Source organism: Aulonocara sp. 'chitande type north' Nkhata Bay, linkage group LG6 (assembly GCF_057382095.1).
Source record: "Aulonocara sp. 'chitande type north' Nkhata Bay isolate Kocher_YH1m ecotype deep benthic linkage group LG6, A_spYH_male_GT1.1, whole genome shotgun sequence".
NCBI classification, from domain to species: Eukaryota; Metazoa; Chordata; class Actinopteri; order Cichliformes; family Cichlidae; genus Aulonocara; species Aulonocara sp. 'chitande type north' Nkhata Bay.
Window position 1 is genome coordinate 4,673,476 of NC_141349.1, and position 142,931 is coordinate 4,816,406.

The 142,931-nt window shown below is 40.8% G+C and overlaps 8 protein-coding genes across 14 annotated transcripts in view; 5 read left to right on the forward strand and 3 right to left on the reverse strand.

Moving 5' to 3' along the window:
- Positions 1–26,740: 26,740 nt before the first annotated feature.
- LOC147327089 (malate dehydrogenase, cytoplasmic-like) lies at positions 26,741–43,005 on the forward strand. Of its 2 annotated transcripts, none has more exons than XM_086294694.1 (9): positions 26,741–27,025; positions 36,060–36,158; positions 37,493–37,589; positions 38,879–39,054; positions 39,879–40,001; positions 40,647–40,823; positions 40,907–41,020; positions 41,263–41,352; positions 42,579–43,005. In XM_086294694.1, the coding sequence occupies exons 1-9, from the start codon at positions 26,972–26,974 to the stop codon at positions 42,699–42,701; spliced, it is 1,053 nt and encodes a 350-aa protein (XP_086150820.1). In that variant the 5' UTR covers positions 26,741–26,971; the 3' UTR covers positions 42,702–43,005. The 2 variants fall into 2 exon arrangements, with proteins under 2 accessions (XP_086150820.1, XP_086150821.1); XM_086294695.1 differs by lacking the exon at positions 26,741–27,025 and adding an exon at positions 34,886–35,042.
- A 1,161-nt stretch (positions 43,006–44,166) lies between these two features.
- Positions 44,167–59,965, forward strand: LOC147327090 (UTP--glucose-1-phosphate uridylyltransferase-like). Of its 2 annotated transcripts, none has more exons than XM_086294697.1 (10): positions 44,167–44,348; positions 47,008–47,123; positions 48,762–48,869; positions 53,469–53,654; positions 53,791–53,924; positions 56,526–56,823; positions 56,911–57,108; positions 58,032–58,274; positions 58,646–58,750; positions 59,576–59,965. In XM_086294697.1, the coding sequence occupies exons 2-10, from the start codon at positions 47,025–47,027 to the stop codon at positions 59,681–59,683; spliced, it is 1,479 nt and encodes a 492-aa protein (XP_086150823.1). In that variant the 5' UTR covers positions 44,167–44,348; positions 47,008–47,024; the 3' UTR covers positions 59,684–59,965. The 2 variants fall into 2 exon arrangements, with proteins under 2 accessions (XP_086150823.1, XP_086150822.1); XM_086294696.1 differs by lacking the exon at positions 44,167–44,348 and adding an exon at positions 46,137–46,322.
- A 2,010-nt stretch (positions 59,966–61,975) lies between these two features.
- Positions 61,976–80,239, reverse strand: vps54 (VPS54 subunit of GARP complex). Of its 4 annotated transcripts, none has more exons than XM_086294700.1 (23): positions 80,074–80,239; positions 75,564–75,738; positions 74,774–75,015; positions 72,551–72,635; positions 72,020–72,054; positions 71,623–71,754; positions 70,107–70,492; positions 69,862–69,988; positions 69,228–69,335; positions 69,061–69,116; positions 68,810–68,906; positions 68,279–68,631; positions 67,370–67,499; positions 67,097–67,278; positions 66,813–66,925; positions 66,000–66,063; positions 65,748–65,853; positions 65,451–65,538; positions 65,215–65,336; positions 64,984–65,064; positions 64,436–64,543; positions 64,256–64,350; positions 61,976–63,692 (listed from the first exon to the last, which is right to left on the reverse strand). In XM_086294700.1, exons 2-23 carry the CDS (start codon positions 75,706–75,708, stop codon positions 63,587–63,589), a joined length of 2,961 nt encoding a protein of 986 aa, XP_086150826.1. In that variant the 5' UTR covers positions 75,709–75,738; positions 80,074–80,239; the 3' UTR covers positions 61,976–63,586. The 4 variants fall into 4 exon arrangements, with proteins under 4 accessions (XP_086150826.1, XP_086150827.1, XP_086150824.1 ...); XM_086294701.1 differs by lacking the exon at positions 80,074–80,239 and adding an exon at positions 80,039–80,058; XM_086294698.1 differs by lacking the exon at positions 80,074–80,239 and adding an exon at positions 79,632–79,719.
- A 1,228-nt stretch (positions 80,240–81,467) lies between these two features.
- Positions 81,468–97,902, reverse strand: LOC147327092 (E3 ubiquitin-protein ligase pellino homolog 1-like). The gene is made up of 7 exons (XM_086294703.1): positions 97,691–97,902; positions 90,259–90,419; positions 85,680–85,809; positions 85,247–85,348; positions 83,954–84,151; positions 83,683–83,871; positions 81,468–83,352 (listed from the first exon to the last, which is right to left on the reverse strand). The coding sequence occupies exons 2-7, from the start codon at positions 90,342–90,344 to the stop codon at positions 82,774–82,776; spliced, it is 1,284 nt and encodes a 427-aa protein (XP_086150829.1). The 5' UTR covers positions 90,345–90,419; positions 97,691–97,902; the 3' UTR covers positions 81,468–82,773.
- A 3,097-nt stretch (positions 97,903–100,999) lies between these two features.
- LOC147327093 (equilibrative nucleoside transporter 2-like) lies at positions 101,000–110,708 on the forward strand. Its single transcript, XM_086297473.1, has 13 exons — positions 101,000–101,132; positions 102,480–102,531; positions 102,642–102,723; positions 103,141–103,277; positions 104,214–104,353; positions 104,646–104,780; positions 104,922–105,019; positions 105,186–105,255; positions 105,390–105,481; positions 105,844–105,949; positions 106,167–106,252; positions 106,869–107,065; positions 109,990–110,708. The coding sequence occupies exons 2-13, from the start codon at positions 102,500–102,502 to the stop codon at positions 110,099–110,101; spliced, it is 1,287 nt and encodes a 428-aa protein (XP_086153599.1). The 5' UTR covers positions 101,000–101,132; positions 102,480–102,499; the 3' UTR covers positions 110,102–110,708.
- Positions 110,709–112,108: 1,400 nt separating this feature from the next.
- Positions 112,109–118,339, forward strand: LOC147327094 (galectin-related protein-like). 2 transcript variants are annotated; one of them, XM_086294705.1, is made up of 6 exons: positions 112,109–112,210; positions 113,261–113,308; positions 114,187–114,270; positions 116,211–116,299; positions 117,099–117,282; positions 117,535–118,339. In XM_086294705.1, exons 2-6 carry the CDS (start codon positions 113,267–113,269, stop codon positions 117,676–117,678), a joined length of 543 nt encoding a protein of 180 aa, XP_086150831.1. In that variant the 5' UTR covers positions 112,109–112,210; positions 113,261–113,266; the 3' UTR covers positions 117,679–118,339. The 2 variants fall into 2 exon arrangements, with proteins under 2 accessions (XP_086150831.1, XP_086150830.1); XM_086294704.1 differs by lacking the exon at positions 112,109–112,210 and adding an exon at positions 112,884–112,923.
- Positions 118,340–123,566: 5,227 nt separating this feature from the next.
- On the reverse strand, positions 123,567–128,453 carry LOC147327095 (myelin and lymphocyte protein-like). The gene is made up of 4 exons (XM_086294707.1): positions 128,180–128,453; positions 126,995–127,162; positions 125,928–126,071; positions 123,567–124,753 (listed from the first exon to the last, which is right to left on the reverse strand). Exons 1-4 carry the CDS (start codon positions 128,267–128,269, stop codon positions 124,679–124,681), a joined length of 477 nt encoding a protein of 158 aa, XP_086150833.1. The 5' UTR covers positions 128,270–128,453; the 3' UTR covers positions 123,567–124,678.
- A 6,910-nt stretch (positions 128,454–135,363) lies between these two features.
- Positions 135,364–142,931, forward strand: part of pgap4 (post-GPI attachment to proteins GalNAc transferase 4) — an 11,605-nt gene continuing 4,037 nt past the window's right edge. The window contains exon 1 of the mRNA XM_086294706.1: positions 135,364–135,465. The gene's annotated coding sequence lies outside the window, so the exon portion shown is untranslated. The remainder of the gene's footprint in view (positions 135,466–142,931) is intronic.

Here is a 142,931-nt window from a genome sequence, read left to right on the forward strand (position 1 = left end):
GACTGGAACTGTTGCGGTTCTTACTTGTGTGTTTGTAGGAGTGTGTAGTGTAGTGTAGTGTGTTTTTTCCTTCTTTTATTATTTATGCTCGTGAAATCAGAATTAAAACACTAATATAAGATTTAAACCAACCCAAAAAATCTAAAATTGAGCCATTTAAATCTACAGGGTGGGCCATTTATATGGATACACGGTAATAAAATGGGAATGGTTGGTGATATTAAAGTCCTGTTTGTGGCACATTAGTATATGTGAGGGGGCAAACTCCTCAAGATGGGTGGTGTCCATGGTGGCCATTTGGAAGTCGGCCATCTTGGATACAACTTTTGTTTTTTCAGTAGGAAGAGGGCCATGTGACACATCAAACTTATTGGTAATGTCACAAGAAAAACAATGGTGTGCTTGGTTTCAACGTAACTTTATTCTTTCATGAGTTATTTACAAGTTTCTCTTTGTTCACAGCCATTTACATGTCGAAGAGGTTAACACATGAGGAGCGGATCGAAATTGTGTTGATATCTGGTGAAAGCAGTAACCGGGTCATTGCAGCAGATTTCAATGCAAGACACCCTACGAGACCACCCATCTCCCATGCTACAGTTAGCAAACTGCTTGCTAACTTTCGTGAAACTGGTTCAGTGTTGGATTTGCCAAAATGTGGACGCAAGAAAACTGTCACTAATAAAGTAACATCAGTGGCTGTCCCAGCTTCATTCAGCAAGAGCCCACAGCGTAGCACTCGCCGCATGTCACTGGAGAGTGGCATTAGTTGAACATCCCTTCGGCGGATATTAGCTACTCACAAATGGCACCCTTACAAACTCCAGCTACTGCAGCATCTCAGCGAGGATGACCCAGATCGGTGCGCAGAATTTGCAGAATGGGCAAAACAAAAATTGGAACAGGACCCTCAGTTCACGCAGAAGATTTTGTTCAGTGATGAGGCAAACTTTTATGTGAATGGTGAAGTTAACAAACAAAACACCGCTATTGGTCTGACACTAACCCACATTGGATGGATCCCTCCAAGACTGTTGGACCAACAAAAGTGATGGTTTGGTGGTATATGGGGTACAACGATAGTGGGTCCATTCTTCATCAATGGAAACCTCAAGGCCACTGGATATTTGAAATTGCTACATGATGATGTGTTTCCCTCTTTAGATACGAGATGTGCAGCACCTGAAACTACGGATATTGGGTGCCTGTGCTGGCACTTCTCCTGCGGTGTTGCTATCAGTGTGTGAAGAGTGGGAGAAGAGGGTTGCATTGACAATCCAACACAATGGGCAGCACATTGAACACATTTTATAAGTGGTCAGAAACTTGTAAATAACTCATGAAATTTACGTTGAAACCAAGCACACCATTGTTTTTCTTGTGACATTACCAATAAGTTTGATGTGTCACATGGCCCTCTTCCTATTGAAAAAACAAAAGTTGTATCCAAGATGGCCGACTTCTAAATGGCCATCTTGGACACCACCCATCTTGAGGAGTTTGCCCCCTCACATATACTAATGTGCCACAAACAGGACTTTAATATCACCAACCATTCTCATTTTATTACCGTGTATCCATATAAATGGCCCACCCTGTATAACCAGGATCCAGCAGTCTCCATTAAGGCCAACACTTTAATTGTTATAAACAACTCGAAAACATAATTAAATACAAACAAATTGATTTTGTTAACTATTGCTTTCACAAAAAGTGATGTAATATTTATTAAAGATAACCATCTGGTTAAAACCTGATTTGTAAAGTATCTATGAAAACTGTCTGGATTGTAAAGTTGTAGCTTTTTTTGGGAAAATGTATTGCATATGCACGCAGTGTGGCATAAATTATTAAAATTTTAACCAGCAAACTGATTTGCGTCCTGTTTGGGTTTTTTTGGCTCCAACCTTTTTATATCCATTCTTACATTTTTTCCTTTGATCCTTAAAGATCACTTAAAATGAAAAAAATGTGCTTGCTGTGGAAATGAATGGTGCTGAATGACATGAAACACTACTTTAATGCCAGTTTCAGAGTTATACAGTTAGTACCTTTAAAGCTTTATAATTGATAATATGACAGTTATTTTATCCTCCATCCACTCTACTTTCTGTTATTCATGAAGCTCATTATAGAACTAATAGTAATTTCTTCCTTTTTCTTTTCCTTTCCTACCTTTCTTCCTGTACTGTAGTTCTATATTTCCCTCTGTTTGGGAGGCTGCAGGCAGTCAGCCTCCAAACAGGCAGTCTAGTCACTGGCTGCCAAAACTAGAATTAAGTCAGTTGCCTGGCTGGATAAGAAATTGGATTCTCTTCCTCTCCTGTTATCCCTCTGGACCAGATCCTGTTTCCCCCTGAGGGGTATGGGGGAGGGGGTAGGTTTAGTGGTGATGAAGTGGGGTGGGGGGTGCAGGTGGCACGAAGGGGTTAAATCTTTGCCAGGTTGCTGTCACAACCAGTGGCCACACCTGTCCTACCAGCCCAAACACACACAAACACTAAAAAATCTTGATCTCCACATCTGAGCAGCAGCTGCAGCTGGCCGGGGTTTGAGTCTCCGGACTGACCGAAGTCTTCTCCACGCCACACAAGCTTATTTAGCAACACAGAATGTAACACCTGGCCAGTCCTCCACCCAGCTGGACAATAACACCACTGACTAATATCAATAGAGGCTTTGGAGTTTCATGACAAATCTCCTAGCAAGTTCAGCTGGCACCAAGTTGGGGGAACAGTGGTACACGGCGTCCTGGATAAAAGAAATCGGAGGGGGTGCTGCATTAGCCTACTGTTTTGTTGTGCAATAGATATGTTTGGGCAAAGAAAATCTCTGAGTTTGAGCTTCAGAAAAATAACCCCAGGTCTCTGTTTTTTTCATTTGACTGCTTTTCACCGATGCTCCCTGCTAATGGACAAATGTCACTCAGCCGACCAGTCAGTTCATTACTTTGTTTTAAAGTGAAATAGTTCAAATAAAATGGATCAATAGGTTATAGTCAGAAAGCTATAACTCATTTACTTATTTTATAATTATATTAATATAGCACAAAGTTCAGTTATCTTAAATGTGTAAACTGTACTTTTTCTCTTTTACCTGAGTACCTATATATTTATATTACCTCTGGTGTTTATATGGCACCAACACACAGCATGATGTGGAAACAGGGAGTTGTTAAGGGTGAGGGACAGTTTTGTTTGTGAAATGGACCATCGGGCCTCAGAATACACCTTCTCTTTTACTGGTACATCAAAATCATTTTTTCTTGTCTTTCTAGAATTATTTGGAATGTAAAGTCCTCTATAATTGGGCCTATATTTTCCCAAGCTGCTGTGGCTGTGCTTATCAGTAAGGGATAAGAATTAACACCACATAGGGAACCAAATAACATTTTTTTAAAGCTGGGAGACTTAAGTAGAAAATTGGCTTAGCATGCAGATAGCAAAGTCAACAATGGGAACATACATCCCAGCTCAGAGTGATTGAAGTAGCTGTCTTTCTGATGAACAAAGTGTTTGATTTTCTCCACGGCTCTTACATAAACTGCTAACTTAATTTCACACTTTGGATCTGAGGGTGACAACAAACACTTTAATTAGAGGAAGATGATGCAGAGAAAGGGAGGGAGGGAAAGGTGATAGACGGTAACAAATCCCCAGCACACTCCAGCCTAAATATACAGCCAGCAAAGCAAAATATAATAATTTTTTCTCCTACTTTTCATATCTTATTATTTTTCTCTTCATTTTCTAGTTTGGAATTGTGAATATTTTTGCATAGCTTAAAGGCCTCGTGCTATCTCACCCAAACCTACATGGTTCATTTGCATCGTCAAGGGTTTACACTGGAGGTTTTGGGGGCTAGAGGGAGTGTGTGTGTGCCATAATTAGGCCTTTGTGGTTCATATTTGGACCAGACAGCATACCTGCCACCTTGGCTTGTAGGTGCTGTAGCCTGAGTAGCACCTTGTAGCCCAATGAACCAAGCCTCTCGACACTGTGAGATTAGCTTCTTTCATAGACCCTCCATTTTCTAAGTGGCTGTTTTTACACTGGAAGTAAGAAAGGGAATGAAAAAGAGCTGAACAAAAAGCATAAAACATTTTGCACTGATCCTACAGACAGACATTATTAAGCAGGCAGACGGATCACTAGAAGTGATAAACGCTGTGAAATAAATGTGCCAATCATGGCCTCAACCTTGTCTATAACCCCTGAAACAAATGCCACCTCTGCTCGCAGTTTGGGCTTTAATGGTCAGCAAATAATCAAAGCACTTTTTTTCTCCTGGGGGGGATTAGCAAGGCGAAGCTAAGCCCGCTGGACCAGACACCAAGGGGGTCTCCTTATCAGGGCTAGGCTGCTGGATGGAGCTCCACTACAGGACAGATTGCTTTCACTGCTGCTCTTCTATAGGGAAGAACAAAGACACACCACCGCCAGGATAATGCCCCAGCTCCGGTGAGATTCCTAGAGCTCGAAAAGATGCATTTATATATTCATTATGATGAGCAGTGAGATCATGTATCCCTCTACCTCCCCTTGTTTTCTTCTTTCTTCTTCTTCTTCTCGTCTTCTCATCTTCCAGCCGGCCTCAATTATACGGGGTTAATTACCTTTGTCGAATTCTGTTCTCTGTGATTGTGCAGTTTGAAGATATGTATACAAATACATGAGCATTGTGTAAGTGTGTTTACATGTATCTGTTATAGATCACTTGCTTTTGGATCTCACACAACTGTAGGGTCTTTACCTTATATCATAAAGCATCTTGAGGCGATTGTTGTTGTGACTTGGAGCTATATAAATAAAACTGAACTGAATTGAATTACTGTACATGTTAATAAAATGAATGGTTCAGAAGAAAAAATAAAGTTCAAAGCTACTGTATAACTACATTGTCTCTGTGTGGTTTAATTAATCAAACCCATCAAATGGTTCATTGGGCCAATATCAGCCTGTTTATATCAATAATTAATAATTTTCAAAACAGTGACCTCTCCCTCATCACTGGGGGAGAAGTCACTGAGGCAATTAAACAACTCCTTGGTGGCAGGGCCCCTGGGGTGGATGCTCCTGAAGGCTCTGGATGTTGTAGGGCTGTCTCGTCTGTCACGCCTCTACAATGCTGCATGGAGATCTGGGACGGTACCTCTCGATTAGCAGGCCGGTGTGGTGGTTCCCATCTTTAAGGAGGGGGACCAGAGGATGTGCTTCAACTAAAGCCACCCTGGGAAAGCCTATGCCAGGTTGCAGGAGAGGAGAGTCCATCCATTAGTCAAACCTCAGATGCAGGAGGAACAATGCAGTTTTCATCCCAGTCACAGAACAGAGTAATAGCTCTTTACCCTTTGAGGACTTTGAGGAAGTTTCTAACTCAGAAAATACTTACATAAAGAAAACGTAAAAGACAAATAATAAATCATATGAAGTGTTTGAAAACTCTGTATAAAAGCCCAGTATCTTATTTATGGTGACCTGTGAGCTATCATTTGCTGCCCATATGTAAGCAACTTTGTGACCATCTTCCAGCCCATGTTGGGCATCATCGTCATCAGCATCATATATTTTTGTCACTGATGATCCACTCTGTTCTGTGTCTGACTCTTGTTCCTGGACTCCATATCTCCATGTTTCCATGTATGTGCAAGGAATAGGAGGGAGGTACCATCACTAAATAACAACATTTTACCAAAATAAATGACTGCAGATGCAAAAAAAACCATTTAAATAAAATGTTTAAACTGAGACATTTTGGTATTTAGTGAAAAATGTTATCTCATTTAAGGTGCAACAAAATGCTAAAAAGGTAAGTTTTGCTAAAAAGAATGTACTGGAATACTGGAAGTGTGTCCTTTGGCCAAAGAGATATGGCTTCATCTCATTTTACGCTGCTTACAGAGAAAGCAGGGAGAGGTCATCCCCATAGCTAAATACGGTGGTGGGAGTACAATTACTTAGGGGATGCTTATGTGAGTTTGGGACTGGGAATTTTATCGAAGTAGAAGGATTCATGAAGAAAGAAGGATATGTGAAGATTTTGAAAGAAAACCCCCAAGCAGTCAGCAGCAAAACTGGGTCTGGGTCATCGTTTTGTCTTCCAACACAACAATGACCCAAAAAATAGATCTTTAGAAGCAAGATAAAGAAATGTAGGACGGTCCTTAACTGCATACCCAAACTCTCTTTACTATGAGGGAGAGAAATAATGGCAGTATGCATCTAATGAACAATACTGCACTGCTATAAACAACAACAAGAAACTAGAATCATTCAACAAGCACAAGTTCCTGAAAACTTAAGCAGAATTAACATGATAACAGCCAAATACTTTTATTCTCATGGATACACAAACACACTATAATAAATAAAAGTCAATATATACAGTCCTCCCAAGCCATTTTGGCCAATTCAATTCAATTCAATTTTATTTATATAGCGCCAAATCACAACAAAAGTCGCCTCAAGGCGCTTCATAGATACAAAGAAAACCCCAACAATCATATGAAGCACTTTGGCGACAGTGGGAAGGAAAAACTCCCTTTTAACAGGAAGAAACCTCCGGCAGAACCAGGCTCAGGGAGGGGCGGGGCCATCTGCTGCGACCGGTTGGGGTGAGAGAAGGAAGACAGGATAAAAGACACGCTGTGGAAGAGAGACAGAGGTTAATAACAGATATGATTCAATGCAGAGAGGTCTGTTAATACATAGTGAGTGAGAAAGGTGACTGGAAAGGAAAAACTCAACGCATCATGGGAATCCCCGGCAGCCTACGTCTATTGCAGCATAACTAAGGGAGGATTCAGGGTCACCTGGTCCAGCCCGAACTATATGCTTTAGCAAAAAGGAAAGTTTTAAGCCTAATCTTGAAAGTAGAGATAGTGTCTGTCTCCCGAATCCAAACTGGAAGCTGGTTCCACAGAAGAGGGGCCTGAAAACTGAAGGCTCTCCCTCCCATTCTACTTTTAAATACTCTAGGTACAACAAGTAGGACTGCAGAGCGAGAGCGAAGTGCTCTAATAGGGTGATATGGTACTACAAGGTCATTAAGATAAGATGGGGCCTGATTATTTAAGACCTTGTATGTGAGGAGCAGGATTTTGAATTCAATTCTGGATTTAACAGGAAGCCAATGAAGGGAAGCCAAAACAGGAGAAATCTGCTCTCTCTTTCTAGTCCCTGTCAGGACTCTTGCTGCAGCATTTTGGATTAGCTGAAGGCTTTTCAGCGAGTTTTTTGGACATCCTGATAATAATGAATTACACTAGTCCAGCCTGGAAGTAATAAATGCATGAACTAGTTTTTCAGCGTCACTCTGAGACAGGATATTTCTAACTTCTAACAAGGTAATGCCATCCAGAGTAAGAATCTGGTTAGATACCATATTTCTAAGATTTTCAGGGCCGAGTACAATAACCTCAGTTTTATCTGAATTAAGAAGCAGAAAGTTAGCGGCCATCCAGGTCTTTATGTCTTTAAGACATTCCTGCAGTTTAACTAATTGGTGTGTGTTATCTGGCTTCATGGACAGATAGAGCTGGGTGTCATCTACATAGCAGTGAAAATGTATGCTATGTCTTCTAATGATGCTGCCTAAGGGAAGCATGTATAATGTAAACAGAATTGGTCCTAGCACTGAACCCTGTGGAACTCCATAATTAACCTCAGTGTGTGAAGAGGACTCTCCATTTACATGCACAAATTGGAGTCTATTAGATAGATATGATACAAACCACTGCAGTGCAGTACCTGTAATACCTACAGCATGTTCTAATCGCTCTAATAGGATATTATGGTCGACAGTATCGAACGCTGCACTGAGGTCTAGCAGGACAAGCACAGAGATGAGTCCACTGTCAGAGGCCATAAGAAGATCATTTGTAACCTTCACTAAAGCTGTTTCTGTTCTGTGATGAGCTCTGAAACCTGACTGAAACTCTTCAAATAAGCCATTCCTCTGCACATGATCAGTTAGCTGTTTGACAACTACTCTTTCAAGGATTTTTGATATGAAAGGAAGGTTGAGATTGGCCTATAATTAGCTAAGACTGCTGGGTCTAGAGATGCTTTTTGAGTAAAGGTTTAACTACAGCCAGCTTGAAGGCCTGTGGTACATAGCCGATTATTAGAGATAGGTTGATCATATTTAAAATCGAAGAATTAATTAATGGCAGGACTTCTTTGAGCAGTTTTGTAGGAATGGGGTCTAAAAGACACGTTGATGGCTTGGAGGAAGTAATTATCGAAGTTAACTCAGAAAGATCAATTGGAGAAAAAGAGTCTAACTTAACATCAATGGTACTAAGAGTAGCTGTAGATAATATTACATCTGTGGGATGATTATTGGTAATTTTTTCTCTAATGATAAAAATTTTATTTGTGAAGAAGTTCATGAAGTCATTACTAGTTAACGTTAAAGGGATGGTTGGCTCAAAAGAGCTCTGACTTTTTGTCAGCCTGGCTACAGTGCTGAAGAGAAACCTGGGGTTGTTCTTATTTTCTTCAATCAGTGACGAATAGTAAGATGTTCTGGCTTTGCAGAGGGCTTTCTTATAAAGCAGCAAACTATTTCTCCAGGCTAAATGATGATCCTCTAAATTTGTGACACGCCATTTCCTCTCCAGCTTACGAGTCATCTGCTTTAGGGTACGTGTTTGAGAATTATACCACGGAGTCAGGTACTTCTGATTAGAGACCTTAGTTTTCACAGGAGCTACAATATCCGGAGTCGTACATAGTGAGGAGGTGAAATTATTAACAAGATAATCGACCTCTGTTGGGGTAGCGTTCAGATAGCTGCTCTGCTCTGTGTTGGTACAGGGCATTGAAGATGATAACAGTGGGTGGATTATATTCTTCAACTTAGTTACAGCGCTTTCAGAAAGACATCTACTTTGATAAAGTCTACTCTCCACTACTGTGTAATCGATTATTGTAAATGTAAATGTTATCAGGAAATGATCAGACAGGAGAGGGTTTTTAGGAAACACTGTTAAATGTTCAGTTTCTATGCCATATGTTAAAACAAGATCTAGAGTGTGATTAAAATGGTGGGTGGGTTCTTTTACAGTTTGAGAGAAGCCAATTGAGTCTAATAACAGATTAAATGCCATGTTGAGGCTGTCATTTTTAGCATCTACATGAATGTTAAAATCACCCACAATAATTATTTTATCTGAGCTCAGAACTAAATTAGATATAAAGTCTGAGAAATCAGACAGAAACTCTGTGTAAGGCCCAGGTGAACGATAGATGATAACAAGTAAGACTGGTGTCTGAGTTTTACAGCTGGGGTGGACGAGGCTAAGCATCAGGCTTTCAAATGAATTAAAAGTCTGTCTGGGTCTTTGGTTGATTAATAGGCTGGTGTGAAAAATTGCTGCCACACCGCCCCCTCGGCCTGTGCTTCGGGGTTTCTGGTAGTTAGAATGACTCGGGGGTGTTGATTCATTTAAACTAACATAATCATCCGGCTGCAACCAGGTTTCTGTAAGGCAGAGTAAATCAATTTGTTGATCAATTATTAAGTCATGTACTAACAGAGACTTGGAGGAGAGAGACCTAATATTTAATAATCCACATTTCACTGTTTTACTCTTTGGTTCAGGTGTGGATACTTTATTGTTCTTTCTTTGTAATTGTTTATGTTTAAGTTGTTTGTTGCTGGTTTTTAGTTTGTTTTTTGTCTGTTTGGGAGCTGACACAGTCTCTATGGAGATGGGTTTTTGGGGGGGTAGCAGGAGGAGAGAAGCTGCAGAGAGGCGTGTAAGACTGCAACTCTGCTTCCTGGTCCCAACTCTGGATAGTCATATTTTGGGGGGTTTAATAAATTTGTCCATATTTCTAGAAATGAGAGCTGCTCCATCCAAAGTGGGATGGATGCCGTCTCTCCTAACAAGACCACGTTTCCTCCAGAAGGTTTGCCAATTATCTATGAAGCCCACATCGTTTCTGGGACACCACTCAGACAGACAGCAATTTAAGCAGAACATGCGGCTAAACATGTCACTCCTGGTCTGATTGGGAGGGGACCAGAGAAAACTACAGAGTCCGACATTGTTTTGGCAAAGTTGCACACTGATTCAATATTGATTTTAGTGACCTCCGATTGGCGTAACAGGGTGTCATTACTGCCGACGTGAATTATGATCTTACTGAATTTACGTTTACCCTTAGCCAGCAGTTTTAAATTTCCTTCAATGTCGCCTGCTCTGGCCCCTGGAAGACAATTGACTGTGGTTGCCGGTGTCTCTAGCTTCACATATCTGAGAACAGAATAACCAATTACCAGAGTTTGAGCCCCAGCGGGTGTGTTGCAGAGTGGAGAAAAACAGTTAGACACATGAACAGGTTGGTGGTGTACCTGGGGCTTCTGTTTAGGACTATGCTTCCTCCTCACCGTCACCCAGCCACCCTCTTTCCCCAGCTGCTTGGGGTCTGCCGGGGAACAGCTAGCAGGGCCTACGCTATCTTCGGCTGCACCAGCTACAGGGGCCTGGCTAGCTATGGGTGAATGAAGCTTGCGAAGCCAAGTCTCCAATTCAGTAATCCTGGCCTCCAGAGCTGCAAATATGCTACATTTGTTACAGTTATCATTACTGCTAAAGGAGGCCGAGGAGTAACTAAACATCTGACACAATGAGCAAGAAAGTGCAGGAGGGACAGGTGAAGTAGCTATGAGTCGGCTACGAGCTAAGCTAAGCTAGCGAAACAGTACAGAGACAGTGAGTGAATACTTTGGCTATAAATTAGGTAGTGAGTACACAGAAAGTGTGCTTCGGATGAAGCACGTGAAGATTATACCATGAAAAAACAATGTATTTAAAAGTTTTTAATTAAATTGCTAAGCAGATAAGCTACTCAGAAACACCACTGTGGCTGTATCCCAATTCAGGGTCTGCAGCCTTAAAGTACGCAGCCTCAACGATCCTCAAGGGCCGCGTACTCAAAGACCGCTAAGGCCGGAAGTGCGAGGCTTGTGTAATGGGACGGTCTAGCCTCCATTGCGCTGATACTGTTGTTTGTCAATAAAGTTAAAAAAAAAAAAGCCTCCATTGCGCTGCCCAGGTTGCCTAGCAACCATGATACTAACCACTGGAAACGTGTCATAGCTTTGTTTGACAGAAATGAAGGAGAAAATCTTTGGTTCATTTGTTTGTTTCTACATGAGCTTTGATCATTCTCTGTAAGATTAAGCTCAGCTATTGAACGGCGTATATTTTAAAGTAAAGGCTTTAAAACCAAGTTAGTACAAACATCACTAATGTCACATAACTTTGCCGACATGTGGCCAACAGTAATGTTTTGTTCTTCGTTATTAAACATTTGCACATAAATAAGTGACATAATATTCAGTACTTAAAGTGTACTCTTCGGCCGCCCTTCACCCGCTGTTTTTTTCTGCAAATTTATCCACACCCATCGCCACGCTATGCATTCTGGGATATGTTGGGCCACGAAGTCTACACTTCCACAGCCTTAAAATTCAGGGAAATGAAGGACGCATTTCAGGGCCGCATTTCGAGCAGCCTTTGAATTGGGACAGCCTTCGGCGCGCCGCTGTGACGTAATCGGCCTTGAAATACGTACTTTAAGGCTGCAGACCCTGAATTGGGATACAGCCTGTGTTTGAGCAGGAAAGGGAAGTGATACTCTACCACAGAGCGAACGAACAGAGAGTGCAGAGAGCTTCGAAGGATTGATTCTTGGCTCTATAATAACAATTTTTTTTAAAAATCAGAAAAGTGTCCTTCAACATAAGATTTTGACAATCTCACCATATACAATGCATAATATCATCAACGGATTCTGAGAATCTGAAGAATTCTCTATGTTCAAGGAATAAGGGTAAAAAACAATATTCAGTGTCTGTCATCTACTGGTCCTCAGGCATGATTCTGGCATGGAAAACACTCGGGCTCAGGAACAATTCCAGAAATAGCCGCTCTCTACAAATGCAGGTTAAATCCAGATGTTCCACCAACTGAAAACATTTTTTCCATCACAAACCCAAAAATGCAACAGAAAGGTTGAGTAGCTAGAATCCTTTATCAGACAAGAAAGAGGTCAACATTCCTCTCCTAAAAGGCAAGCAGTTGATCTCCTCACTTCCCAGACTTTACAACTGTTGTTCAAAGAAGAGAGCATGCTATAGTGTGATAATCACTGAAATCAACATTAACTAATCTGGTTTTTTAAATGAATAATTTTGTCCATTTGGACATTTGATACGTTTTCTATGTTCTACTATGAATAAAATATGGGTTTATATGAGACTTCCAAATGATTGCATTCTGCTTTTTACTTTTAAAATTAGGGTTGTACTGTGGAAATGGCCCTGTTGTATCTATCTTGTACAACAAAGTAAAACAGAATAATAATAAGAATAATAAAAATCACTGTTTCCTGTTTCAACTTCTTTTAATTGTATCAGAGATCACTGTCTTTGTTCTGAGCCGTAACTATTGCTTAAGTCAAGCAAATGGTATGTTGTAGGGGAAGATGCTAAAATGGTCACTTTCATGAGCAAATCATACTATATGAAAGATTTGTCTAATTCTTACAGCACTGAAAAGAGTTACTCTTACTGAACAGTGTTTGCAACTCACATTTCATAACAAAATGAGGGGTGCTCAACCTGACAATGACTTTCACATTGTGTAGCGACTATGCAGCTATACACTGTAGAAGTAACCAGGCTTTGAACATGTCTCTCAATCTGTCTTTGGGGAAAGACATTAAACGAGAAGCTCTAAACTATCTAAACTACTTTTTTTCAAAAAGCTTTAATCCTCTAAATGTCAGTATGCGCTGACATGCAAATACACACATAGTACAGTATGTACAGTAAATTGGTGTAACTAGTCCAACAAAAGCAAGTTGAAATTTACTTTTTTAACACTGCTGTCCAAGGTTTACTTACTTCACTCTATATACAGAGTAGCTGTCTTTATGTAAGACAGCTGAGCGGAACTCAATCCGGTTGTTCAGTCTGACGTCACTAGCCGTGTCTGGGCCTAAACTCCGCTGCAGGTCCATATATCAAACGATCACTGTGGCATTACTGAGAGTTGAAAAACTGTCTAAAGTCTTTCATCTTTAATAAAATGATCAGCGTTCTGCTCTACCAGGTGTAACAATTGAGTTTAACATCCAGGCATCCATGAAAACGGAATTTATGACATTTAACGGAGTTAGAAGTTAGCAGGGAGTTAGCTCACTAGCTTCTATCTAAATACAATATAGCATGTCCTGACTGCGGGGTTTTGGAAACAAATTAAAACGTACATCTCTGTTATCACTTCCAGCATAAACGAAGACAGAAAACGAAACAGCAGTGACGTTTGTAGGGTTACTGAAGTTGGGCTAGCTGGTATATAATGATGTGCTACGTGACCGCTAGCGACACAGCTATGTTAGCATAATATAAACAAGCTAACTTTTTTTCCACTCGATAAAAGTTAACGTGAGTGTTCTCGGTGGTCAGGAACAAATGTAATCGCATGGCAGGATGCTGTAAAAGGACCAAACTTCAGCCAGGAGAACAACTGAGATAATCCATCCACAATACGAGGTTAGTCATTCATATACTGCTGCATGGGCTGGGCTGTAGTTACATCCTAAGATTTTAAAAACTGAGCTTAAATAAATGATTAGCGATAATAAAAGCCGAGGGAGGTCAACAGTGATCACTGACTGTTTTAGGAGCTTTTTGAGATCAAATAGAAGAAAATACATAACATTAAACATGTTAACAACACAAAAGCCATATTAAACGCAGACTACTTTAGGCCCGGAAGTAGGATTCATCGCGTCATCACTGAACAACCGGATAAACAGTACAACTATAAATGTTTCTGTTAGTGGCTATGTTGTTGATTTTCCTTGTGTCACACTAATTCCAAGTTTTAAATTACACCTCTTTCTCTCTCTCCTCGAACTTTCTCCTCTTATTAGTGTCTCTGATTTCTCCTTGTCAGTCCTTTGCTCTCACTCTTTCTTTCTCTGTTGTTGGCCTGTAGGTCTTTTGGGGGATGTTCGGCTCACTTCTTGCCCAGAATAAAGGTGATGTAAAGGAGTACAGAGCCTGAGGAGGCAATGTAGGGATGGGTGGACAGAGTGGCGCCAGGATTTAACACAGCCACATCCAGCAGGCTTCCTCAGATTCTCCCAAAACAGACTGGATCATGTGACACATCAGGTGAAACTAACCCATGCAGATGTGTCAGGGATCGTCGGATGGAGTGATAGTGTGATTTGGTGCAACATAAATAAAATTGAATTCAAATTATTTTAATAATTTTCTCCCTAACATGTGTTTGCCTGGTGTTTCACAGTAAGAGTACGAACAAAATGTAAATCTTTTCCACATGAGAAATCTAAGGATGTTTCAACCCAAGTGGGGGGGAAAAAAGGAAAAAAAGAAAGTTTTTACAATGAGTATTTGCTGATCATTTTTAAAGTTAATAAAATATATTTTGTTAAAAACATAAATTATATTTTAATTAAATCATTCTTTTATTTCTTAGTACTTAGTACTAGTTTGTGCACAGAGACAGAGAGGGTTTTACATCTGAAATTATTTTTTAAAAAGAAAGAAAGGTAAAGAGTTTCAGGAAAAAACAGAGAATTTTAGAGCTATACGAGACCCTGTCCCTGTCCAGTGTTGATGGCTGTTTTATGTGGCAGTTTGTTTTTGTTTTTTACTTACCTAATTAGACTATTTATTTTTATAAAAATTTTTAATGGGACTAATTAAAGAATGTAAACACAACCGTGTACAACCTTGAATCAGTTACTGAAATAAAAAAAGGAATATTCATCACAACTATGTTTACTATAATTCCCCCAGTTTAAGGAGATCCTGTACCAGTCATGATGTTTAGAATAAGTGTCCACATAGTGACAGATGTCATGTTGGTGCACGTGCCTGATATTTATATTGTCAACTGACAGATGTCAGAATGATGGGGACATGATGAGGACAAGAGCTTATTAGTGCATGCCTTCATCAGGTCACAGGTGTAGGCATATACAACATGGCCGCAGGAGTCAAAGCCATGCAAGAGGTGCTGGGGCATGCCAGTAAGCAAATAAGACCACAGACTTTAAAAGGTCATGCACAGACAGAAAAGACATGAAACACTTCAGGACTTTGTCTCCTGTCCCCGAGGATGTGAGCAGAGTTGAAGGGTTGAAAAGTTCATCCGTAGGGTAGAAGAAAGGTGAGTAGAAAGGCGATGGAGGCAGTCATGCAAAAATTTGAGGCAAAGACAGGACTGGGGGTGGGGGCAGGATTAGAGCAGGCTAAGGTGACAGAGGACAAATAGTAGAAGGTAAAATAGTAAGTGGTTTACAACATAAACTGAGGTGGTTTAGATTTACTTTGAGTTGAGTAATCACCAACTTCAGAGTAATTTAACTGAATGTGGTGTCAAAACTGAAAGCAATACAGTTTCACTGCTTTTTGTGTAAAATAGTTAAATTAAACATTCATGGATAACAGCAATAATTATTTTTTAGCATTTAAATATAATTTACATTAAAGAACCCATACTGATGGATTAAACATGCAAACACATGAAAATAATTTTGGTTATTACAAGCAGAGATGGGAAGTAATCCGATTACTTTTTTAAGTAACGAGTAAAGTAATTTTGCAATTACTATTGCAAAAAAGTAATTAGATTACTGTTACTTTCCCGTAAGCACGCTGCATTACTGCATTACTAAACCGTGCTTTTGTTTGTGAGAGTGTCTCATGACGATGATGTACGAGCGACATCTGTAGCAGCAATAGACATGTGTAGATCAACAATGGATAATATGGAGTGTGGGAGAGACTACAAATCATGCAGCATTTAAAGCGTGGAAGTACTGACATTGCTTTGGGGTGGCTGTAGCTCAGGAGGTAGAGCAGGTCACCTACTGATTGGAAGGTTGGAGGTTCGATCCCAGGCTCCTCCAGTCTGCATGCCAAGCATCCTTGGGCAAGATACTAACCCCAAGTTGCTCTCCGATGCATCCATTGGAGTATAAATGTGTGTGAGTATAGTTAGAAAGCGCTCACTATAGAGGTAGTGCTTGTGAGAATGGGTGTGACTGGGTGAATGTGTTGTATAGAGCGCTTTGAGTACTCCGGGAGAGTAGAAAAGTGCTATATAAGAATCAGTCCATTTACTTTGAGTTTGACTCCATAAAAAGTGACAAAAACATTAGCGTTCGCTGTTCACTCTGCGTGGGAAGGAAACTTCATTTTACAGCGAAAAATTTAACTTCAAATCTGAGCAAGCACCGAGCATGCTGCCACAGGAATGTGAAGTTCACAGAGACACTCCTGGATCCCCCCACTGACATGGGGCAAACCTCCACCAGCCCCACTCCTGCTAACCCAGTGAAAATAGACTTAAGAGCAATAGGACATAGTGCTTAGAGTGAGTGTAACACAAAGAAGTTTTTTTATATGCTGGAATATGCAGAAATTAGGCATAAATGCTAAACAAATTTCTTCACGTCAGTGTTGAATATGATTTCATTTTTGCTTGATGCAATGTGGATTAAAATGAATAAAACAAGTTTTAAAAAAAAACCATTAGAACACTTATGTAAATATGTGATGTCTTGATGAATCGAGCAGGTATTTGAAGTTTACACAGCACCATTCTCGCATGAAAATATCTTAAAAGTTTATTTTGTGACCCAGAAAGAGTAATATTTCAAACTCCGCCAATCTGTGTTCCTCCGTCACTGCCTCGTTTGAGTTTTGGACAAAATGGATTCTGGGATATTGCATTTCGTCATTTCGAGCTGATTGGAGACCAAAACAGCCAATCAGATTTTTTTGCATCCAAGTCTGCGATTGGTTGGTTTTGTGGCACAAACATAACGGTGTACAGAAAGAGTTGAACGCGCACAGAGAGAAATGTTGAGAGCGCAAGCAATACATTGCGAGCAAGCACAAATGCAAAAAACTGAGTGAGAGGGGCTGCTATTGTGTGTGTGTGGATAATAGAAAACACTGAAATACATTTTTTGCACACAGCAATGAATTTTGTTCACTCAAATTTAGCTTTTCTTTGCTCAAAATAAATTTCTCCTCAAAATGCAACACTTGCAAAAAATTTTTACGTGCGCTCAAAGTTTTTTTTACATGAGCACAGTTTTTTTTACAATAGTGCATGACAAAAATTAGCAAAAAGAAGGTTCTTTAAGTTTAAGATGTTGAAGCAGAGTGCTCCGAACCAGACTGACAACAGAAATGTGAGTTGACAGCCTGAAAATTCCTCAAATTGTTGTGTTCGTCTGAGACCAAACAGCCTTTCTGTCAGTCTTTAGGGAGGGGAAGCATCCTTTTGGCCTGCAAAGGAAGTCACAACACTTTCCTTCTTCTGTCTTCACCATTAACCATTGATCAGCGTCTAGAGAATCGTCTCTGGCCCTGAACCAGCACTTTAGGGTGTTTTCTATCAGTGCCATTCCAGGCAGATGGCAGAGTAAGTGTGATTGGCAGGAGAAGTGGAAGAAGCAGAGACAGAACAGAGGCTGCTGCCAGCAAGCATTGGGAGGGGGGAATAAGAGTGTGCAGAGAATGGAGGGGTGCAGGGCACGACCAGTCTTAATCATCCCAAAGGCTTGCCAAGTGCTGACGCTCTGACAAGGTTCTTTAGAGCCGAGTGATGGGTTTCCAGCTCCACTGATAATTTTGGGGGCAGTGGGGAGGTTTCTGATACCAGAATGTAAGTCATTAATGTGGTTCTGTAAACAGCCTGTGTTTGCTGCCAACAGCTACGCTGATAGTCTTTCCCATGAAATACAAGAGAAGAATATAGGCAGGCCGGCAGCATTTGCTATCAGAACATCTGAACTGGCTCTGAGTTTTAATCCTGGGTTTAGATGAGTTTCTCCGATCTACTCTACAAATCCCCATTGGAATGTGACCATGCACATGTCGCTCTTGCTGAGATATGAATCTACTCAAGCGGCCAGCAGAGTGGCCTCAAGAAGCAGATGAACAAAGCTAACCACCACCAGTTTGGAAACCACAGGTACAAAAAGGCGGATGGGTGTTGGCTTCATAGGGGTGAAGATGAAGACAAAGACGGCATGGAGACACCAAGCCGGCAGCTTCATGTATCTGAGTCACGCACAACTGAGGAGACAGCCACCCATCGTAGATGAGATCATCTACAGTAAGTTCAACCTTAGGTTAGTAGAAGCTCTCACTACCCTTAATTTCAAGTGTCAACCATGCACCAAGCAAAAACCGTTAGTCCGATACAATCACATTCCTCTTTGTCTGTGTTGTTGTTCCTGAAAGTTCCTGAAAATATTCCTAATCCCCATATTGTTGGTTCATGAGTCATAACAAACAAGTGACAAGCTGCAGGAGTGATGCCAATTCAAAAGTGACAACAACTGGTTCAGAAGAAGGAATATTTAAGTTCTTTGTCTCTATATGTTCAGTTACGATTGGTGAAAGGCTAATATCCAGCTGAACAGACAGAAAACTGCATTCTCCACATTCCTCCTCCATCCTGACAACCTGATAGACAGCTTCATAATTGCAACCAGAGCTCACAGTAATGAGAAATATTATTGTCAACAAACTATTTCCAAGTCGAGCTATGCAGCTTGTCTTTCTGGGGGCTGTATGGTAAATATTTTTGCATTATGGCTACAGGGAGCTCAAATTCAGATTTTAAAAAAATGAAAAGGGACACAAGTAATACTCTATCAGCTACCTTTTTAAATGAAAAAAACAGAAACCGCAAACAAAGTGTGTTGGCTGACGGTCTGCAGCGGAGGTGGAGGAAGAGGTGGAAGTGGAGAAGGTCATGCAGAGGCAGTTTGAAACTCCTCCAGCTCAGGTTTAGGTGGAACAGGACTCGCTAGCTCATTCTCAAGTTCCGGCAGAAGATACTCACCAGACTCTCTCTGCACAGGACACACCAGTAGGTAGGTGCCAAAAGAGATACAGGGTTGAACTGAGGCTGCGCAGGGGAAGAATGTCACCTGGAGCCACACTTCCTCTTGCAAAGAGCTTGCTGCAGTGCGGGGCAATAAGTAATTGGCAGCAACAGCAATAGAGAGGTGACCATGTGGCAAGGGACTGCTGGAATGTGGAAGACGGACACTCCTTAATAGGGCTGCCTATGCAGCTCACTCTGAAGATTCTGCTAAAGCTGAGTAACAGTGTGTGCTGCTATCTCAGTGTATCCCAAGAGCCAGGGCGTAGACGAAATGTAATCACCAAAGAAAATAACCTGAATCAGTTTCTTGTATTATAACATTCTTGTAGTATTCCTGAAGCTGGGTGACTATTTCCTCCAAAATAAAACTGGAGTTCACGAGGTTTGTGTGGTTGCTGGTGGAACTCTTCTCTAGTTTTAAAATTTGATTCAAACCTTTCCGATAAAGTTTATAGTTAGGCCTGGATCGGCTGACTGTGAACTATCCCTTAGTTATTCTATTATATGCTCAGACTGCTGCAGGACTTCATGCAATACACTTACTACTTATTCTCCATCTATTCCTACTCCCTAAATTTAGATATCCCTGCAGCATGTCAATAATTCTTTTTGTCATCATTTTCCCATACTTTGCTTGTGTTTTCTTTTCTTTTCCTTTCTTTTTCTTTTCTCACTAATTCCTGAATAATGAAGCCCTATTATACCTTTTAGTATTATATTATCCCAATAGACCACTTTTCTCTCAAGCATCAGACATACTTGTGGTTCCTAGAGTTTCTAAAATTAAAAGGAGAAGGAGAGCCCTCAGCTCTCAGGCCTCTCTCTCTTGGATCCAGCACTTAGTTTGGTTTGGGGAAACAGATACCATCTCTAATTTTAAGCATAGTGCATTTAGTGTTTTTGGGAAAAACAACCCTTTTTCAGTACACCAACCACATGGCTTGTGCTGTATTTTATCTCCATAAAATACAACACAAGAGCAGACTCGAATTTCTAAAGCTCTGTTTTATTTCACTAAAAATGGTTCTTGCAGAGTTGAAGATCTTACAGACCAATGCCCGATGCCATGCATTCTTAGCACACTCTCACTATACCTTAAGGTGTGACAGATCTATCCTTCCCCATTACCTAATTCAGCACAACACCAGGTGGTGATCAGTTGACAGCTCAGCTTCTCTCTTCACTCAAGTGTCCAGAACATATGGTCACAGTTCTGATGATACAATTAAAAATATCCACCTCTAACCTTGGTGACACATGCTCTTATGGACGTGCTTATGTTCAAACATGGTGTTTCTTATGGACAAAATTTTGTCCAATGACAACACCACTCGGGTTCAGATCAGGCAGGCCTTTTAACCTAATCACACCCCTCTCACCAGGTCTCACTGCAGTTCCCCACGTGAGCTTTGAAGTCTCCCAGTAGAACAATGGAGTCAGCAGATGGATCACCTCTGAGCACCCCATCCAGCGACTCTAAACAGTTGTTTGTTGCATAAGCGCAAAAACAACATCAGGATCTGGTCGCTGGCCCAAAGGTGCAGGGAAACAACCTTTTGCCCACCAGTAAAAACGCCAATGTATAGGCAGCAAACCAAGAAGATGGACAACCATCCTAGCCCACAAGCCCTCACTGAGGGCAACTCCAGACTGGAACAAGGTTTAAGAGGTGTGTTGAGATGAACCCAACATCTCCCAACCTAACTCGCTCTTCCTCACCAGACAGGTCACATTCAATGACCCATCAACACCAGCTGCAATAGTCGGGACTCCACACGTGGCTGCCATCCAACACACACTGCACCAAACCCCTTCAGCGCCTCCTTTTGGTAGTGGGACGAAAGGAGAACAGGCCCACGTCTCCTCTTTAGGCTGCGCTATTTCATGGACTCTCCCTCCGGCACACTTCCTAGGCTTGGCTCCGGGGTGGAGCCTTTTGAACCCTGTGCTGGGCAGGGGACACTGTTCCCTTGGTTGTCTTCATAATGGTTGTTTTAATCACTCTTTGCCTGGCTTCTCACTTAAATTATATGATTACTCGCAGTTACAGGTTTTTCATGTTTTTTTACATGTTAACTCAAAGTCTAATTTGTAATTTCATTGATATTTTAACATAGTAAAATAAATAATGGTGATTTAATAAAATTTAATTTAAGGAAAATAAACTGTTCAATTACAGGTGTGTGTGTGTGTGTGTGTGTGTGTGTGTGTGTGTGTGTGTGTGTGTGTGTGTGTGTGTGTGTGTGTGTGTGTGTGTGTGTGTGTGTGAAACATCCCCCTCCACAGGCATATGTCACAGACTGACAGCTGTGGAGGGCAGGGAGTACAGACAATACAAAGTAATGAGAGATGTGGCAAACAGGCTCAGCCGTGCCTCCTTTACCGTCAAGCAACTAACATGACATGTCAGCTCCACACCACAGCACTTTGTTCATGCTTCGGCTGTCAAACCTGAAGAGGTGCTTAAAGTAGAAAAAATGTTGCTCATTAGTACCAGCTGATTATAAATATTTGTAACAGGCAGTTGGTGTTTCATGTGACGAGCCCTCACATGCAAAACACACACTAGACTTTTTCTGCTTCCTTATTTGCATTTGTGTGTGTGTGTGTGTGTGTGTGTGTGTGTGTGTACACATGTTGCATGACACATTTTTAATGACTAAATTGCAAAAAAAATGCCTTATGTAGCAAATGTGATACAAATTAGAACTCATATACAGGTATATGCAGATTACAATTAGATATATTCTTATATATTTTGTCTAAAGGTTCAACAAACACTCCATTATCAAACAATTAAAGATTTCTGGTAGTTATTTCATGGTTCAGGTTTTAAAGGGTTAAGTCTTCTTAAGCATGTGGTGTCTTAGACTTTAGAGTAAGAGCTGGTACTGGATGTAGTTTTGAGCTGCAGTAGCTCAGTAATCAACAGAAAACAGCATGTAAAAGCAGTTTTAACCTCCCAGAAAAAACATCATTTGTATTAGAAGTGTTTATTCTACATAAAGAATGTATATCAATGGGAGACATACAGAATGGTGAATGCTCACCATGAGCAAAATCTAAGCTTCCAGCAAAAAATGTTGGGTCCCACTAACTCCAGCTCCTGAAGCTTCAGAATGAGAAGAAAAAAATCCATACTTCCTCACAAATGTACTGTACGCAGAAGTGTAATACTATGACTTTACAACTGTTATATATAGTGACAGCTGAAGTTATTATATTTATCATCTCATTACTTGGTTCCTCTAGTGCATTTAAGATTCTTTTTTACTTTGGCACGTTATACCCACTTGAAAATTGTTGCAGCTCACACACACCCTCCCGTGACAATCACACTCCCCAACAGCAGCTACCTTCCATTGCAGAATATTGTCTCCTGCTGCACCATAACATCAGATGCCAACCTGACTGGGCATCTGCAGCTGAATTATAAAAAGTCCAGCTTACCAGGATCGAGCCATACAATCCAAAGGCCAGAAAGGATCCACAACCGATATCATTATTACAGAGGATATGTATCTGCATGGTTTGAAACTAAATAATGAGCCCTGGTGTATATGAACGTTTTAACCACTCAGAAGAAGTAAAAGTGATGAAGAAAAACTATGACATAACTATAATATCTTAGTTGACACTAAAACTATGTTCAAAATGACACAAAGGTCACTAGAAAGAGCCCAAGAACTGTCACCTGTACCGCTTAGAAAGAGTGGGAGAAACAAAAAGCTTCTGTAGAATCCATGGTTAGCATCTAATCACACAGAGACAAGTTAGTAAACAGAGCAGAGCATTTGTCCGCAGGTAGCAGAAAACAGAAATAGTTTCAAAAGAGCAATTCTCAATTACAAACATTTCTATTGTGAAGCACACTTGTAATAGGTCCACAAGTAGGTCCACAAGTAGGACAATGCAATGCAATGCAAAAGCCCAGGATCTGAACTAAATTTTATTTTGTTTAGGGTTGCTAGGTCTGTGTGATGAAACTAGCTCAATAACCAATGAATATTAGGCCAAACCCTCAGTTCACTGCAAGCACTTGGTATACCAGGGGCCCTGAGTAGACAGTTTCTCACATTTATATGACTTTAATTAACTAAACAACAATGAACACATAATTTATAGTATAAACTAGAACATGAAGCTTTACGCTAGATGTTGGACATGTTCCAGTAAGTGAAAGACAATGTCAAAATGTCAACTTCACTGTTCCCGAATTAAGCTTTGTAAACAGCGTCTTCAACTGGATACCATGAACATTTTCATAATTAAAACAGTGACTGCAACGGTTTAATAGAAATAGAGCAGAATCAACTCTTAAATAAAAAGTGAGCATGGAATATGGTTGCAAATCAGAGACTGACAGCATTGAGATGCTTGCTCAATAATAAGAACAAAATATTGTCCCACGACTCACACCTTCAACGCATTCATGATGCAGATGTAAAATTGAAAACAAAATAAAAACGTTAATGTGCCACACTGGTTATGGAGAGGACAGGAGAGGAAGGATGATTATTTTGAGACTTTTAACTCTTACATCCAATGTCCTCGTTTATTGTATAGAATTTAAATACGGCATGAGATCTAACCACAATGTTTTGCTAATTTATTTGTTTATATCTTGGGGGAAAAAAACGATGTATGATAATTTTGTGCTATTCTATTACACATTTTGCCATGATACAGGCAGTTAAGGTAAGCTAAATTAGTTAGTCTGTACTATTGTGATCAAATTTACAGTGATGCAGTATGTTGGATTGGTTACATCTAAGGTACTGTTACTAGGTTACATCACGAGTACCAGAAATCATTTTATATTTAAAGTGATGATGTTGATTAGATTCACTCAACTATATATTTTATTCTAACTTTATAGCGTTCCGGGTTTGGAAAGTCAATATTGGAACATCAGTATGTCTGCTAACGACATTTTGTACGCAAGAAAAATCTACTGGGGCTCACAACACAAATTCTACTGATTATTTATAGATAATTCTTTTCCCCACTCTGCACCTGATCTTAGAATCCCCCCATCTGCCAAATCTAACTTTAACCCCTGTCTGTACATGATGTTAAAACCAAACAAACTGTCTTTTTAAGAGCCCCAGTGTAAGGATTTCTCTCCCCATATGACTTATACTGATATGTACTCAGATTATGTGTGCTATGACTGACTGACTGATTAGCTGGCTGGCTGTTATTTGCCAGGTTTGGACATGCTGTTCAAATAACTTAAGTGTGCCTAGTCGTGACTATCTGTGCTACCAATATCAGCATGAAAGAAGAATTCACCTCACAATAAGTTATCACAAGATTGAAGCAGGGGCAGGCTGCCAGGTCAGTGGGGGTCACAGCTATGTGAGTGTTTGTCATCACCAGAATTGTTCTTTTTTTTAATTTGCAAAAAGGTTTATATAATGCTAAAGTAAATGCTTTAGTTGTCACAGGGTTCACATAGAGAGACAGACTACCTTTCACACCTATGGGCAATTTAGAATTACTAGTTAACCTAACCCCACTAACAGCATGTCTTTGGACTGTGGGAGGAACAGAGAGTACCCAGTGAGATCACACACAGACACAGCATACAAACTCTACACAGAAGCCAGATGGTGGATTCAAACCCAAGACCTTCTTGCTATATGGCAGCAGTGCTAACCACTGTGCCAGACAGAATTCATAGACCATAAGATTAATTCATAAGACCAGCACTTTGCAAAATAATAATAATAATAATAATAATAATAATAATAATAATAATAATAATAATAATAATAATAAAAGCCATGTCTTGTTCCACAGAGCAGTTGGAGAGAGTTAATTAATATTAATATATAGCATTTAGACTTACACAATTACTGACATTACTATTAACTATTTGAAATAACCTTCTTTAATTTCTGTATACATATTCACGTGTGCTTAACTATTTTCTACTCCAAATATTCTTGAAACATGACCCCTCTGACTGCAAAAGAGAAGCCACCATATTGCACCTGTATGCATATAGTGACCTCTACTGACAGGAGTCAGCAGGTGCAACAGTATGAAACACAATCATTTGAAAAGTATTGTATAGTTTTTAGGAGTTACTTTGTGTCTACCGTTCTTTTTCTGTTTCCCTTCCCTAAATAGCTGCAGTATTTAAAGCGAAATGATAATACACACAGTACTGTGCAAAACTCAACTTCTTCAGTGTGTATTGGATACTTTTTCAGTTATTATTGGTCAGTCTCCACCTGACTACTTTCATAGGAATGTTTGTTAAACGACTTCATTCTGACTTAAGAATAGTACAAGAATACAAAAGGCATATAACTCACAGAATGAATCAGTGCTGCATCTGTGCATAAGAGGGGAGAAAACGTTCAAATCTATCATTAACTAACCCACAAAGATTTCACAGAATGATCTTAATGGGTACAGGTCCCCCAGTCAGAAACCTGCCAGCATGTAAAATGTCCTTTGTGAACAATGTCAGCACGCACAGCTACTGGCATCAGTATGTTTACTTATTGCAGCTTACTGCAACTCTGCATCTTTCTTTGTGAACACTAGCTTTTTAAAGTGATTTTAAAGTAGACATGAATACTGCTACACTATGCATAAATATGCTAATTTACACAATGGAGCCTTGCTTTTAAACACTGAAAGATTTAACAGTCTTTCATGCAGCGGTCCTCATGTGAGCCAGTTTTGTCATACCGCTTGATGATTTTTGCAACTGGACTTGGGGACACATTCAAAGTTTTAGCAATTTTCCGGACTGACTGACCTTCAGTTCTTAAAGTAATGATGGACTGTCATTTCTTTACTTAGCTGATTGGTTCTTGCCATGATATGAATTCTAACAGTTGTCAAATAGGGCTGTCAGCTCTGTACCAGCCTGACTTCTGCACAACACAACTGATCGTCCCAACTTCATTAAGAAGGCAAGAAATTCCACAAGTGAACCCTGATAAGGCACAGCTGTGAAGTGAAAACCATTTCAGGTGACTACATCATGAAGCTCAGTGAGAGGAGGCCAAAGGTTTGCGGCGCTGTCAACACAGCAATATATTTAGAGTTATTTATCTTTTTTTTTTCTTTGCTACATAATTCCATATATCTTGCTTCATATATTTGACGTCTTCAGTATGTATCTACAATGTAGAAAGAAGTGAAAATAAAGAAAAAACATTAAATGAGAAGGTGTGTCCAAACTTATATTTCACCTTAGTCTCCTTAAAATGTAAATATACTTTAGGTTCCATCTTCCCATTTGAACATTTATCATCAAAAGAGTAGTTAAATCAATTAATCACGAAACAATAGCTTGATTATTACATGATCAAATATAATTGTGGCCAACTTTCTTGTACCCGAACTCCCCTAACCTCAAAACAGTTTATTTGAACATTGTGAGTTTTTCTGTCTTTAAATCGAGCCCTGTCTGAATGTCTTTGCACATCTCTGTATCAACACCTGCATTACTATTGCCCCTTGCTTTCCTTCCAAGACAGCGTTGATTCTGCAGCAGTCCTCATGTGACCTGAAAAACATACATTTTGGGTTGGAGCAGCCATGATATCCCGTTCCCCTGCAGTGACGTCACCTACTACAGATATTCTTATTAGAAAAGCACTACTATATTACGCCCATTATGACGATTAATTTACACCTATGGTTGCAGAGGAAAAGCTTTAGCGGTTTGGTCAGAGGCTATTTGCGTCCTCAAAATCTCATTAAGGGACTAGACGGACTGCAGCAATCGTGTGTGTTTGTGTGTTAATGTGTGTGTATAGGTAGAGAGTGGAGGTGTGACTCGGGCATACGAGAAACAAGAAGCCGTGAATGTGACTGCACCGCGGGTACAGTCGCTTTTGGTGTCGCGGTGGGATCCTCGCCTGCCGTATTCTCTTTCTGAGGGTGTCTGTGTGTCTTTCTCTCGTTACTGAGGCGCCATTTCTGCTTCAGAGGACGTCTGTTTTTAGTAGAAGACAACTAAACACCAGCGGCACCATGTTAACGCTGCTGACTTCCATGTATCTGGTGATGCGGACCGTTTCATCGCGGGTGAGTGGAAATCAGCATCAGCAAAGCATAGGATGTTAGTTTTACCACCTTGGGGACGGAGCTGACGACGCGTCCATGAACGCATCATTAAAGTCAAACTTGACCGATGCAAACGGTCACTATTCACTTTAGCTTTCGAACTAATTGATATTAATAATTCATGTCTGCGTTAGACAGGTGCATGCCATTGTCGTTTGTTCTAACTGTTGTAGTAAACCGATGGTTAACTCATACAGCCCTATGTTGTGTTTCACCTGGGCCTTTTGCGTTTAACTACTGGTATGAAACTGGCTACCGGAAAACCTATGCTACATTCATGTGAATGAAGAAACTCAGCAGGTTGCGTCTTTCTCTCACCCCGTTGTCATTGATTTGACAACAGCCGTCGCCTTCACACTTAGCAGCTTTGGTAAAGCTTACACTGACAACCAAACTAAAATAAGCAAACCAACTTCCGCAGGGTTTCTTCAAAATAAAAGAAAAAGCCCCCCGATTTTTGTTTGTTTTTTTAACTCAAGCATGAAGATACACCCTTGGCACGGCAGAAAGTACAATAGTAAATATATTATGATAATGTCCAAATTAAAACTATGATAAAACATGTTGTTGTTTTTTAAGTAAAATTGAAAAGAATAATTACACAGAGTAAACTTAAAACATTTGAATGAATAATAAATCAACACCCTAAACCTTCGCTCTGCATGAAAAATGAACACACAAAAAAATTCCCTGGCTTGCTGGAGTCTCTCCCAGCTCATACAGGAACCCATGTACAGTGCACCTAAGAAAAACACCCTTAAAACTATATAAACAGAATAAAAGGACATAAATCGTGTAACATAGATGTTTTGTCTGCCAATGAAGGCTTAGCAAATATTATACACTTTCCATCCTTTTATTTTGAAGGCCATACACCGGTGGTTGTTCCCGCTGCTTTGATGCAGTACACCACGCTGCAGATTATCAGCACCGCGGTCAGTTCCCGCCCAGCTACCGCCAACACAGACCTGTTTCGGGAAAGTTTAACTGGGCCCACACAAATCCAACATGGCTGAGCTGAATGATATGCAGAAGAATTCTGACTGTAACTGAAAAACTCACTTGGTCCTCTGTTTTTTTTCTCCTAGAACAGACCCTGCATTCCTTCACTTCCCTCCCTTCAGTTATCAGTTGCTAAAATACACTACACAGCCAAAAAATGTGTGATGGCTGAATATGAAAATGTGCCGCTACAGCCTTGACTCTCCCATTCAGGCTTTCTGCATTGTGTTGTAATTCTTTTACAGATTGGATATTTGCAGTCCCTGATTATGATTGACACCCATTTAAAGCCAAAAAAAACCACTCTCTTTAAAAACATACCTTACCACTATATCCTATATTTATCAGTGTAACTATCAGTATAACTGTGGTTAAATATTTTTAAAAGGCTACATTTTGTTGTTAAATTTGGATTTCTTTTATAGGTTAAGCTTCAATGAGCAATGGGAAAGGATGCATAGAGAAAGTACATTAAAAAGAAAGAAGTTTTGGCATCATTGGATAGTTAGAGTGGAAAGAGGGCAGAGGAATGACTTGCGAAAAACAGGGGACTCACAGCTTGAAGTTATTTTATTTTCCCCATGTGAAATGCATTCTAACTGCTAAGCTATCAGGTCACTTCAGCCTCCTGACTCTTGTTTGTGACCTTGGTTGTGCCACAACACAACAGCAGATTAGATAGCTCAGCTCAGTGCAACTTTACCCCCTGCTAGGTTGACTGGCAACTTAACAAGATAGCAGCTGATCATGTTAGCTTCCTGTAGTGCATGAAGTGAACTCACCAAAAGTAACTGTTCACTTTTGGCCCTGACTTGAAAGCAATCAAAATAATTCACACCTTACTGTAAAACTGACTGACTTTTTCAGATTGACTTTTTCTACTATCTACATCAGGGGCGACGTTTTGAGGAAAACATATTGCTGCTTAGAGTTTGAAATGAAATCTTTAGAGTTTTAGATGCTTTAAAGGGGATACAAATCAACTGAAACAAAAGTCTCAAAGGCAAAGACTTGTGGTAAATAAAATAAAGCCTACATGATGTTATAGGGGTCTTGGAGTGGGAAAAAAAAAATCCCAGAGGAAACACTTAACAGGATTTCAGGGATTCTTGAGGAGGTTAGTAAGGGAGCCTCATGAGTTCTGATGAGCCTGAAAAGCCTGGTCTTTTAAAAATACACAGGTTCCAAGTACTTAGATGTAGAATAAATGTGCTTGGTGTGAATAGTCAGAGATGCATTTACTATTTATAATATTGTTGGTAGCCAAAAGGTGTCATCTACTATGCTTCTGACTTACAGAGAGAATGAGAAATACTTTATCTCATAGTTGAAAAATTATTTTGTTTTTATTTTTTATTTTTGTAATTATAAAATAATAATAATAATAATAAGTAAACATGAAATCATTGAAATGACTCCATTATTCATATCCAATTCTGAGCTTGAAAGTACTATAAAAAATTAATTCGGAAGTATAAACCTGTATTACACCAATCCCTGTGCAATAACACCTGCTTGCTGGCCTGATTTGATTTTTATTGTTTTTCAACAAAAATAATAATAATAAAAGAAATGAAAAGACTGATACAAATTTGAATTCTAAAATGCAAACTATAAGAAATTCTGACACCTCACACAGTCGCAAAATGTTCACTCATTAACGGGAAAAGAAAACGGTTTGACATTAATCTATAAACACTTAATGTCATGTAATGCATGATGACCTTCATCTTGAATTTAATGGAAAAAATCATCAAGTCCTTTGAGGAAGTTCCAGAAGTACTTTCCATGGATGATAAGGGTCCAAAAGGCTTGGTTCATGTAAAAGGCTCACTGATACAATGAAGAGATTCTGTACACTTGAGGTTGATCCTGCTACTGCTATCAGCAGTTAAATCATCAATAAACACTAGTGACTCACTTAAACTCTTAACCACACAAGCAATCTCTACCTCCACCATGTTTTAGGACTCTAAGAGCTTTCATCACAAACTCAATGGGTACAACAATAGAGGTCGACTTCAAGCATATAGCACAAGTCACCATCAAGTGTGGGATCTACCAAGGAGATGCGCTGTTCCCACTGCTGTTCTGCATAGGCAACATTGCAGACATCGAAGACAGCTACAAGTACATCAGAATCAGAATCAGAATCAGAATCAGAATGGGTTTATTGCCAGATGTTGAGGTTTACAACATTAGGAATTTGCTGCGGTGCTTCAGTGCAAACAATAAGAATTAAAGTGCTATGTAGAAAGAAAGATATGTGCATGAGATATACATTAGATATATACATGAGAATAAGAATTAAGAGTGCTACGTAGAAGGATATATACATGAGTGCAGGTGGTGATCAGTGCCAGACATGAAATGATGCAGTGACACAGCGTAGGGTCATGTGTGAGTGGCGGGGACAGTCATGTGGTTATTGTTCATGTGTCCAACAGCAGAGGGGAAGAAACTGTTCTTGTGGCGAGAGGTTCTGGTGCGAATGGACCGGAGCCTCCTGCCTGAGGGGAGCAGGTCAAACAGACTGTGTCCAGGGTGGGAAGGGTCAGCTGAGATCCGGGCTGCACGCCGCAGTGTCCTGGAGGTGTACAGGTCCTGCAGAGATGGGAGTCTGCAGCCAATCACCTTCTCAGCAGAGCGCACAACACGCTGCAGTCTCTGTTTGTCCCTGACAGTGGCTCCAGCGTACCACACGGTGATGGAGGAGGTGAGGATGGACTCGATGATTGCGGTGTAGAATTGCATCATCGTCCGTGTTGGCAGGTTGAATTTCTTCAGCTGCCTCAGGAAGTACATCCTCTGCTGGGCTTTCTTGATGACGGAGGTGATGGTGGGCTCCCACTTCAGGTCCTGGGTGATGGTGGTACCCAGGAAGCGGAATGAGTCCACAGAGGTGATGGGGGTGTCAGTCAGGATGATGGGGGGGAGTGGGGCTGTGTGCTTCCTGAAGTCCACAATAATCTCCACTGTCTTCTGGGCATTCAGCACCAGGTTGTTGTGGCTGCACCAGGACACCAGACGTTCAACCTCTCTCCTGTAGGCAGACTCGTCCCCGTCCGAGATGAGTCCAATAACGGTGGTGTCATCTGCAAACTTGATTAGCTTGACAGACTGGTGGGTGGAGGTGCAGCAGTTGGTGTACAGGGAGAAGAGCAGAGGAGAAAGAACACAGCCCTGAGGGGAGCCGGTGCTGATGGTCCGGGAGTCCGAGACATTCTTCCCCAGCCTCACGTGCTGCTTCCTGTCCGTCAGGAAGTCAGTGATCCACCGGCAGATGGGATCAGGCACATTCATCTGGGAAAGCTTGTCTCGGAGATGGTCTGGAAGGATGGTGTTGAAGGCAGAGCTGAAGTCCACAAACAGGATCCTGGCGTAGGTTCCTGGGGAGTCCAGATGCTGCAGGATGAAGTGTAGGGCCATGTTGATGGCGTCGTCTACAGACCTGTTGGCTCTGTATGCAAACTGCAGGGGGTCCAGGAGGGGGGCCGTGAGGGTCCTGAGATGGGAGAGAACTAGGCGCTCAAAAGACTTCATGACCACAGATGTCAGAGCCACGGGTCTGTAGTCATTTAGTCCAGTGATCCTAGGTTTCTTGGGGACAGGGATTATGGTAGAGGACTTGAAGCAGGCAGGCACATGACATGCCTGCAGTGAGGAGTTGAAGATGCCAGAAAACACTGGGGCCAGCTCGTTTGCACAGTGTCTGAGGGTGGCAGGAGACACACCGTCTGGGCCGGGAGCTTTCCGAGCATTCAGATTCTTAAACTGCTTCCTCACATCTGCTTCATGAATATGAAGAGTTGTGGTCGGAGGAGGTGGTGTGAAATCCTCTTTTGTGTGGGGTGAGGGGGCGGGTGTTGTAGGTGAACAGTTTGAAGGTGGTGATGGCTCTGTGGAGGGGGGAGAGGTGGGGGAATGAGTGTCCAAAGTGCCTCTATTGTTGGGGTCGTTGGAGGTGTGAAGGCTGCCTGATGGCTCGTCAAAACGACAGTAGAAGTCGTTAAGGGTGTTGGCCAAGAGCAAGTCGTCAGTGGAGTGGGGGGTTTTAGGCTTGTAGTTTGTAATATTCCTAAAACCTTTCCACACAGAGGCCGAGTCATTCTCTGATATCTGCTGCTGCATCTTCTCAGAGTGCTGATGTTTGGCAATGTCCACTTCCTTAGTGAACTTGTACTTGGCCTCTCTGTAGCAGTCCCTGTCTCCGCTTCTGAACGCCTTACTCTTTTCCAGCCACAGCTTTTTGAGTTTAGGGGTAAACCAGGGTTTGTCATTGTTATAACTCACCCTGGTGCGTGATGGCACAATGCTGTCCTCACAGAAGTGGATATAGGAGGTGACAGTGTCCGTAAACTCGTCCAAGCTGTTAGAAGCAGCCTTCATTGTGTCCCAGTCTGTGGTCTCCAAACACGTGCGAAGCTCCTCCACAGCCTCGTTGCTCCACAGTTTTTTGGTCCTCACGACAGGTTTGGAGAGCTTCAGCCTCTGTCTGTACGCGGGGATTAGGTGGATCATGACGTGATCAGAAAGTCCGAGTGAAGCGCGCGGCACCGCGCGATAGGCCCCGCTGATCGTGCTGTAGCAGTGATCCAATGTCCTCTCCTCTCTGGTCGGGCATTTAATATACTGTTTGTATTTCGGAAGCTCATGGCTCAGATTGGCTTTGTTAAAGTCCCCAAGAGCAATGATGAGAGAGTCCGGGTATGTCCGCTCCGTGTGGAGAATCTGCTCTGCGAGTGCGCACTGAGCTGCTCGCGCATCCGCGTCTGGCGGGATGTAAACAGCGGCCAGGATGAATGAAGCAAACTCCCGCGGAGAATAAAACGGTTTGCAGTGAATGAAAAGATATTCCAGAGAGGGAGAGCAGTGCTGAGCAATCACTGTTACATCTGTGCACCAGCCACTATTGATGTAGAAGCAGACGCCTCCACCTTTGGTTTTACCGGAGAGAGCGGCCTGCCGGTCCGCGCGCAGCAGATGAAAGCCCTCCAGCTTGAGCGCGCAGTCCGGGAATCCCACAGGCAAATGGGAACTACGCAGAGGCCGCTAGGAAAGCCGCAACCACTAAGTTCCTGCAGAGGGTCAGGCAAGCCCTGAGGAGTGAGCTGAAGGAAGAGAACAAGATCTGGGCTATAACACCCACGCCCTGCCCACGATCAGGTACCCTGCTGCAATAATAAGTTGGCCAAAGGAGAAGATAGAAGCCACTGACATCAATACAATGAAGCTCCTGACCATGCATGGAGGGTTTCATCCCAAGTCCAGCACCCTGAAACTGTACGCTTAGCGGAAGGAAGGAGGCCGGGGACTAGTGAGTGTCAGTACCACAGTCGAAGATGAGACAACAAACATCCTCGGTTATATCAGGAAGATGGCCCCAACTAACCAGGTTCAATGAATACCTGAGGCAGCAGCAACCCAAGAAAGCAGAGCAAGAGGAGGAACCATCATGGACGGACAAGCCCTCTGCACGGTATGTACCACTGGCAGATAGAGGAAGTGGCTGACATCTAGAAATCCTACCAGCAGGCTGACAAAGCTGGATTGAAAGACAGCACAGAGGCACTAATCATGGCAGCACAAGAACAAGCTCTAAGTACAAGATCCTTAGAGGCTGGGGTCTATCACAACCAAGCAAGGCCCCAGATGAAGGCTGTGTAAAGATGCTCCAGTACATCACAGCAGAGTGCAAGATTCTAGCAGGCAGGGCATACATGGAACGCCATAACCAAGTGTGTGCCAAGCATGGCCTGGATGTCCGGAGGTCAAAATGGGAGACACCCCCTAGGGTGGTCGAGAATGACCGAGCTAAGGTCCTGTGGGACATCCAGATACAGATGGACATAAATAGTGATGGCTAACCAACCAGATATAGTAGTGGTGGACAAGCACAGGAAGACGGCCGTAGTGATAGACGTAGCAATACCGAATGACAGCAACATCAGGAAGAAGGAACACAAGAAGCTGGAAAAGTACCGAGGGCTCAGAGAAGAGCTCGAGAAGGTGTGGAGGGTGAAGGTAACAGTGGTCCCTGTGGTAATCAGAGCACAAGGTGCAGTGACCCTGAAGCTAGGTGAGTGGCTCCAATAGATCCCAGGAACAACATCTGAGATCTCTGTCCAGAAGAGCGCAGTCCTGGGAACAGCAAAGATACTGTGCAGGACCCTCAAGCTGCCAGCTCTGGTAGAGGACCCAGCTTGAAGAATAAAGACTGCCTGCAGGAGCAAGAGGGGAATTTATGTGTGTGTGTGTGTGTGTGTGTGTGTGTGTGTGTGTGTGTGTGTGTGTGTGTGTGTGTGTGTGTGTGTGTGTGTGTGTGTGTGTGTTTCACCTCAGTTCTGTGAATACTTAATTGACAATTAAAGTGTTCTAAGAATTTTAAGGGAATTCATCCACTTCTTGATATATTTCGGTAGTTTCGGTAGCCAGAAAGGTTTATGGGGTTCCATTCATTGGGTCAGTGTTGAGTCCCCATATTCCCAGTGTTATTATGTTATTCCATTGGTGTTTTCGTTTTTTAGATTGCTCATTCTTAAAACGTTCCATAGAGAGGGCCTTAAACATACTTCTGTAAGTGTAAATAATGCCGTTCTTGAGTTTCAAAGCTGTCATTTTGCGAAACAAATGATGTTCCGCTGCCGACCACAAGATGTCGACAACATACAGTTTATAGATGCTCTGTTAAAAAGGACGCTTTTCAGAAAACCATCCACCATATTCAGCACAAAGGGGCGCGGTTTCACCAGAGTGATGCATTGTGGGAGAATGGGTTCTTTTCTGTATTCTCGGCTGTGTCAAAACATCTGACTTAATATTGAAAAGGACTACAAATCCCATGGTGAGTGTGAAGAGTCGGTTCGCCGCCTGACTTGCAACACAAGGCTAGAGGTGACCCCGCAGTCCAGTCCGACTCTGACAGGGGGAATCAGGCACCGCACAGCAAACCTATCTGCATTCGCTAGTTAAAATGGTAAGCTGGAATATTTTGACCTCGTTGGCTGATAGTAACTATGTAAACTAGACGTCGAATATCATAATACCGTTTCTCTTGGTTAAAAAAACGGTTTATTTAATGATGCACTAATCGTTAACATTGACAAGAAGGCGGCAGAGTAATTGTTTCATCTCACTTCATGCTGATGGTGTTACGAGTTTTTAATAAAGGTTATCTTTGTGTTGTACGAGACCCAAGGGCAAAGCAGACACGCGCAGGCTGTGGCGCAGGAAGGAGATGCGTTATCGAAAATACGGAAGATGTAATACAGCAACGGTCTGTTGCGGGTTAGTGCACCGCTGTACTGTTTAACAGTCGCTGGTTCACTGTACATCAAAACCTCCATTTTAATATGAAGGAGAGGCGGTGGCGTGGCATCGGCCTCAAATTACATCAGCGGCCTTTTCTTTCAATCTGTTGGCGTAACCAATCACAACAGGAGCTCCATCAGATTGAAATCTCTCTTACAAACCGCCCAGTTAGAAATAATGCAAGGCGGGCTCTGAACATACTTGTGTGCAGTTTATTTTGTGTTTAAAATGCACGTTAACCCTGTATGCAATTCGCCCATTTCATTGATTATTTCTCATTAAAGTGAGTGCGAAGTCATACAAGCATGAAAGGAATTCCTTTCATGCTTGTATATACTTAAGTATGTCTGTCCACTGCTTGATGAATTTCATGCATGGACAATGAGACGGAGATACCAAGTGCTCACAGAAAATAAACAATAATTTTGCTCCTCTTGCTATTATGCAAGAATATTAGATCATTCTGTTTGTCCTAATTTTCAAACGGGCTTTGTTGTGAAGTTTTGTCTATGAGGAAGACATCACTGTCCTCAATGTAAAGATTTAGTTTGTTATGCATATGTGCTTTTCAACTAGAAAGAAAAGTCACAGCCAGTGAGCCAACAATGATAGTTACTGCTCCTTCATTTCCTGCCTCAGTTGTTTAACTGGGTCAGTGACGCTAATGTTTTTGTCTACGCAGGCTGAACCAATCCGTGTTCTGGTGACCGGCGCTGCTGGCCAGATTGCCTACTCCCTGCTGTACAGCATCGCCAAGGGAGATGTGTTCGGGAAGGACCAGGTGAGATTCATTCTGAGCTTTGATTACATAATGTTCAGAAGCAGCAGAGTCCCCTTCTCTCAGATCCCGATCTCTGACTGGGACTGTTATATAATGGAATTAGCATGAGTAATGAACATGCCTTGTTAATGGAGTTCTGATCTGTGAGAGAGTGTAGGGAAAAAGGAGAAGTGAACAAAGTTTTCAAATAAAAGGGCTCTTTATGAACAAGTAGTCTCTGTGAGCCTAAAGCTCAGGCTGCTCTAAACGCTCTTTCGCTGACATGGACATCTCATGTACACAGTGCTGCCTGTAAGCACAAAAGCCCCTCCCACTTGCTGTTCACTCTTATGTTTGATGAGTGCAGCCGTTTGAAGAAAGTTGACTTAAAGGGAGTGTGGTCTCTAAGTGGGAGGGGCTAAAACAGCTTGTTTTAGAAGATGAAGCCAATGTAAGAGTATTAAACTCGTAATCATGCAAAGGTATGCTATTAGAATAAAATAACAGAGCTTTAATAACTCATATGGATTTAGGAAGGCATTGGAGAAAAGCATGGGAAAACTCCCACACTTGTGAAGGTTTGGAAGAACAAGTTTTAGGAACAACAGGTTCTACTTTAGTGATTGCATCTGAAACCTGATTCCATGCCAATATTGCAGTTTAAAACATGACCTTAATGAGTCACTCCATGTGGGAGGTGACACCGGGAAATGCATCGAAAGGTCTTTGTACGAGGTGTAGAAAGGAGCTAATCTGTCCCAAATCCTTTCACTTTCATGCTATATTCACCTTAATTACAAAAAATAATAATCTTGCTTCTACTGAAACATGCTGCACTGAGTGTTTTGCACATTTTTCCCGACATTTATAAAATGAGCTCTGCATAACCTTATCAAAGCATTATTAAGTGACTTGAGTTTGCTTGCTTTTGTCTGCCAGGATACTGGACAGCACAGGAAGTTTGGATAACTGACTGATCCTGTCCGTTCAAGATAGCATTTTCACTAGAAAGAGCTTACACGTTAGAGGACATGCTAGAAATAGCCAGTGTTAGCCAGACGAAAGACAAAGTACGAAATAATTCTGTAGATGCCCGGCTGATGTTAACCATGCGATTTCCCCAAGTATCTATCTGTCCCTGGATTTAGCCACTAGCAAAATCTAATTTTAAGCCACATCAGTGTTTTTCGTGGATACACCCTGTTTTGCTTACAAATAAATCAGTCAAAAGTTTTTGGGTTTTTTGTTTGTTTTATATCACTTACAATAAAGTGTTTGGTTTGAACTTGTGTGATGCACATTGAACACCATAATTCAAGTTGTCTTACTGTGATGTCACCATGTTGTGTTCTCAGCCAATCATCTTGATCCTCCTGGACATCCCCCCCATGCTGCCAGTGCTTGATGGAGTCGTCATGGAGCTGCAGGACTGCGCCCTCCCCATTCTGAAGGGTAAGCCCACACCGTGTGTCTGTGCATGGCAAGAATTCATGGTGAATCTTCTCAATCAGTTGGATCTAAACTAGCCTTTTAACTACAAAAATAACTGCTTGTTTATTTTCTGGAATCTTAAAAGGTGTTGCCTGCCTTTTGAAGATGTTGACAAATATTCTGCAGAGCTTTTGCTAATTATTTTGAATCAGAAACCACTCTATTATGTTAGCATGCAATACATTGTTCAAAAGCTGTTTATTGCTCATTTTAAGCTCAAGTGGATAGAAGGATGGAGATTTTAAGAAGTCAGCGGCCAGATGCAGCCACAGACGCTTGTTGTGCTCCATCTGGAATGCAGTACACACTGTGTGTGTGTGTGTGTGTGTGTGTGTGTGTGTGTGTGTGTGTGTGTGTGTGTGTGTGTGCGCCCTTCATAAACTGTGGGCAGAAGCCTTCTCTGTCTACTGCTGCTGCTCTTTGGAGGAGTGTCTAAAGTACAGTTTCTGGTTGGCTGCTGGTTCAGGCACCACAGCAGCCAATCAGAGCAGTGGTGGGACAAATATGAATGGAGTAGAGATGAACCCCGACTGAAGTCCAGGCTGATACCAGCCAGCTTACGTCTAACATCAGACATCAAGCACATCTTATCAGCAAAAGCAGAATCAGCCAAGGCTGCAGATATTCATGTGGACTCAGTCGCTCAGTAACAATGAGCTTTTATTACAGTAAAAATTGTGAGAAGGTTAATGTGACCCTATCGAGGACTATCTTCACTTGGGAAATGATCATTTTTTATAAATTATCACACTGATTTTGCCATTAAAAAATAAATACTACTGTCCAAAGTTTGTACACAACTAAGAACAAAAAAAATCGCATAGTAGGCATGCCAATCAGCTATACCCTACGTATCTTTGAGATGCCAAGCTTCTGTAACTTTCATTAAAGTAGTCGCTATTTTTAGTCAGAACTTACAAAGTTATGCGCAAAGTTACGCTTGCAGGGAGTAACTGGGTACACTGGGTACTGATGCTGGTTTTAAAAATCAGTGTGTGTCTTATCAGTCCATGCATTTACTTTTTCTTATCATTACGTTCCTGCAGGGGCCCCTTTGTTCAGATAGCTCATGGTGCAGAAACACAGAAAGAAAATCTCCTGACAGGATTGTGCTTGGGGTTTGCAGACTAAAACAACTGTGTGCAACTGACAAATAAAGGCTCTCTCTCATCTCGCTCATCAAAATGTTGTCAAAATATTGGAATATTTAAGTCCCAATTGCGACAGCTAACGTGCTTCGTCTCCAACAGAGGTCATCCCCACTGACAAGGTAGAAGTGGCTTTCAAGGACATTGATGCCGCCATTTTGGTGGGTTCAATGCCCAGGAAGGAGGGCATGGAGAGGAAGGACCTGCTCAAGGCCAACGTGGCCATCTTCAAGACGCAAGGAGCTGCTCTGGACAAGTATGCGAAGAAGACTGTCAAGGTGACCCCTCGACTTTCACTATACCCATATTTACGTTCATTCCATTCGCTTTTTTTGGGGGGGGGGAATATTATTATATTAGTATAATATTATTTTCAGATATTTTGTTGAAAATCTGTGACTTAATAAGCCAGTTGCAGCTGATGAACACAGGAAGTGAAAGTGCTTATCCAGAAAACGTCTTTTGCATGTCAAAACCATCTGTTTGTCTGCTGGACGTCACACAGCAGCGTCATGCTGCTGCATAAAAGAACTGCAGGTCTCCAAAGGTTCCAAGTGTGTTTTGTTGAACTTGCATTTTGTACTGTGCCTAATCTTAAAATCTCTAATTCAGTGAGGATTAGTCCCGAGTACTTTATCTTCAAAAATCTTTCTTTTTCATGCCAGAGTTCTGTTTACAAAGGGGAGAAGAATATTTGTGTTTTAAGTCCTTTTTGTCAAGAGAGCTAAATTTATTTGTGTGATTCATTTCTGAGTTTGTTTATGCAACAGAGCGCCGTGGGCCATAACAACCTGCCCTGCTGACTTTTAACAGAGCAGCTACAAACTCAGGTCACTACCAGCGTAGAGCTAAATCGCTAGTGCCGTTCTTTACTGTAAACGTTTACGTTTTTGATTACTCCATTAGTTTAAAAGTTTAAATTTTTTTTTTTTTAATAAATGTGTATTTTCAGGATAACAGAAGATTTGAGCATCTTCTAAATTCTGCTCACCCTGTGACTCTGTTTTGCCAGTTGTTCATTTGTTTTCTGCAGGCAAAGCAAATTCAGGAAATTGTCTCAGACTCTGTGTCTGACAGATATGTTTGGATCTCACCCTGACAGGTTGTGGTGGTTGGAAACCCCGCAAACACCAACTGTCTGATCGCCTCAAAGTCTGCTCCATCCATCCCTAAAGAGAACTTCTCCTGCCTGACCCGACTGGACCACAACAGAGCCTGCTCCCAGGTACATGTGTTTACAATTTACTATTGTTTTGTTTACAATATACATTTGTATAATACAGGACAACCTGCTCACATCTCCAACCAGCTGTTGACCACACATCACTGAGGCAATTAAACACTCATCCTGCTGGGACAGTTTCTGTGAGAAACTCTTAAATCAAGCTGACGAGAGTTGTCATCATGAAATTATTTTGAATTGTGAACTATAGTAATGCATAAAATCCTATCTGACGTGACTGTAGTTCGTCTCTGCCCTAAATATGTCCGGACATGCTTTAAACTTGTTTTGTTTTTTGGAGTAAACCGTATTATAATATTGTGATGTACATTAAGATCTGAAACTGACATTTGTCTTTGCAAAGACAGCTGAACAATATCACGCACAAACAAGGGCCCAGAACGTTTAGTTGCACAAAGTGTTTTTTCAGGTGCTCAAACTTTCCTTTGGTTCGATTCTGTCAGATGGAAAAATACACTTAAGTTCCCCAGTAACAGTTTGTTTGGGGTTTTTTTGCTTATATTGATAAAAGATTTTATATCGAATAACCACTAACTGGAAAACGCACCATTAATTATAGTGTTGACATATCATGGTTACTATTTTAAAATACTACTTCTGTTTTTGTTGTTGTATTCTCTCCTGAAGGTGGCGATGCGCTGTGGCGTGTCCTCTGACCAAGTGAAGAACGTCATCATCTGGGGCAACCACTCCTCCACCCAGTACCCCGATGTCCACCACGCTAAGGTCAACCTCCAGGGAGCCGAGACGGAAGCCTACCAAGCCATCAAGGACGATGCCTGGCTCAGAGGAGACTTCATCTCTGTGAGTTATTGACTCCATGCCAAACATAACAAACAGACAGAAACTTTGTTCTAATGTGAAACCTTCTCCTCTTCATCCTGCAGACAGTGCAGCAGCGTGGTGCTGCTGTCATCAAGGCCAGGAAGCTGTCCAGTGCCATGTCTGCCGCCAAGGCCATCTGTGACCACATGAGGGACATCTGGTTTGGCACCAAGGAGGTCAGTGTGGATACAGAGATTAATCCCAGCTCAATTTTATTTTATTTTTTTAGTGTTTGACAATAATAAGAATCCCGATGGTCAGAAAGGTAAGTCCTCATCTTTAGACCTGTAAGATCACATCAAAAAAGCTTTTTCTTTTCTTTTTTCCAGACAAGTTGCTGAGTTTGTAGTCTTTCTTTATACATTTCTGCTTACATGTTATTGATGCAAACTGATTGAAACTGTTACCTGTCTTCAAGGGTGAATTTGTCTCCATGGGTGTCTATGCTTCTGGAAACTCCTACAACATCCCAGAGGACCTGATCTATTCTTTCCCAGTCCAAATCAAGGTGAATACATGCTGGACCGTAAAATAGGTCCAGATTAGGAAGTAAATGGTAAATGGCCTGTATTTATATAGCGCTTTACTAGTCCTTACGGACCCCAAAGCGCTTTACATATCCAGTCATCCACCCACACATTCACACACTGGTGATGGCAGCTACATTGTAGCCACAGCCACCCTGGGGCGCACTGACAGAGGCGAGGCTGCCGGACACTGGCGCCACCGGGCCCTCTGACCACCACCAGTAGGCAACGGCTGAAGTGTCTCGCTCAAGGACACAACGACCGTCTCGGTCGTTGTGTCCTTGGGCGAGACACTTCAAGCCGGGGCTCGAACCGTCAACCTTCCGATTACAAGGCGAACTCCCAACTCTTGAGCCACGATCGCCCCAAGTGACTGTTCAAAATCTGTCCAGGTTCTTGTGTTGGGCTGGTTTATATACAGGCTACATACATCTGTCTATATAAACAGCTGCTGCAGATCATTCCCACACTCCTGCTGCTTTATGGTCCTTATGTGAAGCTAAATAAACAATGTTAGTGCTTGTAAATCTGTAGCAAACCGATTTGTCTTTTCAACAGCATGTCCACCTGCACTCTTCTGCCTCCATCGGTTCAGAAAATGAACATGGCCCAAACTCTTTAAGGTTGTTGAGGGTGTATTTCTTTTTGCCTGGGCATCAAGCAGTTTGTCAGCGTTAGCAAGCAAGCTGATGTTAGCTGATATCAGCTAAAAAGAAGAAAAAAAACATGCTGTAAATATTAAAGCCTGTCAAACAGCAGAATACTGCAGTGGACATCGACGGAACATTTGTCTCACTGAACGGATCTTTTGGTTTTCGTGATCAAACGTGATTCTGGCTCATGTTACCCAATGCTTAACCAAAATCAGATTAAAGTGGTTGGCTAGCTTGCCTAATTACTTAACAGCTGCAAAATGAACGTGTGCCCCTTATCACATTCATGTAAATTTAGTCGGCATTATAACTGGTACTTGTATATAAAGTGTATATACTCGTCTCCCAGATGATGTATAAGATACATTAGTGTCCAAAACTGTAGGTTAGTCACATGTAAGTCACTTCATGCTTTTAGTCGATGTTTGTCGCACAGTAACAATAACAGTGTAACAACAATGCTCTTTTGCTGACAGCCTTAGTTGAAGATGAGTTTGGACAAAATGCATTAAATCTCATAGCTCGACCATTGACTCTTCTCTCTCTATCCACAGAACAAGACCTGGAAAGTGGTCGATGGCCTTCCCATCAATGACTTCTCCCGAGCCAAGATGGACGCCACAGCGGCAGAGCTGGTGGAGGAGCGAGACACTGCCCTGGATTTCCTCTCCCAGTGACTGTCACGCGTCCAGAATTTAGTTCCCCCAAAGGCGCGCTGCTCTCGGCTCTGAGATTCCACCATAATAAACCGTCCAAGCTGGCGCCCGCGTGTCACCTCTGTGTGTATGTGTTTATGCGTGTGTGTGAGTGAGTGTGTGTCACTTGGCCACTTCAGGTTTTCAGAAAACCTGTTTAATGAACATAGCCTGGCCTCCTACATCTGCAAGACACTGAAAAATGTCTGTGGTGGTAGATAACACGCAGTAGCTGTCCAGAAACTGTAACGGAACATGTCACCAATAAAGCAAGAAACCGACCAAATCAGGCCTCAGTTGTGCTTCTTTCATGTTTAGGAGTCTCAGCAGTGGATACAATACAGGTTTTAAACTTTTCTTTAAAGACTGGGGTTAAACTATCATACCCACCTGGATCTGTTATAATAGATGGTCCACTGTCAGAATACAGTCTGAAAGACACATGAATGCAGTATAGGGGACATTATGTGCAGCACAACCTTTTAAAATATTATTGATATCTTTTCTATATCTCAATCTTGTAAATCAACTTGCAGTGATGTGTGGGAAATGAGCACCAATATTGGAAAGTTTTAGCCAGTGTCTACCTTATATGACACTATGTCATTATAAGGTAGACACTGCATAGTGTGGTGTTTTACCACTCTGAAAACCTCAGAAGGCAGAACAAAGCTCAACCCAGGTGGTGATGATACCTTTACTTTGTGATTTCTATTAAATCCTCCAGACAGTTGCAGTAAAAGCCTATTAGCCACAAGAGGGCAGTATCAATCTGCACATAGACAGCTGAGGATTTTTTTGTGTTGCGTTCAGTTAATAATTTATAATCAGACTCTTCCTGTTTGCAACTAAATTAATAGGTAACTATAGGGTTTCAATTGTATTACCAGTGTTTATATAAATGAAACCTTTTTTTTATCAACAATAGAAGATTTCTTTTTCTTTTTTTAATAGAAATGAATACAATACAAATAAAACCAGAGTAAGATATGTGGAAACAGGAGATCAGTAATGAAGGCTTGTTAACTTCAAAAGAATAAATGGCAGTTATACTAAAGCTGTTTTTGTTTTGTTTTTGTAAAATTAAGCACTGGCCTGCAAAAGACAGAGAGACAGATAAATGGATCAATTTAAATATCCACCAGCTCCTTTTAAAAGCATGCATTCCTCCCGTTATAACCATAAATAAATAATATAAAGAAATGGGGCTAAAACCTGCAGCAAACAGCATAAAAGTTTTAGATGTGACAATTTTGGGGGCTTGGGGACGTAAACAGGGTTTTCTTGGTTTTCTTTGTAGAGTTTTGCAGTTTGGTGGATCTATCTGTAGAAAAAGGAAGAAGGGTTAATGGCCAGCAGCTTCGATTGACAGGCGTTTTTAGCCAATCACCACTTGGCACTAAAGGGCGCACCGTTACGTCACTTACCATCCCGGCTCGCGCTGCGCGGAGCTGGTTGTGGCTGCTGTCAGCTACAAGCTAAAGGCAGGATGACGACACCTTTTAATGTTATTTGTTTTTAAATTAAAATGAACTCCCCGGTCTGAGCCCTACTCGATCCCCGTCTGAAGTTGTCCGTGTTGTTCTCGGGTGTGTTTTGAGGCCCTTCCGTTACTTTGACAGTGTTCAGGTGAGTAAGAGCTCAGTGAGAGCTGTGGCTGCTTTGCACGTTGGTCAAAACGAGTGTTTGGAGAAGCGTAAATGAACATTGAAAAGCGCTCAAACACGAAACTGCTTCTGCCCTGTGTGTGCGCGCTGAACAGAAACGTTTCACCACGGTCTTCACACACCCTACAGCCAAATGGACACACAACAGTCTGCAGCTGATAGCTTTAGTGAATTTTAAGCAAACGTTGCAGTTTTTTCTTTGTGGTGCAATGATACGTGCCTTTACGTTGTGCCAGCTGGAGTGGAATCTCAACCTTTGACCTTTAAACAGCAGCGTAAAGGTCAGGGTAAAGGTCACCATTAAAGCTTGCAGGTGATTTCAGCAACAAACCACTGATAACTTGGGAAACCAACTAAATGGATTATCTGAAGAAATATAGCAAAACCTCACATTTAAAAAGGTGAATTGATTTTTTTATTAATATTTTATTTTCAGCATAGCGTTTCTACACGTACCAGTTTTCTTTAGAAGCATAAATTATTTCTGTTTGCACACAATAAAATAGAATAACGACAAAAAAGAATTGTCAACAATATTAGCCCCCTGAAAAACTGGACTAGCATGAAGTACAGCTGTGCAATGAAAATGCTTCATCTCTGTAATGCTCAAAGCAAAATTGAGTTTAATGTGAAGGATAACTTCCAACTTACACACAGTATAAAAACTTAAGCAAGGGTTTGTCACTTGAAAAAACATGCTAAAAAACATTTTAGACTTTTTCTGTACACCGTATAGAAAAAGCCTGACAGAGATGAAAAGTGGATGATTTCAAACATGCTGAAAAGAAAACTAGTGAGAGAAGTGGCTTAAGACTCCAGAACCACTACGAAGACAGCAATGACTGACTTCCCTGTCAGAAATTGTAGTCTTAAAGAAGGTCAATACCAGAACCTTTTACACACCAAGAAAAACTCCACTTCTGCACAAGCGATATGTTCAAGCTCAGGACAACCTGGAGAAAGATTATGCATACTGGAAGGCCATCCTTTGGTCAGATGACATTAAACTGAAGCTCTTCTTATGTTTAGAAAAAGAAACCCAAAGAACACCATCCTCTCAGTGAAACACTGTGTTGGGAGTATTGTGAAAGGAATCATAAAGAAAGGACGTGAAGAAATTTGAAAGAAACCTCAAGCAGCAGAATTAGATCTAGGTTATCGCTGTGTCTTTCAAAACAACAACCCATAACATACATCATCTCTGGTGAAGAACTACATGGCAAAGTCCAAAGTGAATATTATTGACCGACCTGCACATCCCACTGAAAGGCTGTGGCCATCAAATCTACAGAAGCTTGAGAGACTCGTCAAAGTAGAATGATGGGGTGGGAATCCTCAGGAGGTAGATAGGAAGAAATGAGTGGGCAACCCCCAACTGTGGGCAACTGCAGAAGGTAAAATAGACGAACAAACAGTTTTAGGGTGGACCTACTCTGTGACTGAGGAAGTTGTTATAGTATGAGCAATCCTGACCTTGGCTTGTCAGCCAGGTCTACCTCAAGCTTTAAGGCCTTTGGATAGTTTTTATTTTTTAATATAAAGTTGACACTAAAAAAAAAATCTGAAATCTAGAAATCAGATTTTTACTGTAACGCAGGACATAAAAAGCCAATCTGTATTCTGTTTCTTAAAGAACTGATTAACTGAATGTTTCAACGGTACACAGCGCCTTGTGACAAACCCCCTGGCAGCTTGTGATTGGTGTGTGGGGTTGGGGGCAGGCCTTGAATTAAGCTTGGGGTCAGAGCAGCGGCTCTGTGAGCTTCCTCTGAGCTGAGGATGAGGAGTATGTGTGTTGTTCTCTGACAGCTGCTCACTCTGCTTTTCTTTGGGACCATTGTTCACTGTGAGCTGACATACCTGCCACCAAAAGCTGCCAGCTGCTTCGTTTCTGCTGAGCTCGCCCCCACTGTTAAAATGACTCTGACTGTAGCTGGTAAGTTTGCATCTTGGTTGACAGGATGGACTTTCTGAGTGCAAGTCTGTTCCCTCAGACATTCGTGTTGTTAGTGTCAATAGATTTTCTGGTTTTTCCTTAAACTCTCAGTCACCAAGATTACCCGAGGGGTAAAAAAGCGACTTGAAGACTCCAGCACGTCCTCAGACATCCTGAAAGTCAGACTTTAGTATTGACACAAACACTGACATAAAAGCACCTCGTACTGTTTTAAAAGTGAGCTTCTGCTGACTGGTTTGTGTTGCACTAACTTTTTTTTCTTATGTAATTCCGTATGTAATTATTTGTTCCCAAGCTTAATGTGTGACCTAATATTTGATGTATTAAGGATAAAGTACAAGCGTTTAATTCCAGAATTACAATTCCTGTCAAACCTGAGCTTTAAAGGGTTTTTTTTTTAAAGCACTTATAATTTATGTAGCTGACAGAGAAATAAAAGGACAGAGAAATTAGCTAAATGAATATTAAAATATATTCAAAGTTGCAGCTGGCACCTAAGAATGCAGTAAAGAATAAATTCCAATTCACAGATTATAATTGTTCCTTTAACTGTGGCTCTTTTTCTAAAATATATTTGGAAACCAGTAACAGCCTGTGTATTTAATCTTTGAGCAACACATGTACAGTTAAATTAAATGAAGACGACCCATGCGTATGCTTACAGATCTGACTCGGAGAGCAATGACAGAGTTTGAGGAGAAGCTCCGTCAGCAACATGAGGATTCGATGCACCGCGAGCTGGAGGCTCTGCTCACCACAACCAACAAAGCTGAAGCAGAGGTGGGAACGCCTTTGGCTCTGCTGCTCCCTCCAAACATCCCCACAAATGCTCTGAAACTCTGAAAAATCCTCTCAAACATCACAGGACAGGAGTAAACGTGGGATTTTTCTGCATAGGATTATCTCGTGCAGCCCCAGAAAAGCTTTTTTGTAATTTAATACTATTTTTCCCTCTACAGTTTTGTTAATTGAGGTTTCATTTACCTAATTGTAGTTAATATGTGAGAGAAAACATGCATATGTCAAATAAGGTAACACATACCCATTACTTTTACTGCACGCAGACTGGCGACTGGCCATGTGTACGTTTTTTTTGTGTTTGTTCTTCTCATCCTTCGAGCTTTTGTCATCTTCTTTCTTATGGTTTTGTTGAATTAAAACAAAGTTTCTATCACAGGGTCGTCACAGAGTTGGTGCGTAGGTTGTAATGACACAAAGCGCCATCAGCTTTTTTGCCATTAACTGTTTGGTTTTTACTAGTAATTTTCATTTTGTCAGATTTAGCTCTGAAGCGATGTGGTTCTTGAAGGATGCGGTGTTTGCACTGTAGCATAAGACAGCATCTGATTCGCTACTTTTGTTAAATTTGTAATTTTCTGTTACATTCTTGTAGTTTTTGGGAGACACACGAGGTGACAGATGCCATGGACTCATTGATCTGTTATATATGTAGAACAAATGTTTGTACATTATTGCGTACAGAGAGTCCATTACATTCATCTGAGCACGTAGATTTTGTTGGCAGAAATTTGGCCTGACGGGGGAACCTGAGGTGAACAACCCAGAGGTCCTGTAAATGATTCATACCTGCTTCAGTAATCGGCCTCAGACATTATGAAGATTTTAATGTGGAGTAGCTGTCACTCTGAAGGATGAACGAAGACAATGCTGCTCCTTTTCTTTTAACATGCTACAACATTAATTGATAGCTTATAAACCTGTTATGGTGCTAATTTATGAAGCAAGCATATATGAGTAAGTGAAAAAGCAACTTTAGACACGTCTAACCTGTTTTCACAGATGAACTTTGTGTTTGTGTGTGAGGTCTCAAAGTCCAGGGACACTGCGCTTGTGTGAAATGTTTTCAGTTTGTCTTTTAATGAGGTGGTTGTTCGTGGTCGATTATGTTTTTGTGCTGGTTTAAAGCCATTTCACCTCTTGAAACCAGCTGTCTTCATCCAAGTTATGAAGGTTTCATCTGCTATGATCACATAAGAAGTTGAAATTCTAAAGACATCCCTTTGGTCTTGTTCTGCACTAATATACCACAGTATGCACTGTGAATGAAGTCCACTTTGTCCTTGTTTATTATTAGGGGTGCACTTTAAGAAACCAGGGTAGACATGTAAACCAACCTGCAGATTAGAGCTTTAATATGATTAGCTGACAAAAACAAAATGTTTGTAAATAAAATCACCTTTGTGTTTTTAGTTTGAAGCTTTTATTGATGTATAGCCAACCTTTCTGGCGTCCGACTGACTGACTGTTTCTAATAAAGCTTATTTTGTATTGATTTATTTAATGTAGGAAGGGTAGTTTGAAAGCCAGTGAAAAATCACTCTAGATAAATGCAACATATAGACGTTAAACATAGATTCCTAATCAGTGAGTTTTGATATTTGACTTCTTTTGTTTCAGATCTCCAGAAAAGATTTTGATGGTTTCAAGAAGCTCTTCCACAGATTCCTGCAAGTCAAAGGGCCTTCAGTGGACTGGGCCAAGATCAGCCGGCCACCGGAGGAGTTGGTGAGCACAAGATAATGTTTCTGGTTAACACGGCTTGAGTTTTGACATTGCAGTGCTCTGTGCTGGTGCTCATATGTGCTTTAAATGTTCCATCTAAAGCGCAAGTACGCAGTGTGATAGTTGCACACCCTCACTCTCTGCGCATCATCTGCACTTGTAGTTTAGTTGGTTACAGTTCTTACTGTCTTGGAATAACTGCGACCACATAATTTCCTCAGGGATTAATAAATTATTCTAGAAGTAAGCTAAATAAAAGTAAGCTAGAATATAACCCATCTGAGGGCAACAGAAATATGTAAGAAAAACCTCACAGTTGGGACCTGCTAACAATCCACAGCTGCTTAAATTGTAAGGGAATAATTACATAATCTACAGATGAGCAAATGTATTTTTCCAAATATTTTCTAACTGCTTCAGTTTATATCTTAAAGCTGTATACATGTTATACAGTATGTGCAGGAGCAGCATCCACTCTTAGATCAACTCCAACCCTGAACAGTCTTTGAAAAGACCTTCTGAAGCTTTTAAATTAAGAATTAAACATTTTTTAAGACTTTTATATGCCCCTAAAAAGCAAACTCACTTACTGCATAGTTCAGCTTAATCATTAATTCAATTCAATTCATGTAGAGATGTCCTGTCCCAAGAGTTTGCAGCCAGTGTGGTGATGGGCTTCATGGCTGCAAACACCATCTACACTGTGCTTTATTCCAAACACCAATTTCTTTCACGTGTTTATTTATCCTTCAGATGAATTATATTAAAAGTTCAAAGAAATCAACAGGCAACGTTTTAGAAAGGTGAATTCAAAAATGAACATTTTAAAGATGAGTAATCGTATTATTAGAGTACAATGTTTACTTATTAACTTGTAACAGTGAGGCTAGCGCGCACTTACCTAACTCCAGTCTTTATGCTAAGGTTAACATGCACTCTCCTGACTCTCCTACACCACTGTGGCGACGGGTGTCATACTTCAAAAACAAGCTACTGCAACCAGATCTGAGGATAGTGAACGCTCAGGCCAAAGCCAGCTGTTTGTCAGCATGGTGACATTTCACACACATGTTCAGTTCCTGCCTACGGTGTTCCCAAACATATCAGCCAAGTGAAGGTTAGGACTAAGATTAGCCTGACTGCTGGAGCATTTCAGAGTGTCGTGCGGAGCACCCACACATCTTCCACTCGCACTCCCCTTCTGACCTTAATCACCCTGTGCCTCAAACCACCGCTGTCGTCATGAGCGTGGTTCAGAGAAAATGAGACACTGCGTTCTAAGTTTACTGGTGCAAGACATGCGTAACACTCGCCTTTATATGTACAGCATCGACTTTGTGGGATTTCCATACCTTGGTGATTGAGCATGCATCAAGACAATGTGATGGAGGTTTTAAATCCTTTATTTACACAGTTTTTGACATTGTCCATGAAACCACCCTCACATTTTCATGTGTCAGTTTATTTCATAAAGAGAGTCTCTGAATGTCTTCGACTGAATATTTTCCAGAGTTGAAACAAACACTAATATATTTACAGTCATGATGAGCTGTGGATATCTCAAAGGAATATTACAGGAATAATGGATATAATTCATTTTTGCTGTTAAAAACCAAAATCACTGGTGGCCGTGGAGCTGTCCACTTGTTTTCTCAAGCTTTGGCCTCCTGTAGCTCAACAGGCAGAGCAGGTTCTCTATTAATCACAAGGTTTGTTGGTCAGTTCCCGGCTGCTGCAGTCTGCATGCCAAATATCCTTGAGCAAGACACTAAACCCAATTTGCTCTCCAATACATCCACAAACATGTGAGGCAAGACTTTACTGAGGTCATAGAGCAAAGGTCATAGATTCCTCTATAGCTGATCACCTGCAGCTGACCGTCTTTGGTCGGCCTCCAAGCTCACACCATTCCAGTAGATCTTTAAAAACCTCAGAACGTCACAAAGCATGAAGAGAAAAGCAATACAAGATGTCCCAGTGTTTGTTACAGTGTGACTTGCTATATATTTAACAGTTGCTCTGTTGTTGGATAGCTGTTTATAGAAGCACGGGCAGAAATCCAGCTTTGATATGGTGTGTAGTGTGACCATAAATACATGTGTCCTTTCTGTGTGTCACACTGTGTCATGAGGTTTGAAAAGTCAGAAGACTGCACTTCCAAAAGTAACTCTGTTCATTCCAGTTACGGGAGGTTATCTGTTTTGGAAAAAGTTACTGTTTAATAATGGAGCCACAAATATCCAAGTAAAACCTTAAAATAGAAAACTCCTCCTGCCCATGACTGTAGACTACAGCTTCACCCAGTATAGACCCAGCAGGCTTTATTCGGCATGCACCATTTGGAAGCTAAAAAACACCACAGAGATTCAAATTGGTTTCCCTACACATTTTTTTATTTAATTCTTACTAGAAATGATATGAATATACATATATACACATTTAGTTTACTTGTCCATGTTCTAATACCCAGCTACACATATATTTGTATCTGGGTATGCATGTTTGTCTGAATATAAAAAGGGTTCAAGTAAATGGTCTTACTGTAGACATTTGTACCACAGAAACATCTCTCTATAAAAATATACATTAACATTATATCACGAATGTGGAAGTGTTATGTTTTTCCTTATTATCTGTAATGGATATATATGCTGTTACAAACATGGTCAATGTTTCAAATAATGAGGTAATACCTGTGAGCGCCAGACTGCTGCTATCACAGTTTCAGACAGTCTTTTATTACTCTTGGTTCTGTGTAATATCTGCAAGCAGATATTCCTAACATGGATTTGATATATTGGGGAACAAGTGAAAATTGTGTCCCCAAAGTTGATCTGCTCGAAGCAGGAAAAATGGGCAAGCGTGAGGATTTGAGAAAGTTTAAAGAGGGGCAAATTGTGACAGCTGGACAACTAGCTCCCAGTCTGCAGTGGTCAGCAGTGTTGGTCAAGTTACTTTAAAATAGTAATTAGTTACTGATTACTTCTCCAAGAAAGGAATCCTGTTACTTTACTGATTACTTATTTTCAAAAGTAATTCGTTACTTAATTGCTTAGTTACTTTTTAAAAACATGATGCACGACCTGAATACGTAATAAAGCAACAGACCTTTCAGGCCAATTCTATTTTTTCTGCATAATCCATCATATAAAATTGAATCAAATGACAAAGTTTTTTTTAAAACATTTTTTAGGTTTAATCTTTCAACTTTATGCACATTGCATCAAGCAAAAATTAAATTATATGCAACAGTGTTTGACTTGAAGAAATTTGTTTAACAGTTAAACCTATTTTCTTCATATTCCAGCATATAAAATAAAATAAAATATTTTTTGTGTTCACACTCTTTCAAATACATGCAAGTAAAACACAGCAGAAAATAAATAAAATCAAAAACTCATCGGCACCGAGTCCTGTCGCTCTTAAATCTATTGTCACCTGTTTAGCAGGAGTGGGGCGGGTGGAGGTTTGCCCGGTGCTGCAGTGGCCATGTCAGCGGGGGGATCCGGGGGTTTCTCTGTGGATTTCACACTCCCGTGGCAGCGTGCTGGGTGCTCGCTCAATTTGAACTTTACTTTTTGTAGAAAGAAGTTTTCTTCCCTCACAGAGTGAACAGCGGACGCTAATGTTTCTGTTACTTTTTACAGAATCAAACTCAAAGTAATGTCAGTACTTCCGAGCTTTAAGCGCTGCACGATCATACTCTCTCATATTATAATATATATCTCATAATATGTTACTCATACTTGTTGATCTGCACACGTCTGTTGCCACGGACGTCGCACGCTCGTACGTCATTGTCATGAGACACTCTCACAAACAAAATCACGGTGCAGTAACGCAGCGTGCATACGGGAAAGTACAGTAATCGAATTACTTTTTGCAATAGTAATCCCTTACTTTAATCGTTACTTGAGAAAAGTAATCAGATTACAGTAATGCACTACTTTTCATGCGTTACTCCTCATTTCTGGTGGTGACATAGCAGCTTTGTAGTGAACAAACAAATCTAGCACTGATGGGTTTCACTGTGTAACTTGCAGAGCTGTTTGCTGAACCTTATCCGTACCTTATTATATATATCTGTACTATGTAAATAATGTATATTTTTATAGTTTTTTCATTTAAATTATTACAGTACAATATCCTGCACGTCATGGATATATACTTATAAGCACAAACATATGGACTTTTACATTGTTTTTTATATTATTTTTTACTTTTTAACTTTTGTTTCTTCCCCCCCCCCCCCCCTTTTTTTTTAGTTTATGTAAAATCCTTTTTAGCATGTCTGCACAGTCGGGGGGAGTACTTTTTTAGCCAGGAAAAACATTTCACTGTATGTTGTACCAGCTATAACTACATGTGACAAATAAATAAAGAATTGAGAATTGCTGTCTGTGCTTATCAGACTAAAGCCTGGTTGTATTGTTGCATAACATCCTGATGACTTACATGTAAAACAAACTGAACTGTTTGTTCAATCTCACCTTGACCTTAACTTGAGCCTCTTCACTGTTTTGTTTTACAGTATTAAAAAAAAAGCTCTACTCTTCGTAGACTTTTAACTCCCATCTTACTCATTTGTGGGATTTTGCTCAGATCCAGCCCTATGACAGGATCAAGGCGAGGGGACTACCCGACAACATCGCTGTCAGTCTCAACAAACTTGCTGTGGTCAAACTGAATGGCGGTCTAGGAACCAGCATGGGCTGCAAGGGCCCAAAGAGTCTGATCAGTGTCCGCAATGAGAACACCTTCTTGGACTTGACAGTGAAACAAATTGAGGTAAGAATGCAGAAAAACACTGCACATCTTAACCTCTGATGATCAGGATGAGTCCAGGGTCATGTTTTTGCCTCTGGTGAACTACCTTGAGGCAATTGTTGTTCTAACATGGTGCTAAATGATTGTGTGTTTTCAGCATCTAAACAAAACCTTTAATGCTGACGTGCCGCTTGTACTCATGAACTCCTTCAACACCGACGAGGATACAAAGAAGATCCTGCAGAAATACAAACACCACCAAGTCAAAATCCACACTTTCAATCAGAGCAGGTGCAGTGCGCACACACACACACATACGGAGAGTCTGTGAACAAAATCTGTTAAGTATGAAATAAGTGTAAAAAGCCAGAGGTGATTAAAGAAATGGTTCATTATTTTTTGGGTGGATGGAAACAGAGACAGATGGAAGTTACAGTGGGGCAAAAAAGTATTTAGTCAGCCACCGATTGTGCAAGTTCCCCCACTTAAAATGATGACAGAGGTCAGTAATTTGCACCAGAGGTACACTTCAACTGTGAGAGACAGAATGTGAAAAAAAATCCATGAATCCACATGGTAGGATTTGTAAAGAATTTATTCGTAAATTAGGGTGGAAAATAAGTATTTGGTCACCTCAAACAAGGAAAATCTCTGGCTCTCACAGACCTGTAACGTCTTCTGTAAGAAGCTTTTCTGTCCCCCACTCGTTACCTGTATGAATGGCACCTGTTTGAACTCATCATCTGTATAAAAGACACCTGTCCACAGCCTCAAACAGTCAGACTCCAAACTCCGCCATGGCCAAGACCAAAGAGCTTTCGAAGGACACCAGGAAAAGTATTGTAGACCTGCACCAGACTGGGAAGAGTGAATCTACAATAGGCAAGCAGCTTGGTGTGAAAAAATCAACTGTGGGAGCAATCATCAGAAAATGGAAGACATACAAGACCACTGATAATCTCCCTCCATCTGGGGCTCCACGCAAGATCTCATCCCGTGGGGTCAAAATGATCATGAGAACGGTGAGCAAAGATCCCAGAACCACACGGGGGGACCTGGTGAATGACCTGCAGAGAGCTGGGACCAAAGTAACAAAGGTCACCATCAGTAACACACTACAACGGCAGGGAATCAAATCCCGCAGTGCCAGACGTGTTCCGCTGCTGAAGCCAGTGCATGTCCAGGCCCGTCTGAAGTTTGCCAGAGAGCACATGGATGATACAGCAGAGGATTGGGAGAATGTCATGTGGTCAGATGAAACCAAAGTAGAACTTTTTGCTATAAACTCAACTCGTCGTGTTTGGAGGAAGAAGAATACTGAGTTGCATCCCAAGAACACCATACCTACTGAGTTGCATCCCAAGAACACCATACCTACTGAGTTGCATCCCAAGAACACCATACCTACTGTGAAGCATGGGGGTGGAAACATCATGCTATGGGGCTGTTTTTCTGCCAAGGGGACAGGACGACTGATCCGTGTTAAGGACAGAATGAATGGGGCCATGTATCGTGAGATTTTGAGCCAAAACCTCCTTCCATCAGTGAGAACTTTGAAGATGAAACGAGGCTGGGTCTTCCAACATGACAATGATCCAAAACACACCGCCCGGGCAACAAAGGAGTGGCTCCGTAAGAAGCATTTGAAAGTCCTGGAGTGGCCTAGCCAGTCTCCAGACCTCAACCCCATAGAAAATCTGTGGCGGGAGTTGAAAGTCCGTGTTGCTCGGCGACAGCCCCAAAACATCACTGCTCTCGAGAAGATCTGCATGGAGGAATGGGCCAAAATACCAGCTACTGTGTGTGCAAACCTGGTAAAGACCTATAGTAAACGTTTGACCTCTGTTATTGCCAACAAAGGTTATGTTACAAAGTATTGAGTTGTATTTTTGTTATTGACCAAATACTTATTTTCCACCCTGATTTACGAATAAATTCTTTACAAATCCTACCATGTGGATTCATGGATTTTCTTTTCACATTCTGTCTCTCACAGTTGAAGTGTACCTCTGGTACAAATTACTGACCTCTGTCATCATTTTAGGTGGGGGAACTTGCACAATCGGTGGCTGACTAAATACTTTTTTGCCCCACTGTACATATGTCATTGTTAAAGTGGTAAGCAGTAAAACTACAACAAGTCCATTAAAAGGAAACCTGGAGCGTTAGCAGTGGACAAATAATCTTTGGTGTGTTCTTAAAAAAACAAAACCTGGAAGGAAGACAATGCTGGATCCATTCAGAACATCCAGACAAGTAAAGACCAGATCACTGTCCATCAGACCTGATGTTAATATTCAGGTCTGCACTGAAAAGAAAACTTCATGAGAGCAAACACAGAGGACTCATCAAAAAGTACAATCCAGTGATTTGACTCCAGAGCGAAACAGTCGGATTAGGCTTTAGGACAACGACTATAAGGAAAAATAAGAAAAGCAAGTTTTTAGAAGACTTGAAATGTCTTTTGATTTGAAGTACACTACATGAACTATAAAGAAGAACAGGCATGTATGCATCAGCATTCACTACTAATTTTTATGATGATGTTAAAAAAACATTTCCAGATTCAAGATTCTGAAGACATATCGAGCTATGCTGTCTTCTCTGATTTGGTAGTAAACAGACAAGTACAAAAGTGCACAAAATATAGAAAAATATAATTTATAAGTCAGTGATTCGAGCATTAAACATTTGTGCGCACAGATTTGTGTGTAGAAACTGTTGGTAAATAAGGGCCATCGTTTACATCTGCTGTCCAAAAATAAAAGTGTCAAAGTTGCTTTGAGGGTAAATTTGTTTTGTCCACCATCTGATTTTCCTTCACTTCTCTTGGAATAGAGAGCTCTTCAGTTCTTTATAGTCTAAATGACGGACTCTTTATTTTCTTAATAGGTATCCGAGGACCAACAAGGAGTCCCTCCTGCCAATTGCTAAGAGCATGGGCACCAGTGGTGAAAATGCTGAGGCCTGGTACCCACCAGGGCACGGAGACATCTATGCCAGCTTCCAAAACTCCGGGCTCCTGGACAAACTCATTGCTGAAGGGAAAGAGTACATCTTTGTTTCCAACATCGACAACCTGGGAGCCACAGTTGACCTGTTCATCCTCAACCATCTGATGAGCCAGCCGGCCGACAAACGCTGCGAGTTCATCATGGAGGTCACAGACAAGACCAGAGCCGACGTCAAGGTATGTTTAGTATCTCCCTCATGGCGATCTGGCCCCGGCTGAACAAAGTGTGGCTCGGCCTGTGCAGCCTGTTTCCCTTCTGTCCAGGGTGGTACTCTGATCCAGTATGAGGATCGTCTGAGGCTGCTGGAGATCGCACAGGTCCCCAAGGCCCATGTTGACGAATTTAAGTCTGTTACCAAGTTCAAGATCTTCAACACCAACAATTTGTGGATCTCTCTGCCTGCCATCAAGAGGTTGCAAGAGAAGAACTCCATGGACCTGGAGATCATCGTCAATCCAAAGGTAATCCTGCGGAAATCTTTTTGTTTAACATTATGCTGTTAGACTTGTTTGTAGGAGCTACCACTGCAAAAACATTACCACTAACCTCAGCCAAAGGAATCCAGTGTGCCTGACATGAGTGACACTGTGATTCCCTTTTCATGGATAACTTAAAAAACACCTGCTCATGACTAAGCAACAATTCTCAGATCCTTCTTAAATACAACCATCCAACAAAGAGGTGCCGCTTGGTGTTGGGAGGAAAAAGAGTCGGATGTCAAACTCAAAACTGCATGTAGAACATATACGTTGCTCCTAGAGGCTGCAAAGTTTGTAACTTGTAATGTCAGAAAACTGATATTTAAGAATCAAAGTACCACAAAATACTCAAGGACCTTTAAAAACCTCATAATCACAGTCCTGAGCTTTTGTGTTCTCTGGTGTTGTGATATGAAGCGATATTTTAAAGGTACTTCAAGTAATGAGGCTGTGAAAAGTTTTGGGGGCAGTATTAAAATGTTTTGGGTGTGTGCTGCTTGTCTTTTACTTTTTCTTTTTAACCCTGCTTCCATTTTCTCAAGAGGCTTTATCAGACGAATACTGTTAATATGTCGTCTTAGGATACAAATTGGTGTTATCATACATCCTTATCTTACACAATAGATATTTTTGACATTAGCTCAGAGCAGTTTTTTCTGCACATTTTGTCAATAGATTTGGTTTATTTTGAAAGCTATTTTTGAACTCAGGACTTGTGTAAAGTCCTGAGTTCAAAAAATGTGTTCATTCCACTCCTTATCGTCCACTCATCTTAGTGGGGTACTAAGTGTATTAGTACCACACTAAGATGAGTGGACGATAAGGAGTGGAATGAACAAATTTGATTATGAGCCTGTTGGAACTGTTTTTCCTCCTATTGACTGAAGCGCTCCATCTCTCTGTAGACCCTGGATGGTGGGCTGAATGTCATCCAGCTAGAGACAGCTGTGGGTGCTGCCATCAAAAGCTTTAACAATGCCATGGGTGTGAACGTACCCCGTAGCCGCTTCCTGCCCGTGAAGACATCATCTGACCTGCTGCTGGTGATGTCCAATCTGTACACCCTGGACGCCGGCTCTCTCACCATGAGCAAGAAGAGAGAGTTCCCAACCACGCCTCATGTCAAACTGGGCAGCTCCTTCACAAAGGTCAGCTGCCACCCAGAAAGCATCATCTCCACTCTCGATCCAAGCCTCTCTCAGCTTCTGTACTTTATCATTGGGTGCAATAAGGAATTGACAGGTTTAATCACGTTATATTTCTAATTAAATCTAACTACAAGTTAACTAAAGGAAAAAAAAAATCAGTTCTCAGGAAATGGAAAGATAATGTTTTCAGCTACAACATCATGACCTGCTTGCTGCTCAGCGTAGCGAGAAAGTAGGAGCATGTTTCAGTTTAAATGAAGTTTTATTTAAATAAGTCTGAACAGTCATCTGAAGGTGTTTTATGTTATAATGTTAGAGAGCCTAAATAATAAAATCAGGGTTTGGTTGCTTTTTGCTTTGTTGCTCCACAGGTTCAGGAGTTTCTGGCAAGGTTTGAAAACATCCCTGACATGTTGGAGCTTGATCACCTCACTGTGTCTGGAGATGTCACCTTCGGGAAGAACGTCTCTCTCAAAGTAAGCAACCGCTCCAATAACTGAGGCACAGTTGAACAGCGCCACCTACAGGCTTAAATCAAATACTTCTACAGAGCATTATTTCAGCTCTCTGAATTGAATTAACGTCGAGCCTTATTCGGGCCTACAGTACTGTTCCAGAAATTAGAAAGGAATTCCACCTTAACTGAACTTTGTGAGATATTTACAAATATACTTGCCAACAGAAATGTCCTTGGATAGAATTTACAGTATAAAATGTAAATCTTTCCTTGATACCTCTGTTTATTTCAGCCACTCTCAAGAGAAATTCCATTGCAACTATTTTCTGATTTGAATGAGATCATTTCAAGATGTATTTTGCAGGGAAAGAAACTCAGAGTTAAATCTTAAAACACTGCGACTCTCCAAGGAAATGGGGGGAAACGGCCCCACCCGATTTTGAGGATTATTGCTATGCAGACCAGATTAAACATTTCATTTATGTCCCATGTTAGACAGAATAACAAGCAGCTCCTTCACTTTCTAACTTGACTAACCATTGTGAACAAATTGATTGAAATTTAGAGCAAATAGGTAGTGCATACACAGAATGTTTAGTTCACCTTTTAACATGTTTGCTCAAAGAAAGACCAGCTTAAAGATTTTTAGCCAGACTCAACAGTTTTCATGGAGCTTATCCCAGCTGCCACAGGGCGGGAGGTGGGATACACCCTGGACAGGTCACCAGCCTGTCAGGGCTACTCAACTATATTTTTTAACAATAACCTTTGATTTCGAACAAAGGTTGCAAGAATACGTGACATTTCTGTCAGTTTTTCACTCGTTAATCGTTTTATTCATCAGGGTACTGTCATCATCATAGCCAATCATGGTGACCGGATAGATATTCCTGCTGGAGCCATGCTGGAGAACAAGATTGTTTCAGGAAATCTGCGGATCCTTGACCACTGAGGCCTTCTGGGAAAAATGCTCAAAGCCATTTGGATCTTAAAGATGACTTTTAAGAGATTCTGTTCTTCTGATGAACAGCAGGGTTGTTACAGCTTTTGTTTTAAACAGTTGTGTCAGTGTAAAGTCAGCCTGAAAAGGTCAGAGGTCAAATTCATCGTGCTTCCAAATTTCTCCAGCACTGTGTAGAAGAAATTTGCTGTTACTGCAAGACAATCACTGTAAAGTCTGGCTCACTGTGGTCATCTTTTTTCTTGTGTCAATAAAAAAGTGCAGTACGGGTCAGCAGAGCTTCCTGTGTTTTGTGGAAACGTCGGACTCATTCTTTATTTGTTTTATGTTTTTTTGTGTACAAGGTGAGATCAGAAAGTTCTGTGAACAGGCCCAGAAAAATGAAAATGATGGCTGATCTCACAGCGCCTCTGTGCTATTCTCAGAGTTGCTGCTACTTCTAATCACTGCTGCATCCCTTTACTCCTGCATCAATGTGTTGGGTTTGCTCAAAAACATACAAAGTCATTTGGATCTTATAGGTAGACAGGAGCATTAAGAGCTGTGACCCCATTAGCATATAAAGTGATTAAACCTGTCAATTCCTTATTGCAGCCAACGATAAAAGATCAGTGAATAATTATGCTCCTGGTCTTGCTCGTCACCTGACACTCGGCCTTAACTTAAGATCAAACAGACTTAAAACCCGTTTGATCTTAGTTGCAGACTCAGATTGGATCACTACTGATGATCCTCCTCACAAAACTCACAAATGATCATTTCATCACAGAGCACACAGTGTTAAATGGTCAGAAGAGAGATTCGTATATACTAGAATTCATGTTTTTGTACCCAAATCAAAAAGTAACTAGAATAAATAATAAAGTGCTTTTTTTGGTTTACATTTTGTCATTCAGAGCTTGCACATAACTACTGATTTTGGTCATTATTTATACTGTTAATTTGGGGCAGCTGTGTTCTGTTCGCCTTGAAGGTTGCCGGTTCGAGCCCCGGCTCAGACAGCCTCGGTCGTTGTGTCCTTGGGCAAGACACTTCACCCGTTGCCTACTGGTGGTGGTCAGAGGGCCCGGTGGCGCCAGTGTCCGGCAGCCTCGCCTCTGTCAGTGCGCCCCAGGGTGGCTGTGGCTACAATGTAGCTGCCATCACCAGTGTGTGAATGTGTGGGTGACTGGACGTGTAAAGCACTGTACAAATACAGCCCATTTTACCATTTGTTCTAATAAATAAATATACACCAGTCCCCCTTGCTGGAATCTGCTTGAGCTGCTCCTCCAGTTTCCTACCCACTGGGATCACTTCATCTGCTCCAGCTGCCTCTTCAGCTCCTGGCACTCATCTTTTTTCCATTTTCTTTCTTCCTGATGTTACTGTCTGCATTTGTGATACATGTGGCAATCTCAGCAATCTTCTCCTCCCTGTCAGCCACCACCATCTCTAGTTGGCTGGCGAAAAGCTGCTTGGAACTCAAATTGTCACAGGACCATAACCCTGCTGTTCTCAAGCACCTTTGGTGTCGTCTCCCATCAGGGCTTGGGACTTCCAGTCCATAGATGCTCCTGTACATCATCTTAGTCACTTGATTGTGCCTTTCAGTGTACGAGTCACAGTTGGAGAGTCTCAGTCTTGTTGCCTCTGGTCTTTGTGCTGCCAGGACTAGAGTTTTGTACTGTTGTTTAGGCTGGCCTGTTCTAGCTCATTGGTAGGAGTTCTTGATGCTGTTTTTTTTTTTTTTAGTTATCAAGTAATAGTAATATTTCAAGTAAACCTTGAAAAGTTTTTGGCTGTTCCATCAACCATAGATATGACAAACCTTTCATATTTTTAGCCATCGTCATTCTCACTGTCTAGAGTAACTTAAAGCTTACTTCAGTGAAAGCAAGCGATACATGATCCAAAAAGCCGATGTGAGAAAGATCTAGTACATCCAGCAATGTCAAACGATCTCTTTTAAGTGTTCTCTATCCTTACTTCAGTAACTCCGCTTGAATCAAATACTTCATGTAAAATCTTTCATATCAATTTGGAAAGTGATAGAAAGGGTCGAAAATCAAATTTTTAAAAAACTTAAGTGGTTTCAAGCCAAAGATCTTACAGGAAGTGTTTGATGTGAGTTTTAAGAAAATGAATACAGCTAGAACTGTGCAGAATAGACCGATGTAGTAACATTGGCTAACTGGAAATAACACTCTTACATTTGCCTTAACATGTTTTGTGAGGCTCAGACAGGAAGTATGCTAGCTCTGAAGATGACAATGTGCAACAGATGAACAGACTGACAATAGGTCGCTCCATCATCCTGTTTTATTCACAGCAGGTTTGAAGGAAACCGATTCATTTGGACTCATACACACATGCTCATCAAAACCCCAAAAAGTCTCTCACACACTCACACACACACACACAGTGGTATGGTAGGCACACTGTAGTGGAGAGCTCAGATGTGTCGTCTCTGATAGTCGATTCAAAGTAGGCACTTCTGAAGCAGACAGTGATGATCGTTAATGCTTCTGTTCTCTGGCGCGCCTGACGCTGACCGCTGCAGTCACATCACATTAATCCAACTGTGCTTGTCACCATATGTACACCATTTATGCCTTCTGATTAGTGTGGGAGTTAAGAATGACTATGGCTGCACATGTTAGATTAATCAATCATTTCAGAAGGGCAAATTATTGCAATGCCAGCTCATTAGTTTCATACCAGGAGATTTATCTTGGAAACAAGCTGCTTACAAAAGCCAACACATAGACTAGGAGAGTAGATGAATATTTGCATTTGGGAGTCGAATGGTTCCAAACAGCAGCCTGTCAGCCTGTAGTGTTCTTACTGCTGCAGAGACTGATCTGTGACTGCATCTGGACAGGTCGTTTGCTTCGTGTGACGGGAGCTCTCGGTAGCTGAACAGTCAGGAAGAGAAAATCTGATCAAATCTGATGTCATGAAGAAAACTCTGCTAGCAGGAGGAGGGAGAGCTGTAAGCACTTGTTACTTTTACCCCTGTGGGGAGTTGTGACACAATATTGCAGCATCAGAAGAAGGTATTCTGGATGATAGGTTTAATCAGATTTTCTCTTCCATCTTCGCAGAAAACTAACAGCTCACACAGACTGGAAGGTGCAAAAGTTAACAGCTGATATTCATGCTTCACATCCTGCAAACTCTCTGCATCAGTTTAGCGAGTTCTGCGCCACTGTCAATCATCACAACGACCAGGATCTGACTGGGCTGAAGCAACTGCATGACCAAACTGTTTTAAGGTGGAAGTTAAACCTTTTGAAGTGAATCTTGTCACTATGCCCACATACTGAAATTAAACCTTTCTCTCAGCTACTGTTATTATTATTTTGGAGTATAAAAAAGTAAGCAAATAAACCCAAAAGCAGCTGATCAGAGAGGATTGGAATAGTGTTGACATGGAACAGGAACCCTGTTGATTTTTTTAAGCAATAAGAATGACCCCTCCCAAGCTCTCCGAGTATGCAAAAGGGTAACCTGCCGAGCATGCGGTGTTGATAAAAATCCTGTCAGCTCCAGCATTGCAGACTGCTGGAGGAAAAAGCCTAACACAGTATAGAATGTTTCCGGAGAAAGAAAAATAAATTACCCCCAAATTTCATAAGAATAATCCACATCCTGCCCTCCCACTAAAACAGTAATAATTTATTTTTTCATTTTCTATTGAATTGCACACACTGCGATGAGGTGGCAACAGTTTTTCACCAGGCGCTGTGCGTTTCTGAACAGTCTCTGAAGCACCGGTATGCTGCTGCTCTTCTCCCATACTCGCATTTTTGGTCCCTTTGGGCCTCTTCCAGCCTCAGCCAGCCCCCGGGGGTCAGGCTCCCATAACTGCTGAGGTAAGGTCAGTTCTGGAGATGCAGATTCCATCCTCCATCACCTCTTCTGCTCCCAGACCTCAACCATGTTCAGGTCGAGCCTCTCGAGGCTCTTCAGCCCCTGGATGTTCTCGGTGTAGAACGCCACGTCTACCACCACCAGCCTGCAAACACGAGTCAAAGTGTCAAAGACATGAAAGATGGGGAAGAGCTATGCTCTGACAAGAAGCAGTTTATAACCTCCTAAGACCTGAACTCTTCCACAGCAGCATTTTTAATTTCTCTTTGATATTTGGTCACATTGGGGCCCGATGAACGTAAAAACAAAGAATTACCAGATTTTTTTTTTTTACCTTATTTTTGTTTTTAAGAAAAATGAGAGCCACATATGAGGATATTCTTTCAAAATTGGCAGCAATGATTCTGGCACCGTGGCAGCTGTCACTGACACACACCTATCACCTACGTTAATTCCAAAACTAACTCACAGAAGTGGAACTCTAAATTTGTGTCAGGTTTGTTAAGTACAATTCTAGCACTTTAATATAGCAGATATAAAGACATGTCAAGTATTCATGTAATGTTCAAAATTCTCTTTCAATAAAATGTGAAACAACGGGGAACACCAACAGGAAAAGAGGTGCTACTTCTCTTCAGAGCGAAGCAGGAAGTGCTGCTCTGTCATATCAACATACTCCAATCATTAGCTGGTTTTCAGGGCACTTACCCATGCTGCGGTCCTCCATCATTAATAACTCCAAGCCGAGCCAGCTGCCTCTTCAGATGCATTTTGAAACTGGCATTGATCCTCAGAAACAGCATCTGTATATGGATACACAACTCTCAAGTCTCTGATCAACAAGCTGTCACAGACACAAAAAGAGTAGAGAAAACAAAAAGATCTCACCTGTGTCTGTTCTTCAGGTAAAAGTTCATAAATGGCTTCGTGCATCTTTGCCATCTGCTTACAGATGTTTCTGAAGCAGGCTGAGGGCATCGGAGCCTTCACTTCATACTGAGGACATAAAAGGATACGCCTGAGGTCATGTGATTCTGTGCGCATTTGGAATACAACAATTTAAAATACACAGAAAGATTCTGAGAAAGTGCATTACACATGTCAAAAAGTCATAAATTCTGTACTAATAAAGGACAGAAATGGATACCTGACCATCAGGTATACAGTGCAAGTATAATTTAGTAGGTTCGATTATTGGTTATTTGTTTGTTCTATTATCTAATAGCAATGATTCTATTAAGTCTACATTAATTCAATACTATTATTAAAGTTAAAAAAAAAGGATTAACACAACTAACTGTGGAAATATTAGGCCTACACACACTGCCTGAATCTCATTACAACTGAAAGTCCTCTGTAAATAGAATTATTTTTATGCTTGCATAAAATTTAAAACCATTCATAAAGTGTTCTCGTGTTCCCTGCCCTCATCTAACCTTTGATAGAACCTTCTCAAACAGACTGTCCATGATGGCCACCAGCTTAGCAGAGATCTCTGCTATGTGATCGTTGTAGTCCTGCAACACAACAAACAGCCTCAGCAACACGACTCACATCGAGCTGAAATCTTTGGAGATTTTGTCATGACATTTTATTTTTAACTCTTCTCTCAAACTTTTATTTAGCCAGGATGAGGCCACACTTAAAGTGGTCATGCTGAGTGTTACCTTGGTGATGTGATCAAAGTGTCTGAGAACACTGAATTGTTTGGGCTGCAGTTTGGTCTCAAAATGAGCTCTGATGATGGGAATGTAGTGAACCACCAGCTGCAGACAGCGGGAAGCTAATGCTACAACACACACAGTTAACAGTAAAAATCAGCATTCTCAACCATTAAAAGTTGCTTCACATACTGAAAAAACAGGTCTACTTGTAAGCAGTGTGTGTAGCAGGTGTTATATACCAAGGTTTTTGGTGGTGATGGTCTTGAGGCCGACGATCTGCAAAGCTCCGGCTCCCAGAACCAGCTGGCAGCTCCGAGAGTTGAAGTGCTGCAGAAAGACAATCCAAGAAAATTCAGTAAACACCACCACTCTAAACCTAAGGCTAGCATACCAGCATGTCACGGCTGTGTCAAATGTAAACACTTCAGTGTTGTGATCAAATTGTCTCTAGGAAACAAAGTCTTTTCCTGTTTACTAACTACAAGAGGCTGAACTAACGTAGGATCGTGTGATTTGTGTGCTGTTGAGTTTCTGACCTTGAGGAGATCTGCCAGACGCGTCAGCATGTCTGTAGAGATGGATGGGATGTCATTGACACACTGGCAGTATTCTAAAAAGATCCGGATCAGCAGCAGAACCGTCCTGAAGGAACACAAAGGCTACTCAGAAAATCTTTTAAAACTAAATGTTCACATTTAAAAAGCATTTGCGCTGTCTAACTTCCAACTTTAATGACAGTGTGAGGACAGAATAATATTTAAAATCATGAAATATGTGATTTCACCTACCCAACAACTGCATATTTCTGCCCGTTGACAAGCAGAAACTCTGTGGGTTTCCTGTCATTGGGACCTGGAATGGGAAAACGAATGTTACAAATAAGAAAGCTGTTCTTCTTGTGCTGTGATGTTTCTCTGTTGCTCTGTATGCAAGCTGTGGAACCAAGCCTCAGTGCATCACTAGAAACCTCCAAGCACCTGGAGCCTCTGACAACAACACAGAGCAGTTCTGCTCTACTCCCAGCTTCTTAAGTGTAATTTAAGTCTGTCTGCATGCATGTTTCTGTCCAAACTGGAGGAGGGGGAGACTGCTGCTGCAGTGAACAGGTTTCACTGTTTTTAACACTCTGTTTCACTACAACTCTTTGTATGTTACAAGTCCGCTCTTCTCTGCGCCTGCTGACAGACCAAGAACAGCACAAGCAGCACCAAGCAGACACACGACTGCACTTTAACATAAATTCTGCTTCATGTGGTCCGTTAGGGAAATTAACTGCCCAACCCTCACCCAACAGGTCTCATAGATAACTGCCTCTCAGGGAGTTCTTTTGTCCCCACTGTTTCCTAGTGCTGCTTATAGGGGACTGTCCAATTGTTGGGATTTTCTCTCTAAGGTTTGGGGGTCTTATAAACTCCTTGACTGGACTGAACTGTGAATCTTTACTTCTTTATCCATTTTCTTATTTTACATCAAAGTCAGCATATATATGCAATGTGTTACTCTGTAAGTAGTCAAAACATTTCAGAACTGTAGAACTAAAACTACAGAAATTACAAATAAAATCAGGTTAATGAGGATTTTCGGACAGTGGAGTCTGATACCTGGGATTTTGCGCTCTGGTAGTGATATTCTACCATTAGCAATGGAGTTCACCAGATCCTGAAACTCAGCAGGAACCTCAGCCTGCTTCCAGCGCTCATTATCCAGCAGCAGGCTGCAGGGGCACAAAAGCAAACTTCAGCACCTACACTGCTACATTACAGGAGTAAGACCAGATACACACTCAAATTCAACCATGAAACTAAACCTTCACTCACTCACACAAACAGTTATCATATTTAAAAGCAAACCTTCACATCCTGAAAACAATGGTACTGCAGGTTACCTGAGTTTGGTCTTGCGTTCTTCGTGGAAGCGGTGGACGAAGCGGTTGGCCTGGCTCTGCAACGCGCCCCTCAGGGAAACGCTTCGCCTGCCACAGAGCTCCTCTGTGTCCCTGACAAATCCCTCCACTGCCTGTGAAAGACAAACGAACTCCGCTGAGGTCAGACGCTCCAGAGATCCATCCTGTTAAACGTAAACACAAACACTTCAATTACATTTTCAGGTTTATCCTTTTCCATAGAAAACCTCAAATACAGACACATGTACACCATACCTTGGCTCGGGCTGTGAGCACTTTGACGCAGCGGTCATGGCTGATGTCGGAAGCCGTGTACATGAGCTCCTGGAGGTTGTTTATCACAAGGTTCAGCTCAAAGTCGGTGGGCATCATGTTCTCACCAGGCCTGAACACAAACACACTCACTGTTAACAGGCTGAAGAACCGAGTCAAAGGTTTCACAGCTTTAATCCCTCTCAGTCATTTTCACTTTTGGTTAAATCATTTTTGTACTTTATCTTGGGCAACAACACTTCCATTTTTGTTTTAAGAGAGCCAGTCTCTACAGGAGATTATAAGCCACTACAGTCCACACCACTCTGTAAGATCTGCTGCCACTGGTTTTCAAGTCCAGTTCTCGTGTAAGTTATGCGTGTTTGCCATTTTCGTAGAATCAACTAAAGAAATAAGAGCATCCTGTGTTTTTGTGATAGGCGACCAGTAACAAAGTATCTAAAATGCAGTCATAACACTGGTTCATCCCTTTTTTTATGCTTGAATAATTCACGGGTCAATGTTAAGTAGCATCACAAACAAAAAGTGTTTTTCACAAAGTGCTCTGATACAGGAGCCGAACTGAAAAAGAGAGAAAAAGCACCCAATGTCTAAAGAAAAGCTCCTTCAGAAAGCCTGGAGAACTGCTGCTCAAGACAACTTTAATTACAAGAAAATCTGTCTTGTTGGAAGGCTCAAGACTTTTGAACAAAACTGTCACTTTACGGTTTGATGCTGTTTTCAGTAAATAAGAAGACCTGAATTGCAAAAAAAGGAAAATGCAACAGCCTTTTAACCAGATGTCAGTTAGAGGCTATGGTGCAACGGGACTGCAATTACCATGATATTTTTGTTTTTGTTCAAACAGAAAAAGAAAAAAAGAAGAAGAAGAAAAACTTAAGAGTGACATACATGAAGCTCTGCTCTCTGCTGGCAGACATTTCTGTGGCCCCAGAGTCACTACTGGCAGTCTCCACCCGGCCCTGCTGGCTCCTGAATCCTGCTGCAGAGCTCTGATCCTGGGCTGCCGGCACTACTCGCTGTTGTTTCTGCTCCTGCCGTTTCTGCTGGGCATCATTCAAAGCATCACTGATGAACAGGCCTTCATGGGTGAGGTAGGCCAGCTCAGCCTCTCCCTGCAGGAGTGACGGGACCTGAGAAGCCTCTTGGCCGGATGGTTCTGAACAGGAGTCCTCCAGGAGACGGGTTTTCTGGTTTGAGTCCAGAACCTCTAGAACCACATTCCTGATCACATTCATAGTGGCCTAGCAAACAGGCAGTTGGGTAATAAGGTGCACAATTAGATTCAGTTTGTTGAATTCACACAGAAAGAATATTTTTACCTGCATCAAATGTTGGATAATGTTTGTGATGTGTGAACCATCTTCTGAAGTCTAGCAGACTAAAAATAGGAGCTCTGTACCAGGAGCTGTTTTGACTAACCTTGATTCTCTGCAGGAAGAAAAGGAAGCTCTCAAAGACATTTTTCAGCAGGTCAAACCACTGAGGGAATGTCATCAGACGCATTTGGTCAGCAAGCCTTGAGAAACACAAATGCACACATGTACAGCGAGTCTCCATGAGGTTCAACTTGGACTGGTATTTTCTTTGTTTACAAAGTCAATGTGCTCATTAAACATTGCATAAAATGCTTTAATACAACCAGTGGTATTAATCACATTGTTCCAACTTACTTAACAACGACTTCAGCATCAATTTCTTCTATCTGCACAACACTATCTGCCACACACTGCAAACACAAAAAGGTTTCTATTACATGATAAATCGCAGCTGGATCGCTGTTATTTAATGCAGCGCTTAGAAACAGATAAAGACTGGACTGTGTCAGGAGGAGTCACACCTGAGAGACGATTGCCTTGGCCGCTACGATCATCTCATCACTGTAAATATCCAGAAAATCCAGCTTCCGCTGCCGCAGCAGGCCGAACACCAGCGACTCCAGACGCTCCTAAAATCCACAGACAAACGCACCAGAAAATACAGGGTCCTAAAACACTGACATGACCGGGCAGCAGGGTTTCAGAAAGCTGAGATGAATTTAATATGAGACCGAAGAATTCAATTATGTAATCACATTCAAAGACTAAAAACGAATACTGATACTCAGCATGAGCAGAGCTGCACAGCTGTATATAATTGTTTCTGTCAGACTATAATAATGACTTGCTGCCAGAATCAGATTCTACATTTTGTTTGATGTAACTGAAACTAAAAGCAGAAGCACATTCGAAATGACAAAGAAATATAATTTAGTCTTTCGATATTAAGCATCACACTGATGACAGGAACAGAAACGTTGATGTTTTGTGTGTGTAGATGTAGCAGGAATACTTATATTTATCATGTATACAGAGATGCATGCAAATGTAAATGGCAACCGCACATTCCCCAACAGTTGTTGTTGTCAGTCATCTTCTAAACATGACCATCCTGAAATCTATTAGACCCTTTGTGTTGAAGGTGATTGTTCAGACCTTCTCCAGAACCTGTGGCTCATCTCTCAGGCTGCGGTTCAGGTCACTGTGAGCGTACATACTGAAGTCCTCCACCATCATCTTATCAATCAGCTTCTCTAGCTCGCACAGCTGGGAGCCCAGATGTCTGAGAGATGCAAACACAGCATTGTACAGCTGCTCTGTTGGCTGCTTGTAGAACATCAATTTCAGACATCACAACAAAAACTATCCTAGTAAAACTGATCCAGTAAACACACTCTCACCTGAAGCTGTGGATGCCCTGCAGCTCTTGCTGGAGCACCTCCTTAGTGGTGGCGATAAGTTCCAGTGCTCCAACAAACTCAGAGGTGGAGAGCAGCAGCTGTACAGTGGGCTGTGTCTGATGCACTGCGGCCATCAGCTTCAGCTTGTTGTGCAGCTTCACGCAGTTGTTGCGAGTCAGGGCGGTGCAGAGAGCCTGGAGAGGTCCTTGGCACATGACCTGGTCCATGGCAGCTGTACGGCCCCGAAGGACGGCCACGGCATGCTGCGTCTCCTGCAGCTGGTCCTGCAGCTCGTGCTGCGACGACATAGCATGGAAAAACGCTTCGGAACGCAGCGAGATCTGTCGAGCAATGCTCACCTCCACCACATCTAGGTAGTGGCTGAGCTGGAGGAAAAAGAACATCATTTGATTAACTTCTACATATGAAGGTCGCTGGTTTAACTGATCTAATGACTGATGAGCACAAAAGTGCAAATCAACAACTATCCTGTTTGATTAGGATCCTGTTAACTGTAAGCAGTTAATCACATGACACATGACCGATACTAAACCTCCACTGCGGTTATATTCTACTTGTCATAAGTTTTAAATATCTTCAGGTAAATTAACTGAACAATAACAATATGCATTTCATCCTTAAATATATAACAACAGACGTCTAATTTCTGTGTTTAGATCAAGTCCATCAAATACAATTATAAATAAATTACAATTATCCATCATTTTTCTTAACCTCTCCAGTCAACACCAACCAGTGTCCTTTTAGAAATCATCTTGGTAACACCTCAAGGTAATTAACTTATAGAATGTATCTACAGGAACTTTAATTTCACTCCTCATCAAAAGTGACTGGACCGGTGAGTCTACAACTCCTGCTAGCTTTCCCTAAAATAAAGATTGAACGATATATTACAAAATTTCCTGGAGTGCCACGTGTCTTTCTTGTAAAACTGAGAAAAGCAGAAAATACTCACAGATGTAGAAGCTAAAGGGATTTAAACAAGTATTTAACAAAATTGCTACTAAAACTTATTAGTATTATTATTTTTAAGTTCCTTTTGTTCTTTTGTTATGCTACAAGGCCCCAACACCAAACTACCTCTTACTGGTCAGTGGTTGCTTCTTGTTTAGGTTGTGATTAGCTGTTTAGACAGATAAACATGCCGGTGTCAGAGCCAAAACCACTGTTTGTGGATGTGTAAAATTCAACACAAACAGCAGGGGGGGGCAGGAGCACCCTGAATTCAGCCCTCTGCAGGTTGATCATTTTCATTCCCATTAAACAATCGCATCCTTTATTCCTTACATTTCACAGTCCATATCAGTACAGATACTCAGCATGATGCTTTTCTCCATTGTGATCTGATGCGTTTTCAAAGGAACACTATATAACTGCCTTGGAGTGTTACCAAGATGGTTTGAAAGGAACACTTTGAAAACACATCAGTGCAGGTTTACTCTCGATCTACAGATCGCCCTCCCTGGGTGATCTGTATGTGTTGATGAGAATTCACCTTTTCCTGGAGCAGTTTGGAAGAAGCCACGTCTCTGCTGCTCTTCCCCCCAGCATTGTTAAAGTGTGACCAGGGAAGGACCATGTTGAAGGTAGCCGGGTCCTCAAGAGCAAAGTCGGGCTTCATGAAAATCTGACAATATAAAGCACAGTGAGACAGTGAAGCAGCAAGGTCACTCTGGAGACAGCCTGTTGTCACAATAGTGTCACTATCATGTCTAAGCTAATAAATGAGACATGCTTAGTTGCAAGTGTCAAAAGAGTCACAATGTGTTTGAGTCCACAGCTAAAATGATACAACGGAACTGCATTAGAGCATTGGCCACACTGTCAAAGTTAAAGGGAAAGAGAAATCCAAAGAGAATCAGACAGAATATTATGCATGTTTGCATAATTACCTTCGGGACTTGCTCCAGCTCAGTTCTGGATTTGTCTGGAATAAGCAACAAAAGCTCTAAATCACTATCGGTTACAGTAGTTATGTTTAAGAGTCAGAATATCCTTTTGTGTTGCTCAGCTAACAAAGTTTGACAAAGTTTAGTTTCTAAGACTGACACTAGAGTGTGCTCTGTACAAACTAAACAATAAAAATAAAAAAGACAGGAAACTTGTGAAAAGTGCAGCAAGCAGAGAAATGTGTTTATCAGATCAAATTCTGAAATGTGCATTAAAGGCATAAAATATTGTTTTGGAAGCAAATCAAAAGAAAGATAATAAAACCCGTGTGTTAAACTGTAAAAACCCTTAAATCTATTAAAGAGCCAAGGTTCAGGACCAAACTACGCTCACATACACTTAATGTGTGGTACAGTCAGATGTGACAGTGTATATGTATACACTGTAGCCTGCATATTTGCATCTGAAGTCATTGCGTGCTGCCAATCTTAGGCAGTCAGAGAGTCCTGCAGCAGCTGGTTAATAATTCATACCTTGGTTGGTGGTGATACTAGAGACAGCGTCGACATCATCTTTGTTGGGGCAGATCGTCTTGCAACGTTCATGGATTCGTTCCCTCTAAAAATGAAATCATGAAATCCAAAAAGGAAGTTCAGGATTTTTGGCCCAGCCCGCTCTCTGTAAAGCTAACATGATCGTTACGCACCAGGAAAAAAAGGCTTGAGTGAATCACAGAAGCCAAGTTTGATGATACAAACTAACAAAGGTTACAGCTGTGGGTCATTAGAGAAGAACAAAGCAACACACTGAACAAGAAATCAGATGCATGAAACCCGTAGGAGGAAGTGAAAACAAAGCTACAATAACATTTCTAAAAACTAGATGACTCTTACAAGAACAGAAATGCACTGTCAGAAGTGCAAGAGATGTTACAGCTCAATCTCACCACACTCAGCTGGTAACAAAAGTAATAAAAGACTAAATGAGGAACAGAAACCTTCTGTAAGAGCTATTTTTGCCACTTGAGGCATTATAAAAATGAAGCAGCACAGGCCAAGACAATTTAAGAATTTAAAAACACATAAGAACTTTAAAGCCTGTTTGTATTTTATTTTCATTATTTTAATTGTTTGTAGAATGTTTGTTGACAACATTAAAGCATCAGCTGCATTTCAAGACATCTATTCTACTTGAAACATGACAGCCAGTAAAGGAAGGTTTTAGAATCAGAATCAGAAACTTTATTGTCATTGTCATGAGAACAACGAAATTAAGAATGGTCCCCGATCATTGCATCATCCCTAGCAATATCAAAATATAAATAAAACAATAAAATTCAATAAATAAAATAGATAGAATACTTAAAATACTAATAAGATATAACAGTAAAACATTCACATACATTCCCACACACATGCTTCAGACCGTGCATAGATTAACACAAGAGTGGCGTGATGGACATTTTTTTTGTAGTATTCAGATGTGTTATTGCAGTTGGATAACAGCTGTGTTTGAGTCTATTAGTCCTTGCTCTGATTGCCCTGTACCGTCCAACACATTTATCCAACACATTAAGGTGTGTTTGTACTGTATCGAGACTGGATTCCCTTTAAAACTTTGAATCTTGAATACAAATGTACAGCTGCTGTCTCTTAAACACAAAGACATTCCTCACTGGGGCTGGGTTAATGATGAACGTAAGACTATCTCAAAACGCCATTTTTACTCACGTCACTTCCATAATCGTTTAAGCACGCTACTCATCCTACCCACAGCGCTCTGGCTTTGGCTTGGTTACCAGTTAACTTCTGTAAATCAAACCCTACTTTAACTATTAAACAATAAATTACTATCAGTAACCATGTATGTTACTGTTCGTATCTATACACATAACTGCAGTTGTCATGTTTCCTCCAGTAGAAGCTATCAGTTAGAACTAATGTAGCTTAACTGTGAGGCAAAACAAGAAGAGCAAATCTCAGCCAAATGCCAGAGTAACACAACCATTGTGATAAGTAACTCTGTCAACAAATGAGTGCATGTACAAGAAAAAAAAAGAAAGAAAAATCAACATGAAAACCCCTGACTGGTTAAAGTGAAAATCACATATTTAACATACAGACTGAGACACATCTTTCCATCACAACAGCTTTGGCATCAGTACTTCTATTGCTTTTTTATTTAGTAAACTCCTCTAGGAAATGCAAATGCCTCCAGTATTCAGGCTGTTTGAATTCCTGAGATTTAAAAAAAGGTCCAGCTTTATTCAGACATTTTCATCTTTTCTTCTTCTATAATGCCACCTTTGTTCTAAATGGTGGGAAAATACAGCAGCTGCTCATCAGCGGGAGACAGTTGCATTGTTTGCACAAGATCCATGCACAAGATTTCTTAAACTAAAGTTCTTAGTTAACAGATGCATTTCAAGACTTCTACTTTACATGTCCTGAGCAAAAAAGGCTACAAAGTGAAACTGCCTCAGATTCTTGACAAACCCAAAACAAGAGAAACGTAGAATCTTTCTCAGGAACCCCAAAAGGTTGATTGTAGGGTTTTCACTGGGAGAAACGTTTCGTCACTCATCTAAGTGACTTCTTCAGTCTCAGCCGACTGCAGGTTTCCCCAATCAAGACTCTCTCAAGAACAAAAATATCCTAATAGCATCTTTAACATTGACTCCACACAGATCTGAGCTGCAGTGATACTGACTTGTCAACAAATCATAAATGCTCTTAATAATTCGCTCTAGGTATTACCTGAGTCATCTCTTGCAGGTAGGGCCCAAAGTGCTCCTTGGTGATGTTGGGGAGGCAAAATGAGGGCATCACCTCCGTCTCGGTGAAGTCCAGCCCCCATGTTTTAGTGAAAAAGTCAGATTCCCTTTTGGCGAGCCGAGGGTCATTCAGTGCAGCTGGGAGGTTGACCTTCGAGCTATAAACTGTCCATCGGTCGTGCTCTGCCACCACAGATGGGCCATTACACAGGCCCTGCCCCTCACCTGGAGGACCACATAGAAATAAAGTCAGTGCTTTCATTTTCTGCGGAGAACAACAACTCATAATTTAAGCATCTGGCCTGCCATGGTTTCTTGGTTTTGTTTCCATGTTCCTGAACTTAAATCACAGCTGTGGCCCAGGTGAATGCAACAAACAGCAACATCACAAGCACAGCAGTAAATCAATGCACAACATACAGATAAAAACTGCAAGACGCTGTGTTTTCCTGCAGTGTCACAAATTTGTCTATTTAAAGTTCATTTGTGTTCAATATGACAACGTGAAAGAAAGAGTGGGCTTTAGATAGCCAGTATGTAAAAAAAAATGTATACTTAAAAAAATATTAGCATCACTGTTTATGTTTCTATGTAAACTTTAAATGACTGATGACCCTTAGCGCAGATGTATAGATGAACATCTAGATTTTCACCACCTTTTATAGACTATTTTCACTGTCTAACTGCAAAATATGTATACTTTCTGGTTATGTTCTACTGCTAAAAATGATGCCTATGCATGCCATTGCACTGAAGTCAGTCATTCTTCCTACCAGTCGGCTCCTTCGGGCAGACGTCAGGCAAAGAGCGGATATGCCGGTAGCGAGGTGGGGAAGGATCTCGCTCCTTGTGATAGATCCCATCTCGGCCTCCGCTGCTGGGACGAGGCACTGGGGAGGAGCTGTGACTGGAGGCCATGTCATTGGGACGTGCCTCCCAGCAGGCTAGCTGGAAAAAAAAGATGAAAACAGGGCTAGCATTAGATAGAGAAATCATAATCAGCACTATCAACTCCAAATCAGCAAAGTTCCAAACGAGTTATGTGGTCCATCTCTCTTAAAACTTTGCCCAATCTGTAAAGAGTCACAGATGTTTTCAGAAGATTGATCTTGTAAGATGTTAAAGCATCAATAATTTCATAAAGTCACTGGGCATTGTTTTGGGGGTTTTTTGTTTTTTTAAATAAATAGTAATAGTGAGTCTTTGGGAACCATTTTTTGTAGTGGATGACTAGGGGACTTTCTGAAGTCTCATTCCACATCTCTGCAGGTTTGTGGTTTCAAAATGATGATTTCTTGAAATTGGCAGCTTTTAGTATCACGTCTTCCCCTTCTGTTGTACACCATTAGGGATAGCAACACTACATTAAAAAAAACGATTGGTGGCTGAATCTAATTAACCTTTAAATTTGAGTGTTTTTAGACCCATTGCCACAGTCTGAAATCAAGCACATGACCATGCAGTCTGTCTTTACAAAGTTTTGTGAAAGAATGAATCATTCTAACAAGCTCAGAAAATTCGAGTGTGGTACTGCAAGAGAAGGCATCCTAGTCCAAGTCTTCCCTCCTAGATATGATCAACTGTGGGGGTACTGTAGGGGATGTTATTGCAAAGTGAAAGCATTTAGGAATCGCAGCAACTCAGCCTCAAAGTGGCAGACTGTACAAAGTTATACTGTGATTGCTAAGTGTTGAAGTGCATAATGTGTAAAAGTTGCCAATCTTCTGCTGACTCAGTAAATGCTGTAGCATGGGTTTCAATGGCTGAGCAGCTCTTGTACTTGTAATGTGTTGGTGTTCCTTTAGTTTTGCCATAAAGTCTTACACATTCATCTAACCAGCAAAAGATCCAAAGTTTGATCATGGGACAAGACACAAACCTCTTCATGGTTGCATCAGAAAGAACATCCAGTACAAACAAATTCAATAAAATGTGTTGAGCTACCTGCTATAGCGAACCCTTGTATATAACAGACAAATCAAAGGTAGCTTTTAGTGTAACTTGTTAGCTGCAGTAGAGAACGACTATGTGTTCAGCTTGCCATGTACAAGGCAGACTAAAGTTACATCAAAATTTGTGAAGGGCCTCAATTTCAATACAAGTTCTACATCAAACTGACAGAAACGTGCCCTGGTTCATCCACTGGTGCAAGCAAGTCTCCAGCTCTTTCTGTGTGGTAATGTACACAGTGGTTTTATGGGGGGGTGGGGTGACTGGTACAGCTTTCAACAGTGCTGCATTAAATCTAACAACTGAGATAATAACATGCATTCATTTTGTTAACTACATTTGAAGGTTCAGTTAACACTTGCATGAGGCTGGTGACCTGTCCAGGGAGTACCTTGCTTATGCCCTAAGATAGCTGGGATAGACTGCAGCCCCCCCCCCCCCCACACACACACAACCCTGAAGTATAAGATACCATAACTGGATGAGTAGGTGAAGAGCGAGGTTATCAGCTAATGTTGGCAAACTACATCCAAAAACTGACTGATACAACACACACATACATACATATGTGCTATTAAATAAAAAGTAAAAGACTTTTTGTAGCTCTCTGATGTACTGTATAACATATCGAACAGTATCATTTATCATTTCATTAAAAATGCTCCAAATACACAAACAACACAAATATAGAAAAGTCCTTTGGTTAAGTGACAAATTTAAGGCCTATCAACCTCCAGTCAGTAAGCCTACATACATCTGCAACGTGGTGAAAGTGCTCTCAGATGTGCTTAAATTCTTTAAAACTTAATGCAGACATTTTCTGCACCATCTGTAGCGAAAAATGCAAGCTGACAAAAAGCTGACCAAGGCGGCAACACCCGATCAAACACAAAATGCATCTAAACTTTGACCACATGTTTCATATTTGATGCTCTGCTGATTCAACTGGAAAAGGTACCCAGCTCCACCTGCCTGGGTCAACAGACCTGTGCTGCTTTTCGGCCGTCTTACAATTGTTATACAAGGAGAAACTACCTATAGGGTCAGTTTTGTGTACCACCCTGTAAAATTTGGACCAAAGCTGACTTGGCCATGGAAGAACTGCATTTTTTAGAGTTTTACATTGGCTCCATTTCACAGCCCTGGTGGTTAACAACTGAAAGAAAACTGCTGGTTAAATGACAGCTGTAAACCAATGATATGTTGCTGTGCTAACAGTCAGTTGTAATCTGACTGCTCAAACTGTGGAGGTGTATGACCCTCTGCTGTTAATCCCATCACACAAATGAGAGGATTATAGATCTATGCGCTCCCCATTATTATCAGAACCGTTTTTAGCTCCTTCATATTGCTTTTACATTTTAAAAAAATGCTGTCAAAATATTAAGAACCATCTTAACACATAAAACTTCAGACTTGTCACAGATTCAAGCACTCACAACCATCTTGGATCCTTGGCCCGTCAATTTTCTACCACCCACTGCAACTGCATGGAGCTAAAAATAGGAATGATTGTCCGATTCATCTTTTTGAAGACAGACTGCTTTGAAGGAATAGGAAGGAATGGCAGTAATATGGTGATAGCCAAAGATTAAAATAAGTATTATTTGAATTTATTTATGCAGGTACATCAGGTATATAACTGGCTAGTTCTTCACTATATGACATATAAGATATGTCAAGCAGTAACACTGAATCCCATCCATAAAAGAAAAAGAAAAAAAAACAAGCAGGAGCAGCTTATAACACCTTCCTCATTTATTTTCATCTGCCCTTAGAAAACCGTTGTAAAATACTGAAAAACAATAAATCATCAGCAAATTACAGTAAAACAAGAGCATAACTGCACAGAGATATTCTTGCTGAGATCATAAAAGCTCAGTTATATTTCTATGTTGACATGTAAAGTCCAAAGAAAAATTATTTACCGATTCTTAGAAATCCAAATTATTCAGGAATAGTTTTGGACGGCATGTATGGACAAAGAATACTTGTTTAAAAAAAAAAAAAAAAAAAAAAAAACAGTGTGCACCATCCTATATTAGGATCTTATTAATTAATCAGGCTTTTAATCCTTTTCTCGGTATCAACTAAAGTGAAAGCACAATACCAAGGGGAGCCGCTGTATTGAACTCGATTCTACTTGTTTCAATCACATTATGATCTACTCAGCGAGAACTGATTATTTTCAGGCATAAACGTTTCCTTATAATGTAAATCTGAAACCCTAATATATTCCGGAAATTGTGCCAAGAAATAAACATGGCCTTAATGGCATTTTTTTTTAGTAATTAGCACCGTTAATAAATTATACTATAAATTTCCTCGCCCATCGTGATTATTTCTGAGCGGAGAAAAAACAGGTGTCCCTTGTAGTCATTTAATCTTTGATATTAAAATGTTTATGCTTTCGGCTGTCATCGTTGCTGTGCCTCCCATCGGGACAAGTAGATGTAACAGAAGCTAGGCAGCTAGCCTTAGCCTAGCTACAGTGCACGCATTGCTGGCAGGTGTTTGCATTACAACCGTTCACGCTGACAGTGAAGTCAATGCCTAACAGCAACATGAAACACACAAAACTAATTGCAGTTTTGTTGTCAGGGGCTGATGTGCTGCAGAATATTCGCGGCCTTATTAGCTACATGCTAGAGCTAACGCTACAGCTAATGTTGTCAACGGCAGTTACACGTAGACTAGCCAATGGTAGCAAGTTAGCCGGATAAGCTACCCCAACAGGCAACATAAAAACACCAAAGAAAGCCCGGAATGACAGGGGACCGAGAGGCTTCATTTGGACACCTACCTGTCATGTAAAATAAAGCGGACGGTGTGTCTTTTCTTCATAATCACAGTAGCACTAAAGGAAACGAGGGGAAAACAACAGGACTCACAGCAGTTAATACCGGTATACGGACCATCATGCACTGCTGGAAAGAGGAACATCAACGTCAGGTTCTTTATTTGCCTGTTTGCAAGTTTCAGTCTTCAAAGCTCGCTGCTGCCCCCTGCTAACTAAAGCTGAATCGGTCCATATCAATGTCATTGGTCCGTATACAGTAGACAACAAAGTGCGCACTCACCGGCCACTAGATACAGCTGTTAAACTGTTATATAAACAGTTTATGGCATATCTAATATAGCAGCAACTCAGCATTTTGTCATGTAGACATTGTTAAGACGAACTGCTGTTCAAATTGAGTATCAGAACGGGCAACGAAAGGTGATAAGTGATTGTGAAGCAGGGTTTAACTTAACTGCACAACAGAAGATCAGAAAAACGCTGACCGGGCATACTTACAGTAACAACCGCATAATTTTAATTGAATAACCTACGAGAGTAGTGCTATTGAACTTTCCGTCTTCTTATGGCCACTGTGTCCCCGGTCTTTCGATGGCTACTTCCAGCAGGATAACTCGCCATGCCGCAAAGCTAAAATAATTTCAAATAGGTTTACTGAACACGATATATTAAACGGTGTTACGGCAGTGCCTATCCCAGCTGTCGAGAGACAGGGTCACCAGTCTAACAGGGTTAACGAAGAGAGATAGACAACCTCACAATGTCACCTATGGGCAATTTAGCCTAACCCCATTAACTGCATGTCTTTGGACTGTGGGAGGAAGCCGGAGTACGCGGACAGGACCCACGCAAACACGGGGGGAACATGCATAGCATGATTGTGGAATTGAACCCAGAACCTTCCTGCTGTGATACAACAATGCTAACTAATTTATTTCTCGCTGGTAATGCCCTCATTCATTTTAGGATGCTGGATCTACCCAAGATTCAATTCAATTTTATTTATACAGCGCCAATCACAACAGCTGTCGCCTCAAGGCGCTTTATATTGTAAGGCATACTTTACAATAATACAACAGAGAAAACCCCACAATCATGTGACCCCATATGAACAAAGCTTTGGCAGCAGTGGGGAGGAAAAAACTCCCTTTTAACAAGAAGAAACCTCCAGCAGAACTAGGCTCAGGGAGGGGCGGTCATCTGCCGTGAGGGAAATAGGACCAGATATGTTGCTAAATTTATTTTTTCATATTGTGAAATGTTTTAGAAAAAAACTGTAATTATAATAATTTTATGTTATTCAGAGGTTGAATGAAAATACTAGATACTTCAGTACACCTTAAACTGTGGTAAAGTTCACAGTAATGCACTGGACTGGTGCAGGACAAGGTGTGATAATCATGCTCAATGCGAGGTTACAAGGGTAGCGGACATTAATTCAAGGTACTGATGCTGATTAGATGAATGAATTTTACCTTTTATAGCAGCTTTATAGTGTGTAGAGGTTGGAAATGAGCCATATAGCTTATTGAACAACTGGTTATATCTTCTTGAATTCACTAAATCAGTAAAGACCAGTGAACTGGAGTCAGATCACATTCAAAATACAAAGTGTAAATGTTCAGTATGAATCCAAAGATGTGACTTGTACTTGAAAATGAGTTTATGCACATTTACCAATCTTGATCCAGCTGGCTTTCCATCAGCTGTACTTTTCCAGTTTGGGCTAAATGACGTCCCTTTTGCTCCAAACACATTATCCAGTCCACATCAGTACAGTACTCAGCCTGATTCATTTTCAATGTTCTCAATTTTTTGTGTATACACATCTATATCTTGATATATAGATAGACTCATTTAAAATCTAACTTCCACTACTCTTATATGAATACTCTGGTTGTATATGTACAATAAACAAACAGTCACATAAATTTCAGCCTTGTTTTTATTGTTCGCTATCGGTACAAAAAAAGAAAAGAAAAAAAAAAGGAAAAGAAAAGTGTACAGCATGACTGCATAACCAAGAAGGAGACACACTTTAAAAACAGGCTAGTGACAAAATATAATGAATACCTGGTTCACAGGAAATGAGTCAGAGCGAACGTATCAGCATCTGCTTTGATGCTTTCAGACTAACCTTCCCTCTCATCACGGTTTTGGTTGATGATGCTGTTAATTTCTTGCACGATGAGTCAAAACAAAAAAATAACAATAAAGATACTTGGATAATATTTCTTAAAACTCATCAGGGACAAAAATAAAGTTTAGAGAAAGGTACAAGAAAGAGGTCCAAGAATCTTTACAATCAGAATAAAACATAATTAAGAAAATATGAAGTACATGATGAATTTAAAGTGACAGGTTTGGCCTCAAGATACTGGACAAATGCTGAATACAGAGCTGCTGAGCTACCTGGGTCTGTAAGGAAATGTAACTATTTCCTTATAAATAGTATAAATGTAACTATTCCCTAATAAATAGTATAAATATAACTATTTCCTTACAGACCCAGGTCTGTAAGGAAGTCTATATTTATTGCTTGTAAAAAAAAAATTGTTAAAACAATGATCGCTGATTTGAAGTCATTCATCTCTTTAGTTGAAAAATGTATAAACTTATAGATGTTTCAAGTCACAGGAGAGCAGCTTAAAAAGTTTCCCAGATACAGTTTTGCTAGCTTGGGTTCAGAGTTTGCATTCAAAAAAAAAAAAAAAAAAAAGAGGTCACTTGATTTTGGAGTTTAAAAAACAATCCCCCCCAAAAAATCAAAATGTAGTCTTACACTCCAGGTAAGAAAAAAATGTTTAAAAAAAAAAAAATCTAAAATCCAGTGTTTCCCCTGAATAAGCTTCCAGACCAACATCTGCACACAACTCTTAACTCGATCTTGTTATCAGCTCATTAATGCAGTATGAGACGGTAATCAGCTACAGAGAGATGCAGGGAAATGTTGCACTGACTCATAGACAAAATTACATTAAAAAGGTAAAAGAATAAATTAAGTGTAAGTAAGTTAAAGATCATCACAGCTTTTCCAGACAGCTGTATCTGGGGAAGAACAATCACCTTTTTGGTGCCTGAACCATATAACCGTATAAAAGGTAAGAATCAACCCAATAAATGCACAAAAACACTAAATTAAGTTAAATTAAGTTATGAAAATTCCCAAACTGTAAATAGTTGCATCCCTCTTTTGTTGATTAAGGCTTCAGATAAAGAGTCAAGAGTCGTTCCTAATCCAGCGGGCTTTGGAAGATCAGTTTGACACAGCCGGTCTCCCTGCTCAGCGGCTGGATGCAGAATGGGCAGGCGGCATGGAAGGCATGTGTGCCATGTGGCAGCGGGATCTGGCTCCAGTACACAGTTGTTTTTTCTGAACAAACGTGGCCACAGGGGACAAAGGTGTGGGTAGGGGACTCCGCATCGACGTAGAACCCCGGCTCGCAGCCAAGCCACAGTGGCACATAAGGGCCCCTCGCACGGCACATGGGGCACTCCCGCTCCTGACACTCTGCTTCGACCTCAGGATCACAGCGCCCTCCCCAGCCATGGTAGCCATGCACATGGCCGCAGCGCAGGTATGCCCATGGTTGCTTCTCATCCAGGACGTCCTTGCGACGCAGGCTGGGGAAGGCCAGTGTGTTGAAGCCCACGGGACACTGTGGCCGCCCGGCATTCAGCTCCTGCCGCAGGGCCTCCAGGTGTTTGACAGTGGGAGTGAGGGACAGTCCTTCGGCCGTGCGCCACAGCAGGGTGGCACCACACAGGTCGATAAGAGACCCATCCACCAGCTCGTTGGACTCAGATTCCACCTTGGAGGGGGCATTAATGACCTGGGATTAATGACCTGGGCCTTGCGCATGTCTGTGTGTAACAGGTTTGCATGTCTTTGTGGGGACCAAAGATTGTAAGTTTACTATGCTTGTGGGGACCAACGGCCCTTATGGGGACAAATTCCCCTCCCCCACGTGTTTGAAGACATTTTTGAGTCTCAAAATGTGGTTTTAGTGTCAGGGTTACAATTAGGTTAGGATTAGAGTAAGCAGCTAGGGAAAGCATATCAATTAGATGTCCCCACGAGAATATGAAAACACAACTGTGTGTGTTTGTGTGGTGTGTGAGAGAAAACAGGAGTCGCTCACCATATTCCCCCTCTGCTGAGCTGATCTGGTCTCCCGCAGTGTAAAAACATTCCCACAAACTGAGATTTCCCTCCATTGACCAGGTTTGGAGTCCTGGCAGAAGCCGTGGCGAGGATGCATCACGAGAACTCCATTTGTCGTCAGTGCATCCATCTGCCCATCCTGCATTCTCCACTTGGCTGCCTTCTCCTATGAAGAGGTCAAATGTATGTTTAGCACATTCAAACTGAAGAAATGTTATCACAGGAAATGAGCAGTTTGTGCATTCTACCCCAAGGAAGATGTTTTTAGACGTGTCAAAGCCTGCGGCGTAAATTCGTGCAGAGTAAGGTGGGTTTCTTTGGCAGATGATGCGGCAGGCAAAGCGGGAGATGGTGCTCTGAAGTGTCTGACTGTCAGCTTGGTTCTGACCTCCAGGCACAGTATCCGTAACCACAAAGTCAATGGGACTCTCTGTAGAACGGCCAATCTGTAATTACACAGAGACAAGTGCTCATGTCTTGCTTGTTTTCAGTGGTGTTCATTATGCTACCTACAGAACATATTTTGTGGTAGACACCACTTTAATAAAGAAAACTGACATGTAACAATGTCATTCATCCAGTGTTCACTTTGACCTAAAAATCTTACGTGGATCTTACGTGGTCAGTACACACAAACAAAACAGTGAAGAAGGCGCAGCAGCGCCTCTTCTTTCTCAGGAGACTGAAAAGATTCGGCATGAGCCCCCGCATCCTCAGGACCTTCTATCACTGTGCCATTGAGAGCATCCTCACTGGATGCATCACCACCTGGTATGGCAACAGCACCGCCTACAACTGCAAAGCTCTCCAGCGAGTAGTGCGGTGCTCTGAACGGATAATTGGAGGTGAGCTTCCCTCCCTCCAAGACATCTACAGGAAGCGCTGCCTGAGGAAAGCGGGGAGGATCATCAAGGACTCCAGTCACCCCAGCCATAAACTGTTCAGACTACTTCCATCAGGAAGGAGGTTCTGCAGCATCCGGTCCCGTACCAGCAGACTGAGAGACAGCTTCTTCCACCAGGCCATCAGACTGCTGAACACGTCATAGACACCTCAGCTTCACTACTGGAACTTCAACATTATGCACTCCATACTGTACAGTAACGCCACTGTTTTGCACATGTCTCAACTCTGTATATTTTATATATTTTATTTTATTGTTTACTCTATTTAATTTGTAAAATATGTGTACACACACACACACACACACACACACACACACACACACACACACACACACACACACACACGTAGAAAAATATTTAGTATACACATCCAGAAATGCATATACTATTATATATTGTACATATATTATTAGTTTCAGATGTAGCCATTCTTGTATTTTGCTTGTTTACATTATTGTATTTTGCACAACTCTGTTGCTTGTGAAGCTCGCACACAAGAATTTCACTCACATATACTGTACCAATGTACCTGCACATGTGATGTGACAATAAAAGTGATTTGATTTGAAAAAGGATAATACTGAAAATCACAAGGTTGAATATCCATGTAGGGTGTATGCTTTTCAAAGTACACACCTGGAACATGTCTGTGTTGCTGTCATGAGTGTACTCCACCACCACTGTCTGTGCGCGAGACAGCGTGTATGAAATACTGTGCTGCTCCTTGTTGCTGACGGCCTTAACAAAACAAACATGAAAGAAGAAGCTCTGTTAGTGTGTTTAAGACATGAAAGAATTTCTTCTACAGCAATCGCGGGGATGTTAATACTGATGGAAGCATGTCAGGAAGAGTATTTTGAAACTGGTAACAAATTCAAGATGTTTTAGTTAAATCCTATTAAGGGCATGTTCCATTTAGAGCATCATATTTAACCTGCAGACCTTTAAGATAGAACTGATTAAAAGAGTTAAATATGCGTTCCATATTCATTGTAGTTTCCTCACACTCGTCATATTTAGATTAAAATACACCAGAAATGTGCCACTTTCATTTGTGTTGAAATCTCACCTTGGCAGCTTGAGGTGTGCATGACATGTGGACAGTGCTCGGTTTCACACCGTTGGCCTTATTTCTGCGACACAAAGCGAAGCGGCTTTTCCGCCTCCCCTTGTCTCCATAGGGTAGAGACCCATTACACCTGAACACAGAGGATAACGATGAGCAAAACTGCTTTATGTTCAGCTGCATTTCAAAAAGGCATTTTAATTTTAATAATACATTATTATGAATGAATGAACCAAAGACAATGGCAAATCAGAAAATCATCTCCTGGCAGCTCAGCATTTAAATCAACTTAGAGTATGTTCATCTAGAGTTAAGCAGTGAGTAAGGAAACAAAGGGTCAGTGGTGCTCCAAATATTAGGAATCAACCTGGGAATGGAGAGAGCAGTGCCTCCATTTTAATCCACTAGACTGAGGATATTTCAAGTCTACCTGAGCACTCGAAGTGCTTTATTCAACATGCCTTGTTCACTCATTTGCACAAGCACTTTTTTGTATGCTTCAGTGCTTTCTAACATTTACACTCTGATGGATGTATCAAAGAGCAGCTTGGGGTTAGTAAGGATATCTGGTATGCAGACTGGCGCAACCAGGGATCAAACCACACACCTTCAGACTATTAGAGGACCTGCTCGACCTGCTGAGCTTCAGTAACGTGTCAGTGCTGATCATAGGAAGGAAGAAACGAGCAGTTGTAATTAACTTAGGCCACTGTCTCAATAAAAGTTCCATATAATTTTTTATTATTATTTATTTTTAGGAAAACACAGATTTAAAAAACGCTTTAAAGATTTAAACATGGTTATCCCAACTGAGCCTTCATTAAATCAGTCAAAGATACACAGGAAAGAAGGTCAGACACCAACTAGGGAGAAACCGAATGACAAACAGAACAACATTGCCGTCCCTTATGTAGCAGGTTTATCAGAGAATTTTCTCCAAGCATGGCTTCAAACGCCACCACACCCTCAGACAAAAACTGGTTCATCCCAAGGATGAGACTCCCACACACAAACTAAACAATGTAATGTGTGCTGTGTAGTGCAGTGACGAGTGCTCAGACCTCTACACTGGAGAAACCAAACAGCTCCTCCATAAACGCACAGCACAACATAGATGCGCCACCTCGACAGGACGAGACTCAGCTGTACATTCGCATCTACTAGATAAAAGGTCACTCCTTCGAGGACACCGATGTTCACATTTTAGACTGAGAAGACAGATGAACAGACCAGGTGGCTTACAACACCAACTGTCTGCCACCTATAACGCGTTTTTTTAAAAATCCCTTGTCAGGCGCCTCAACCCCAGGATGATTGAAGACCTACACAGACGTATTCAGTAAAAAATGTAATCCAAAAAATTTTTTTTACTCCAATTTCTTAAAATCTCTGCTTTAATGTTCGCCAACGTAACTATGTCTAATCTGATCCAATCTTAGCCTGCCTGGAACTGGGGCTGACGTGGTCTAAATCAGTGATCAGTTTTGGATCCATCCTGCTTTGCAAGTGAACTCATATTCAGAAGACGGACTCTGCAGCTGCAATTAAAGCTCTCTTTGAAATACATTTTATACAGTTTAAGTCTTCAGACTCTTCACATCATCTCCAAGATGACAGCTATCTTTCCGTGTGACCGATTGCAACATGACAATTGATTCATTGATTGGTGTGTTCTATGGCTAAAGCTTTATTTAAACAGCGTTTGATAAAGTGACACACAGTTAGGTTTGCAGTACGAGGAAACTGGACAAAAATGCTCCTGTCAGCCAGAGTCACAGAGTTAGAAAGATGAAGACTATAGTTTTTATTCTGAGCTGATATACATCTGTAACGCAACTGCTGTTTCAACCTTATGAGTGTGAAAGTTCTCAGTAAAGTGAGTTGGAGTTGAAGTTAACTCACTTTTTGGAAAAGAAGACCCAAAGCGTCCCTCAACTCATGGTTAACAAACTTAGAGCTGTTAGCTAAACCTGCAGGTCCCAGGTCTGCATCCAATAGAAAAACAAATAAAACGAAACTTCTCTGAATTTCCCAGAGAAACTGTTGCAGCCTCACCAACAACAAGGAACCACCTAAGAGAAATTTATGCCTGACAACCCTAGCAGCTTCACTTTCAGTTTTCTCTGCTAGTTTGTGTTGGCTAAACACACCGAGGCCGTTTCTCTGTAGTGTAGGTAAAAAGACGAACAGAGATATTGCCCAAACATTCCTTCCACAGCTTTCACTGCAGACAGGAAGCTTTGAGGGAGGGAGCAAAAAGTAACTACGGTTTCAGTCCAGAATTAAAAGCAGGATGCTGCGGTTGAGAGATTTATAGGTTATCCAACTGAGCCATTAGGATACCATTAAATGTGTCTGTTTTTTAAAAGCAAACTATCATGTTTTGCCACAATGACAGCACCGCTGTCGTCCTGATGTGTTTAACATTTGAAAACACAATCCTGAATGTTATGGGGGCTCCAATAAGAGTCAGTTTAACTGAAGTTATCTTCAGAGTCAGGCTGCTGTTAGCTGCAGGTCAAGTAAACAGTTGAGACAAGCCATTCTTTCACTGCTTAATGCAAACTTCCTGCGTTTGAGATGAAGTACCAGCCACCTTTTTCTTAGACAAACACTAGCCACCCCAGTTCCGCTGTGGCTCCACTCTATGAACCACACTACAAGGTATGTTTTCACAAACTATGTGGATCTTTCTAATTAAATCTTATGACTAGTGTAATTGCCAGCCTCAGGGCAATCCAGACTGTTTAATTCCACGTGTGGTCACAATAATACAAAAGCAAACAAAAGGGCTAAAACCACAGCAGCCACCACGTTCCTGACCCGACCTCCCTGAACCGCAGGCTCACTCTTGTGTGCACAGTGAATGGCCTTTAGTCAGGAAGTCGGCAGCATTTAATGGCTGCGGTTGAGTTTCCCAACACACTTTAGTTATGCAGCACCCAACTGAATTTCTCACACTACAAGGCACATTAAAATAAAGAGACTTGCTTAAACCTACCCAAGTTTAGTCAATTTCTTACCTAAAACAGTGACGCTTATAAACTTCAAGGCACACAAACAAAGACTGCCAGGCCCTTTTAGATCAACAACAGCACAATTTGTCCTTTATACTACAGCTAAAGAAGTTGAATGTTACAACCAGGTTTAAGGATCGGTTATCAAACTCCAAAAATGGTTTTGATGACATCAAAAATATGTCTGCAATATCCAGCTGTTTTATCGTTTGGTTTAGAATTACTATGTACATTTTAGAAATTAAAAGGGATTTTAAAGAGACTTTTACCAAACACTAGCCACCCCGAGCACACAAGTTTCCAGGAACATATCTATAAGATACGGTCTAGAAATGGTTCAGATGGCCTCAAAAGTTTATCATGATATATCATGGAAGTTTGTGATTATGATATTTATAAAAAATATAGATAAAATATTGAAGAAAGTTGTATAAGTGATTGCAGCTTGCAGGCACTAAACTTTTTTTATAAGTGCAAACAAAACTAAGGATGTATCCCGTCTTCCTTTTCCAGGATTTTACTGTCATTAATGACAATCACATTCATGCCTAAACCCAATTAAAAATAAAACAGTAAGCTAACATTAGACGTCTTTGGCTTGCGGGAGGAGGCCAGAGTCCTTTACATGTAAATGAGTGGTTGTGACATTTATTAAAACATTTAGTTTTAGACCGCATTAAAGTCCCCTATCAGTTATGAATTTAACTCCTTTTTCTACATCCACTGTATAGAACAACTTTCTAGTATCAATTTCAAAAACCTACGTCGCCTTGTTCTCAAGTTATCATATTCACAACATTTTCAGAAAGCTTACTCTGACCTTGAGATTGAGGTCACTGAGATTCAAACTTGTCCCAGATTTTTTGTAGATGTGCCTCTGGTATCAATTTGAAGCTCCTATGCTGCTTTGATCTCGAGTTATCGCATTCACAAACTTAGGTGCCCACACCACCCGCCTGGCAGGGTGATGACAGTACCCCATCTTTCCACCTGAAGGGCTTTTACTCTGTGGGTTTAGAGCGAGTTTGCCTCTGTGGTCTGTGGGTTTAGAATGAGTGTGCGTACACAGTGTCTGCATTAACCACTTTTCCCTTTGACAAAAAGCAAATACGCAGATGTTGATTCCTGCCATGTCAGTTGTTCTTCATCTTACCATGACTGGGACTGCTGTATTAACCATCTCCACTGGCGGAAGAAATTCATATTTATTATGCATGTTTGGTTACTGTATGCCTTTTAAGTTTGATATTGAGACAACAGAACTCAAATGGAATCCCTCCTTACAGCTAAATCCCCCTGTTAAAAAAAATGTAAGAAAGGGTTTCCTCTTGTTAAGCCAAACACTGTGTTTTCACCATCGTTGATTTCTTGCCTGCATGTGTGCCTGTGGGTAAAATAATAGGATTTTGTTCCCTCCTTCCTGGAAGGTACAACATTGATCAAAAGTTGCTTATTTCCTACACATTCAACAGTTTTAAAAAGGATTTTAAAGAAAAAAAATGGTCTGAAGAAGTTCTGCTTTGATGACTTATGAATGTATGTGAACTCAGTAATTAACCGCTTACCCCAGAACGATGAGCTCCCCATATTTGACAGGTCCTTTGGTAGACATAAGGTGGGTGGAGATGTTTTCCTGACCCAGCGAAAACATCTGTGCAGGTTTCTGAAAAAGGCAGGCTGAGTACCATCAGAGATTCTCTACTGAAAGAGGCACACAGCCCGCCACCTGCAGACACAATCAGACCAAGGTTTATATTCTTGGATATAAAATCATCAAAAGTTTTCATGATTCGGTTTTAAAGAAAAATAATGAAAAACATACATCACTGAATATTCACTTTAAAAACATTTAGGCATTCATATAAACACACAAAGGCTTCAACACAATCCTATTCATTGCTACAATACACCCAGTGTCTTTGTACTGGGAGCAACAGTGGCGCACAATGTATCCATTCAAATCTACTGAGTGTTGTTGGGGTAATGCAGGGTCCATTTTATCTGTGAAGGCTGACTCACTTAGAAACACGCCAGGACTGATGTTATGTTCTTTTGTACTATGAAATAAACAAAAAACAGAAGAACAGAAAACACTTAACAAGCTGAGCCTGTATTCAGAATGCCAGCTCTGATGTCAAAAGGCCAAAGAGGACACATCATGATCATCTAAATCTGCGTGTTACACAATTATGACAAATACTGCACTGATCTCGACTGGTTGTCACATAGATGTGGGTATGTTGAAGGACCCCCAATTTTTTTCTTTGAGTGCAATCCCTAGAGTTAATATTCCAGCTTATGGAAAAAGTGTGGCAGATCACCGTCACAGATTCAGGTATAATTCCGCTCTTTGTTCAGCATTGCTAATATTCTGAAAATACCATTTTAATAATAATAATAATAATAATAATAATAATAATAATGGATACTTTATTGATCCCCATGGGGAAATTACTTGTTTTTCTCTGCATTTGACCCATTCACTCAGTGAAGCAGTGGGCAGCCCACTAAGCAGGCGCCCGGGGAGCAGTGTGTAGGGACGGTACCTTGCTCAGGGGTACCTCAGGGTAGCCGTTAAGTGGATTCGAACCGCCGACCTTCCGATCATGGGGTGACCACTTTACCTACTGAGCTATCCCTGCCCCCCATTTTAAGCAACGCTTTAAAAAAAAAATGCATTTTTTTTTCTTTTTAAAGGGCTGTTTTTAAAAAATATATATTTCTTCACTCAACTTTTAAGGATTTAAGGAAGAAAAACTATCAATGAGTGTTGGCTATAGTAACAGGCTAAGAAGGACACGTTCAGCACAGCTGATGGACCAGTAAACGTTGTGCTATGTAAGCCGACTGGCCATGACAGTGTTTTCCTATAATCACATTTTTCAGAACAGGGAAAAAACAACTCCGTGTTGAGAAAATAAGTACAATCCTGCTACATTAAACTCATCTTTGACATTTTACCTGACCAGCTCAGTTATTAAGACATTAATTTATGATGCATCTTTGTTACACCCCATCCAGAACTGACATCTGTCTCACTGCATTGAACAGTTTTCTCCATAAAAGTAACAATACAAATATTGAATGAGTGGAGAATGTAAAAAATACACCTGAGTGTGCAGATTAAAGGTTTTAGAAGATTCAGCTTCCATTTTTCCCACAATACAGTAGTAGTGTAGGTGACGCCATAGCTTATAGTGAAGCTGAAGCTGCTCCTCTTCCATGATTGTTCTCTCTGCACCCAGTAAAGCATACAAATGGCTGTTAAACCCTGATCTTTTGGTTGTGGGGGAAACTGGTTACATATTTGTGGTATAGACTAAAATGATTAACTGAATGTTTAGTGGAGAAGACTGTTCTTGACCTTTTAAGCTTATGAACAAAACACTAAAATTTCTGTAACGTTCACCAATATTTATATTTAGAAGTCCATTACAAAGCAGAATTGTCTACAGCCAATAAGTTCAGATCAGGCCTCAGAGCACAAGAAGAAAGAAGGTAGAAGGAGTAACAGTTAAGTTTGGCAAACATCATCCAACATAATCGTTATTACAGGCAGGACAAACTGAAGCCTTTACAGCATGTTTCCTCTTAATACCACAGATAAACGCATGATACAGCTAAGTGACGGGAAACAAGGAGTATATCAAGACACTATCAAGATAAGCTGGTATCAAAGCAACTTAGCAGAAAATGTATTAAAAGCTGTTAGGATGTGGCATTTCGCTTCTAGATGAAGATATGCTGATGGCGATAAGCGCTATTCTGTGTTAGCATGCACTGAAAAGCTGTGCCATTTCTTGCTTCCCGTCAGCCTTTCATTTTAGCACATACGTCACACTCAGAAGCCTTTCATGTGTTTTCTGCAGTATCAGAGCTTTTTGAGTTGTTTCCCCCACTCAGGTGTCCTCATGCTCTTCAACTTTACAATTTAAGAATGCATGAACTTTAAGACAAAACAGTTACCTTGTGTATTTTCACTAAAGCAATTTTTAATAATCAACCTACTTTAAATACTGTTAGATAAGATAATCTAAAACAATTTTACATAAATAAATAATAAAGTATTATTATTAATAATAATAATTAAACAAAAATATTAAAAAAATATATACATCCGTAAATGGTGTTATTTACCGATTCTTAGTTGCAAATATCATTCAACAGGGCCAGGACCTGCTAATCCAGGATAAACACATGCACCTGTATGTTTCTACATCTACAATTAATTATCAACTAGAGCTTTAATGATAGTGATAATGATGAATGTGTAGTACGCCACCTGCCTATCTTTAAATACACCGCTGAAGGCTGACACTAGCTATGGCTGAATCTCAGTTGTGGACAAGGACAGGGTCAACAGAAGATACCACAGACCAGTATATTTAATGATGCAGCCGTAACTTGTGTTTTATATTGAATAAAAAATTCTGACCCTTAAACTTTAGATCTGTAACACCTGCTGCATCTGCTGTCTCAGGCTACGTCCACACGTACCCGGGAATTTTGAAAACGCAGATTTCTCTATGCGTTTGCACCTTCCATCCACACGTAAACGGCGTTTTCAGTCACTGAAAACTGAGATTTTTAAAATCTCCTGCCAGGGTGGATATTTTCGAAAACTCAGTTTTTGCATTTACGTGTGGACGAGAAAAACTGAGAAAACTGAGAAAGCGCAGCGTCAAAGGTGTGCGCCTTTTTTGACGTCACACTGTGCACCACGTTGTTTTGGTTAAATGAATTTCTACAATACTGTTAATTCTACTCTCTGCAGTGTTTACATGCTTACATATACACACAGTTACTGTCCCTCCACACATACGACTCGGTTCTGCTTCTATGCCCCAGCTTTGTTTACTTTTTCCCCACCGAGGCTTCTAGACTTCTGATTGGCCAACATTTCTGCACGGTTAGGAATCTAGCGCCACCTGTTGCTTTGGCATGTTCCTAGCAGCATTTTCCTTCATTTCTGCGTTTACGTGTGGACGGGATTATTTTTTAAAACGAAAAAGGAAAATCTCAGTTTTCAAAAATACCCGTGTACGTGTGGACGTAGCCTCAGTTCATAGCGTGTGATTCACATCATCTTCATCACAGGCCATTCCTGTCTGGACACATAAGGTTAATCACTTAGAATAACTGATCTTCTGCATACTATCACCAAATGTCCTACTGTATGGATCTATCTCAGGTTTACATTAAAAGGAAAATGCATTAAATGAACTGAATTAATCTGTTGCTTCCTACTAATAAGTACATCAAAATATGTCACTTCTTCAAAATGCCGCACTTGCAAAAGGAATTATGTTGTGAAGCAGAAAAATTATCAACATAAAAATTATTCTGAACAAATCTGTAACATTGTAATAATTATTTTACATTACACACTGATTCCAAGTTCATTGCTATAAGAATTATATAGACACACAGCTTTCAATTTCTGACTTCATTTGAAAAACATCCTATGGCTAAAATTAAAGATAAACCTTGTAGGATCTCCTTGCAGCTGACTGGAAAGCTTAAGAGGTAATGTGATTTCAGTGCATTTACAACAAAGCGATGTCCCCGTGACTATCCAATGCCCTCAAAAATGTCCAAAGTTTATTTCAGTGAAATGCAGGGTTGAAGAGACACAGTCACTATCTGTAAATTGATACCAGATAACAAGGTTGAGTTCTAAAGTGACTTCACTCCTCTTTCTCATGTGCGTCTTTTCCCTCTTGTGAAAGCAATGTAGATTCTGACATAGATGCTATGTTCATACTGCAACTCACTGTATCCCGCCTTTGTGACCCATCTCTCAATTTGTAATCAGCCTCAACAACACAAAGCTCAAATGGAGTCACGGCTCCTCACGCGACCTAGTTTGGGCTGCCGTTTCTCACCACTGGCATGGTGACGATTCAGCCTTGATGTCATTTGATGGAAGCGCTGTTACTTTAGGTTATCAACATCAGCCTCTTATAAAAGAGTACAAATTTTTAGTGTACCATAATTAATTAACTTAAGCGGATGGGTATCAGCTGAATACCTGACTGCAAACTACATTGTCTGCTGCCTTCTTAATTTTTAAACACACTTTTTTTGGAAAGTCAAGCTCAATTTCACTAGTCACACGTGGGCCAGATTACTGCCAGATCTGTTAAATCAAGATATCACTTAAATAGAATCTGTCCTACAAAGTGGAGTAGACTGAAAAGACTTCAAAACGCAACACATCTCACAGTCTAAAGAAACAAACACAGTCACTGACATCCACCAGCCAGAAAAGGTTTACCAACCATTTCTAAGGCTTTGAGACTCCATTGATCCATGGTGTAAGCCATTTCCCACAAACAAACAAAAACTTCCAACAGTGGGGAACCTTCCCAGGAGTACCAGGCCTACCAAAAACACTAAAAAAATTCATTGACAACTCATCCCAGGAGGTCAAAGAAGAAACATCATCTAAAGAACTGCTGGCCACAAAAAAATAAAATCCATAGGAGAGTACAAGTACAAAAGGGTAATGTCACATTTGCCAAAAAAACCATCTTAATGATAACCAAAGCTTTTCAGAAAATAGCCCGTAGACTGAGGAGGCAAAAGGAACTTTTTGGAAAGTTAACATTCCATTTCATCTCGGTATGAACTAACAACACTTCCTCTACAGTGATGTGAAACACCCTTGCAAACATTTGCAGTTCTTGGTGTCAAAAGTGCCACACCAGCAGGTTCAGGGGAAATTCACTTTCAGATCGGGCCAGGTATGTCTAAATAGCCTTTTTCCCCATTAATAAATAAAATCATGATTTAAAAATTGCAATTTGTAATTCTCATGCCATCTATGTTTAATATTACTTTACATCATATAATAAATGATGTTCCAAAAATAAAAAAGAAAGACATCAGAAACAGGGAAAATACTTTTCCACAGCACTGTACATTGAGCTGTTAGTCACTTTTTTTCTTTATCCACTATGAAAAAAAAAAAAAACAGACTATAAAGACAGCAGAATAACACCTGACACAAACGGGTACCTCTATCTGACCACTATATTGTTTCATTACTGTGAAAGTAAGGTGTTTACAGTACACAAAACTGCAGAATATTCACTGGAATACCATTCAGGATGGCTCACACTTATTTAGCCAAGCCAGAACGCCAGCATGGGATAAAACCATTATTAGGATTAAGACAATCCTAAAGTGCAAAGAACTATCATGGCTATGAGAGTTGGAGCCCTTCTATGGCTTACATGTACATGATGAAACTCTTAAAAGAAATCTATTTTAAATTTATGAACTATGCTAGAAAATTATGAGTTTACTTGGAACATCCAACCAGTATTTCTAAAACGCTGTGATCTGTAACTATTATTGAGTTGAAATAAAAGATTAAGTTATTCTAATCTAAAGCTCAAAGGAAATGTCAGCCAAGAGTTGTGGGTACTATACAAGTTAGTTAGCAAAAGAATGACACAACAGGATAAACTCATGTACAGTAATATTAAAGAAATAACAGGGGGGTGGGGGCGGAGGTGTTGGATGTTTACCAAACCAGACCAGCTACAAGGTACAAGACCTATACCATTCTGTGATGATTCCACATAACCTCTGAAGAAGAAATACCTCCCACTCCACACACATACCGCAGATGAGCCTGCAGAACACGAGCAGGCATGTTCTGCAGATACCTAAGAGGGGTGTGAAAAAGTGGGGACCGGCCAAAAAAAAGTCAACATTTTCAGAGATCTCCTCACTCCAGTGGTAAAAAGTCAAAGACTTTCTGTTTCATTATCTGGGTGTTAATTGGCTCTCTGGTGACAAAGTTGGGACAACTACCATCTTTAGCATTTCAGAGTTCTCCCACAGATTCGCCCTCAGGATTAATATCATAATTTTTCTGCCCGTTTGTTTGTGAATACCAGTTTGAACAACAGCCACAGAAACGTTAACGTATGTAAATCAGCTATAAATTGTGATATTCTGACAATGAAATATCTCAATTTACGTAAACTGTAAGCATCACTTCTGTTTATCCTCTGGTGCAACTCTCACCTAGAACTCCTAAAACTTTCCAGGCTTTAGATCAACATTCGTCTTTGGAGACGGGCTGACACATCTGTAGGCTTTTAATATGAGGGGACAGTTGGACAAAAAGGGCAAAGTTTTAACATTAAAATGGGGAACAAAAGCATCGTCTGTGGGGACAGATGGATGCTCTGGTAGGATGGTGAATGCTAATGAGTCTGTGTGGCCAGGACAAAGAAGGCCAGCTGGGCTACAGGACAGGACGGAGTACCACCACGGACAGAGCCCTGTTTAAGACACTAAATATACACACACTATATGTTTTACCTAATATGAATAATAACTTCAAATCCTGAATTCAATGAGCTGCAGAATATAGCAATGCTGTGTGTACATTTTAATTAAATATCTGGAGTTCTATTTGTGGCCACTATTGTGGACAAAACAGTACGACACACTATTACAGAAAAGAAGCTATGTTAGTGGAGTCAGCAGACACTTCAGAGCCGTTTATGACACACATACACACAGGACACTTCACAAGTTACTACGAAAAGGACGTGTCACCGTAATTTATTACGAAATTTAATACCATATACGACCATAAAAGCGTCGATAAAATTTGATTTACGTTTTCCAAAACTCACACAATCTCCCCCCCCCCCCAAAAAAAACCAACTTGTGTTTGGGATTTTGTCAGTGAAAAAAAAAAAGACGCTTATCAACCTAAACCTATGGCGCTTTCAACCTAAATCTTGAATTGTTTAAGAGATTGGTATACTGTTGTTGCCCTATATAACGTCATTACGGTAACTCGTAGCTAGTTAGCATTTTTCGATCGTAAAACTTGAGAAAAAGCAGAGAATGTGTTAGTTCATTAGGTACTTATTTAGCATAAGGTTACCACTAACTACAGAGGACTAAGGCGGCGTTAGTGGCGCTAACAATGACGAAAAGAATCAACTCCTTAGACAATTAACTCACCGAAGTTACAGTTCGTCTTAAAGCAGTCTCATGTCCCGGATGTCTTTGTTCCAGGAACAAACGCTGTTAGCCGTTTTAGACCATAAATGTCACAGTTACTTAAATGTTTACCAGGAGTTCGGCGACTTTTTATCGATTTTGTTCCTAACAAAACCACACTGAGCGAATGCTGGCTTAACTGTTTTCAAACTCAACTGCGCCTCTTAGCTATCAAGGCTACTGATTTCCGGTTAACATTTCAGAGTAAAACAACTTAACTTACTTGAATACCAAAATACTCAATACTTACTCAAATGCCAAATTGTTTTCAAGCTGAAGTAAATGCCAGTAGTATGTCTTATAAACTTGAACGTCTACTTTTAGTTTTTAGTTTACTCATAGTTAATTAAGAGAACCTGGTTATTTGAGATGGTTGCACCATTAACACTTGTTTTATTATGAAAATACAAAACCTGTACTTCCGGTTTTCTCTGCGGTCTGCGTGTGTAGCTGTGCACAAACAACTATGATTTTAGGTTTATGACTTACTGCAGCTGTTACCCCAATAAGACATCCTCTCAAATTAGTCAAATGTTTCCTCACATTAGGTCATTCAGCTAAATTAAAATCAAACTCTGAATCAGAATCTGAATACTTATTAATCCTGAGGGCAATGGTTTGGTAACAATCAATTAAAATATATATATATGAAAGACAGGAAATGTAACTGTAACTGTAACTGTAAGAAGAATGTAAACCACACAGCACAGATGACAGCACACAAGCATAAAACCTCCTGCGCATGAAATAATATATTTAAAGCCAAGAAGTCGGTAGTGAGCAAAATACGTGTCAAGTACATTCCAGGGACCTTAATCGTAAGCTGGGATAATATGTATTTAAAATGTTAATAATGTCTGTTTAAACGCCGACGTGTCAGTTATACGTTTTGGTACCTTAGGCTGCTGCGTAAACTTTTGGAAGACAGGGGTGAGTTACCAACTGGTTTATTTTGATTAACCGTCCCCAACGATGTAGAGTTCCTACAAGCTTCATCCTGTTCCTAAATATACTTTAAAAAGTTATCTTGGTAGTTGTTGTTTGGGGGTTTGTTTTTTTTTAAATGTAAATAGTGTTGATTTTTTTTTTTATTAGTATTTTTTCCAGTCATGTCACAACACAATTTAAATCAGATATTATACCTAAAACATCGGCCCGTCTATTTTCTTATACCAGTTTGAGGCAGGTTAACACACAGAGACAGACAACAGATTAAAAAAAAACAAGTGCTGGATAAACAGAACAGCTGTAACAAGGCTGGTTAAGGTAAAACGCTGTGCTGTGCTTGTAATGGAAGAAGAGCACTGTCCAACTTTGAAGTGATCTTAGTTCCTGGAAAATGAGCCATGTTCCTTTACTGAGAGTATTGGATCTGATTTTTACAGCCTATTTTGTATTTAGGATCCCAAGGTGGAAACCGTTTCCTAAACAACAGGAACAATAGCATACACTAACAGTCATGTCAGACATTACTAACTGAGACTGAATTCAACGTTTCTTATATGCAGGAAGATTAAACTCTGATGTCACAGTTCAACCTGTCAAGGTCTAAATCATCTGATTGAAGACAACACTGATAATCTTCAGTTATGAATTTTATATGCTTTAAATTGTTATAGCATATATAGCTATATGCTCAAGTCAACCCTGCAACACAAAGCGCATGTGGCACGGCATCCATGCCATCACTAACTACAGGAAGACGACACCTGCCTGCCAGGGTGACGCCTCCATACCAGATGCACTGAACAACTTCTGCACGGTTTGACGCTCAGAATGATGTGTTGGTGAGGAAGTCGAACCCCACTCCTGGACTTTCTGTCGGAGAGACCTCAGACAGTTCGGATCGGTAACAGCATCTCAACACCACTACACTGAGCACTGGAGCCCCTCAGGGCTGTGTGCTCAGCCCACTGCTGTTCACTGCTGACTGACGACTGTGCAGCAATGCACAGTTAGAGACACATCATCAAGTTCACCGATGACATGAGTGTGGTGGGTGTCATCAGCAGCTTTGATCTTTACTTTCGTCTTCTTCTGCCTTTTCCAATTCTATTTAAACAACTGACAGACAATTTGTTCTTTTTAAGCATCCTCTAAGAACATTGTGGTGCTGTGAAAATCACATAAGGATAGCATGACTGATGTTTTCTTTGATTACACAAACCTCATGCAGGAGTAGTAAATGAATAATAGCTATTGCTTTTTAAATAACTGGATATCAATGACTTTAGCTTATTATATAATATTATACAGCATATTTCTAACCAACTCAACTGTGCGGTTCAATTTCTCTTGACAGCACTTTCTTTAAAAACATAACACATTTTGGGATGAACTTAGGGCACCATGGCATCATCTAGCAGCAGATTTTTATCAAGAATGTCTTGGTATGTTTTTCCATTCATTGTTTAATTATTTGAAGTGTGACTGTAGCCTACTGCTGCTGAAATACTGAAAAACAGACACCATCATGTTCCCACCTCCAAAATTCACTGTTGATGCAGACTGAGCAACTTTCTGCTGGATGGTTTAACTGTCTGGATTTTGGCCAAATGTATAATTGCCAGATTCTGATCCACTCTTCCTTTCCTGGTCCTCGTTGTGAGTTGTTTTTTTTTTTTTTAAATCATAGAAGCTGTGCAATACTGTACAGCAGATTAATGGGACAGCACTGCAGATGCTTTAAAACCTGCCATAGAATCCTCTGGTTCTTCAACATTAAAGTAATCCAGTGACAGTTATGCGTATTTCCACTGCTGTACAGCAAACAATAACTGTTAATAATTAATTTTGCAAACTTTATTTTTCAAACTGTAAACAAATACGGTTTAAAAGAGCACTTCATAGCTGCATAAGAGTAACTCAGATTAACCAAGTAACCTATAGTGTCCAGCTATCATATAAGGACCCCGTCCTACTTTGGGCTCCGCCTCCACATAACTTCATACGCGCGCGGGTTATTGAATTTACGCGCGAGGAATTTAATTCCGCCAGTGAAATGCAATTATTTGCTCAGATTAGTATTATTATTATTATTATTATTATTTGCTCGTGCATTTGTTGTAACATAAATGTCATTCCATATTTGTCTCTTCTGGTTTCTCACCCATCTAAGGGGCTCATCATCTCTGCCAAGTTCTAGTTAAAAGAAGAACAACTTAATTTGAATGCTTAATAGGACTGTATGTTACAATCCTTAGAGTAATTAGCACAATCCTTGAGTGGGTTGGAAGCGGGGGAAGCACTCGAACTAATTCGAAGTTCCGACGCATCATGTTTCATTTCATCATTTCCTTGTTCTAACGCTTTTGGCGGCACGTTTTCCCACAACCATCTTCTTCACCGCGTTTTCATTCATCCATCCAGGGATACCCAGAAGAAGACGTTGTTCGACTCGCAGGTCAGCTCCGACTCGAGTGCTTTGTTTTTATTAGCTTGCTTCAACACAGCGTTTGGCTTTTGGATGTTAATTGTCGGTTTGGTTTATATCGCATAAAGAATCGGAACACGTGTACTTGTTACTACTTAATGTATCGGTTACTCGTCTTTTAACTTGCTGGGTAAATTTAAATTCATCAAAACAATTAAAGTTGGGGTTAATTAAACTCAAACGCAGCTTCCGTCGCTAGAATAACGAGACACATATATTTATTCAAAGTTAATATCACTTTAATGATCCATCCTCTAAAGTTTCTTTAGTCAGGCAGTTGTTACAGATATTTAAAAAAAACAGCAATATGCTTTAATCCGTTGAACATGTATTATGTTCCTTTCAGTAGATTAAGAAATAAAGTAGAATAATGTGATAAGACAACATGTGGAGATGTGACGTTAAACCATATTAATGACGCAAGTCGATGTCTCACAGCCAGTCTCGGATGGACAAACCCTGCGGCATGGGGTGGCATGTGCCACACTACAATGATGTCTTGCCACCCTAGTTTTGCATATGACAGTGTTGTTTATTAAAATAAGATAGCATTAACACCTTTAACTACAGTTAACACGAAATATAAATTCTCAAACTGAACATATTGCATACCCCCCACCCCTCCATCATTAACACGTGGTTCAGCCCCAATAGTGCGGACAGATGTTGTGCCAAAAAGTGTTGCCTGCCAAAAACTGATTTCCAATGTTTCCGTGTGTTTTTTATGTGTAATATCTTTACGTATGTTGGTAAATAGACTTCGGTGAACAAGGTTTACAACAGGGTTATATATAAAATGTATAAATTACCTGTTTGTCAAGTATCCTTATAACTCTGTGTTATTGTACTTACATTATAACCAATCCGGTCCTTTTTGTCCACTTGATTGTTACAGGGATGTTGTTTGTGGCCCATGATTACTTGATGTCATTCATGAGGGTCAATTTTGACACATGTTTTACATATTATAGACCAACAACTTATTTATAGCATTTTAAATATGAGCAATCCGTTTTTGTCAAATACGGGAAATCAGTTTTTGGCAGGAGATCACTTTTATCCCTGTGGTGTTCTCCTCTGTCTTGTGGCAGACAAACAAATTTTTACAGTCACAAATAATTTGTGGGGCAACTTATTGTGACACCTGACTGTTCTCTCATTTGAGTTATACTAGTATTTTTAAATGGTTGTACAAAAGAAACAAGAACAAAAAAAAGTTTCTGTTCCTGCAGTCGACAGAGCATTTACTCAGTCAGTACATGTGATGGAAACACATAATTTTAATCATTATTAAGGGTCTTCTATTGACATCCGCAGAGACGTGACAAACTATCAGGATGTCGAATGAAAAGAGTGCACCTGTTGACCGGTGAGTCTGATTCCTAGAGATATACACACATCTAAAAGAATCCTCCTTTACATTGGAGGATTCTTTTACACTGGTTGGCGCTTCTTCTCACTTGTATTTTGTTTTCACAGCGGACAGGCTGTGGCCCTGATTATCTTTGTGCTCGGTCTAGGAACTCTGCTGCCCTGGAATTTTTTCATCACAGCATCTAAGGTTTCATGTTCACGTCATTTTCCACATTTTTAGCAGCAGATTCTTTACTCTAAATTGAGACCATCTTGACTATCGTCTATCCCTGTATCACATGTTAGCACTGTTAACTTTGAAAATGAATTGTGTAGGTAGGCAGGTCAGTTTGTTTCAATGTATACATTTTAATTAAATGATTTTATTATTAAAATAATGAAATAATGATGATTTTACTTAAAAACTGCTTGTATTTTATTCTTATTTAGGATTTTCATGATACACTACTGAGAAGAAAATAAGTTAAAAAAAACATGTCTGCAATTTTGCACAGGGATTCAAATCATTCTTGTTCTTTCTGTGTTTATTCTGTTACTTGAATCTTATAGCATGTACAGTATGTCCTTTTATAGTAAATTGCTTTTTTTAATCTTCCTCTTTAAGTATTTCAATGAACGTCTCAACTCAACTGGCACATCAGGAACTTCTCCCAAAGACTATAGCTATGACAGCTGGATGGCTTTGCTTTCCCAACTGCCACAGCTGCTGTTTACCCTTCTCAACTCTTTCCTGTATCAGCGGTGAGTGTTAAGAGCACTAAAACTGCTTGAATGGCTCTTCTAGATTAAGTTTGAGTCACAAGAACAAGACCTTTAAAGTTTTTAAATCTCTGACACTTTGGCTTCAGGTATCCTCTGATACCAAAGTGAAATAAATAAGCTGTAGTTATTACTTTGAAGAAGAGGCCATGTATCACTCTTTATGTGTAAGACAACATCATAACCATAATACAAAGATGCAATCTACTTTCCTAACTTTGTAAAAGGATAAAGATAAGAAATAAATAGATCCAGAAACATAAATTTACTGAAATGTTATGAGTGACCCTAGTTTCTCATGCAATGGCAACATAACATGTTCATTTTAATAAATGCTTTCCAGCAAGTATTACACTGACTATAACTACAGTGAAATCCAAGACACAGTGAGGGAAAGCATTTTGGTCATCAGCTTTTCAGATTTTTCATTGCACTTTTTCATAGTGGACTATTACAAACACAGAATAGATGCTGCCGCAAATTCTTCCAGACTTGACCCTTGACCCTCCCTCCATGATGTTAGCGTTCCAGGTGCGCTGTTGCAGATGGGTGGGACAGTAACAACAAAGAATTTACATTCATTGAGTTTTTGAATTAGAGTTAATTATATGATTAATGTATTTATTTGTATTTGTTTTGCTTTAAGCAGTAGCAGTAGTAGTAATGTTAATGTTTTTTTCTTTAAACTGACTGAATGAACGAGCACATCTGCTCCAAATCTCTGTAATGTTGTTAGGAATTACTGCAATAGTCTGTAAGCATAGCTGGCTGGTACTGACAGAAATATGATGTCAATGTTAATAAAAGTTGAACCAAGCTGTCCTTAGTGGACAGGACAGGACCAGGTTTACCTGAAAACTAAAGAGTCTGATTATCTCCTCTGTTATCTGATGGTAATGAAAACATGTCTCTGTGCAGCGTGAGGGAGCGTGTTCGTGTGCCCTTCAGCCTGGTCGGCATCTTCCTCCTTTTCTCTCTCACTGCTGCTTTGGTCAAGGTCCCCATGGAGCCGGACAACTTCTTTTCCATTACTATGGCAACCATCTGGTTCATTAACAGTAGGTTCACTCAAACGATCCCATGACTGCAGTAACATTTTTACAGCTACAGATGAACTATGTAGCAGCTGTAAAATGTTTGTATCAGATCCCTAAATGTTACATTTGGCACTGGCAAATCACAACGTAGTTCAAACATTAAATTGTAAATACTTTTCAGGCTTATTGTCTTTATCAAAAATATGCCAAGAATTATAGTCTAAGTATATATATGTGTATATATATATGTGTATGTATATATATGTAGACTATAATTATAGTCTAACTAATCATGTACCTTGTGTGAGTGCAGTGTGCGGAGCAGTGCTGCAGGGCAGTCTCTTCGGTATGGTGGGCCTCTTACCCCCTCGTTACAGCACTCTGTTCATGAGTGGTCAGGGCCTCGCTGGGATCTTTGCCGCCTTAGCCATGCTCTTCTCTATTTTAGGTAAGCATTGATCCTCCTCACAGGCAAAATGTATTTATTTTTTTATTTCATCGTTAGTAATTTAAATATACCAGTATCACACTGTAAAAAAATGTAAAATTACTGGAGTTTGGAGGTGTAAATGAAGCTGTTTGCCTGCAGGTAAATCAGATCAAAGCTCGGCTGCACTGGGATACTTCATAACACCCTGTGTGGCTACTCTGGGGACTCTGGTATGCTACCTGCTGCTGCCACGCCTGGTATGGAGACGCCACATAAAATCACTATCACAAAAGGACATGAAAATGACTGTTTTGAACTGAACTGAAAAATCTGTGTCATATATTAACTAAAAAAATGAATTGAATCATGTCAGTGGAAGAAAAGCCACATTACAGTCTTCTGAAAATGTTGACTCCTCTGCAGAAGTTTGCTGATTTCTATCTGAACAGACATCAGCCTGATAAAGTGGAGGAGGTCTTCCTTGAGAGCACAGGTTGGTTCTCATTAAGTATAATGAATAAAAATATGATTTCTTTCAGCGTTATGTTAGATAGCTGACATGTTAGCCGAGCTACGTTCAGTGTTAATGAGGCTTACAACTGATTCTTTTGATTTTTCCTTTCAAAGAAAAAAATAAAAAGGACCTGGAGGCAAACGGGAAGCTCAGTAAGCAAGAGGAGAATCAGGAACATTCCTCAGTCCTGGCTGTCTTTAAGAAGGTGAACGTTAGCTTTGGTGTCCATTTTTTAAACTTCTTCTGCTAGCATTGACTAAACCCCTCAAACCTCCTCTGTTGATCACAGTAACATGTTTTAAACTGTTTAGACTTTTGCCTACATAGAGACATACTGGTCCGCGGCTCCAAATCTAACAACCCAAAATTGTTATGATGGCGCAGTCTAATGTAATAGTGGAAGCTGGCTCTGAGAGGTTGTACAAAGTCTTCTATCAAAGAGCTGATACACTTTTGCTAACCTCAGATGAAAAATGTTCCTCGTGTAGTCCTGGAGCTTATCTTCACACGCGTTCCCAAATGCCTCCTTACTGGAATCACTGACTAACACCTTCCTGTGTTTCTCAGATCTGGCTGATGGCTCTGTGCGTGACGTGTGTCTTTGCTGTTACCCTGTCGGTGTTTCCTGTCATCACGGTGCGAGTAAGGACTGTCTACGACAATGCTGAATGGGGTAAGACATCATTACAGCATTACTGCAGACTACAGAAGCATCTGGTTGACCATATGACTCCAGAGCAGGTTATGTGTTCAGCACAAGTTTGTGTAATGGTCTAACCAAGTTAAAGAGAAAGAGAAACCCTCAGGCCATTGAAAACTTTCTGCAAAAATTCCTCGCTCACCGATGAATTCTTCCTTATAGTCCACCCTCTGCTTCCTCTTCCTAACAGACAATGTGTTCACCTGTGTCTGCTGTTTCATTGTTTTCAATGTCATGGACTTGGCCGGTCGCACAACCCCATACATCGTCCAGTGGGTGAGTCTGCAGCCTGCCTTCTTCAAACATTTTTGTTTCTAAGATAGAAATCAACAAACCAATCGAATATTGTTTCGTGAGGACTGGAGGTGTTTTTTTCCACTTCAAAGGATTCCTGTGGAAAACGGCCTTTACTGAAGGATTTCAATAAATACCATTTTGATTATGAAAACAATAAAAAGAAATGTTGTTTTAGTATTGGAATTTTTACAGTGTCCATAGTCTAAATATATTACTTAAATAGTTTGATAGCATCGTTATTAGTTATTAGTTATTTACAGTTACATGTGTCCACATTATAGACAATATAAGCACGGTTATTTTGTTGCATGGTTATTGTGATGTGAAACAATAACAGATGAAATCCACAAACTTTATAGTTTAAAGTCCAGACTTTTGACACAAGTTGAAACTGAGACTCAGTGAGGCTGCGTCTTGCTGCTAGATCATCTTAAATCATGTGATTTGGAAATGCAGGCGTGTCTACTGACTCCAGAGGACTGATAGCTGAAATCCACACAGCACTCATTGAGTCATTATGTTACACGTAATCTGACTTTGAAGTTGCGATGTTACAGATAACTTCAGCGACTGATTTCTGTATGTTTTTGTGCAGCCGTCGAAGGAGAGTCGTTGGTTTCCTGCCGTCGTGTTTTCTCGCCTGGTCTTCATCCCTCTGGTCATGTTATGTAATGTCCAGGACTCTAAACTAACTGCCGTCTTCCGCCACGACTGTGCCTTTGTCGTCATCATGGCTCTGTTTGCCTTCTCGAATGGATACCTGGCAAGCCTCTGCATGGCCTACGCTCCACAGTGAGTCCTCAACAGACCCCAATTTAAAAAAAATCCCTCTATAGGATATAAACTGCTCTTTAATGATGTGACTTAGTTTGTGTGCTAACACGTGAAAACTTCCACAACTTGATTACAATGAGGCAGATGTGATGGAGCTTGAAGCACAAGATAAATCAATACTTTACTGATCCCACGAGGAACGTGATTGTGTTACAGCAGCAGCATAAGGTCAAAGTGCCACAGGTGCATAGTGAGGGACTTTTACTGTGTGAGAGTGAGAAGAAAATCTCTCTATAAAACAGTAATCTAAAATAAAAAATAAGAATGAGAAAATTTCCATTGGAGTTTTATTTGATTTGTTTGAATATTTAAATTAAATTAAGCGTTTGTACCTGAAAGTAGGTGAAAACTGAATCCTTGCTTCACTTTAACAAACTCAAGAATTACAGACAGAAGAAGCCAGTCACAGCTCCGAGTCCCCACATGTTGGGCACATGAGCTACACATAAAATGTAACATGGGATTTATTTCAGCCGAAATAAAGAAATAAATCTGCCAAAGGTGCAGACCGCCTACTTTATATGGCACCTTATATGTATGTTACCACTGACTGAGAACACTACACCCACTGACACATGCACACCATTCCTGTGTTTCTTGTGAAACATGTCATTCAAGTCACAGACTTCAGTGGAACAAAACAAAGACATTCAGCACAATTTTCTGGCTGAACAAAACCCAAGAAGAAGAAGAATGTCTTGTGGCACCTAGTGGCTGGATGGTGCAACTGCAAAATCTTTTGGTGTGAATTTTGAACAGGGTCAGGGAAAGTTCCCTCTAAGCTGCGCACGTGCGCACTGCTGACACGGTCTCTGCGCACAGAAAATCTGTGTTGTGCGCAAAAAAGAAAAAAATTTAACCGGAATTGAAATTAAAATTAAAACTTTAACAATTCTGTTTTGCAGTGTTAGTAAGTGACTGGCTGCTCCCATATGGTAAATGGTAAATGGCCTGTATTTGTATAACGCTTTACTTAGTCCCTAAGTACCACCAAAGCGCTTTACACTACATTCAGTCATCCACCTATTCAGACACACATTCACATACTGGTGATGTCAAGCTACATTGTAGCCACAGCTGCCCTGCGGCGCACTGACAGAGTATGGGATTAGAACGATGCCACCTTATCCCATAGTCCAGCCAATAATGTGATTCACATTCGTATATACGCAGCTAATCAACGTTGTTGACAGGCTATGACAGCGTCCTTATGTGCTGACACCGGTGTTTTAGCTAGCAAAGCGGCGTGGCTGATGTGGAGTGAAGCCACGGTCATGACAACATGTACAATCTTTGGAGATGTGAGCAGGACAGACGGAACAATTGGTGGAAAAAGTGTGGACTTTATACCAGTTTTTAAATTGTGTTGATCGGCCACATAAAACCAGTTATGATAAAATATCTGCAATGTTTGGTTTTCTTCCTGAATACTGTCGTTGTTTATAGTTACTGCGGGAAGAAACGGTAAAAACGACGTTTTATAAGGAAAACACTCGAAAGCCTGTGAGCAAAGACAAAAAAAAAACAAACCCTTTCCTATTGGTCGAAAAATGTACCGTGTCAACCAATGAAAAAATGATATGGCAACAGTTGTTTAGGAAGGGGGAAAGTTTTAGGGGTGACGGCGGTGTATTGCGACGTTTAGCGCAAATCTTGTGTAGTTAGTGTGTAGTGTAGTCAGTAGTTTTGTTGTGTGTGTCAGAACAACGAGGCGACTGCTGAATGTTACAGGTGTTACAGCAGTGATACATCTGCTGCTGTCAGGCCTGCAGGTATCAGGCTGTTGTTCTCCTTCATCTCATAGTGGACAGAAATTATTTTTTGGAGTGGCACAAATAATTTGTGTGGATTCAGATTTGATGCAGAACAGCTGATTGTTCTGTAGAAAGTTTGAAGTGTTTATTTAAAAAACGCCTTGGCTGCATTTTTAGATAAACAGCTGCAAAAAAATTGCTGTTTGCAAAACTCAGTTACTTTTTTGAAGAAGTAACTATATAATTAATTGCCCAACATTGGTCATTATATGCTGTATTTTGCAGACAGAGTTACAGGACTCTCTCCCAGACCACAGACTCATAATACAAGTCACAGCTTTATAAAAAAGAAAGAAAGAAAGAAAGTTGTGTTTTCAAAGTTGGAGTTCAAGTTATTTTTACTTCCAATTGTGTTAGCATACTACACAGGTCATGAACAAGATTTTTTTTTAATTTTCATTGTAAGTGGGGCTAAAGCACTTAATTAAAAGTAGTCTAACATAAATGTAAATGCTGTAATTTGATTACTTTATTAAACCATGTAACTTGGATGGATTCGATGCCTGCGTGACCACAGTGCACACGTCTGCTGTTGCTCACAGTGGTCCAAGTGTCCGCTCAGGGAGTTTGTGTGTTCAGGGATCCCTGAAACCCTCCACCAGCCCTACTGCAGAACAAAAAGCAAACTAGGATACATTTATAGGAAGTAAATAAGGTACTTTAACTAATAACTAAAAAATAACAAACTGCTGCACAATAATTGAGAGAAAACACATCCCAAATGACAAAAAACTTTCAACAATGAATACAACAAAAACAGACTAAACACAGGGGAAAAAAGGAGACCAACACTGAACTTTATCAGGCATTAACAAGAGAGGGAAGAGAAAGGCAACAGGGAGGAAACAGAAAGCCACATGAGGTTTTAAACCTTCAAAATAAAACAGGAAGTAAACCAAAGTAATACAGGCAACATGAAGACACAAGCACTTCACTTGTACTGATGGTTTGTGAAAAACTTTCATGTGTTTTTGTTGAAGAATAAATGAAAAAGATGAATCGACTTCTCTGTGTGTTGTGTTCACTGTACTGGATAGTGTTGTAACTGTGTGTTTTCGTCTCCTTCAGGTTGGTGCGGTGTAAGGATTGCGAGACAGCTGGCTCTTTGATGACCTTCTTCTTGGTCCTGGGTTTGGCTGTGGGAGCATCGTTCTCATTCCTACTAGGAAAACTGGTTTAAAGGTAGTAGGAAAACTGTATATCTGACATTTGATGACATATTGTTATGAAAAGTGTAAAAGCACTTGATGCTTATCCTGTTCTTAGTTATATGTTATATCTTATATGAGACACAACGACAACTCTATATAAAGTACTGAGCTGTCCATTTGTTGCACTGGCATTTTAAAGTAAGCCATGCAGGATTTCTAAATGAATGTTTTACTCTTTGTAATACAGAGTAAGTATTTCAGTCTCAGGTAGGTGCTGGCATTATTTTACGTGATTTGTGTCACATTGAATACTTCATTGGAAAGGGCAATTCATTTGAGAGACATTGATCAATGCAGCTAAAATAAATCATTTCTCTCTTGTTGTTTTTTTTAAAATATTAATTAATGGGACCTTTTATATCTTTGCTTTACACGACTGTATTTATCTCTCAGTTTTTCAGTGTTTTTTTAAAAATATTAATGTTTTTTACCTGAAGACAGTTTAAAAAAAATACTTAAATTAAATGAACTATAAACTTTTTCACTGCTTATTTCTGTTTTTGTAATTTTTATACGTTGCAATAAATGTTTTTTTTTATGTATGTTCAAACTTTTAATAAAGGCTTGTTCAAAATGGTTTCCCATTCTTGTTTTATGTCACAGTTTTTACAAATTGATATGTTTGCCTTTGTATCAAAATGTCAAAGTATCAGTGAGTCCAGTTTTTGTATATTTGCATGACCTGGCAGTTCAGTACATCCCATCCTGCCTTAGTGGTATTAGTCATAGTTGGGGCATTACTCTGTCAATTACTCTGATTACAGGCCTCATCCAACTTATGTGATCCAACCTGTCTAAATGGATGGATGGGTGGAATTTTTTAAATAGGGAAATTCTATAAAAAACGTACTGGCGGTGGTGAGGTGGTTAGCACTGTTGCTTCACAGAAAACTCCACCCTCTGAAGTTTGGATGTTCTCCCTGTGAATACCCTGACTACCCTGAATTCATTAAGTGGAACAAGATGGATGATGGGATGTATGTTAACTCTCAAACTCTACAGCCACAACCAATCAATCCCCAGCTCCTACAGTCCATGTGTATGCAAGATACATAACCTTCTCTGCCCCTCATGCATCCATCAGGGTTTGACTGTGTGTGTGGGGAAAAAGTGTTTATGCATAGATGAAAGCACTGTATGAAAGTGTGTGACTGAGGAATGAGCCTTGTAGTAGAAAGGCCCATTTACTGTGTTAACTGAACCCTAACACTAGATGGATTTCTAGAGACCTGGTGGATGCTAAGGTTCTAGAATACTGCAACAACAAACACTGATATGTGCTGAAGGAAAACCCACTTGATAGCATTCACTTTACCAAATTACCTTATAGACTGTGTATTATTTTGTTTCTCTTTGTACCGATTTTCTCTCTGCGTTTTAATAACTTGTGCGCATTTTTCATCTCTTTATAGTCATTTTGTTTCTGTGAAGATGTCTGAAATGTTGTTGCATTCATTATCTGTAGTTTTAAACGTCACTGTAGCCATTTTGTCATTTTCCAAAACAGTTTGGATGCTGCATAAAATGTGTCAGTCAAAACAGCATGTACTGATTTGAAAATCTCATAAACCCACATTTTATTTAGGTTGTAGCTTTTCCTGCTGTTGCTTTGTACTGTTCTGGTTGTATGTCATTCCTTCAATTCATACACTAACATATGCACAGTATCACATTTTCATTCTGGTTAGAAGGGGTGGAGCTTCTTCACATGTGAATATCCCTGCTAGCTTTGTTTCTGTTATTACAGCAAATCACTGATAAGTATCTGTTTAGTGTAATCAGAAGAAACTGTAGCTACCAACAGATGCTTTCATGTGGTGCCCAGCATGTAGAACACGGTATGCAGCGAGTGCACTGTAGCCTCTTGTTCTAAGGCTGCTTGCATTTCCCGTTTCCTGCAGCTCAGCCCATTCCTGTGACTCCATGTCCTCTGCTTCCTCCCATTCTTTGATTCTTCATTTGTGACTTCAGAAAAGTCACAACAAGAAGTGTTTCAGTATTCTCTAAACCACATTAGAAATGCAATTTCAGGCCCACAGACAGGTAAAAATAAGCTCCACAGCTCGGCTGCAGACACTGTGAGTATTTATGGATTGAGTCTATTCTTTATATCCTGATATCTCAAATGGGATAGGAACACTGATTGTATCCGATTAAAAACTATTGTGTATCTAAAGGTAGTAACAATTAAGATAAGTCTAGTGGTTCTGTTTGTATTTGGCCTCATGCACTGTCCTACTGTAGAGCTTCAAAAATATATTCCCCTTGAAAAACAGTAAAAATATTTGTTGTTTGTCTTTATTTTTAATGATGCTCTCAATTTGAGAATTACTGAGTGATGGACGAATAGATTTACAGCTCAAAGTCAAATCAGTTTTATTGTTTGTTTTTTAAATCGTGATTTCTTCTGTGCACTTGAGTTGTTTTACTCTGCATATCTATATTCTGCATTGTATTAACAAATATAGAAATGCAGACCAAGTTTGATTACCTGGTTTAAGAAACATTTCTGTATGGGGCGCCGTTTGTAAAGTGAAACATGCTGAAATTAACGGCAACATTTTTCCACATTTAGCTCAAAACCTTACAAAAACATATTTTTTCGAGTAATTTTTTACAACATTTAGTAAAATATTTGTAACTTTTCATCAAATGTTAAATATTAAATCTAAATATTATATTTAATAATATAAATATTCAGTGGACAGCTGACACGGCACACCACCGAACAAATGTATCTTCTCCCGCTGAGCTTTTGCGTGAACTCTGCACTTTATCCTCAGACATGAAGGTAAATAAATTGACTGCATTCTTTCAGGCACTTTTTTCGAGAATTCTTGGCAGTATGAAAAATATGAGACTTGTAAACTTGAAGCTTTTGAAGTAAATAAGACATATTGTATTTAATTTGCTGTGCTTGAAGCGGATTTATTTTATTTTGCCTTAAGTTGTAGCCTCACAATGAGCGCACTTGTTAGAAACAGGAAGGCATGCAGGGCAGCTGATTATCAAAAATGTGTGTGTGTGTGTGTGTGTGTGCTGAGATTAAGCTTTGCGTCACTGTTCATTCAGCGACCAGCAGACAAACTGGATCTGCAGCTTATTTCTTTGCTTTTTGTTCCCTTCAGGTTAACATGGCTGAAACACACAGTTTGACAGCAGCGCAGGGCAGGAAGGTAAGTGACCAAGCAGAGAGGGGACACAGAGACGAAGCAGGCTGACAAACTACTTCATTACTTTCCGTTTCTGATTTCGATCTATTTCTCAGGTGGCTGTTTAGACACAACCTAAGCTTTCTTGGCTTTGAAAACTATCAACCTGTTCTAGTACAGGTAGTTTTAAAATGGCAGAAGTAAGTAAAGCGACTCTTCCGCTTAGAGCCACCAAAATAAAGGCCCAGTGTTTGCTTGTTTTTTAAATAAAAATAAACACACGCGCACAAAGAAAGAAAAATAAAACTAATACAATCAACTTAAGTCTTATATCGAAATTATATTATGGTTATCCCATATTCCAACTTTACTTTTCCAATATCAGTTCTTGAGCAAGTTAATAATTGGTTTAACAATACGCGTAGAAGGGTTGATGGTCGTGATAGAAGATTCAGCTCCGGTCTGTAAAAATACTCACTTCATTCTTTTCTGGTAAATTATAAATCAACTGAACATGTAAATTGCTCGTAAGTGAGCTTCTGATTTGTTATTACGAAGTTTGTAGCACGAGTTCAAATCTGAAGCTTATATTTTGAAGGTCAACTTCAACTCAAATAGCTTCCTGCCTTGTTCACGCTTTGAGGGCACGTGATCAAACTGTGACCTATGCTTTGACTTCATTCGGCCAGCAGGAGTGAAGTAAATACCAAGCTTTCTATTGTAAACCGAAATAATTGTCTATGTAATTGTGATGTATTTATTGTCACGCTATCTATCTATCTATCTATCTATCTATCTATCTATCTATCTATCTATCTATCTATCTATCTATCTATCTATCTATCTATCTATCTATCTACACTTCCGGTGAAGTTGCAATCATTTTTTTTGCTTCCTTTCAGAAATGGAATTTACCACAGAGAGGTGGGACTGAGCCTAGAAAAGCAAATACTGACCCTCCTGACAGAGACACTGAGAGAAAACTGGTAATGTCACATGAATATCAAGCAAACACACTTTGATGTGAAGGCTGCAAGTAACAAAATAAAACAAAACTATTTCATCTTTGATGGAAATTTAAAATGTAAAGTTTGTTATTTTAATCACAAATAAGCTGTGCATCATGTCAATAACAGTTACATTATTAATAGCTTATTAATCAGTTTCAGTGTAATAAATAAACACAATATATTTGAATTTCATGTCATTTCATGTCAGTTCAAATCAATTCTATTTATACAGCGCCACATCACAACAACAGTGCTTCATATTGTAAGGTAGACCCTACAATAATACATACGGTGAAAAACCCAACAATCATATGACCCCCTATGAGCAAGCACTTTGGCGACAGTGGGAAGGAAAAACTCTCTTTTAACAGGAAGAAACCTCTGACAGAACCAGGCTCAGGGAGGGGCGGCCATCTGCTGCGACCGGTTGGGGTGAGAGAAGGAAGACAGGATAAAAGACATGCTGTGGAAGAGAGACAGAGGTTAATAACAGATATGATTCAATGCAGAGAGGTCTGCTAACACATAGTGAGTGAGAAAGGTGACTGGAAAGGAAAAACTCAATGCATCATGGGAATCCCCGGCAGCCTACGTCTATTGCAGCATAACTAAGGGAGGATTCAGGGTCACCTGGTCCAGCCCTAACTATATGCTTTAGCAAAAAGGAAAGTTTGAAGCCTAATCTTAAAAGTAGAGATAGTGTCTGTCTCCTGAATCCAAACTGGAAGCTGGTTCCACAGAAGAGGGGCCTGAAAACTGAAGGCTCTGCCTCCCATTCTACTTTTAAATACTCTAGGAACAACAAGTAGGCCTGCAGAGCGAGAGCGAAGTGCTCTAATAGGGTGATATGGTACTACAAGGTCATTAAGATAAGATGGGGCCTGATTATTTAAGACCTTGTATGTGAGGAGCAGGATTTTGAATTCAATTCTGGATTTAACAGGAAGCCAATGAAGGGAAGCCAAAACAGGAGAAATATGCTCTCTCTTTCTAGTCCCTGTCAGGACTCTTGCTGCAGCATTTTGGATCAGCTGAAGGCTTTTCAGGGAGTTTTTTGGACATCCTGATAATAATGAATTACAGTCGTCCAGCCTGGAAGTAATAAATGCATGAACTAGTTTTTCAGCGTCACTCTGAGACAGGATATTTCTAATTTTAGAGATGTTGCGCAAATGGAAAATGTTCAATATGTGCACTGAATCTGGTTAGATACCATATTTCTAAGATTGTCAGGGCCGAGTACAAATAACCCCAATTTAATCTGAATTTAGAAGCGAAAGTTAGAGGTCTTTATGTCTTTAAGACATTCCTGCAGTTTAAGTAAATGGTGTGTGTTTTCTGGCTTCATGGACAGATAGAGCTGGGTGTCATCCGCACAGCACTGAAAATGTATGCTATGCCTTCTGATGATACTGCCTAAGGGAAGCATGCATGATGTATAATATAATATAAAATGTGTATTTTTCTATTTATTTTGCAGTGGATCTTGTAAAATTTTTATTTTTATCCAATTTACACTTTACTTAGAAAACATTTTGGAAATAAAGTAACACTTTAGCCTTTTCTGGTCAGATTATGCTACCATTTACACAGTGACTGCCCTACAATATATAGTGCCTGGAGGTGACTGTTGTTGTGATTTGGTGCTACAGAAGTGAATTTAATTTTTTCAACAAAAAGCACATTTGTATTCTTTCCGTTTTGTCTTAAACGTTTTCAGCTTTATTCTTGAATTCTCAGTAATTTTTGTAATTTTATTGTACCATATATTTCCATTAGATTCATCCAAAATTATTTAGGCTCACCACTTGCTTGCCTTTTGATTTTTTAGTTTTTAACTTTATTATTTAAATCAAATTTAATTAACTGTGGTTTTTCAGCATTTTGTTGCTCTATGCAAATGCTTGTGTGTGCAGGCAGTTCCTTTCAGAGGTCGTATCCCAGGAGGAATGCAGCTGGGGAAAAGGATCATAGTGATTGGTACTGTGAATCCCCATCCTGATAGGTAGAAATGTTTTGTGTAATTACTGACTTTCCATCCTTCCCACAGTATTACCACATTATATACGAGATCCTTCTTCCCTCCATACCTATTCCTCTAAAATTATTTAATATGAAGGCAGCATGAGCAGAGTGTTACAGCCCCTTTAAGAATGTTGCATCATGGACAGTGTAGTCTGTGCTGCAGGGGGAATGTGTGGGACAGCCCCTCCTGTTGTGTGCATGTGAGGGCGAGGGAGGGAGAAAAAGGAGGGTCAAAAAGTACGAGTTGCTACTGATGAGAAACGGAAAATGAAAGCATGTAAATATAATAATAACCACTGCAGCCAGTGCAGAGTGCCCGATGAGTTAGTTAAGCATGAGAAAAACAATTGTGCTTACATCTGCAGTTTTGTCTCGTTATACAATATTTAAAATAAAAAAACTACATTTTTGGAAATATTTGTGGATGTTTTCTTTTTTGTTCTGATTGAATACTTAAGCATTCCAGCAGTGGCCCCTAGCAGCTCTGAGTTTGAGACAGCTGCCTTAAAGACTTTTGAAGTGAATGCTGAAGAAATGTTATCTAGACAGAATTTAAAACAGGTCTCTGTGACTTTGAGGGGTGAAGATGGGCTTAAAGTCAGTGACATCAGTATGGTAATCGCCTCTCCTACAGAGATTTCTCCATTATTCAAGTCCAAAACGATGCCTGATTGTAGGATTCCCTTTTGAGAAACCACCGCATATAAAATTCATTTATTATGTGATAATCTAAGGAAAGGTGTGGCCAGATTCATACTGTATATCCATCCCCCTGTTAGGTTCTACATTGCCCTGACATGTGGTTGTGGCACATCCAGGGAGCCTCCACCTGATGTGGCTCTGGAGATGTGTGTTCGATTCAAGGACAGACAAGTGCTACGAAGAGCCTGCATGTCTGGATCCTGGGGAGATGTTGACAAAGCTGTTCCTTTTTTCCCCTTCATCAGAGACCAGCCCTTCAAGGTACCATAAACTTGTTGATACTGTAATGGCATTTATGAGTTTATGCTATACATATAAATTACATGTGTAGAATATGTTAGTGCAAAATAGAGTACATTCCATGGATATGTTATTGTTACCGAGTGATTTTGGGTGTCATGAAATGATCGGCAATAACAAGGAGTACACGAATGAATGGCAACTACTCAGTGCACACCGCTCCTGAAAGAAAAAGACTGTAAAATTAACTAAACATTCGCTCTGTCCTCACAGATTGAGATTCGGTGTGAACAAAGCAGATTTCGTGTGTTTGTGGATGGCCAGCAGCTGTTTTATTTTCACCACGGAGTGACATCACTCAAAGACATTGATACCTTATGGATCAAAGGTAGCATCATTATCTCCAAACTGGGTTAAGCAGTGTCCCTGCTCAGCAGGAGGTCTCGGATTTCAGTGTTATTTGCACTGTGTGTATTCACTCCAGGCGTTCTGGTACCAGATGATGCTGGTACAACAAAACAAGATTTACAAATGTCCATATTAGTGTGTGATTAATAGTTTCTGATGTTCAGAAATGCATTGTGCGTTCTACAAACAAATGTTAGTTTAAATGAAAGTTAAAACTTTAATAAATTCAGATTCCACATGAATGGACTGTAGAGTTATGGGTCTCTGTCATGATCCTGGGTCGTTGACCCAGCGTTTTGTGTTTCTTTTTGGGTTCATCTTGTGTTTGGTGTTTATTCTGATTCTGTATTAATTCTTTGGGTTGGTTGTCGTGTTATTATCCCTACCTGTGTCTCCCCTCTGTGCTCCGTTCAGGTCCCTGCGTTTTTGTTGCAAAACAGTCTGTGTGTTTCCGGTTTTACTTTGTAGGTCTGCTTCTCATCATGTCCATTAGTGTCAGCTGTGTTTCTCGGTGTATCTACGTCTCTCTGCATTCTCCGCTCCCCGTTTCATGCTTAGGTTTGTCATTTAGTTTTCCCAGTCTAGGTTTTTTTCAGTCATTCGTCTTTTCTCACTACCTGTTCAGTCGCTCCACTTCTGTAAATAAAACATCACTCTCATCACCAGTCAACTGCCTGCATTTTGGGTCATTTTCCTCCTACACCACACGGCTCACCCCGCCAGCCGTGACAGTCTCTTTTCATCAACATATATCACAACATCAGTTTCTAGTTCAGTGTATCAGTGTATGTATTAACAGTCTGTAAGTGGAGGCTTTATTATATAAATACCTGTTTGTCCTAACTGGAATTTTACGTGCTACAAAAATACTTTTGGTTTTGTTAAATTTTTGTATTTTTTGGTAATTAATGCATTTATCAATACTTATAACTTGAGCACTTTTGAAAATCTTCTGTTTGTAGATTATTAGATTACAACATATATTTCTTAAACTGGTTAATAAATATTTAAAATGTATACGTTATTGCCTTTTATTAAATCTTAAAGTTAACTGTAAGATAGTAACAATTAATGACTGACTTTTATTGTTCTTTTATTTTTTATCTTTATCTTTTATTTTTTTAAGCTAATAATAGAATCAGGTGCATTGTGTGTATTCGCGTTTTAGGGCTGTTATCAGTTTTGCTTTTATTGACGCCAATGTGAATAAGTGTAGGCCTTAGCTGTAGTACAGCAGTTTCACCATAAGGTGGCTGCAGAGGATATTGGTATACATGAGGCAACGGTACAGGTTAACATGAAATGATAAATCTTCCTGAGAACCAGCCCAATGTAGTAAATAAAGGACATCCTGGGCTTTCCAATGATATCTCATGTGTTTGGGTGACCCCAAAGACACGGGAAATTACAAAAAAAAAGTTAAATCGGAAGAATCTTTTTCCTTGGTTCTCAGGAGGATATAACAAAACAAAGCAATAAAAAGTTGGATAAACAGAAAGAAAAAACATACCTGTTGGTATTTTTTGCTGCAGCATTTTGGATCAACTGAAAGGCTTTTCAGGGAGTTTTTAGGACATCCTAAAAAAATGAATTACAGTAGTCCAGACTGGAAGTAACGAAAGCATGAACAAATTTTTCAGCATCACTCTAAGACAGGATATTTCTAATTTTAGAGATATTGTCAAATGGAAGAAAGCAGTCCTGGTCAAAAATGACTCCAAGAGTCCTCACAGTGTTACTGGAGGCCAAAGAAATGCCATCCAGAGCGCGTATCTGGTTACGACCATATTTCTAAGGTTTTTAGGGCCGAGGAAAATAACCTCTGTTTTATCTGAATTTAGAAACAGAAAGATAGAGGTCTTTATGTCTTTAAGACATTCCTGCTTCATAACTAGTTGGTGTGTATTATCTGGCTTCATGGATAGATTAAGTTAGATATCATCTGAAGTGCAAAGAAAATGTATGCTATGCCTTCTGATGATACTGCCTGAGGGAAGCATGTATAATGTAAACAGAATTGGTCCTAGCACTGAACCCTGAGGAACTCCATAATTAACCTCAGTGTGTGAAGAGGACTCTCCATTTACATGAACAAACTGGAGTCTATTAGATAGATATGACACAAACCACTGCAGCACAGTACCTGTAATACCTACAGCATGTTCTAATCACTCTAATAGGATATTATGGTCGACAGTATCAAGCACAGAAGGACAAGAAGTTTTCTTTGTGCCTAAACTAATGTGCATTTTAACCACTGTAGGGCCCATTTTGGGGGTTGTTATATATCCAAAATGGTGACACAAAGTTGGAGGATCACTGCTGTCTACAAATGTTTATTATGTACTTAAATGATATCTGCAGAGTATCGGAGATTTTAAAGTTTGTAATATTTGCAGATGACACAAATATACTGTGTGCAGGTGGGGAATTGCCACAGGTTTTGGAAATGATCACACAGGAATTAACGATATTAAAGAAGTGGTTTGATATAAATAAATTATCATTGAATCTCGATAAAACCAAATTTATGTTGTTTGGAAACCAAAAGAAAAACATCGAAGTAGAAATATGTGTTGACAATGTATATTTAGAAAGAGTAAATGAAATAAAATTTCTTGGGGTGATCATTGACCACAAGCTCTGTTGGAAGCCACACATTACTTATGTTCGGGGGAAATTGGCACGGGGCATTGCCGTCCTGGGAAAAGCAAAGCATATGTTGGATCAGAAAGCACTGCACATTTTATACTGTGCTTTACTACTGCCATATATGAGCTACTGTGTAGAGGTCTGGGGAAACACATACAAAAGTAACACACAAACAATAACTATAATACAGAAAAGGGCCATTAGATTAATAAATAATGTAGGGTACAGGGACCATACAAATGCACTCTTTGTCAAAATGCAAGCTATTAAATTCCAAGACTTGGTGAAGCTTAAAAGAGTGCAAATAATGTATAAAGTCAGAAATAAATTGCTTCCCAAAGAAATCTGTAAATTGTTCATAGAAAGAGAAGGTGGGTATAACTTAAGAGGGAAATGGAATTTAAAAATACAAAGTGCTAGAACAACTTTAAGAACTATGTCTATCTCAATTGCAGGAGTTAAATTATGGAACAGTCTAACAGAAGAAATAAAAGACAGTCAAAACATAAAACAGTTTAAAGTAAAATATAAAAACCTAATTTTAAATAAGTATAAGAATGAAGAAAACGGGGTTAACCCAGGATGGTAATGTTGCTGGTAATGGTGTTGCGGTTCTTTTTTGGTTGTTTTTTTGTTTTTTTTGTTTTGTTTTGGTTTGTTGTTTTTCCATAACTTGTGTATCTGCAAATATACACATTCTGTATTTTTCATATGAAAGAAACTATACTGTGGTGGGGCTTGCTAATTTCTTGTTTTTGATTTATGTATGTTATGTTTTGTTTTACTTCATATGTTTATATGTTTCATATGTTGTTTGTTTAATTTAAGACAAAAAAAATTAAATGAATGAGAGGTAAAACTTGAGGGGGTAGGGACAAATAAGTAAATACTTCAGCCTACTCCTTTTCAAACAAATAATGGAATGATATTTTGTAATGATTGTGAAGGCACATGTTTGAAATGTTTGAAATAAAAATGAACTGAACTGAACTGAACTGAACATCAAGACTATCCATAAAAGAGGCACAGACATGAAGTATCTTTGTCCATAATGCTTATCAACTGTTTGTTGTCTGAGATTAGGATGTCATAGTCATTTAGACAGACTGCATCATCCCAGGGCTTCTCTCGTCTTCAGTTTCATGGAAATACTCTGCTATTATCACCTCCTGCCTTCTCATCAATTATCCATCACAGCTACAGTTCACTGACCTGCCACACTGCCAGTATGGCTCCATGTGTACTTATATTTTCTTGACATGAAGCAAGTCCCCATGAGGATGAACTTGTGAGGTTTAGGATTAAGTTTTAAATAAATACTGGTTATGATCATGGGAGTTTTCCGTGAATATGCCAATGTAAACGTGCATCTCTGAAGTGATGGAAACACATCTTGTGTATGAGGCACCGTGTTCTGTATTTGCACTCTACTGTACTTCTATAAAACCTGCTTTCATGTTTTCTCTGATTTAAACTCTTCACTGCTGGTCAGAATAAAAAGAGTAGTGGTTATTTTAGCTCAGTCATGTCCAGAGCTAAAATATCTGGACATGACTCATCCACACTACTTTTTAAAAATTTGATTAAGTTTGTACAGCTGTCAAATGAATTCAACGCTTTATAACAGCGGGAAATAACGCTATAAGGATCTTGTTGTTTATGTGTTTATGTCAGAAGAAATTGCTCGAGTGATTAAAATATAGTTATCAGTTGCTTTTCAGGACAAATGCTATTGTTGTTATTTAACTGATATAAATCATTAATGCTTCTGCTTCATGCTGTTCTGCTGCTCTAGCAGTAAAATGCTACTGTGGTTAAAAACAGAAAAGAAAAGCAACAAGCTTCTGCTACGTGAAATATTCATGGCTGCTATCCATTTCTATCTCGTGTTGTGTCTCTTTCTAGCTGTTCTGTTTACATGTAAATCCCAAGAATGTAACCATTTGGCCAATTCAGTAATCAATAGTTAAATAGTAATGCACTTCAGAACAGTAGCAGTTTTTGTGCTCTGTAATCTCAAATTAAGTGCAAATGAAGTGCAATACTCTTTTCTGGCATCGTTGTATTATACTCAATTGTATATAGCATTTGTATTCTATTTTATTCTATTTTATTCGATTGTATATATTATTTTATTCTATTCTATTCTATTGTGTACAGTTGTGTACAGTATCTATTGAAATCTTATTCCAGTGTTTTTCTTTTTTCTAATTTTCCATGTAACTTTGGATTGTCCACTGCTGTAACACAATTTCCCACACGTGGGACTAATAAAGGTTATCTTATCTTATCTTATCTTAAATGAATCTCATCATTATTTTTTTGCAGTTGGTTACGTCATAGTTCTGGTTCATCTTGAACCAGCATTTTGAGTTTTGTGCCTTTTTTGTATTATGTTCTAACTTGTGTTTAAGTCTCCCTTGTCCTTTGTGTGTCTTAGTCTTGTCTCTGTCTCCCTCTCTCCCGTGTCCCCTCGACCCCTGTGTCAAGCTTGTGTTGTTGCACTCACCTCCGGCTGCTGTGAGGTGTGTTGGCGAGCTGAAACCTCATGTAGCTTTTTTGGTCTTTCTTTTTGGATCCCTAGGTATGTGTTCATAATAGTATGTCCCTCTGAGAAATATATAAACATTTAAATGGCCCTTCATATAAAAAAGCTTCCCCACCCCTGTCGTAGGGGGTCATCTGATTTTGGGGGTTTCTGTTTTCTCTATATTATTGTAGAGTTTTTACCCTAAAATATAAATCACCTTGAGACAACTGTTGTTATCATGTTGCACTATATAAATGAAATTTGATTGAACAGAACAGATTTTCTTTATTCATTAATAAATTATTGACAAATTATTTTGTATTTAGCTAAACTTCTTCTCTGGAACTAGTTTTTGACCCTTCTTAAGGTTGGTTCCCCATGTTTACATTAAAATCGCGACTACAGTCCTAGTTCAAAGTTTCAAAGCTCAAAGTTGGTGATGTAATGGATACTGTTTCTATATACCACATATTCACACTGCATGAACTGCATTATGTTCAAAAAATCTGTTCACAAACTGATACAAAAACAAGTGCTCAAAATCACCTTTTGTGTGTGTCACAGCAGACTTGGTCTGGACTCCTTGGCATAAAATTTGTAAGCACTCAACACGTAGCATAACTATTCAACAAACCACAATCTCTGTCTGAATGTATTGTATTCACCTTACAAAATCTGGTAATATAGCATACAGAAACACTTCACATATTTCATGTATTTCATGAAAAAACCCCAAATTTATTTAATTTCAAAGAAAGTGTGAATAAACCTACAAAAATATAAATGTTTCCCCACCCGCTCCTTTCTTTAGTCAGCTGAGAGCAGAACAATAATATTAATCGAAAGGTTTTCATTAAAGGACAAAGTTATCCAAATAATAATGATGAGAAGAAAAGGAGTAAAGGACCCATGGGAACCTGAAATTAATCACTGATAAATTAATTATCACATTAATTTAAACTAAATATGTCAAATATTATTTTCATGGAGTGTAGCAGAATGATCATTCAAGTGATGAGTTCACTCCTCGCCAAATGATATCAAGTGTTCTGATATCAGCAAATAAAAGTGACGCTAAGCTTGTCTCTCTAGTCCCTCAGTCTTTCTAAGTAAGCTGGCTTGCTCAGTTTTGCAGGGCAATGATAAATCTTTTTATGTCTGGCTATACAATCATTCTGTTCCTATCCTGGTTATTCTTTATTTTGGCGCTCTGACATTTCTATATAATGAGAGCTTGAGTAGTGATTGTGAACGCTTTGGGGTCCTTAGGGACTAAGTAAAGCGCTATACAAATACAGGCCATTTACCATTTACCAAAACAGCCACAACATTAAAACTACTGACATATACGTAGCATTGATTATTTTACTACAAAGCAGGGTTTTATTGGAACACTTTGTCAACTTAAAAATGTTTGCAAAATGAGAACTATTTAAAATGGCAAATGAAATCTGAAACTAATCTAAGGTGTTAATCTCAGACCCCATTATTCCTGGGATAAGGAGTGCAAAGGATCCACCTTTCGCATTCCAGTGCTTGGCATCCCAGCACATTCACAAATATCCAGTTCCTACACACTGTGTGGCCCCTGGTTTTAATCTTGTGGCTGTAAGTAGTGATACTGTGGAATGGTATTCTGGAAGTTAACAGTAGACATGAGGCAGTGTGAGGCACAGTGAGACCCAGATCGTCTTTCATTTAGCAGAGGGAAACGCCAGATCAGTAACTTGACAGTCTCCATCACCAAACCCCCGTCATATCAGCATTTCCGTATGTACAAAATGAAATTCAGTTCTGCTCATGAGGTTTATAGGGAGAAAGCAGCTTCTAGAAAGATTTCCATCGGATGGCAGACAGGATTGTGTGGACGAAGTAGAGAAGAGTGGCTACATATGAGAAAACCTGCAAAGACAGAGAACATCAGGAGGTCATCAACACCTTAAATGATCTTTGAACCACTGAAACTTAAAGCCTTAAAAAAATCCAAACCAACACAGTATCAGATTTTAAGCAATGTTAACAGCAACATATAACATTTCCTCCAGGCATTACTGAAGCTAAATTGTTCATAATATCCATCTTTGATTAGAAGTCATTTGTTGAGAGTAAATCTTGTATGATAGAGCTAAATGTTAAAGCAGATCTGCTGCTGCTGCTGCTGCAATGAAATATTTGCCCTGGAGAAAGAGGTTTTAGAATAGTCTCCACTTCACCACCTTGAGTGCACTAAAAGTTTATTCTTAAGTAGTTTCATATTTTAAAAAATAGGCTGGCTTCAGTTTCAAAGCCGTTGTTTGACAATGTGCCAAACACTCTCTTTTTTGTTGAGACTTAACATCTAGATTAAAACCACTTTAGCCTAGCTTAGTATAAAGACAAAAAACAAGTTAATTAACAAGAAATAATAGAATATAATGACTACAAAGACATAGAACATTAATGCAAATAGACACAAAACAATTACAAATGGATAGAAAACCACTAGCGACAAAAATGTCTACTAAGCGAGTCGATACTTACACAGCAGAAGACTGCAGAAGTAAAGCAGGTGAGATTTCAAAGTTATTTTAGTATTTTGGAATCATTTTACTAGGTAATGATAGCCTCCTATGTTTTTTTTTAAGTTAGGGCTATGGAGTTGATCAAATATTACATCCACGACAGACAGAAATTCATGAAGATCTGTGCAAATATTCTACTGACTTGATTTCTTCTGATTCTTCCTATTTTTTCTTATTAAAAGATCCAAAGAAAACAACTAATCAGAACATGATCTAAAATAGGTTAAATACCTCAAAACAAAAACGGAACATCTACAAAGTAAAGTAAAAAAACCAGTACATTTAAAGTAAAATTAAAAATGATGCCTGAAAGAATTAATGCAATAAAAACTATTTGGTATTTTTATGTTTGCCTCACTGAAATACGACTACCTCTTGTATCACTATTTCAACTCACTGAGAGCCAACTCTGAAAGAAAACTGCAACCAGTGTGTAATTCTCTGTGGGCTTTATTTCATTAGCTTTATAATCATTAATTTCTTTGTGTCACCCAAGTAACAACAGCCTGACTCACCACTGCAGAGACGTCCAACTTGTAGTTGCGTTGTCCTGTAGTTGTGTTGTTGCTCTGTTTTCCGCTCAGATCCAGCGTCACTTTGGCCAACGCCACTGAAGCACTGAGGTAGAAGAATGCAGCAATGCCATGATACAAAAAGTCCTGACAGAGTAGGAAGAAAAAGAGCGAGACATTGTTATGTGGTGATGTCTTCAAAGTGGTGACTGCCTGCATTGGCATAGAGTCAAAACACACATATAGTTGCAAAATCCTGTCAAACACTGGCATGTAAAGCTATTGTGTTGTGTGTGTTTGCATCAAAAAACTTGTTTTGTAGCTGCAAATTCTTAAATATCAGGTGTCAGAGCACCACGGAAAGCAACCGAAGAAGATTGTCAAAGCAATCTTGCACTGATGCTTGTCATTTAACCACGGCAGAAGAAAAGTTCAGAACAATGATATATAATGGACACAAGCTCAAGAAGGAAAAGTAAAGTGGCTTAAATTGTAACATTTAATTGTGGTTTATATAAAATTATATGTACTATATGTATATTATATAGAATTATAAGGAAGGGTGCGTTTTCCTTAAAACTCTGCCAAAATCTCTGTTTCCTGTCTCTTTTTTACCTCTAAAGTGAGGCATGTGTCAGGGTTGATGATGAAGGTAGATGCTGTATATCTACCATCATTTAACTGCATCTATTTGCAATTAGAACGATCCGTGTTTCTCTGAAGCAACCATATTAATATTGTTCGCTGTATTATACTACAGTTTATAACAGACAAAACAACGAGGTAGGACTTCAAGCTGGTCAATTTCTATTGCGTATAAGTTGGATCCTCTATCTGCCAGGGGTACTTCCTGCTACTGGAGTCAAGACAGGTATGATAGAGCTACATAAGCAGGAATGAAACACACTTTAAGTCAGTTTTATTTATATAGCACCAAATCAAGAACAATAGCCTCAAGATGCTTTATAACTACTTTTATAACAAAAATAGAGATAAAAGTTCAACAATCAGACAGCTGCCAAGCAGCAAGGACAAGTAAGTGTGTGCGATATGATTTGTGGAGGACTTACTGCTGCTGCCCAGCTGGCTTTATTATGATGTCTCCCACAGGCGAACACCACCATCCAGATAAAAGTCATCACAAAGCAGAAGACAGAGACAAACATGACCCAGCCCTGAGGATTTTCTGGCACTACCAGTGTGCATGCCACCAAGATCCACACCAGACCACCAAAAACCTGCAACAACATGTATACATCATGTACACATGAGAAGAGCTGGAACATGTGAAAAATCTCCACACGGGCTTAGAAGCCCCTAAATGACAGCCTCAGTTAGATCTGGGACGATCATAAAGCTTTAGTTTAAGGAAATTATATGTTTCCACAACGTGTGTTGCAGTTATTTGTAGAACCTGTACTTCTACTTGAGCATGCAGCACAGGCGTGACTGCCTTCGTTTACTCTACACCTTTAATGATTGACAGACTGCATTATTCAGGGAGCCTGACCCTCCTCCACCGTATGTCATCACTGTCTGAACTCCACCTGTTCACACACATTCATGTGAAAACACCTGCGACATTCCTCCACTGCTGACATTTTCTTAAGCTAAACGTGGCTTATGAAAACATTTTTTCTTTTCATATCTGTTTTCCTCCACTGCACAGAGTCATCATAGGAATCCAACCTGCTCGGTCTGTCCTCCGCCTATTGTGATGTTTGGCTCATGACATATTCACTGGAATATAATTAATTGTAATATTGCTCATGTAGGAAGATTATCCTACTCCTAACACACCCACATCATTAACCCTCAGTCAGCATCCTATAAACTTCAGTTATCAGTAGGGTGAAGCCAACTTAAAATTAGGCACAGGAGAGCACAAAAACGTTTGGAACCACGTTCTCTGCAAAGTGGCTGTAAATCAGCTCCTCTTACTACTGCTGTGAAGAGAAAGTGAGAAGTTTAACCTTATTTGTAACTTACTTTTACACTATACCTACTATATAAATATATTTTGAACCACAGGTTAACCAGAAATGAAACAATTTTGTCCTTCTGTTTCAGAAAACAAAAACCGTCACTGAAATAAAAAGTAGAAAATGGTTAAAAGTTATTTTCTTTCTTTTCTTTTTTTTAAATTATTTTTTAAGGGCTTTCCATCTGAACATCTCTGGATAAGAAAGTTTCTGCATGTTTTGTGAGTAAAAACTGTGTGACAGAGAAAAGTTCCTACAATCGCCGTTTCTTACCAGTTCTGGGAGGTACAGGATGTCGGGGAGGGTGGCACATATTCCGACCCCGCTGGGAAGGTTTGCCATAGTCCTAGTGTTGGAGGCCATCCTGCTGCTGCTGCTGCTGCTGCTGCTGCTGTTAGACTAAATCGGATTCAAACCCGCTACGGTTGAAAAGCAGGTGGAGCAGGCTGCAAAAAAAACGGAATCTCCATCAGCACAGTGCAGACACGCCCGGTAATTGGGGCGTAGTCAGAGCGAATTTAACGAATATGGAGATGCCTTTGATGGATCATCAGTGCGGGACAGACGGCAGTGTTTGGACACTGGCTCATTTATCACCATGACAACGGGCAGCAGCTCCGCTTTCAAGAACATCAAATAACAAAAAACTCAAGAGCGACAATAGCAATAGCTCTGCTGGACTTTTTATTTATTTACATTTTCCTCTTCAAATTTTTTTTTTTTGACGCAAATTCAGTTCCAGAACGTCATAAACTTGGCAGAAGGATGCATGAGCGTCTCTTAACAGTTAATAAAGGAGTACTTCACTTCCCCGTCATTCTCAGAATACGTTTGCTTCAGATTGTTGATTTTAGCATGTGCACCACGCGTGCAGACCTAGGCAACAACTAGGTGGGACAAAATATTTGGGCCACATTTAAATTTGTGAGTGCAGGGCTCGATTTGGCAGAGTAATGCAGAGGTCTCCAGCAGCAGTTTGCATGAATGGAAATAAAGACATATGAAGACATTTTTTATGTGCTGCCAGCTGAACTCAGTTCCGTTTGTGAGCTTGCAGCTTTTCACACTACCCACTGTAAACAACAGTTCCATGGAAACGTAAAGGTGGCAAGCTTGGTCATTTGGGTAAGTGAGCTGTTGCGCAAACACCTCTGATAATTGACGTGGTGGATCCGGTTTCCTGCACCTGTCACACTATCTAACCTACTCCTGGTGGAGACAACACTCTTCGTAAGTAAAGCCAAGAAACCCAAGAAAAGAAACAACAACAACAACAAAACAAACAATAATTGGTCAAGCAGAAACCGAAATTCTTTAATGATTCTCCAAATGAAGTTCCTTGTACTTGTAGTCACCGTGACAGAACCTTGCAGCTGTTCCTGATTCTATAAAATTGCAATACAGGTCAAAGCATTTTGAAATAATTTGTTGGCAGAAAGAGAACAATTAAAATTAAGCCAGGAAACACAACCTTCTATATAGTTCATAGTGTAATACCAAGCATTCTGTTGCAGTGAAAGGCTTTCACTAACCCATATATATCATTCCATCTTAAATCAACTTAACACTTAACACTGATATGCATAAAAAATGTTAAAAACATGAATAATGGATTGGATTTATATAGCGCTTTTCAAGGAACCCAAAGCGCTTTACAATGCCACTATTCATTCACTCTCACATTCACACACTGGTGGAGGCAAGCTATGGTTGTAGCCATAGCTGCCCTGGGGCAGACTGACAGAGGCGAGGCTGCCATATCGCACCATCGGCCCCTCTGGCCAACACCAGTAGGCGGTAGGTGAAGTGTCTTGTCCAAGGACACAACGACCAGGACAGAGAGCCCGGGGATCGAACTGGCGAGCTTCCGGTCACAGATACGCTTCCCAACCCCCTGAGCCACAGTCGCCCATTTATATATCAAGTTTTTAAATTTTTCAATATATATATATATATATATATATATATTTGAAATATATGAATAATAATATATGGAAAAAAGTCCCATATTTGAGCACTAATAAAACACTTCAAATTTGAAAAGTGGCTAGTGACTAGTTTCTGAAGGTATGTCAGAATCAGAATAGCTTTATTGTCCCTGTAACGAGTACAATGAAATTAGGTGCTGTCCCTGTGGTACTGAGAAGAACAAAAACAAATATGAAAAGGAAAGGAAGAGAGAATCTATAAAAGGATATTTAAGAAGGTAAAGAATATATACTAATACAAAAAAATTTAAATAAAGTATATTAGTCACACAAAAAAGCTGCACCTAATGCCCGGGATTGTAATAAGGAGTTAGGTGGTATTTAATATTCTATAACACAAAGTTTTCCATGGTCAGTCTGTGTTGGTGTATGCCTGGGCTTGGGTCTGGGGTTTGCTGACCCTTGGCTCAGTGGGACATGTTCATGGAGGGTGGATTGCCCCTTCCTACCACTTCCCATTGGACATTGCATGTGGATAATACTGCTACTTCTGGACATGTTTTGGTGTGGTTTCCTTGCCTGTTTGAAAGTTGCCAGATGTACCATTCCACAAATGCCCCCCACATAGATATTTGATATTTGAAGGTAAAATTTCATAGCAATCATTATAAATGTTAAAATCTGGGGTTTTTTTTTAGCTTTAGTGTTGGGTTAGCATAACAGCCATCAAAACACAATGGATTTTCCATTTAACATCCCAGTTTAAAAGAATGTAACGTGGCAAGCAGTGAAATGAATAACATCAGTAGTTATGTCTAACAACCCAAAACAAATTCATCACCCCACAGAAGTGATCTTAATTAATATCCAATATTTCTTCTGATTTATACTCAAATTAATACGCAACAACCTTCCGTTTTGTTTTTTTTAAATACTGAGTGCTAAGTAGGATTCCATTTCCACAAAAATTTATCAGTTTTCTCTCCAGAAGTACAAATGACCAATAATTAGCTATTATTTCTAGTATTCAGAGTTCAGCAAAGAAACCTAGTTGCATTTCCACCAGGTACTAAAGAAAGAGCCAGGATAACTGTTTTAGCCTCCAAAATGATCTGGGGTGGAGGACAACGGGGCGGTGATGAATGTAGCTGATTTTACAATAATCAAGGGCGACCAATCCAAAGAGATTTTTCAAAGTTTTCTTTGTCAGCACAGTTGATACATTGTACAGTAGTCTGAGCCACAATATGAGAACTGAGTTTTTGTAATAACCAGTAAACCAGCCCAGCAGGTGTCTTACAGTTGTGGAGGCTGGGTTGGCTGGGTTTGTCATGGCATGTCATAACATAATAAGTGTCACCACAGTGGTGTTACCTGACTCTTCCTCCTGTAAATTAATGGACCTCTGTCAGCTGAAGCTTGTGTACAAGATTGAATTCTGCTTCCAAAAATATAAAATCCCCCAAATTACCAGAGTACCATTTTGGATAGTCAAAGCTGGTGAACACAGAAACCAGGGGAGATTCTAAGTCCAAACTTTTAAATGTTAAGTGCTACCATTTGTATCATATGCTATTGGAAATCACACAAAGCATCCATAAAATCTATGTGAATTATGTCAAAAATAATTGTTTTTCCATTTAACTATGTGCAAATTTGCTCACCTGGCTCTTCCTGCTATCATACAATTTCTTTGTCCTCTCTTCCTTCATTCTCCTCAAACTGTCATGGTCCTGGGTCATTTTTGTGCCTTGTGTTTATTCTGATTTTGTATTAGTTTAGGGTTGAACCTGAAGTTTAGTGTTTTATCAGCCCTACCTGTTTCCTGCTGTACTTTGAAGGTTCGTGTTTTGGATTTCCTGTTCTATTCTGAAGGTCTGTGTCTGTTGTCATTGTGTTCAGCTTGTGTCCTCCAGTCATCATGTGTATTCAGATCAGCTGTTCTTCCCTCCTGTGTTCGATTACCCGATTACCTTGTGTGTGTATATATAGTGGGTGTCGGTCTGTGTTCGTCGTTGGCTCGTCTGCGTTCTATGGTGTTTCGGTCCTGTCTCTGCGGCTCGCTGCCCTGCACCCCTTTTGTATGCTCTCGGGTTTGTCATTTAGTTCTCCCAGTTTAGGTTTCTTCAGTTGTTTTGTCATGCCTCACTGCCTGTTTTTGTCACTCCACCACTTGTAAATAAACGTCACTCGAATCATCAGTCACTGCCGCATTTTGGGTCCTCCTTTTCCTCCAACACCGCACGGCTCACCCCGCCAGCCGTGACACAAACCTTTGTACTGACAATCACACATAAACATACTCAGCTAGAAATGAAGAAAAATATAATCTTACGGTAATTACTTTAACAGCAGGTTGGGGATCTACATTCGTTTTGTGAAATCATCATCAATGAATGCAGGGAAGACAGAAGCTTTATAACGTTTTGTTGACTTTGGCTACATGTCCTATCTTACCTGTTTCTTTTAACTAAATGTAACAAAGAAATAGAATTTGCAACCTAATAAAAAGCATAAACTGATCCAAAGCAATATTAAAGGTGAATGTGGTCTACTCTTACCTGTCAATGTTGGCAATTGACAGTAAATGTGAATTTGACTTGCTTTTACTGAAGCTGGACTGTAAACTAACACTGAAGACCAGAATATCAATAAAAATATTTACCCAATAAATATAATAAAGTGCATCAGCTTCTTGGCTGGCAATTACCAATATAACACCAGACTTGTATCTCTGAAAGTTCTGAAAATCTCTGAGATTTTTGTGATCTAATCTACATTAGCGAATGTTTTTTATGCTAGTTAGAAAGAAATAATAAAAATAAGCAGCTACTTTCTAAGTCATAGCAGCATCTCTTGGAGGCCCCAGCATCCACGACCCCATAAAAGCATTGAAAACCTGAGGCCACACATCCCAATGACACATGTGCGTCCACCCCAGCAGGGGGAGAGGGAAGCTGGACAGAGCTCCCACAGCCAAGGGCAGGAGTGCCAGGGAACCAGAGGCAGCAGACAGGCCGGCAACCCCAGCACAAGCCAAGGATGGGGCCCCAGACCCCCAGCCCCAAGAACTGCCTCACAGCCAGCGGAGTGCCCACCATGCAACTGAGAGGCCCGAGCCACCCCAGACCACAACCCCCACAGAAGCAGGCCAGCAACCAAAACACCAGGTAGACCTGTGGCCCGACAGCTGACTGTCTTTCTCTATTCATATTCAACACGTAGTTAGAAAATTTGTAATTAAACTAAAATTATTGCATAGTCCAGTCATCGAGATGCAGAATCCACTGTGGATAGTTTGTTTGTCTGTCACGATGCAGGAGATAAATAATAAAATCCAGTAAATACTTAAACAATAGGCAATCCCTATGTCTACATTAAGTTTGGTAGAATTGGCTTCCTGTACAAAGCAGTGTTTGAACAGAATGAACATGAAACTGCCTTTAAACTGGAGTCCATCCTTCTGCAGTGAAAGACCGTTCTCTTTCTAAGATTCTTGCATCTCTCAATGATTCTTTTTCTTGCTGATTTTAAATGAAAATTCAGTCACTATTTGTGGAGGTCATAGTAGCTAGCAGGATTTCATTCCCTGCTGAGATTAACTGCAACACCGTTTGAAAAATTTGTTTTTTGCGTTCCTTGATCCCTTCATCTTTATGTAGTTTAACTGGATTTAAGGAGTGGCACATTTGATCACAATCAGGGATTGGCCCTTCCCAAAAGAAATGAGATCACAGTTTTTAGTCTGTAAACCTGATAGTTTTGTGAGTCAGTGACTTGGACCTCCTCCTTCCTTGAAAGCTCTTTTGCAATATTGCGTTTAAACAGTAGGTTTTCATTTCCAGGCTGTTAAAAACCAGTAAAGCAGCCCAGCATGTGTCTTACAGGTGTGGAGTCATTAAGGGAATCTTTCCTAGGCTAGGCTTGGCAGTGTCTAGCATGCCATGGCATAATGAGCAAAGCGTCACTATGCTGGTGTTACCTAACTCTTTTTCCTGTAAGCTGGTGGATCTCTGTCAGCTGAGACTTACATACAGAATCTGTCACTGAACACATGGGAATAAACATTAAAGGTTAACAAACTGTTAACAAATCATTTACCTACTGTTTACCTCAACTGCTTCTTGACAAATAACCTAGCAGCACTTGCCAAATCTGTAGGTAGACATAAGTTCAAATAATTTCTTACTAACCACCTTGGGCAACATGTGTAGTGTAAAGAGGATGGAAGTGTGAAGTAAATTGCTAATAACACTACACTAGCAAGTCTTGATGAGATGGCAGCTCTTCTCATGCCCAGGCTAACAAAACTTATAAGTGGCTACCTGTAGCTCATTAGGTAGGTAAGAACTAATGGGAAACTTGGTGGTTCAGTCCCACGCTGCTCCAGTGTAGATGCCAAATATCCATCGGCAAGATGCTGGACCAAAGTTGTCTCTAACGCATCCATCAGAGTATAAATGTGTGAATGTTAGATAGAAAACACTTAAGCATAGAAAAATGTGCTTGCATGAATGGATGAGTGAGGCATGTGGTTGAGGCATGATTGAGGCAATGCTTAGAGTACTCAGGTGGAGTAAAAAACTGCCATATAAGAACCAGTCCATTTACTAAGTTGACCAAGTGCAGGTGTAACAGTTGTTTGCCAACAGTCGATCTTTATTATTCATTAATATTTTTAATCCCCTGCAGATTGACAGTTAACCATGTCACACACTCAAGGCTTGTGTTTCTGAGCTCATGAATAACTGTTTTTAGGGGTTTTAAAAAAATTATTTTTCTTTAGACTTGTGGTCCTCACAGGGCAACCACTAAAAATACACAGAATATAAAGTTTTTAAATGAGCTCAACCTTAAACACATGCATCAGTACTATTAATCAATTTAACACTGATGGCAAACATTTCTCTGCAGAAAAAATATTCTTACTTTTTACACTTTTTGCATAGCAGCGTGTTTTATTACTGTTTCATTGCGACTTTTCTTAAAGTAAGGGTTTTTAAAAGTTCTTCCACCACGTGTCATTTCAGCAGACTCAGCTAATAGTCTTCTGAAATGTAAACCTTGTGCCAGTTTCCCTGTACGGTGACAATAAAGGAATCTTTGATAATAGATGATAAATAACTTTTGGTGGTATAGAAGAAATTTGTTTACTCTTTAACAGGAAGGAGTGCAGAAAAGTGAAGATGTTCATGTATGTTTTAATCTGATTCAGTTTGTGTTGTTAAATCATTGAATAGTGGATGAAATATGTTTGTTTGTATGTTTGTGTGTATGTGTGTGTCACTTATGGCTGAGCTGTTCCTTTTGCAGTGTTTATTGTGTGCAGTATTATGATTATCACACTCAACTCTGTGTCCCTGATAAGTGTTTAAAATGTTTTTGAGAGTTTTCTGCTGTCGTGAAAAAGGGAGAAGCGGAAGGTAGCTTTCATTAGTGAGAACAGAAAAAAAGACCCCTCCTGTATGCATTTCTTGTGTCAGGTGGCGCCACCTGCTGATCAGGAGCAGTATGCACCTCTGCGACTGTGTTCTCAGTAATACGGTATTTTACTGCGGGTCACTTGCCGTATCTTAGGGGAGGTTGCTGTGATGTTCGGTCATGTTAGCGAGGAACGGAAATCGACCGCAAGTAAGTGTTGTTTATTTATTTGTCTGCCGTGTTTTCTCTCAGAATGTCTGAAATGAGGCCCTCCTCATTCTCGGATGGTTCACGCGGCGTAACGGTGATCTTTGATCCGTATTTCACAGCGCTGGGACGGCGCGAGCAACAGAATTTAATCTGGCACGTTAAGCGCAAACAATCCTGTGTTGGGTGTTTTTACTAACTTTGACTGATCCGTGGTGTTACCCAGAGCTTAGAGAGAGCGCTGTTTAAACACAGACCGTGTTTCTTGCCGTATGGTGTCATCTGTTATTCACTTTTAAAAAATAAAGCGACCACAGCGAAAAAAGCACAGTAACATTTCTTGAGTTTATTTCTACTTTACTGGCGTCCACGGCTTTGTTGGCACACGCGCGGAGTTTGTAAATACTAAAGCGCGATATAGTTTATTATCTAAAAATAGCGACGTGAACGCGCATATTATGTGAGCCACACTTCCTTTACGGAAGATTTCAGTGTTTCCCTGATTGCTGGCTCCTTACTGTTAGCAAACGTTTACTCGGGCTACCGTCTTGTCACGGGGGTTATCGCAACACGTAGATGCGTGGAGTATTTCTAGAATCATAATTTCCTAAAGTCAGATGTAATCGCTCAGTGTGGGGGAAAGAATCACAACTCACAATAATTTCTGTTGAGAGCTCCAGCAGATGTTCTTAATGTACAGGCTGTTATCAGCTACCAGCTGCTCTTTGTGGATGTACACACTTGAATTCAGCCAGATGTCAGCAGACGTTTCATAAGTTGTCTTGGCTGATTTCCATCCTCAACACTGAGAGGACACTGCTTGTACTAACTTTTTACTAGGCAGCCACTGTGCACCAGTCACACACTGCTCTTTACTTTAAATCCATCACAGTACAGCAAGCTAACCTGTTTATCCAGCACTAACCTGCAGAGCAACCTTATTAGAGCAAACAAGAATATTATCGCTAAAAATCAAGATCGCCTGATTTTGTACACTAACACTATCACTGGGTGAAATCCGCCCCAAACCTACTTTACCCTTTATCACTATTGCCGGTGACAATCACCCGAACACAAGACTGTAGAAAAAGCGGGCTTTGGGGTAGGGAAACACCCAAAGACACTTCAAAGACAATGCTGAAGCTACACAGGGACCCATGACACTCAGAGAAACGCAACTTATTAAAAATCATGTAAATGCAAGTTAGTCTGCCTCAGTTTGTTGTGCAGCATGTTTCACAATTTTAAAAAAAAAAAAGCAATGTCACATGTCAGGACCCTATCTGACTTAAAAACATGAGGACTTGCATGTTAGTTTCAAATTTCCAGTTTATCCAGCTGAACTGAGCAGTCCTTATCTTTAAATCTAACCTCTCTTCTTCTCCTGCCTTTCTTATCTTTCCCCATCTCTGAGTGAAGTTAGCTATTGTAACGTTCACAAGAACCAGACGGTTGGGGTCTCAGTTTGTCCGTTTATTCGGCACATAAGCCAGCGGGTTGTTAACTCAGGGGGAAGCGCTCTCGAACTACACCTCTCTTCAGCCTGGCACACACACAGAACAACCAGGTCCCCCCACCCCTTCCTGTACACCACCCTCACTACTTCCTGCAGCCCAACCAAACATGAATCTTAAAGGAACAACAACAGTGTGCAGAGAAAACCAACATGTCACTGTCCAGTAACACTTAACCATCGTTACACTGCCCCCCCAGCAATAAGTTCCTCGTCCCCGAGGGAACGACACAGTCTCTGAGGCGGGGCGGTAGCCTACGTTCCCTCCTTGACCTCCTGAGCCCCTGAGGAGGACGAGGAGCTTCGGGGCTTTGGGGTGAAGAGTCCGAGGGGGGGGAACGCAGCCCCGGTCGGGGGCCCCTCTGAGCAGGGTCATGGACGCTCTGTACACGTCCCTCTGGAAAGGAGGGGAGGGACTGTCCTCTGTAGGGGGCCATCCGGTCTCTGTGTAGCGCTACTATCCACCCCCTAGGAGGCAACTGCACCCTGTAAACAACCTCCCCCACTCGCTCTAGGACGCTGCAAGGCCCCACCCAGCTGCTATCCAGTTTAGGACACCGTCCCTTCTTCCTCTTTGGGCTGTAGACCCACACCAGCTCCCCAGCACGGAAGTGCCTCCCTTTAGTGGTGATGTCGTAATTCCTCTTTTGGCGCAGGCCTGCCTTCGCCAGCTGCTCTCGGGCGTAGGAATGTGCAGAATCCAGCCGGTCCTGCAGCTTCCTTGCGTAGTCCCGGCCCGGTGGTGCCTCTGGCGCGTCCGGGGGTTTCCCAAAAGCCAACTCTGCAGGAGTTCTCAGCTCTCTCCCTAACATGAGCAGGGCAGGCGTACATTGGGTGGAGTCCTGCACTGCCGACCTGTAGGCCATGAGGGTAAGGGGAAGATGGTAATCCCAGTCCCGTTGGTGTTCTGAGGTAAGGATGGCTAGCTGCTGGGCCAGCGTCCTGTTAAACCTTTCCACCAGCCCATCGCTTTGGGGGTGAAGTGGGGTGGTGCGGGTTTTCTTAGTCCCAAGGCGTTCACACATGGCAGCAAATACCTTGGACTCAAAGTTACGCCCCTGGTCACTGTGGAGGGTCTCTGCTGTTCCAAAGCAGCTGAACATCCCCTCCACTAATACATCAGCGACCGTCTCAGCCTCCTGATCTGGGATGGCGTATGCTTCCGGCCTCTTGGCAAAATAGTCCATGGCCACAAGAACATAGCGGTTTCCTCTGTCTGTGCGAGGAAATGGGCCCATGACGTCCACAGCTACTCGCTCCATTGGGGCTCCTGCTGGTTGCTGCTGAAGCTGAGCCCGGGACTGGTCTTGTGGCCCTTTGTGTGAGGAACATGCATCACAGCTGCAGCAAAAGTCCTCCACATCCCTCCGCTGTTGACCCCAGTAATAGCCCTGGCGGAGGCGGCGAAGAGTCTTGGAGACCCCAAAGTGGCCAGAGCCAGTGCTCCCATGGCAGGCTCCCAGCACAGCTGACCTCAGCGACCTTGGCACCACAACCTGCCACCTCTCCTCCCCCGTGGCAGGATCCTTCCAGGCACGCTCCAACACCCCCTCCTTCAGCCTGAGAGCTGCAAACTTGGCCCACAGCCCCCTGGTACAGATGGAAAACCCAGTGACCTCATCCCAAAGGGGTTGCTCCCCCTTCTCCAGCCACTGCAGGACCGGCAGCAGGTCTGTGTCTTGTTCCTGCCGTGCCCTCCACTCCGCTGCATCCACCACCAGAAGAACCCTGCAGGCGAGCTGTGCTGCTCCGTCTATTGTCGTGAGTTCCCGCTCTATTTCCTCTCGCTTCTCACAGTAACGGCAGCCAGCTGCAGCACATGGGCGGCGAGAGAGGGCGTCTGCGTTAGAATGGTGCGTCCCTGCTCTGTGCTCCACGGTGAAATTGAAGGCTTGGAGCTCCTCCAGCCAGCGAGCCACCTGTCCCTCTGGCTCCCTGAAAGACATCAGCCACTGAAGGGCAGCATGATCAGTTCTGACAACAAATGCTGTGCCGCACAGGTAGTATTTAAAGTGTCTCACCCCCGCCACCACAGCCAACAGCTCTCGTCGTGTGACACAGTAGCGCCGCTCGCTCCTGTTCAGGACCCGGCTGAAGTACGCCACCACCTTCTCCCCTTCCGGTCCAACCTGCGACAACACCGCTCCCAGCCCCACATTACTTGCGTCAGTGTCCAGGACAAAAGGCAGGGCGGGGTCAGGGGGGGCAAGGACTGGGGACTCTGTCAGCGATCTGCGGAGGGTGTCGAACGCCTGCTGACAGTCCTGGGTCCAGATGAAGTCACGGTCCTTCTGCAGCAGGTGGAAGAGTGGTGCGGCTATGGAGGCAAAGCCCTTCACAAACCTCCTGTAATAAGACGCCAGTCCTAGGAAGCTTTTGAGCCGTTTCTGGTCTGCTGGTGTGGGCCACTCGGTAATGGTGTGAATTTTTTCCTCCAAAGTGCTGATGCCCTCACGACCCAGCTTGTGGCCCAGAAACTCCACCTCCCTCCTCATGAAGTGGCACTTGTCGGGATCCAGCTTCAGGCCTGCAGCCGCCACCCTCTCCAACACTTGTCTCAGGGCATCCAGGGCAGCATCAAAGGAGCTCCCGTGCACTAGAAGATCATCCAGGTAAACCAGACACCGTTGCCGTGGGACGCCAGCCAGCACACTGTCCATGAGCCTCTCGAAGGTCGCAGGAGCGTTGCAAAGGCCAAAACTCAGGACTTTGAACTGCCGTAGTCCCCTGTTAGTGCAGAAGGCTGTCTTCGGTCTGGATTCCGGGGACAGTGGCACCTGCCAGTAGCCACTCCGCAGGTCCAGGGTGGAAAACCAGGAGGACCCGGCTACTAAGTCGAGGGACTCATCAATCCTGGGAAGGGGGTAAGAGTCTTTCTTCGTCACTTTGTTGAGTGGTCTGTAGTCCACACAGAAACGCATCCTAGGACTTTTTTTCTTAGGCACCATCACCACCGCGGAGGCCCACGGGCTATCAGATGGTTCTATGATGCCCGCCTTCATCATTTCACACAGCTCCCTGTCTGCAGCCTCCTGATGAGCCAGGGGCAGGCGGCGGGGGCGCACTTTAATAGGCTGGGCATCCCCGGTCTCAATGACGTGCTCTACCAAGTGTGTCAAGCCAACATCACTTTCTTTCAGGGCAAAAATGTCACTAAACCCTTTTAGTACCTGCCATAGACTCTCTTGCTGCTGTGGAGTCAGCCCCTCACAGTTCTTTGACCAGATACTCCTCACTGCTGAGAGCCTCTCCTCCTCCTCCTCCTCCGCTCGCTGTTCTGCTGGCGGGTCTGCAGGGGTCTCTGCGGTGGAGGTGGACGCCGCGGCAGATGCTGTGCAGACCGGGGGAGGAATAAGCGGCACCTTCTTCCCATCAGGGAGTACGAGGAGGCCTTTGCCTAAGTCCAGTACACCACCAATGGCTCGTAAAAAATCCAGCCCAAGGATGCAGGCGTCCTGCACGTCAGCCACCCAGGCAGCATAAGACACACCGAGGTCCCCCACCTTGAACTGGAACACTCCCTTCCCTCTCATTGGGGCCAGATCACCGGTCACAGTCTTAAGTTGCACGTTAGTCGGTTGTACAGCAGCTCCGGTTGGGACAATATCGGGTCGGACCAGCGTTGCATTGGATCCCGTGTCCAGCAGGGCCGTACAGGACACCCCCGCAATCGTCACTGGAACATGGCAAAAGCCGCCAACCTGGGTCCAGCCCACAGTGATGGCCGCACCGGGTGGAGGTGGCGGTGGTGTGGGGATGTCGTTCTCCCAGGCCCGTGTACTCCCGCCTACACGGGCCCGTGGGCGTTTCCCTGAACCGCTGCAAGCTTGGGGCACTGCCTGATGAGGTGTCCGACTTGTCCACATCCCCAGCAGCTCTGAGGTCGGCGGTGTGGGCCAGCCCGAGGGGAAGGCGACTGCAGCGAAGCTGTCTGCACCAAACTGCACAGGCCCGCTGGCGTCTCCATCTGTTCCACAGGTGCTGACACAGCCCTCACCACGTGTGCGTCGTCAGCGCCCCCAGAGGATCCTGCAAGCATCTCCCTCTCCAACGCTAGCTCCAGGGCTGCACTGAGTGTGGCCGGCCGAGCAAGCTGAGTTTGCATGCGGAGCTCTTTAGGGCTCAGGGCCTGCAGGAACTGGTCCCGAGCTAACTCCGCCTGCACTGATGGTGGCATGCTGTCATACGCCCTCCGGCAAAGGCACTCGACTTCATGGGCCAAAATGCGGAGGGGCTCACCTGGCAATCTGCGTCTGTTGTGGAACTCCGACCTCAGCAGCACTGGTTGGTTATACTGCCCGAAGCGCCTCTGAAGTGCTCCGACCAGAGCATTATAATCTCCCCTCTGCTCCTCGGTCAGCAGCAGCAGGCATGCAGCTGCATCCTCACACAGGCACAAAGCCAATTGGAGAGCTTTATGTTCCTCAGACCAGCCAGCTGCAACAGCTAACAGCTCGAACTGTGCGATAAACACTTCCCATGGCGTCTTGCCGCTGAACTTAGGCGTTTTTATATTCGCTGCAGCTTGCTGGGCGCCGCCATGTTTGTTTACATCACGTGACGGCGCGCCAAGCGAGGTCAACTCCTTCCCGCCGGAATCGCGGCCGCTGTGCGAACAGTTCCCGAGCCTAGTCAAACCTGGAGAAAATCCAGCCTCGGCAGACAGCCGCAGCGCCGTTTCCCTCACTCCATGGGCGGGCGAGCGCGGACGAACCTCCCTCTCCTCCCTCTCCTCCGTCTCCTTCTTAATCCTGCCCGGCAACATCCTCGTCTCGTAACGGCAAGCGTCGCCGGCAACAGGATCTCGGGCGTTCTGGGGTTCTTTTTTCTTTCTTCACTTCTGACACCAATGTAACGTTCACAAGAACCAGACGGTTGGGGTCTCAGTTTGTCCGTTTATTCGGCACATAAGCCAGCGGGTTGTTAACTCAGGGGGAAGCGCTCTCGAACTACACCTCTCTTCAGCCTGGCACACACACAGAACAACCAGGTCCCCCCCACCCCTTCCTGTACACCACCCTCACTACTTCCTGCAGCCCAACCAAACATGAATCTTAAAGGAACAACAACAGTGTGCAGAGAAAACCAACATGTCACTGTCCAGTAACACTTAACCATCGTTACACTATTTTCTTTCTCTGTGAAATACAACAGTTGGACCTTTAGCTAGCAACACACTGTGCTACAAGCAGTTTGAGCGTTTGCTAATGTTTGCTGAGCTTATAGTTGCATTTGAAATAACCTGCCACAACATGTTACACCTTTATTGTTGCTCCTCTTCTGTATGGCTAGCTAGATGCTGAAGTAGCACAACAGCAACTTGTGGGTACCGGCAGTCTTTCCGGAGTTGTGCTGAAAAAAACAAAACAACAGAAATTTGTTTAAAAATATAGGGAGTAAAAGTAAAAAGTTGTCAGAAAAATAAATACTTAAGTAATGTACAGATACCTGAAAATTCTATATAAGTATTTTTACTTTGTTACTTCCCACCTGTGATTTTGGTACTCACATTTTTAACATGTTTAAATTAACTAATGGTTTTGTATCCACCACCACAGTGAAGGAGGAGTTCAGTATAATCAATACCTCTCTCACTTTACTTAGGTGTGTGTGAGCAATGTCAACATTCTGGCATTTAGGGTTATTTTTAAGGGTCATTCCATATAACATAAGCTAAATCTAAGAAGACTGTTATTTATTTATTTGTATAAGAACTTTATACCAGGTATGTGTGAAGTAACAGAAACAAGCATTGATTTCATGGATGTTTTCTTTGTTTTCTGACAGCTCAGAAATCTTCAAAAGCGCTTTTGGGGTAGATTTAATGGGTCATATCACCAAGTGGTCAGAACAGTCTAAAAGATGTCCTTTCCATCTATATTTTATACCAGGCTCAACGTCTAGGTGTGATTCCTTAAGGATAAAATCTTTTTCAAATTCATGTTTGCTAATGCTT

Coding starts and splice junctions, on each gene's coding strand:
- LOC147327090 (XM_086294696.1), top strand. Junction 47,124..48,761: donor CCAACAAAGCTGAAGCAGAG/GTGGGAACGCCT, acceptor CTTTTGTTTCAG/ATCTCCAGAAAAGATTTTGA. Junction 53,925..56,525: donor CACACTTTCAATCAGAGCAG/GTGCAGTGCGCA, acceptor TTTTCTTAATAG/GTATCCGAGGACCAACAAGG.
- LOC147327089 (XM_086294694.1), top strand. CDS start 26,972: ATGTTAACGCTGCTGACTTCCATGTATCTGGTGATGCGGACCGTTTCA. Junction 27,026..36,059: donor TGCGGACCGTTTCATCGCGG/GTGAGTGGAAAT, acceptor TTGTCTACGCAG/GCTGAACCAATCCGTGTTCT. Junction 40,824..40,906: donor TCAGAGGAGACTTCATCTCT/GTGAGTTATTGA, acceptor TTCATCCTGCAG/ACAGTGCAGCAGCGTGGTGC.
- LOC147327094 (XM_086294704.1), top strand. Junction 113,309..114,186: donor CAGCAGCGCAGGGCAGGAAG/GTAAGTGACCAA, acceptor GCTTCCTTTCAG/AAATGGAATTTACCACAGAG. Junction 116,300..117,098: donor GTGAATCCCCATCCTGATAG/GTAGAAATGTTT, acceptor TCCCCCTGTTAG/GTTCTACATTGCCCTGACAT.
- LOC147327095 (XM_086294707.1), bottom strand. CDS start 128,269: ATGGCCTCCAACACTAGGACTATGGCAAACCTTCCCAGCGGGGTCGGA. Junction 127,163..128,179: donor TCCTGTACCTCCCAGAACTG/GTAAGAAACGGC, acceptor ATGTTGTTGCAG/GTTTTTGGTGGTCTGGTGTG. Junction 124,754..125,927: donor AGTTGGACGTCTCTGCAGTG/GTGAGTCAGGCT, acceptor CTGTCTTTGCAG/GTTTTCTCATATGTAGCCAC.
- LOC147327092 (XM_086294703.1), bottom strand. CDS start 90,344: ATGTTTTCGCTGGGTCAGGAAAACATCTCCACCCACCTTATGTCTACC. Junction 85,810..90,258: donor GGGGAGCTCATCGTTCTGGG/GTAAGCGGTTAA, acceptor CTCTGTGTTCAG/GTGTAATGGGTCTCTACCCT. Junction 83,353..83,682: donor CTCAGCAGAGGGGGAATATG/GTGAGCGACTCC, acceptor GCCCCCTCCAAG/GTGGAATCTGAGTCCAACGA.
- LOC147327093 (XM_086297473.1), top strand. CDS start 102,500: ATGTCGAATGAAAAGAGTGCACCTGTTGACCG. Junction 104,354..104,645: donor AACCATCTGGTTCATTAACA/GTAGGTTCACTC, acceptor GTGTGAGTGCAG/TGTGCGGAGCAGTGCTGCAG. Junction 106,253..106,868: donor CCCCATACATCGTCCAGTGG/GTGAGTCTGCAG, acceptor GTTTTTGTGCAG/CCGTCGAAGGAGAGTCGTTG.
- vps54 (XM_086294698.1), bottom strand. CDS start 79,661: ATGATGGTCCGTATACCGGTATTAACTGCT. Junction 71,755..72,019: donor AGCTGGAGCAAGTCCCGAAG/GTAATTATGCAA, acceptor TTATATTGTCAG/ATTTTCATGAAGCCCGACTT. Junction 70,493..71,622: donor CCAAACTGCTCCAGGAAAAG/GTGAATTCTCAT, acceptor TTTTTCCTCCAG/CTCAGCCACTACCTAGATGT.